The sequence below is a fragment of the Pseudophryne corroboree genome, chromosome 6 (genome assembly GCF_028390025.1).
Source record: "Pseudophryne corroboree isolate aPseCor3 chromosome 6, aPseCor3.hap2, whole genome shotgun sequence".
In the NCBI taxonomy this organism is placed as follows: domain Eukaryota; kingdom Metazoa; phylum Chordata; class Amphibia; order Anura; family Myobatrachidae; genus Pseudophryne; species Pseudophryne corroboree.
The window spans coordinates 500,076,721-500,220,899 of NC_086449.1; the positions used below are offsets into that span (position 1 = coordinate 500,076,721).

The window sequence follows — 144,179 nt, forward strand, 5'->3', positions numbered from 1 at the left end:
GGGGGCCGCCCAAGAAGGTCCAACAGACCAAGTAGAATGGGCTTTAATAGCAGGAGGAGCTGGGAGTCCAGCCTGCGCATAAGCTTGTGCAATCACCATTCTAATCCATCTTGCCAAGGTTTGCTTATTCGCAGGCCAGCCACGTTTGTGGAAACCAAACAGTACAAAGAGGGTATCTGACCTCCTGATTGAGGCAGTCCTCTCCACATAAATACGGAAAGCCCGTACCACATCCAAATACCGGTTCTTTGGAGGAGATGAAGGCTGGAACCACAATCTCTTGATTAAGGTGAAAAGATGACACCATTTTAGGTAAATAACCAGGGCGAGTTCTAAGAACTGCTCGGTCACAATGAAACATCAAAAAGGGTGGACGACAGGACAGAGCACCGAAGTCTGACACCCTTCTAGCAGAGGCAATAGCCAGCAGAAACAGGACCTTGGCTGTGAGCCATTTAAGGTCCACTGACTCAAGAGGTTTAAATGGAGACTCTTGCAGGGCATACAGGTCAACAGACAAATCCCATGGAGCCACAGGAGGGACATAGGGAGTACGCCCTGAGTGAATGTATGACCGTCAGGTATAGACGCAATTTTTCTCTGAAACCACACCAACAAGGAGATATGTGAACCTTGAGGGAGGCCAGATGAAGTCCTAAATCCAGGCCTTGTTGCAAAAAACACAGGAGTCTGGAAGTACTGAATTTGTAAGCATCATAATTCTTAGCAGCACACCAGGTGAAGTAAGAATTGTAGACCCTATAATAATTCTGCACAGATGCCGGTTTGCAGGCCTTCAACATAGTTTGGATGACCGCCTCAGAGAATCCTTTGACGCTCAGGAGTAAAGCTTCAAGAGCCACGCCATCAAAACCAGTCTGGCCAGGTCTGGATAGACACAAGAGCCCTCAACGAGGAGGTCTGGGCGTTGAGGAAGTAGAAGAGGACGCTATATTTGTAGACCCTGCAGGTCTGAGAACCAATGCTATCTGGGCCATGCTGGAGCGACTAGAAGTAGTATTCCTCCTCCTTGTTTGAACTTCCGTAGTACCCTGGGCAGGAGTGACACTGGTGTGAACACGTAGGGCAGCCGAAAGTTCCATGGAATTGCCATAGCGTCCACGAACTCTGCTTGAGGATCCCTGGTTCTTGATCTGAAGACCGGAACTTGTTCACTAGGAGTTGAAAGACTTCCTGATGAAGACTCCACTCTCCGGAGTGCACGTCCTGAAGATTGAGGAAATCACCTTCCCAGTTGAGGACTCCCAGAATGAACACTGCCGATATTGCCGGCAGAAGGCGTTCCGCCCAACAAAGGGTTTTTGACATTTCCATCATTGCCATGCGGCTTTGAGTGTCGCCCTGATGGTTTATGTATGCCACCGTGATGGCCTGTTCTGTATCAGAGTCAGGGCGAGAGACAAAGTATTGAACACTGCCCGCAATTCCAGAATGTTTATCGGGAGGAGTGATTCCTCCATGGTCCACTGACCCTGGAAAGAGTGTTGCTCTAACACCATGCCCCCAACCCTTCAGACTGGCATCCGTAGTCAATAGGAACCAATTGGGGGTCCAGAAGGGACGGCCCCTGCTCAACTGCTGGTCCTGTAGCCACCAGGTCAGCGACAGGCGAACCTCCGGAGTCAAGGAGATCATGTGAGACCTGATCCAATGAGACAGGCCATCCCACTTGGAAAGGATTAACCTCTGTAGAGGGCGGGAATGGAATGGAGTGTACTCTACCATGTCGAAAGCAGACACCATGAGGCCTAGTACTTGCATCACCGAGTGTACCGACACTCTTGGGCAAGAAAGGAAGTATCTAATCCTATCCTGAAGTTTCAGGACCTTCTCTGGAGACAGAAACAGCCGTTGACTGTATATGTCCGGTAGTGCCCCCAGGTGCACCATGCTCCGAGCAGGGACCAGCGAGGACTTCTTCCAGTTGATGAGCCACCCGTGGGCTTGTAGGAAGTTTACCGTCAGTTGTAGATGACTGAGGAGGACATTGTGGGAGTTTGCCAGATTCAGTAAATTGTCCAGATACGGCAGGAACCTGACTCCCTGGCGACGGAGATGAGTCATCATCATGGCCATAACCTTGGTGAAGACCCGAGGGGCCATGGCCAGTCCAAACGGCAACGCCTGGAATGGATAGTAAAAGTTGCCAATAGCAAACCGCAGACATTGCTGATGCGATATGGCAATAGGCATATGCAGGTAAGCATCTTGTATATCCAGGGATACCATATAGTCTCAGGGTTCCATGGCCAGTGCAATTGAGTGCAGTGTTTCCATACGGTACTTGGACACTCTCACAAACTTGTTCAGTGATTTGAGGTTGAGAATAAGGGAGAAAGACTCATCAAGTTTTGGGATTAGAAACAGGGTCAAGCAGTATCCTCTGCCTCTCTGGGACAGAGGTACCGGCACCACCAATCCTGTATCCAGGAGGGGACGCACAACCATCAGTAGAGCTTGCACCTTTAATGGATCTGAAGGGATAACCGATGTGCAGAACTGGCGAGGGGGACGTCTCTGGGAAGAGACTGCGTACCAGTGAGAAACGACTTCTCGCACCCATGCATCTGAAGTGGTCATTAACGAGACCTGGATGAATCGTAGAAGTCGGCATCACACCCTGGACAACCCAGCATGCTCGTCCAGGAACATTAGGCCTTGGGCTTAGCGTTTGTTGGGAGCACGAGACAATCTCGGGTATGCCTGACCTTCACTTTCCCTTAAGGCCGAAAGCAGAGAAAAGTGGTACCTTTTGCCTTCTGTACAGAAGGAATAGCATTTGGGAGAAAGGCAGTCATAGCAGCTTTTAATTAGGTCTTCCCCAAATAAGATGTCCCCAGTAAAAGGGTTATACTTCCAAGGACTTTTGGAGTCCAGGTCCACCATCCACAACCTCAACCACAGACGTAATCGATGCCTTGGCAGCCAACACACCCACCTCAGGGGATGCCTCCTGGTGAAGAAAAAGGTGGCGGTGGTATTGTGAGACAGGGAATGTCTGGCATTGTCAGATATATCCTCGGTCAGCTCTTCCCCCTAATGCCTGATCCAGTCATCAATCTATTTTGCAGCCCCAAGTGGACGCAATCGTGGTCTATGTACAACACCTGTAAGTGAGTAATAGACTTCAGGCATCCCTCCACACACTTACCTGTCGGTTCCTTCAGTGAGGGGACAGTGGTGAGAGGCAGAGTGGACGACACCCAATGGGTGACACATGAGTCCACTAGCAGTGAATTATATAACTCTGGAGGGGGAGGATATTGGGCTAATGCCCGTTGTAGACAGGGGGAATGTCTTCCCTGGATTAGACCAGGAGTCTTGACTGATGAACACTCAATGGTCAGATTGTGGTAACAGAGTTTTAATTACCCTCTGACGTGTGAACATATCAGTTAGCTTAATCACAGTAGGAAAATCCTCTTATCAGTGATTTGTAGGATTTGTTACCCAGTAACCACAAGGGCAGTGGTATCATTTAGCAATGGAAAATCCTTGTCGGGAACACCTAATATAGGGACTGACAGGACAGCATGCCTTCAGATAAATTATCAAGAGAGATTATTGGATAGGTAGGAAGAAGCAGCATGCTCAGATGACCCAGAGACACGAGAGTGACCTGGAATAGGGTTTTGCCTGACCAGGGAATGAGTCATACGCCACAATCCGTGAGGCAAAATTTCCCGCCCAAAGCGGAGTAACCATGGGGACATCAGAGACTGTAATGTTACAGGTGGTCCCATAGGGGGCATAAAGCGTTCAACTAGAGAACCCAGTCGGTTTGAGAACACATCCCAGGTTGGCTCCTGATTGATTACAGGAGCTGCGGACTGACTGGGAGATGTATGAGACATAGCACACAGACCATCACACAAAACTTCCCCCTCAGGTAAATCCGTTACGCATGCTCTGCAGGATGAAGGAGCGTCCCCAGATTTACTGCCCTACATGTTAAACATTATATACAAACACAACAGAGAGCGGTTTAGTACGATAAAGCCAGACAGAGTACGATACCTGTGAATAAATCCGTTAGCATGTGACTGAGTACCCAGTACACAACACCTGCAAATAAATCCGGTATTATGTGACTGAGTACAAAGTAGAATACAGTAATAGGTAAATACTGTGACGCACTATATATGGACCCAGACACACCTAGTCCCCAGGGTACAGTATACAGTGATAAATATATCTGGAATACACCGCAGTGAAATCACATAGCAGATACAGGCACAAGCAGTCACGTTTGCAATGCAGATAATTATTTTCATGGCAATAAAATTGCATTGGATTATTATATGAACACACACACATACATATATATATATATATATATATATATATATATATGTATATAAAACAATGCGCGGTCTGAGACCGGATGTATATATCAGAATACTCGTACAATATATTCTGGCACAGGTACACTTGTTCTTAACTAACACTGTCTTATTATCGACATGTAGAATACTTAAGTGTTTGTAAAACCACGGCGCTGATGTACAGGCGGGTTTACAAAGGAGACCTTGCCCTGCAGTACCGGAGACCAGTCGCATCTAGCGTCTCAGTCAGGGAGTGAGGGAGAGTGTGAGGCAGCTCCAGGGCGGGAACACCAGCAGTAGATGGCGCTTGGAGCTGGGGGTAGGGCTACAGGTCAAGCACCTTTTTCCCTATGCTGGTCCTCACCACTGGGTACTATGGAGCTTTATTAAAGTGGACATTTTGCTATCCGACCTGTGCTCTCATGCCCTGGTGGATATTGTGGGGTCCCTGTTCTGTCACAGTGTCCACGTCAGTGTCACGGTTCGTCTCCTTAAACTGCGACCGGAACGCAAGTTAATGGCAGATCCCGCCTGGGGGACCCTCTTACCTCATCCTTTAGTAGCAGCCATGCGAACCAGGAGAGCATCTGCGGTGGTGTGCCTAGGAACCGGAGCACCTTCGCCGCAAGTACCCAGGAACAGAGCCAGCGGGAGTATGCGACGCCGCTGAGGTGGTGATGGAGCCGCAGCACAGTATATCACACTGACATATGAAGCGCTGCAGCCCTTGAAGTGTTCTAAAAAGCTTTTTCAGGGCTGCCTAGTGCAGCCCCCCTGTTAAGCGACCTGCTTCATGCAGGCACCAATTCTAAAACTGAGCGCACAGTGCCCGGAGGTGGGGTTATAGAAAAGGCCCCGCAATGCATTCTGGGACAGTCTACAGCTTTAGCCTGCTGGTGTCTCTGGATCAAGATCCATCTCTACACCCTGTGGAACACAGTGTACCCCGCTGTAGAAAGGGAAAATATACAAAGTTGTGTGTGGACGGAACAGAGGGGATGGATAGGTTAAGGAAGTATGGGTGGCTATGGAATTTGATACGCTTGTCTGAAGAGGTATTTTCAGGGAACACTTGAAGGTTTGCAGGCTACAGGAAAATCTTAGTTTGGGAGGGCATATCACAGAGTAGGTGCAGCCCCCAAAAAGTCCAGTAACTGTGAATGGGAACATGTAATGAGAGTGGATGAGAGATGCAGAGCGGAAAGGTCAGGTTGGGAGATATTTTACAATAAGCGATGCAATATATGTTGGTGCCGCTTGGTTATTAGTCTTATGTATAAGTTAAAGCATTTTATACAGAATCCATTAGAAAACAGGTAACCAATAGAAGAACTGACAGAGCAAAGCAGCAGACGATTAACTTTATGAAAGATTAGCCTCGCAGCTACATATAAAATGCATTGTAGTGATGGAAGTCTGTGTTGGGGAAAACCTGCAAGAGACCATTGCAAAATTCAATGCAGGAGATGAGTTTATGAATTACAGTGTTTTGTGTAAGATTTGGGCATATTCTGGATGTTTTTTTTGATGTATGTAACATGATTTGGCAACAGACTGAATGTGGCGAACAATGGGGGTCATTCCGAGTTGATCGCACACTAGCTACTTTTAGCAGCCATGCAAACGCATAGTCGCCGCCCACGGGGGGAGTGTATTTTCGCTTTGCAAGTGTGTGAACGCCTTTGCAGCCAAGCGCAGCAAAAACATTGTGTGCAATTTCAGAGTAGCTCTGGACTTACTCAGCCCTTGCGATCACTTCAGTCTTTTTGGTGCCGGAACTGACGTCAGACATCCGCCCTGCAAACGCCTGGACACGCTTGCGGTTTCCCAAACACTCCCAGAAAACGGTCAGTTGACACCCATAAACGCCCTCTTTCTGTCAATCACCTTGCGTTCGGCTGTGCGAATGGAATCTTTGCTAAATCCATCGTCCAGCACCGATCCTCTTTGTACCTGTACGACGCGCCTGCGCATTGCAGTGCATACACTTGCGCAGTTTTGCCATTTTTTTACCTGATCGCTGCACTGCGAAAATCAGCAGCGAGCGATCAACTCGGAATGACCGCCAATGGACAGTTAAGAGTCAAGGATGACACCTAGGCAGCGAGCTTCTGGGATAGGGCTGATTGTGAAGTTATCAACGGTAATAAAGAAATCAGGTTAACTACCAATGTGTGGAAGCTACTGCTGAATTTAGTATATAAGAGCAACTTTGGTGTATAACGCGTGTAAAGCACTTGTTGGAATAATAAATGGGACTTTCACTTTGGCAACTTGGCCCAGTATTATAATCCAATCTATTTTCTAACAGGAATACAGAGAACTATTCTTTTTCATGGCAGCAACTATTATATTGGTTATACCAGGTAGCCCTCATAATTAAATGTAGTTTGTAGTCTCTGATTGCACTCCCAATCATAGAACACATATGCAAAGTGAGTTATAGCAAACAAGTACTCTAAGTATGTACGTAGAATACACATAGAAAAACAGAATGGCCAGTAAAATATGTGCTTTTTGCAGCTTGCTAAATAGATTTTTTATTTTTTTTAAATATAAAAATTTTATGAAGAAGGCAGCAGGCTTTGCTGGCATATAATCTTCCATGGCACAACAGACTAAGAGGGCATTTGGAAAGTTTCGGAAGAGACCAGCAAAAATTAGTATTCCCATGATCAAAAACAGATAAGAAAGAGTACTGAATGAGATCTCTCAAAATACTGCTGTACAGTAGTCCCTCCATTTTATGTGCAAAAGCAGCCCCCATGGGGTTTATTGGGGGATTGCTAAAATGGGAAATTTATCAAGATCAGAAATTGCATGGGACTGGCAGCTAATGCTATCATTAGGTGACATCAGCCATTGTAGACTATGAGCTACACATCCCAAATGTTTCTGAGAGATTCAGATCCCTCACTGGTAACCTCTTCTCACCCAAAGCATACTGCAATAGCTTGGCTGGGTCTAAACACACAAATAAACAGATCACATTAGCAAAATTTTACTTCTTAAGGTGGGTACACACTGTGCGATATATCGGCCGTTCTATCGAACGGCCGCTATCTCGCAGGTCTGTCGGCCAGTGTATACGGTTGATATGTCTGTGAACTCAGTCGTTCACATACATATCGCGTCAGCCCCACAGCACAGCCGACGGGCAATCGTGCATCGCTTTGTGTGTACGGGCGACCAGCCGGCCACCCGTACACATGCTGCGCCAGCCGGCAGTGATTGACAGCTGAACGCCCGCCCAGTTCATGACGTCAGTCCCCGATGGATCGGGCAGTGTGTATGCACAGCACACTGCCCGATCTTTCCATAGATATATCTGCAGATATCTCTATGGACAGATCGGGCAGTGTGCTGTATCTGCAGATATATCAGTGTGTACCGACCTTAACACATATCAGGGATTTGCTCCAATTGGAGCCACTGTCTATGCATGTGAATATTGCTACATTTTGCCAATACTTCATTTATTTTAGCAGGAATAAGATATTATAATCAGGACCAAGCTTATTATTTTGTTTGAAAACATATACAGTATATGTGTATCATGTTTATATATAAGATTTACATTTACTGTGTTAATATTAACTATAACAATTTAGTAATATCGGTAATGGAAGTTGCAATAGTTTATTTAATTTGAACAAATAAAGTAATAATAAAAATCATTATAATAGTGGCAGCTAGCCATGGAACAAAGTGGTTTAGCACTATCAAGTAACAAAACTAAATATAGTTATTTGCAACAGGAGCCATGTATTCAGATTGCAAGCTCTTATGGGCAGTAGCTTCTATGCCTTACTAGTTCAACACAAAGTTACTGTTTGGGATTTGTGTATATTGCATATTGTAAAGTACTGCAGGCACTTCATTAATATTGCACAATATAGTATTAAACATATTTTGTATTTTTTTTTATCAAGGCAATTTAATGCAATTTTTTCCAATATCAATATTTCTGCAAGCTAAATTCTCCTTAAGCCAAACAGTTTTATTTTTAATGCCTTCTATTTCTGCAACCTTCTCTTCATTACTTTTTATTTTAGTCAACAAAATGTCAGCAAATAGTAGACATTATTCATTAAGACTGAACAAAGAACAAATTTCTTCTCTGGCCCCTCATTTATTATTATTTTTACTTATTTTACCGACCGAATTATTGCTGACAATAATAATTAATAAAGCTTTGTTTTCCATTCACACAATTAGGAATCTACCAGATAGTTTATTTTATTTTATGGGATTGCTGTGATCAAAGTTTGTCGTTACCTGAACTAAAGATGAGGTGGTGCAATATGTGCCGCTGCAAAAGGCAGGGCGCACTGTTCTGCAACACCTGTCAGTTTTCTGATCTAATCAATCTTCTTCCATGCGATAGAAGTGGTATCAGTACACATTATGTGCGCTAATAGCGTTTCTTCCCCATGTAAGACACTGGTGGAGTGAGCACAGCTATGCGCCCCTGTCTATATAGGCGCTATCTAAAAGATAGAAGGCTGATATGAGAGGGTTTCCACAGCTGCAGGTGGTGATGCTTAGACCACAGCAGGGACAGAGCTGTCTCTGGCTGTGGCAGGTGCCGACTCTGGACGGCACAGAGGATATCGCGTGAGCAGTGAGATCCTGCACATGTGAAGAGGAGCCGGCCGGGAGATACAGCGCGTCAGCTGTATTAATGGCACCTGTTTGAACTGGTTATCTGTATAAAAAAAAAAAAAAAAAAAAAAAAAAAGACGACACCTGTCCACACCCTCAAACAGTTAGACTGCTACCTCTCCACCATGGTCTAGACCAGAGAGCTGTCTAAGGACACCAGGGACAAAATTGTAGAGCTGCACAAGGCTGGGATGGGCTACTCAACAATAGGCAAGCAGCTTGGTGAGAAGAGATCTACTGAAGGCGCAATTATTAAAAATTGAAAGAAAAACAAGATCACTGACAATCTCCCTCGACCTGGGGCTCCATGCACGATCTCACCTCGTGGGGTATCAATGATCTTGAGAACGGTGAGGAATCAGCCCAGAACTACACAGGGGGACCTGGTTAATGACCTCAAGAGAGCTGGGACGACAGTCACAAAGGTTACCTTTAGTAACACACTACGTCGTCATGGATTGGGCTGCTTTTCTACAAAGGAGACAGGACGACTGATCCGTATTAAGGAGAGGATGAATGGGGCACATGTATCGTGAGATTTTGGACAAAAGCCTCCTTCCCTCAGTAAGAGCATTGAAGATGGAACGTGGCTGGGTCTTCCAGCATGACAATTGCCCGGGCAACTAAGGAGTGGCTCCGTAAGAAGCATTTCAAGGTCCTGGAGTGGCCTAGCCAGTGTCTCCAGCCCTCAACCCAATAGAAAATCTGTGGAGGAAATTGAAAGTCCGTGTTGCCTGGTGACAGCCCCAAAACATGACAGATCTAGAGAATATCTGCATGGAAGAGTGGGCCAAAATACCTGCTATAGTGTGTGCAAACCTGGTCAAGAACTACAGGAAAAGTCTGACCTCTAATTGCCAACCGAGGTTATATTACAAAGTATTGAGTTAAACTTTTTGATTGTCTAAATATTTATTTTACGCAAGAATATACAAATAAATTGTTTAAAAATCATACAATGTGATTTCCTAGTTTTTTTTCTCAGATTCTGTCTCTCACAGTTGAAGTGTACCTATGATGGAAATTACAGTCCTCTCATCTTTTTTAGTGGGTCAACTTACAAAATCGGTGGCTGTCCAAATATTTATTTGCCCCACTGTGTGTATATATATATATATATATATATATATATATCTGAAAGTAGAGGAAGAAACAGCAAACTTTCAGATTCTCCTTTTGGGCTACGTATACCTAGTGGCACTATTTGAAGAACTGAGCAGCCACCCGTTAAAACGGGGAAAAGTGTGGACTATTTGACAACCTAACTGAACATAAGTTTGGAAAAAAACTCAGATACTGGATTGGTCATTCGACCAAAAACTCATTTGTGACTTCAGACTATACTTTATCAGTAAGGAATTTTGCACATTTTGGATAAGCGCACTAATCCACTCTTTTTCAATATGTATATATATATATATATATATATATATATATATATATATATATATATCTATATCCATTTATTAAGAAGTGTACTTTATAGGGCTGATGTTAAGCTGGACAAAAGACGGCTGTAATTACACATGCATGGAGAAAAGTGTGGATGTACAGTATGCAGAGTTGCACCCATCTATGTGACAGCATATTGCTTAGTTGTACCGAAGACATCACTGTTAGTGTAAATTGGCACAAGCCCTATCCTTGGTGCAAGAGACCCATCTCTGTGTATGCAGAACTCTGCATAGCTTGGACACGCCTTCACAAAAATATAGCCTACATATGAATGACCCACAAATTCCCCTCTATTGCATCAAAGTTCTAATGTTCTCTCTTTTATGGTGCCACCGCAGTACACTTTAAATTAATGGAAACTTCAAAACATAAGCTATGGGCTCACAATCAATAACTACTTAACATTTACTGAGATAAGTGGGAGCTGCCATTCTGCTTACTCAACAGTTCTCAAATGAACAGGTATTGGGGGGTAATTCCAAGTTGATCGCAGCAGCATATTTTTTGGCAGTTGGGCAAAACCATGTGCACTGCAGGGGGAGGGGGGCAGATATAACATTTGCAGAGAGAGTTAGATTTGGGTGGGTTATTTTGTTTCTGTCCAGGGTAAATACTGGCTGCTTTATTTTTACACTGCAATTTAGATTGCAGATTGAACACACCACACCCAAATCTCTCTCTCTCTGCACATGTTATATCTGTACCCCCTGCAGTGCACATGGTTTTGCCCAACTGCTAAAAAATTTCCTGCTGCGATCAACTTGGAATTACCCCCATTGTACAAATTACGTTTCTTCTTTCATGAAATCACAAGCTTACTTCTACCACATTTCTATGGGTAGGTGTGAAGACTTTTTGTTCAGCTGGAGATGAAATAGTGTCCAATTTTGCAGCTAAATGCTAAAAAGGTGTCAAAGTCAGAAAAATGTCTCTATGCACGTTGCCATATTTGCACCGCACACTGGTCCGCGCTGCGCATGCGTACGCTCTCCCGTGAAGGCGCATACCCGCAATAGCGGGCACTCGCAGGCGCGGTATGCGTATTTACGGTAGAGTTTATGTAGTCGTAGCGTGCGACTCATTCGTTACATATTTTCACAATTAATGTAGTTTATAGATCATGATCCCTTTGATAGTTTCTGAAAGTTTGGTTAATATAGAAGGTCCCTGTTTAAAGTAATCCCTCTTTGTATCGTACGAAGGGTCTAACAAGAATCATACAGCAGTGTTTGGTACCCATCGGAAGAGTATTTAATTAGCAATATTCCGGTGTTGGTTTGGAGCGTATTAATCGCTCGTGCGAATAGTTATGGACATAAGAAGTTTATGTCCATTTCTACTATTTACTCATACTCAGGTATGCGGCGGGAAACCTAGTTCCCCACCCACCTGAGCTGTTTGAAATCGTCACAGCCCACCTGTATGAATCAACCTATGACCTTTTGTTGTGATGCAGGGTCGAATTCCTTCATCCAATGGACAATGGGATTGTAGGGACTATGAGATTGCCTTGTGTGTGTGGGGCATAAATAGGCAGGCCGACCACATCCAGCTCTCACTCTTCAACGGTTCTCATTGCTGAAAATCGGGTGCTGGATGTCCAGGCGCATGCGATCGTTTACCCTTGTGCGTAAGTTTCTCTCCGTAATCATTGTCTTTCTGTGAGCCAATTTCTCTCATCTCTCTCCGTCTCTCTCTCTCTTTCCCTTCTCTTTCTCTCGTATCTCCCCTAGACTAGTATTGTATTGTATTAGATAGTATTGTATTTTGGTTAGGAAGTCTTTGTTATATTGTAGTGTATCATTTGTACTGTTATTCCCTTTTTACAAGTATACTAGATATAATACAGTTAATAGGCTTTGGACCCTAAACCAGTATCTGTGTATTTCCTATAGTGTTAAGTGTTCACTTGAGCGTCGGTGACGCTCAAGCAGCTTTGTAGTTAGTCAGGTTACACAAGGTTGCACTTACACCCTGTATTCACATTAAGGTATTCCGTGTATTTCTTTGGTATAAGGTTTAGACATAAAGGTATAGCGTTGTGAGCGTCTGCGCCGCTGGTGATCTCCTCGTGGTCTCGAGCGTCCGCTACGCCATAGCGAATCATTACTCTAGTCATAGCCAATAACGTGTCCTGTGATCACTGGGCCGTGAGCGAACGTGACGCTTGAGCGTCTCGCCTACGGCTGAGCGATCGTTACGCAACTAGCGTACCATTACGGTACTTCTTAAGTAAACAGCGTACAGTGTTCTTAGACTTCATAAAGGGTTGTTTATACGACAAGGGAATTTAGCATTGTCAATTGGGGACTCGTCCTATCCTTCTCATATCTGCACTAGGTAGATCAGCAGACATTATCCCCCCAGCAAAGGGTGGGAGGTTGTCTCGCAGTGCTGACGGGATAAGCGTCTGCTTCGCTTAGATAAAGAGTGCTGAAGGAATCCGGGAACCGGAAGTAAGAACAAAACGCTTGTGTCTTTTAAAACTGTTTTATTTCTCTTCTGTCTTGCGTATACACGCACGCATACATTTATCTGCATTTCTTTTTCAAATTTCGTATATCACTATTCCTGTTTGCCAAGTTTTATAGTTGATTAGAAAGTGCAAAAAGAGATTTGCTGTTATTTCATAGTAGAGGTAATAGTTAAAGTATAGACCAACACACGGCTTGTCTGGGAGATAAGACAGTCAGTGTGGTGTGCGGTAGATGATCAGGGATCACCTACATTGATAAAGGTAGAAATTGTGTTACGGTGGATCTTTGTTTTGCGTACACGTGTCCCTAACAAAAGACTTGCGTACGCAATCCAAACGGCAGACGCACGCAGCGTACATTACGCAACGTAGCGTCTGGTTACGCAACGTAGCTCAAGTCACGAAAAGTTGAATTAGCGCAAAGCGATAATTAGCGCAAAGGCGATAAGTAACGCACAGCGATAAATAACGCGACGCGGTAAATAACGCAAATCTATTTTTGGAAAAATCTGAAATTTAGTTTAACAGATCCTGCTCCTAATTGGTAACACAGTTGGACTGAAGACAATTTCTGCGCAGAAATAGATATAGAAACAAAAGTGTACATGTGTTGAGTGAGTGTGGTTTTGTATACAAAAGTTTATATAACTTTAAGGTGGAACCAAAAGGAAAGTCGGGTACTCGTCAAGGGACACACGTGTAAGTGACATATACGGTGGCTAGGGAGGCATCCCTGGTTAAATAATATTTGAGCATTAGAGTATAGCGGACCATAAGGTAACAGACCAGGAGGTCATTAACAGAAGGTAACAAGACCAGGAGGTCGTAAGGTACTAAAAGGTCCGCTATAAAGGTACAAGAGGCACAACGCCTGGGGTGTTGGTGCAGAACCCATATAGGCCATAAGCTCTTGCTGAAGGAATCGCGGCCGGAAACATCGATTCCATTGATCTTTCAGTACATGACAAGTAGTGCTTGTGTACTGAACGATTGGACCACACGTAATTGTGTGCAGTAGTTAGTAATCTGACCTAATACCATTAGAGTAAAGTGGTCACAAACGCTATCTGTACATTCTGACGTGATTTGTGTAATTTTTTATTTTTGGAAGGGAAGTTCGCTGGTCACTCAGGAACTATCTAACAACCCCAACTTTACTGGAAAGAGTAAGTGTCCTGCGGGTAACCCTCATATGTTCCAGTAAACAGAAGGTTCCATAGGGGCCCTGTATCGAGTACGCCAGCACCATATCGGTGTGATCAGGTCGTATTGGTCGAGGTGGGCGAGTGAGTGGGGTACTCGGTAAACCGCCACCGCCGGCCTACTGTGGAGTAATTTGGTTGTCTGTAAAGGCTTGCTGAAAACCTTGATACAGAAATCCAAGGAGGACTAAGCAACACCTGCAGACTATGGGGGCCAGTTGCTCAGGTAGGGGGCGATCAACCCTGGTTCAGGTTGATTCTGTGAACCGACCAGTTGGGTCGGCACGATATGTAATGTGTGAAAAATATGGAAGTCACACCGAATCTTTATGTGATGAATGGGAGAGAATGACTGTACAAGACAGGGACAAATTCCCAAGAATAGGTAGCTTCAGTCCAGACGTGTTACAAAATTTAAGGAGGAGGATATGTCTCGTAAAATCAACAAAGAGACGAATTCAGCATCATGATTACTTACAGTTATGGCACCAGGAAGGTGAGATACAGAGAGGTTTGGCTCTGGCGGCGGGATCTGGGGCAGTCAGGAAGCTGATAGCCACAGCTCCACCTCCACCATACATTGCAGGAGAGAAGTTGATTACGGAGAGAAACGCACTGGGTTGTAAAACACAAACTCTTAGTAACCCTGTAAATGTTAATGATGTTAACCAAATAACTCATGCAAGTATTAACCCGTGCAAGATGTACCCTGTTTTGAACCTTCCTCAGGAGTGTGATCAAGAAGAAGATTCGGCAACAATTTCAGCGCTCTCTCTAGCGGCCACCATATCAGAAACCACAGTAGGAACTGCACCACCCACGAGATTAGTGAAGGCCCCTAGCGGAGGGATAGGTGAGGTCGTGTCAACGGGTAAGTACGGCACCATGCACTACACTGAAACAATTGTACCACAAGTTGTAGAATCTACGCAGAATGAGGCTGTTAGAATTGCTCCTGTAAAGGTGATAGTAGTTCCCAATGGGAAAACAGATGCATCAGGAGCCACACCCGTCAGGAACATTGCCATGTATTGCCCGTTCACTAGAATGGAATTGAGGACCATAGTGTCTGAATTCCCAGACCCCAGAAAAGATTTAGTGGCAAGCAAAAAATACATCCGGGATCTAGGAAACACTTTAGAGCCCAATAATAAGGATTGGCAGATAGTGCTAAGAGCTTGCTTACCTTCCAATGTCGACTCAGTTAAATTCTTGGCTGATTGTGGACTAGATAAAGATGTACCGCTTACAGATGTGTACGACCAGGATAATGTAAAAAGGATAAATTTACAGCTAAAGGAGTATTTCCCAGCCGTTGTTAAATGGAATAAAATATTTTCCATTAAGCAAAAGGAGTCCGAAACGGCAGCAGAATATTTCCACCGGGCACTATCAGAAATGGCAAAATACACTGGTATAGAAGACATTAAGACCAACCCAAACCATCGAGAAGTAGCAGTATCTGTACTGATGGATGGTTTGAAAGAAACATTAAAGGCTAGGGTACAGACCACACAACCATGTTGGCGAGGTCTGTCAGTGTCCACCTTGAGAGAGGCTGCTGTTGATCACGACAAAAACATCACTAGACACAGGGAGTCGCAAAGTGATAAGTTGATGTCCGTAAGTATACAGGCGCTGACCACAAGGCAGCCTGCGTATGTACCACCGAATCCTGTGGGTAAGGCAAGTGTAATAACATGTTTTTCTTGTAACAGACCGGGACACTTTGCACGAGAATGTAGAACAAAGAATGTACAAAGATCTTTTCAACCCCCTAGACAACAACACAACACACGACATTGTGAGCAGGGTCCACAGAGGCGGAGTTTTGAGCCACATACAGGGGAAACAAAAAGATATCCCCCGAACAGAGACTGGCAGGCCTCTGGTAGTTCCCAGCTAACTCCCCCACAAGTAGTTGCTGCCAATGGGATTCAGGGAGGTCAGCATACCCAATAGGGGTGTGGCCACACCTGTAATCTGCAGCCAGTTAAATTGATTGCCAGTCTTGGAAGCGAACCAGAGATTGCAATCAATGTAGCTGGTGAAACTTTAAACTTTCTTGTAGACACAGGGGCGGCCAAGTCAGTGATAAATTCGACAGTGGGCATGAGAACCACTGGTAGGACAATTCCAGCCATGGGAGTAACAGGAGTAGTCCAGCACTACCCTGTTAGCAAACCAGCCGAGATTACAATAGGGCCTTTGCATACCAAGCATTCCTTTTTGCTGGCTGCATCGGCACCAACTAATCTCCTGGGGAGAGACTTACTATGTAAAATGGGTTGCGTCATTTATTGTACTCCTGAAGGTGTATTCCTGGACATACCTGAGAATCACGCTCAGGAGGTACGAGACATGTTAGACTCCCCATCAAAATTAATGTCACATTCCATTATGACAAATAGGAATCCATCCCAAGTAGAAGAGATGATATCTCAGATACCAGAGTCACTTTGGACAAAAGATGGACAGGACACTGGATTAATGGCAAACGTAGCTCCAGTAGTTGTACAAGTAAAAGATGGTAGGATAGCTCCAAAAATCCCACAGTATCCTCTGAAGCCAGAGGTGGAGTTAGGAGTTTTCCCCGTGATAGAGCGCTTGCTACAACAGGGCATTCTAGTAAGAACGTCCAGCACAGCAAATAGTCCCATCTTCCCTGTTAAAAAGAGTGGGGGGAGGGGTTACAGGCTAGTGCAGGATCTAAGGGGGATTAACAAAATAGTTGAAAGTCAGTTCCCCGTAGTGCCTAATCCAGCTGTCATCCTAATGCAAATTCCTCCCATTGCCAAATTTTTCACTGTTATTGACCTCTGCTCCGCTTTCTTTTCGGTACCCCTGCACCCTGACAGCCAATATTTGTTTGCATTCACATACAGAGGAGTCCAATACACGTGGACTCGGTTACCCCAAGGTTTCATAGATAGTCCAAGTATATTTTCTCAGGCTTTGCATGATTGTTTACAGTCTTTCCAACCAGAGAGTGGATCAGTATTGATACAGTATATGGATGATTTACTGCTGTGTTCAGATTCACTGGAAGCTTCCCTGAAGGATACGAAACAGCTCCTGTTTCATCTTTCAGACACAGGTCACAAGGTTTCCAAAGACAAGTTACAATTATGCCAGACTAAGGTAAAATATTTGGGACACTGTCTAACACAAGGACTGAGACACCTGACCGCTGATAGAATCCAAGCCATTAGAGACATGACACTGCCACAAACCCAGCAACAGATCAGGACGTTTTTAGGAATGTGTGGGTATTGCCGTAATTGGATCCCAGGGTTTTCCATATTGGCGTTACCTTTGCAGGAAATGGTCTCTTCAAACAAACCTGACCGGATTTCGCATACAGACGAATCCGAAACAGCATTTGAGAGACTCAAACAGTGCCTAACGCAGGCACCAGCACTAGGTATGCCAGACTATGGGAAACCCTTTGAACTATACGGAACAGAAAGTGCTGGGTGCGCAGCAGGTGTACTAACCCAAAAACACGGTGACGCCAGCAGGCCAATTGCATACTACAGCGCCCAGCTAGACACGGTAGCGCGATCCCTCCCCACATGCTTGCGTAGCGTTGCGGCGATAGCATTGCTAGTGACGAAAAGCGAAGATATCGTGCTAGGCCACAACCTCACAATCCATACACCGCATGCGGTATCTGCCTTATTGAATTCTGCCCAAACCAGACACGTCTCATCAGCAAGGTTTACAAGATGGGAATTGGCATTAATGGCCCCAGTAAACATCACCATAAGGAGATGCAGTGCATTAAATCCTGCAACATTTCTCCCAGGTGTGCCTGGTCAGGCACAAAGGGTGGAAGGTGAGAGTGATGGGGAAGGAGGATTTAATGCAAAGGGAGATACACATGATTGTATGGAATATTTGACCCAAAATTTTACCGCAAGGCCTGACATCAGTGACAACCCACTGGAAGATGCAGAACTCACGTTCTACACGGACGGTAGTTGTCATAGACAGTCAGACTCGGGAGACTTGTGTACTGGATACGCAGTCGTAGATGACCAAGACACCATAGAAGCGGAACCGCTAGGCCCACCTCACTCAGCCCAGGTTGCTGAACTGGTCGCCCTAACCAGAGCATGTGAATTGGCTAAGGGTAAGTCAGCCAATATCTACACCGATTCTAGATACGCCTTCGGGGTAGTACATGATTTCGGAGCCCTATGGCGCCTCAGAAATTTCATGACGGCAGCTGGTACACCGATAGCGCATGCAGCATATATAAAAAGGCTTCTAACAGCGATACAGGAACCCGACAGAGTGGCTGTTATCAAATGTAAAGCACATACATATAGCCAAGACCCAGTATCCCTTGGTAACAGCCGAGCAGACGAAGCCGCAAAGCTTGCAGCTGCTACCCCCATACAGACAGACACCACACAACTGATGGTATTTAATACCATCAACACACAAAAGTTGTGTGAGATGCAGAATTTGTGTTCCACACAGGAGAGAGCAGTCTGGAAGGCAAAGGGATATGGCCAGGAGTCCTCAGGGCTCTGGACGGATGGACATGGTAAACCAGTGGCCCCCAGGGCATACCTTCCATGCCTGGCTGAAGCAGCTCACGGGCTGACTCATCTAGGCAAGGAGGGGATGTGCAAATTGGTAAGAGCATACTGGTGCGCCCCAGGATTCTCCTCTCATGCGAGTAAAAGAGCAATGTCATGCCTTACCTGTCTGAGAAAGAATATTGGAAAAGCAATACCTACAGAACCATCCTATATCCCACCTGCCGGCGGCCCTTTCCAGGTAATACAAATCGACTTCATTCAATTACCCCCATGTCGAAATTTGAAATATGTACTTGTTTGTATAGATGTTTTCTCGAATTGGGTCGAAGCTTTCCCAGCAGCTACAAATACCGCTATGTTTACCGCTAAGAAAATTGTGCAGGAATTTGTATGTAGATATGGTATCCCTAGAATCATTGAAAGTGATAGGGGTACCCATTTTACAGGTGATGTCTTTCAAGGAATGTGTAAGTTGATGGGAATTGATAGCAAGCTGCACACTCCGTACCGTCCACAGGCGAGCGCGAAGGTCGAAAGAGTGAACAGCACTATTAAAAATAAATTGAGTAAAGTAATGACAGAGACAGGATTGACGTGGCCAGAAGCTTTACCCATTGTTTTGTATAGCATCAGAACCACTCCCAGGTCCCCTCTTAATCTGTCTCCTTTTGAAATCTTGTTTGGTCGACAACCGCATGTCATGATTAACCCCCAGGATGATTTGAAATGTAACAATGAAGTAACTGTAAAGTACTTGATTAACATGAGTAAGCAGTTGAGAAATCAAAATGATAATCTGAAGTTGATGATTCCTGATTTACCAGATAGTAATTGTCATGACATTGAACCTGGGGATTATGTAATGATACGAAATTTTCTACGCTCAGGTTGTCTTATTGATAGATGGGAAGGACCATACCAGGTCTTATTGACTAGCACCACAGCATTGAAGGTGGCTGAGAGAGAGACTTGGGTCCATTCATCCCACTGCAAAAAGGTTGCTGATCCAGAGAAGTCCCGTGATAAGGAACAGACGGTAGAGGTTGTATCACTGGAGTGTCTGTTCCAGGAGGACTGAGGCGGCACCTGAGCCTTGAAGACCGAAAGCAGTTGTCGACTCCCTTCTCCCTTTTATTGTTTTCCTCCACTTCCCATCCCCTCTTCCTTGAAATTTCTTTTTCCCCCTTCTCATTCTTCTCTATTTCCTCCTCAAAGATGGACTTGCCCCAAGAGACTGTGATCCGGATTTTGATGGTAACCATGATGTTGACCAGAGCAGTCTGTTCCGGCGAGAGTACCATAGAGGTCGAGAGAGGATCTGGAATGGGTTCCGATTATGATGATGGAGGCGTAGTTTTCCAAGATCAACCAAACCAACAAGCAAAGGCGAGTATCAGAAAACGATCCGATAGAAGAAATTGTGATGGATTGTTAGCTGAAGAAAATTGTATCTGTAGGCTCTGTGATAATCTGGTTGAAGATGGATGCATAAAGAAATGCCAATCTAGTTTTAATATCCATATGGACCGGCATCCATTGAGTGACTATCACTCCTTAGTGGGTAACGTGTTAAACCAAACAGATTGTTGGGTATGCTCTCAAGTACCTCAGGGTCACAGCAAATCAGGGCTAGTACCATTTCCTTTAACGTTAGGGGAGGTACTTGAGCTAAATGGTGGGAGACCGGTGGACCGGAGGTTTAACATCTCCAGCCCTCCTAGTTTGAAGCTCCACCAATACCATGTGGATAGGTCCCTCTTATGTTTCAACATCTCCAATCCCAGAAAACCGGGAAATTGGGAAGTGTCATGGAGCAACCTTACCATGACCTTTTCACACAGAGCAGATAGAATGCCTACAGATACAGAGCTGGTACGCCACATAGCCAGTAGAGGAAAATCTTTCCGGTATCGATATACCTTAGGAAATAGGATTACTAGAGTTGGAGAGGTATCACCAGGATACTGTGCACATATCGTACAAACTGATACGTGCATTAGGCAGATGGAAGAATTAGGGTCAGGAGATTTCACCTGGAAGGTTTGTAACATGGTCATGTCCTTCTCCGTCCCATATGTTCTCCCCGATGATGCATATTTCATATGCGGGAGAAAGGCGTACAAGTGGCTTGCCCCAAACTCTGAAGGATTGTGTTATATTGGAAAAGTATTGCCTGAAGTGATGACTGTTACACATGACAAAATGAAGGACATACACCGTGGTGCCCAAGCTCCTTATACTCACACTCATTACGAGCACCGAGTTAAAAGACAACTGTCAGAAAGGTTAGAGCATCCGGCCTCTGATCTTATCCATGAATCCACCGGGATTCAGGTCCTGGTAGCGTTAGATTTCACTCGTACCGCTCGGGGAGTGATGAATTATAGATACATTTCCGCACTCGCCAATTTGTTAGATAAGATCACTGAAATGTATGATGACACGTTTAGATACACTGGAAGAGAACTTCAAGCTTATTAAACAGAACTAGTTCAGCATAGGATGGTTCTTAATTATCTTACAGCAGTAACAGGCGGATATTGTGTTACATTGGCAACACAGTACGGCATAAAGTGTTGCACTTATATCACGAATAGCACCGAGGATCCGGTAGAGGTCATAGACCAAAAGATGGATGATATTCTCCAATTGAAGTGGGAATTTCGTCGGAAACACAATCTCACCCTTGCTGCTGTAGGAAATGAGCTGACTGGTTGGGTGTCATGGTTGAACCCGCGAAATTGGTTCTCCGGTTTGGGAGACTGGGCTCAAGGAGTCATAATGGATGTTGGAAAGTTTCTACTATGTATCTTGGGTGTCGTTATATCGATTGGATTGATATTTAGATGCGGGCAGGCTTTAATGAGGTGCAAACAAAGTACAAGAGTGATGAGCTTGAGGAGCGAGGAAACTGTAATTAACCTGGATTTGATTTATGACCCAATGATAGAAACCAGGATGGGATGAAAATGCGATTATACGGTCCGTTTCTTTCACCTGTTTTTCTGCTTTTCTCCAAGATACAAAGACCCCCTTGGACGAGGAAGTTGACGAGACGCTATACAGACAACAGACAAGCACCAAAGATGAAGTTTTGACCACTTGAGAAATGGACACTTGATGAACTTTGCCATGGATCCCCAGTTTCCCTAGTACATTTAAACTCACGCTAGCCCAACATTTTTTTGTAAATCCGATGGCTCTGACAAAGCTATTTGCTCATGCCCAAGGAGCAATACAGCGCAAAGAAGACGACTCTCAACAGATACCGAACACAACTTCGACGACAGATGTACATTTCCCTGACATAGAATATCATTGCATTTTCCATAAGTGTTCTTTATCTTCATCTCTACAACCCTCAGGTAATGACACACATAGACGATAGGGAATACAGGCACAGATATCAGCAACCACATACCTCCCCCATTCATGTATCATCAACTAAAATGTGCTCCCCATTTTGTTCAAAATCCGAAAAGAGCTCGGTAAAGTTTGACAGCCCATCCACAGACCTGTACCACAAGATAAGAAGGAATTCAAATGTATACTTCGCAATACCTCGAAGCTTGATGTACAACACGTACGGCACGATGATACATGACCCCCCCAAACATGGATTCATACACACATGCTTCTGCTATCTCACTAGGTCATACCCTCTTCACACCTTCTCCTCTCTCCTCCCTTACCCAACCATGGAAATGTATTAACCCCTGACTTGCATTTTTCTCCTTAAATGTTTTGTGGCAGTTATTATTGACTGCCAAAGGGTGGACTGTCAAAGTCAGAAAAATGTCTCTATGCACGTTGCCATATTTGCACCGCACACTGGTCCGCGCTGCGCATGCGTACGCTCTCCCGTGAAGGCGCATACCCGCAATAGCGGGCACTCGCAGGCGCGGTATGCGTATTTACGGTAGAGTTTATGTAGTCGTAGCGTGCGACTCATTCGTTACATATTTTCACAATTAATGTAGTTTATAGATCATGATCCCTTTGATAGTTTCTGAAAGTTTGGTTAATATAGAAGGTCCCTGTTTAAAGTAATCCCTCTTTGTATCGTACGAAGGGTCTAACAAGAATCATACAGCAGTGTTTGGTACCCATCGGAAGAGTATTTAATTAGCAATATTCCGGTGTTGGTTTGGAGCGTATTAATCGCTCGTGCGAATAGTTATGGACATAAGAAGTTTATGTCCATTTCTACTATTTACTCATACTCAGGTATGCGGCGGGAAACCTAGTTCCCCACCCACCTGAGCTGTTTGAAATCGTCACAGCCCACCTGTATGAATCAACCTATGACCTTTTGTTGTGATGCAGGGTCGAATTCCTTCATCCAATGGACAATGGGATTGTAGGGACTATGAGATTGCATTGTGTGTGGGGCATAAATAGGCAGGCCGACCACATCCAGCTCTCACTCTTCAACGGTTCTCATTGCTGAAAATCGGGTGCTGGATGTCCAGGCGCATGCGATCGTTTACCCTTGTGCGTAAGTTTCTCTCCGTAATCATTGTCTTTCTGTGAGCCAATTTCTCTCATCTCTCTCCGTCTCTCTCTCTCTTTCCCTTCTCTTTCTCTCGTATCTCCCCTAGACTAGTATTGTATTGTATTAGATAGTATTGTATTTTGGTTAGGAAGTCTTTGTTATATTGTAGTGTATCATTTGTACTGTTATTCCCTTTTTACAAGTATACTAGATATAATACAGTTAATAGGCTTTGGACCCTAAACCAGTATCTGTGTATTTCCTATAGTGTTAAGTGTTCACTTGAGCGTCGGTGACGCTCAAGCAGCTTTGTAGTTAGTCAGGTTACACAAGGTTGCACTTACACCCTGTATTCACATTAAGGTATTCCGTGTATTTCTTTGGTATAAGGTTTAGACATAAAGGTATAGCGTTGTGAGCGTCTGCGCCGCTGGTGATCTCCTCGTGGTCTCGAGCGTCCGCTACGCCATAGCGAATCATTACTCTAGTCATAGCCAATAACGTGTCCTGTGATCACTGGGCCGTGAGCGAACGTGACGCTTGAGCGTCTCGCCTACGGCTGAGCGATCGTTACGCAACTAGCGTACCATTACGGTACTTCTTAAGTAAACAGCGTACAGTGTTCTTAGACTTCATAAAGGGTTGTTTATACGACAAGGGAATTTAGCATTGTCAAAGGAGACAAGATGATCTAATGTCTCAATGGTGCAGATAATGCACATGGTGCAAAATTCTCTGTTAAATGAGATCATACAGAACCTCTTCATACATTTGAAACTTTACTTTTGCCCTGTCTTTACTGTCCGTGTGATACATTCTGCATCATATAGTTATATTTCACACAGAAAACATCGGCACAACAAATAGGATTTTAATACCTACCGGTAAATCCTTTTCTCTTAGTCCGTAGAGGATGCTGGGGACTCCGTAAGGACCATGGGGTATAGACTGGATCCGCAGGAGACATGGGCACACTAAGACTTTGAATGGGTGTGAACTGGCTCCTCCCTCTATGCCCCTCCTCCAGACTCCAGTTAGAGAACTGTGCCCAGGGAGATGGACATTTCGAGGAAAGAATTGTTTAAACATGGTGAGTGTCATACCAGCTCACATCTCGAACATGCCGCAGAACATGGCATTCTATAGAACACAGCCACATGCTGAAAGAATATGTAACACAACCTGTGTGTCAACACAACCAACAATAAGATACCGCATGCCATGGCATGAACAACGTCAGCAACAGCCTGACTGAAAAGAAACACCACAAGAGTGTAACCATAACCAATAACTGCTTATACAGTACGCACTGGGACGGGCGCCCAGCATCCTCTACGGACAAAGAGAAAAGGATTTACCGGTAGGTATTAAAATCCTATTTTCTCAGACGTCCTAGAGGATGCTGGGGACTCCGTAAGGACAATGGAGTGTATGCCAAAGCTCCAGACCGGGCGGGAGAGTGCGGACGACTCTGCAGCTCCGATTGAGCAAACATGAGGTCCTCATCAGCCAGAGTATCAAACTTGTAGAACTTGGCAAAAGTGTTTGAACCCAACCAAGCAGACGCTCGGCAAAGTTGAACCGCCGAGACTCCTCGAGCATCCGCCCAAGAAGAGCCCATCTTCCTAGAAGAATAGGTCTCCACCGACTTTGGTAACGGCAATCCAGCCGTAGAACGAGCATGCCGAATCGTATCACAGATCTAGCGTGCAACAGACTGCATAGAAACAGGCACCCCAATTTTGCTGGGAGCATACAGGACAAACCGAGCCTCTGTTTCTCCAATCTGAGCCGATCTGGCGACATAAATATTCAAAGCCCTGACTACATCGAGAGACTTTGAATCTGCCCATGCTTAAGTAACCACAGGCATCAAAATAGGCTGGTTTCTGGGAATCACAGAAACCACTTTTGGCAGAACTATTTTCTGAGTTCTCAATTCCGCTCTATCCACATGAAAGATCAAATAGGGGCTCTTGTGAGACAAAGCCGTTACTTCCGACACCTGCCTTGCGGATGCCAAGGCCAATAACATGACCACTTTCCAAGAGAGAAATTTTAACACAACCTTTCATAAAGGTTCCAACCAGTGTGACATAAGAAACTGAAATACCACGTTAAGGACCCACGGTGCCAGCGGGGGCACAAACGGAGGTTGGATGTGCAGCACTCCTTTCACAAAAGTCTGAACATCCGTAAAATTTTATAAGGCCGAACACCGCACTGAAATGGAGCCTAACTTTAGGCCAGTATCCACACCTGCTTGCAAAGAATGGAGAAAAACGACACAGCTGAATTCTTCCGTAGGAGCCTTCCAGGATTCACACCAAGACACCTACTTCCTCCAAATATGGAGGTAAAGCTTCACAGTTACTCCTTTCCTAGCTCGAAGCAAAGTGGGAATGACTTCACCGGGCTAGGATATGGCGTACAAACGCCCTGCCGCCAAACGCAACCGCGGTAAGTCTTGATACACAAGCAGAGGTAATTATATATCAGGTGCTGGAAGGGGGAGGGGTCACAGACAAACAACAGACAAGGAGGAAGGGGGGTGCAAATCCCCACCCCCAAATTCCCTTCCGCACACTGAGAATTACCTGTAACAAACCCTGAACCTATCTGGTAATAAAATTCAGAGAATTCGTCACAAATGTTTGCAAACACATGTTTAGCTGCTGGCCACTTCACGGCTTCTCTGATACAGCAGTCCTAACCTACATAATAGCAGTGCCCACATAGGGCCATGTAATTTGTCACAGTATGCCTCATGATAAAGGCTATTACTAAAACACTTCCAAACAGAGAGTGACGAATTCCCTGAATTTTATTACCAGATAGGTTCAGGGATTGTTACAGGTAATTCTCAGTGCGCGGAAGGGAATTTGGGAAAGATTTGCACCCCCCCTTCCTCCTTGTCTGTTGTAAGTCTTGATACACGCCCGGTCCCTGCTGCAACAGGTCCTCTCGTAGAAGAAAAAGGCTATGGATCTTCTATGAGTAAGTCTTGAAGATCTGGATACCAAGCCCTCCTTGACTAGACCGGAACAATGAGGATCGCCTGAACCTTTGTTTTCTTATGTGTATCACCATAGGAAATAGTGAAAGTGGAGGGGACACAGAGACAGACTGAAAAACACCCAAGGTGTCACGAGTGCGTCCACTGCTATAGCTTAAGTGTCCCTTGGCCTGGAACAATATCCCTGGGGTCTCTCGTTGAGGCGAGACGCCATCATGTCCAATTGAGGCACTCCTCAAAGACTTGTCACTTCTGTGAAAACTTCTTGATGACGATTGCATTTCTCCCGGATGGAGATCACGTCTGCAGAGGATATCTATTTCTCCGTCTACATCCGGAATGAAGACTGCTAATATAGCGTTTACCTGCCTTTCTGCCCAGCGGAAAACTTTTGCGTCTTCTGCCAATGCGGCTTTGCTCCTTGTTCCGCCCTAGCAGCTTACTTACGCCACTGCTGTTAAGTCGGCCGACAGAATTAACACGGGCAGATCACGAAGATGTTCGTTGAAAATAGCTCTTAATTCAAGAATGCTTATAGCAGACAAGCTTCCCAGCTTGCCCTTTTCCCCTGGAAATACTTCCCTTGGAAAGACTGCTCCCGAGACCTGCATGCATAGACACAAGGCTCTAATCCTGGATCCCTAACCTTCGTCCTTCTAGGAGATGAGCACTGTGCAGACACCACAGGAGCGATATCCTGGTCCTTAGGATTATTTTCCGGTGCATGTGCAGGTGAGACCTGGACCACATGTCCAACTGGTCCCGTGAAAACCACTCTGGCATTTAACCTGCTCACCGAAAAGGCCATCTAAGGTCGCAACCACCTTCTTCATCAACGGAACATATTGATGGGTTGTCACTGCAAATCTGATACGACTCTGGATCCTCCGATCTCTTCCCACAGGAAAGAAACAAACTTTCAACCGTTCAGTATCTAATCGTATACCCACCTCCGACATCTGCGTTGGTGGGAACAACAGCCATTCTCTGTGTTGAAGAACTGTCAGAGAGAAACAACGATTTGTACCACTTGTTTCTTGACCTCGCCGTAGTCAGGAGAGCGTCTCAGTACAGAATAATAATGGCTCTTACTATTGAAGGAAAACCATCATACTGCCATCACTCCGGTGAAATGGCAAAGACAAACCTGGATAGCAAACCCAGGTAAGCTTAATGCGGATGAAACCGCATTTAAACCCACTTTCTTCTTTACGTGTTGGAGATCCCTGGCCGGAGAGATTCCATCCTGTAGTTCAACTTCTTAAGTAGAAATCCTTTTTTTTTTTGACAGGGACAGCAGGACAATGTCCTGATCCTGACGCAACTCTGGTATGGCGTTGCATGCTATCTCCCCTTCCAGAGGAGAATCGGTAAGATCTATTTTAAAAATCAGTGAGGGGAATCATCTGTAAACTCCAGTATGTCCCCCTTTGGATTCTATTATTAACTCACTGGTCCAAATCCATTCCAGGACTGACTGATGAGTATTAGACGAGTTCCCACCGGTGTGGGCTCCAGCAAGATGTACCCAGCGACATGCGGTGAATGTGGTAGAAACAGAAGACGATATCTGCTTCTGCGAACCTGAAAAGGCTGCAGACCTCTTCCACTATCTGCAAAGAAAGAGAAAAAAGAACGGTATCCAACCGGTTAAAATGTCTGCATCCCACAAAAGAATGCGTCATCAACGTTGTGAGGGAACCTATCACACGAAGGTAGACTTACCAGTGGTATCGGCCGAGGGTAACTTAACAAAGGCATCCCCAAACACCGGTTACACCTTCATAGGGAAAATACTCCAGTATCTCTCAGAGTCAGCCTCAGCATTCCCTTGGTGAATCCACAACGCCCTCCCAGTCGAGAGGGCCATGGAAGTGGCCCGTGCACCCAATAGTCCCATACCTCCTGTAGTCGCACGGCAGCCTGCCCAATGTTATAGAGAAGACCCAACATAAGAAACATCACCTCTCTCTCTAGGGTAATTCTATCGGATGCCAAGGTAACCGAACATTTCTGAATACAAGCACTCCCCCATGCGTATGTAATGCAAATATCATCAAAGCATATAATTAAAATATCACTTAGCTTCCTGTATACGATCCTTTGTGACAGGGCCCCGTGCAGACAAGGGGTTTGACTTTCACATTTTTCTATCCACGGCGGGAAAAGAATAAACACTCGGACTCCTCGTGAGGATCTGAGACCATCTCGTCACGGCTGACCTAGAGCTTTATCAACAGAGCGACCAGCACATGAGAAGGAATAATATTACTTCAGCATTCATTAGAAATTGTAATATGAATACACATATTTTAATACACATTATACACTGCTCAAAAAAAATAAAGGGAACACTAAAATAACTCATCCAAGATCTAAATGAATGAAATATTCTTATTAAATACTTTGTTCTTTACATAGTTGAATATGCTGACAACAAAATCACATAAAAATGATCAATGGAAATCAAATTTATTAACCCATGGAGGTCTGGATTTGGAGTCACCCTCAAAATTAAAGTGGAAACACACACTACAGGCTGATCCAACTTTGATGTAATGTCCTTAAAACAACTCAAAATGAGGCTCAGTAGTGCGTGTGGCCTCCACGTGCCTGTATGACCTCTCTACAACCCACACAAGTGGCTCAGGTAGTGCAGCTCATCCAGGATGGCACATCAATGCGAGCTGTGGCAAGAAGGATTGCTGTGTCTGTCAGCGTAGTGTCCAGAGCATGGAGGCGCTGCCAGGAAACAGGCCAGTACAACAGGAGACGTGGAGGAGGCCGTAGGAGGGCAACAACCCAGCAGCAGGAACGCTACCTCCGCCTTTGTGCAAGGAGGAACAGGAGGAGCACTGCCAGAGCCCTGCAAAATGACCTCCAGCAAGCCACAAATGTGCATGTGTCTACTCAAACGATCAGAAACAGACTCCATGAGGGCTCAACGTCCACAGGTGGGGGTTGTGCTTACAGCCCAACACCGTGCAGGACGTTTGGCATTTGCCAGAGAACACCAAGATTGGCAAATTCGCCACTGGCGCCCTGTGCTCTTCACAGATGAAAGCAGGTTCTCACTGAGCACATGTGACAGACGTGACAGAGTCTGGAGACACCAAGGAGAACGTTCTGCTGCCTGCAACATCCTCCAGCATGACCGGTTTGGCAGTGGGTCAGTAATGGCGTGGGGTGGCATTTCTTTGGGGGGCCGCACAGCCCTCCATGTGCTCGCCAGAGGTAGCCTGACTGCCATTAGGTACCGAGATGAGATCCTCAGACCCCTTGTGAGACCATATGCTGGTGCGGTTGGCCCTGGGTTCCAACTAATGCAAGACAATGCTAGACCTCATGTGGCTGGAGTGTGTCAGCAGTTCCTGCAAGACGAAGGCATTGATGCTATGGACTGGCCCGCCCGTTCGCCAGACCTGAATCCAATTGAGCACATCTGGGACATCATGTCTCGCTCCATCCACCAACGCCACGTTGCACCACAGGCTGTACAGGAGTTGGCGGATGCTTTAGTCCAGGTCTGGGAGGAGATCCCTCAGGAGACCATCAACCACCCCATCAGGAGCATGCCCAGGCGTTGTAGGGAGGTCATACAGGCACGTGGAGGCCACACACACTACTGAGCCTCATTTTGACTTGTTTAAAAGGACATTACATCAAAGTTGGATCAGCCTGTAGTGTGTTTTTCCACTTTAATTTTGAGGGTGACTCCAAATGCAGACCTCCATGGGTTATTAAATTTGATGTCCATTGATATTGTTTGTGTGATTTTGTTGTCAGCACATTCAACTATGTAATAAGAACACACTGAGTGGAGATGCAATAAATCACTATATCATTATAAAGACATGCTAGTTCTATTACAAGTTATCATCTATACCATATGCTGTATAATATATACTATATTGACCACCGCATGCCGAGATACAGCATATGGTATAGATGATAGCCATAACTTGTAATAGTACTAGCATGTCTTTATAATGATATAGTGATTTATTGCATCTCCACTCAGTGTGTTTGTATGTCACTGTTAAATGTATGTTGTAATTTTCCAACATGTGTGTTTTTATCCATAGCACGTTCTACGCATTACCCACGGTGTGAGTCCCCTTCTAGGATCCATGGATCCAACCCCCTGCATTGTTTGGGCCGCGGTGGAGCCGGTGACACGCACTCTGTGCGTGTCTATGGCAACAGTGGCACGCACGTCGGGAGTGTCTATGGCAACAGTGACGCCCACGGAGCAGGGTGAGATGGGAAGCGATGGCCGGAAGTGCGGACACTGGCGTGTGGCAGTGAGGACGGCGCGAATCGGTGCAGGTATTTAAATGTTTGTTTTTGTCAGTGTATGTTGTTACTGTATTCGGTACTGAGGACGGGGCGTGAGCTCCGAAACGTCTGCCTTCAATACAACTCGTTTTTGCATATACAAGCCTCCAGTGCCGTTTTCTTGGATTTGCATGCTGTTTGGTATCCAGGCACGGGGCGAAGTTGCTGTTATTGATGGGAGTGCCGGCTGTCATGGATCGTATGCACTAGTGTTCTAGGACACCATTTGCATGGCACCCAGGTTTTGATTTGAAAATACAGACTGTTTAGACACCTGGTTTTAATGTATACAGTGACATTCATATAAGCATTGTGTGGAGTTGGTATACATTTGGACATTGTGACACCCTGCTGCAGGCTATAGGGCTGACCATTGGTGCATCGCATAGCACCAGCGTCTAAAGTTAACAGCTACTCAGCAATACTATCTAGAAATTACCAGCATGGAAAGTCAGCCTACTGCAATGCTTGACTCTACAGGATGTCAGATCATGCAAGCTATGTCTCCTGGTGAAATCTTTGGGTATACACCAGCTCAAATTGAAAATATCTTATTTAAAGACACCACACCTATATCAGATCACACCATGAAAGCTGATGATTTTTTTCAGCTCATGAAATTAAAACGTTGTGAGATAGATTTTTCATTACATGGTATGTCTTTATCGGACTATTATAGGGAACACAAAATACCCCGTGGATTTAGGGTTAGAAATGTCCCTACGATTGGGCGACACAACCCAGAATTCATAAGGAAATGGATTGGGATATTGAACCGGTGTGGGTTCGATTTGATGATTTTGGTACTTAAGGAATCACACCGTGAATTGGAGTTGACAAGAAACAAAATCTCGGCCTTGGAGAAAGATAGAGATATCTTGGAAAAAGACACGTCCCAAGATTGGATATTAAAACTAGAGAAACAGTGTGATCAGTATAGACGCGATTTGCTGAAATTCAAACGGAACAAGAAATCTCTTGTCGACCAGGACTATGAAGAAAATAAGGTCTACCGTTGGTTGATGGGTACAGAACCGACTGGAAGAAGTAAACCTGCTGGGCGAAGAAGACCATGGCAAAACCCCAGAAAGAAAGGTGATAAGAGAGAAGGCTCCAGTAGTGATAGTGAATTTGCTATATCAGAATCTGAGGACAATTCACATCACAGTGCGGCCCCTTTAGATCAGAGTGGCCGAGACGGCAGCACTGGTACAACAAGCCTCCCACCCACCGGGGTGGCCAGAACAAAAGGTGTAAGAGCCGTAACGCTCAAGAAGAACACCTAAGCTTCAATTTGTCCAAAAGAGCTTTCTCAGCTATAGAGATGCAGGTCCTCAACAAGGGCCTCAGCTTCGTTCCAACCAACGGACATGATCCTTTCAACTGGTCTCGCGACTTACATAACTTTTCACGCAAATTGCGTCTGAAAGAACATTTCCAAAATTCTCCAGCAGCAAATATACTATCAATATTTGATCCATTTCTCCATAAGGTCTCTAAGTCACGGTTTGACCCGATTTCACAAAATGCCTCAATTAAGACGTTTAGTCGTCTAATGGATGATTCGGTAGCAAGATTTACAACAGCTCCCGTTAAGCTTAAGTTTAATCTATCTCGGGAAGAACGGGTGGCCTTGGATCAGCTTTCCTCCTATCAGGACATTGTGATCAGGCCCGCCGATAAGGGCGGGGCCATTGTTATCCTGGATTTGGAATATTACAGGAATGAAATCAATGGTCAACTCTCGGAAGCAGGGGTGTATAAAAAACTAAGAACTAACCCCGTTCTACAATACCAGAAGGAACTGTTTGAGATCCTTAAACAAGCTACGGATCAGAACCTATTACCGGACAAAGTTTCAAAAGCACTTTATGTAAGTTCCCCCAAAAATCCGATATTTTATACTTTGCCTAAGTTACACAAGCACGCTACTCTTCCACCGGGGAGACCCATCATTTCTGCAAGGGACTCTTTACCAACCCGTGGCCCAGCTTTTGGACAGTATACTGCACCCCTTACTCATGTCTCAAAAGTCCTTTTTGAAAGACACTACATCTTTCCTGCTCAAACTACAGGAATATAGTGAGGTTCCGGCTCACACCTTACTTTGTTGTTTAGACGTGTGCAGCTTGTACACGTCAATTCCACATGAGGAAGGGATGCGGGCAATGAAATTGTTCCTGGACACTAATCTGTCTCCCGAATTATTTGACCATAAGCTGTTCCTTACATTGCTGGAACTAACACTGTACCGTAATTACTTCCTGTTTGATGGTAATTTTTTCTTACAGCTACGGGGGTGCGCGATGGGATCATCGGTCGCACCCTCGTATGCTAATGTATACATGTTTGAACAAGAAGACAGGATGTTTTTTAGCAATCCAGCTGTTAGGGATAATATCTTAATGTATACGAGGTATATTGATGTGTTCCTACTGTGGGTTGGAGGTCAGGCTACGTTTGACTCCCTTATGTCTGAGATTAATAACTTGGCGTCCCCCATCAAATTTACCTATACCTGCAGTAATCAGGAAATCAATTATCTGGATGTGAAAATCCGTCTGGAGGATGGAATGATTCAGACGGAGATTTACTCTAAGCCCACAGATAGGAACACACTTCTGCTTGCCTCTAGCCATCACCCGGAGCCCCTTAAGAAAGGGCTCCCTGCATCACAAATTAGGAGGGTGGCTCGCATTACGAGTAACACTAAGAAAGTACCATCATTGTTAGACAACATGATTGCTAAGTTCGAGTGTCGGGGTTATGATAGGCAGCTATTGGAAGGACAAAAACAGAGGATTATGTCAATGTCCAGATCTGATTTATTACAATCTGGACATAAAAGTAATCAAAAGATCTTACCTTGGGCCTGTGATTACACCACAGCTAGTCCCATAATACGCAGAGCAACTAAAGCACTGTGGCCCATAGTTACCTCAGACCCCGATCTCCCAGTGTTTAAGGAAACCAGGCCTATTACAGCTTTCAGGCGTGGCAGCAACCTTAGGGACAGCTTGGTCAAATCTGATATTACAAGGATGGGCAAGATTGCCACCCCTAATGTTTATTATAAGGCACCAGGGTGTTACAGATGCCCTAAATGTGCTACATGTAAGTACATGGTGGTGTGCAAAGATTTCAAACATCCTCACATAGATAAACGATATAACATTAGACATGTCATCACGTGTAGCACCTCCTTCGTGGTTTACGTTGTGGTCTGTCCGTGTGGTTTGTTCTACGTGGGGCAGACCACACGGAAGCTCAGTGAGAGGATGGCAGCACACAGATCTGCCATCAAGCTAACCCTTGAGGGTAAATCTATTGACCAACCTGTAGCACGTCATTTTAAGAGGGCACGACATACCCTGGATGACCTTAGATACTTCGGTATAGATCATGTACCCCTTACTTTAAGGGGAGGAGACAGATCAAAGGCCCTGTTGGAAAAAGCGTCTAGATGGATAATGAGATTGAACACCTTCTCCCCTGGCGGTTTAAATGACAAGATCAATTGGAATCTGCTTTAAATGTATCCCTTTTATTTTTGGGATATTTACTTATATACGGCCAGGTATTGTGTATAGAATTCTTTGGGACATATATGTTCTGTATTTATCTCGGCATGCGGTGGTCAATATAGTATATATTATACAGCATATGGTATAGATGATAGCCATAACTTGTAATAGAACTAGCATGTCTTTATAATGATAAAGTGATTTATTGCATCTCCACTCAGTGTGTTTGTATGTCATTGTTAAATGTATGTTGTAATTTTCCAACATGTGTGTTTTTATCTATAGCACGTTCTACGCATTACCCACGGTGTGAGTCCCCTTCTAGGATCCAACCCCCTGCATTGTTTGGGCCGCGGTGGAGCCGGTGACACGCACGCTGTGCGTGTCTATGGCAACAGTGGCACGCACGTCGGGAGTGTATATGGCAACAGTGACGCCCACGGAGCAGGGTGAGATGGGAAGCGATGGCCGGAAGTGCGGACACCGGCGTGAATCGGTGCAGGTATTTAAATGTTTGTTTTTGTCAGTGTATGTTGTTACTGTATTTGGTACTGAGGACGGGGCGTGAGCTCCGAAACGTCTGCCTTCAATACAACTCGTTTTTGCATATACAAGCCTCCAGTGCCGTTTTCTTGGATATGTATGTATGTATGTATGTATGTATGTATGTATGTATGTATGTATGTATGTATGTATGTATATATATATATATATATATATATATATATATATATATATATACACACACACATATACACACACATATACATATATATATATATATATATATATATATATATATATATATATATACACATATACACACACACACACATATATATACACACATACATATACACACACACACACACACACACACAGGTATAGGTTAGTTACATCATGTTAATTTACCCAGTAATAGCAGTTGGTGCAGACAGGGGCACCCACATGCGACTGTGTCTCCCATACAGTGTTTACTTTTGAAAAGGCATACAACTACCGACCTGATGACACTTCATCTACTGAATCAAGTACCATCAGGAGTCGGCAATGCCGACAGAGGGATTCCCATAGCTGTTTGCGGCAGAGCACTTACACATGTCGACACGTGTACTAAAAAGCTATAATGGGTATATCTGACTGGGAAAACACAGACACTTATTTACAACTCATTGACTACACGCACATTATAGAATATAGTGCTACATTTTTTCACCTATATTGCACTAAAATCACTGTGCCCCCCCTTCGGTTTTCACTGCTAGCTGTCTAACAGTGCTTTGGCGGGGACAGCGTCTCTGTGAGGAGAAAATGGCGCTGTATCGAGTTGTGAGGGCTAAGTCACGCCCCCTTCTCGGTGTGCTTCAGCCCCGCTATTATTTTACATTTTTATACTGGCGGGGGTCCGTATACAGTGCCTATGCACTGTATACATCTTTTGCTAGACTCATTGGGGAGGTATATTGCTGCACGAAAGGAGTAGTCGTCCTGCACTGCCGCAAACAATATATAATTGAGTTTCAAGATGTATATAAAAACCAACTATAAGGAATTAAATAGGAAAAATCCTTTTTTGAAAGGTAACACTGTTGGCGGTGCTCCCCAGAGGAAAATTATGACAGTTTAATCACAAAAAGAATATCCCAGGGAAAGGGGCTTGGGATAAAGAAGTTTACCTCTTTGTGGGGGCACTTATTTGATAAATTTTAACCAATAAATACAAAATTTAACTTTTAATAATTCATTAAAAATGTATATTAGTAGTTTGTGATCACCCTTAAGGAAAACTATGTGATCAGCATATATGAAAAAAAGTAAATTTCTCAATGGTTAAGAGGAGTATATACAGTGCTTATTCCTCTATTAACATGCTTCCTAGGGTGAAAATATCAGAAAATCAAAACATACCCGGTATAATAAATTGGTCAGAAATCATACATGGTGGTGTTCCATGAACTCCTATAAGGAAAATGTTAACCTAAAAAGGAGAAAAAGGTAACATCACAGGAAAAGCTCAACTTGCAGCTCTCCTGGGTATAACAGTTCCTATTGCAATTATAGTATAAATATGCATTTGTTCATAGCAGCTGTTGTTATTTTTCATATCACCACATACATCAATTGCTACAGAAAGGGAATCAAAATTTTTTTTTTAAATAATATTTATAGTATAAAGCATCAAATATTCACCTTCAGAATCAGCCTATAATATCTACAAATAGGTGGGTGCTCTATAGCCTCATGGCATTTGTCCTACTTCAAACAATTAGAGCCGCATAATTATCAATATTCACATTGAAACAAGGTGTAACAAGTAGTATCTTATCCTTCTTGAAGATAATACTCATCACTTTGAGACAAAAGCTGTATATAACAGATGATATCGTTCCCACAGGGAAATCCTATTATTTGTAACATTCAAAGCAGTATGTGGCCAACAATGTAACTGTTATAATATATTTGAATTCAAAGAAGCATATGGCCAACAATGTAGCGGCTGTGATGTATTCTAAATCAGCCGTAATTTTGCTGAGTTAATTCATGCCGTGACGTTATAGGATCTGAATAGTCTTTCAGTGCTGATTATAAGAATACAAAAGCGAGCTCTCAAAGAGCAGATATACCCTAATTTATAAATGCCATGTATCTCAATAAAAATTGACAGTCAAATAGATTGACACAGAGTAAAGGCCCCGTTCCGTTGCCCCTGGTAACATCTGCTGCCTTCCCATGTGCGCACTGTAGCGCAGTGAATGAGAGGTGAGAGTATTAACCTGGACGGTACCGGGTAGAAGAAAGAAAGGGTGTTTCTGCTTTCGTGCGCTCTCGTGGTCTGGGGCCCTGGTGACACTCTTATTATTGCAGGGTTGCAGGCACAGTCGCGGCACGATGAGAGGACACTGAAATACCTTGCTACATCTCTATGTAGTTCCAGCGTGTGGCGGCTCTGATTGAAGGACTGATAGTGAATATCGGGCTGCGTCTCCCTGTATACCGAGTCTCTGGCTCCACACGTTCATATGGCAGGAGCCCTGTAATTACATCTAATAGAGCAGTGTCTATGCTGGGGCTGCAGCGGTCAGCATCTCCCCGTGTGCAATTACATCTAGTAGAGCAGTGTCTATGCTGGGACTGCAGCGGGCAGCGTCTCCCCGCGTATCGGGTCTCCGGCTCCTGCTCCACGAGTGTCTATGACGGGTAGCCGGTAATTGCGTCTAGTGACGTGATAACTGGGCTAAATGTACGTTTCACCCTCTCAAGGGCTTGTTCACCATATGCCTGAACAAGCCCTTGAGAGGGTGAAACGTACGTAGCAAGGTATTTCAGTGTCCTCTCATCGTGCCGCAACTGTGCCTGCAACCCTGCAATGATAAGAGTGTCACCAGGGCCCCAGAGCACGAGAGCGCACGAAAGCAGAAACACCCTTTCTTTCTTCTACCCGGTACCGTCCAGGTAAATACTCTCACAGCTCATTCACTGCGCTACAGTGCGCACATGGGAAGGCAGCAGATGTTACCAGGGGCAACGGAACGGGGCCTTTACTCTGTGTCAATCTATTTGACTGTCAATTTTTATTGAGATACATGGCATTTATAAATTAGGGTATATCTGCTCTTTGAGAGCTCGCTTTTGTATTCTTATAATCAGCACTGAAAGACGATTCAGATCCTATAACGTCACGGCATGAATTAACTCAGCGAAATTACGGCTGATTTAGAATACATCACAGCCGCTACATTGTTGGCCATATGCTTCTTTGAATTCAAATATATTATAACAGTTACATTGTTTGCCACATACTGCTTTGAATGTTACAAATAGGATTTCCCTATGGGAACGATATCAACTGTTATATACAGCTTTTGTCTCAAAGTGATGAGAATTATCTTCAAGAAGGATAAGATACTACTTGTTACACCTTGTTTCAATGTGAATATTGATAATTATGCGGCTCTAATTGTTTGAAGTAGGACAAATGCCATGAGGCTATAGAGCACCCACCTATTTGTAGATATTATAGGCTGATTCTGAAGGTGAATATTTGATGCTTTATACTATAAATATTATTTAAAAAAATATTTTTTTGATTCCCTTTCTGTAGCAATTGATGTATGTGGTAATATGAAAAATAACAGCTGCTATGAACAAATGCATATTTATACTATAATTGCAATAGGAACTGTTATACCCAGGAGAGCTGCAAGTTGAGCTTTTCCTGGGATGTGTTACCTTTTTCTTCTTTTAGGTTAACATTTTCCTTATAGGAGTTCATGGACCACCACCATGTATGATTAATGACCAATTTATTATACCGGGTATGTTTTGATTTTCTGATATTTTCACCCTAGGAAGCATGATAATAGAGGAATAAGCACTGTATATACTCCTCTTAACCATTGAGAAATTTACTTTTTTTCATATATGCTGATCACATAGTTTTCCTTAAGGGTGATCACAAACTACTAATAAACATTTTTAATGAATTACTAAAAGTTAAATTTAACCAATAAATACAAAATTTATCAAATGAGTGCCCCCACAAAGAGGTAAACTTCTTTATCCCAAGCCCCTTTCCCCTGGGATATTCTTTTTGAGGTATATTGCTGCCCAGGGCGCCCCCCCTGCACCCTTGTAGTGCAGTTGGTGTGTGGGAGCAATGGCGCACAGCGCGACCGCTGCGCGGTACCTCTGAGACTCTGAAGTCTTCTGTCGTCACTGAAGTCTTCTGTTCTTCTAATACTCACCCGGCTTCTTTCTTCTGGCTTCTGTGAGGGGGGTGACAGCGCGGCTCCGGGAACAAGCAGCTAGGCGCACCAAGTGATCGAACCCTCTGGAGCTAATGGTGTCCAGTAGCCTAAGAAGCAGAGCCCTTAACTCAGAAGAAGTAGGTCTGGCTTCTCTCCCCTCACTCCCACGAAGCAGAGAGCCTGTAGCCAGCAGGTCTCTCTGAAAATAAAAAACCTAAAATAAAGTATTTTCAGAGAAACTCCGTAGAGCTTCCCTAGTGTGTGACCAGTCTCTCCTGGGTACAGAATCTAACTGGAGTCTGGAGGAGGGGCATAGAGGGAGGAGCCAGTTCACACCCATTCAAAGTCTTATAGTGTGCCCATGTCTCCTGTGGATCCCGTCTATACCCCATGGTCCTTACGGAGTCTCCAGCTTCTTCTAGGACGTCTGAGAAAAATTGGTAAGTAATTAAACTGTAGACACCAATAAAGCTCCAACAGGAAGTATATTAGGAGAGAAAAGGAAAAGAGAAAATATAAGTACTTAAAAGGGGATGAGCTAAAAGTGACAGTAACCAGCAATGTGAGGTGACAGTGGCATACCCATTTCTATCACTAACTGAAAGCCTGATATTTTTCTAGTAGGCAAGTGGCCTCAAACTTTAATGGGACTCTCCCTCAGAACAGTGGTTCTCAAACTGTGCCGTGGCTCCCTGGGGTGCCTCGGGACACTTGCAGGGGAGCCTTAGATTGGTGGTCCAGGACCAATTCAAATTAATTGTGTCCAATGTAATAAGCTAAACCAGTGCTGGTGGCTGCCAATCATAAATATGTAGACAAACAGAAGCAAGTCTTGTCTCCACACCACACAATTGAACCTAAGGATGACATAAACACAAGTTACTTAATTTAATATTTCTTTATAATTTTCTCAATAAGAAACTTTTGGTCTAGGGGTGCCGTGAAAGAAATTCTGATACTCTAGGGTGCCGCGATTCAAAAAAGTTTGGGAACCACTGATCTAGAGGTAAAAACTAGCAGGAAACAAATTGTGAAATACTTTACAATATTAATTTATATTTAGTAAAAAATATTTCTAAAAATTAAAACCGTTAGATTTTTAGATGGCTGTTTGGTGAATAAAGCTGTGTGTAGTCAGTTACAGCCTTATGAATAGTTGGTCATCATAGGCGCCAAGTGAATTTATGGAATACATATGCTGGTGAATTTTTCATTTAAAAACTTACGAAAACCCTTTAAGCACACAGCATTTTTTATTCCATATATTGTGCAAATAGAATACCTGCAAATAGCCAAAAGACAAGAAGGCTTGGCAAGTTCTTTAGAATACATTAGTATTTACTTTTCATAGAAAAATCTGATAATATAAAAAATACAAAAATATTTATAATCACTATTTACAGGTTTTTAAGTTAAGGCTGCGATTTTTAGGTTTATAGTCAAAGCTATAAAATATGCAGATACATTTTTATGGAGGGATATGTTTTTGCGATCTTTACATTCATTACAAATACTTTTATCCTTTGGGGCTGAGGTAGCAATTTAAAGTCTTTGGATTAAGGAATGCAAAAACTGAAGTTGCTATGTGTCCAGGTCATAGCAGTAAAATGTAGGAGTCCTGTGATTTTCAGACAGATTTTGTTTGTGTAACACAATTCCAGTTTCATCTGGAAAAATGGTTGTTGGTTCTTCTTTATTGCAGTCTAAGTGTATATCCAAGGAAGAGTGTTCATTACTGTGGGATGTCAAATAACCCATCGTCTGTTGAAATGAATCCGGAGCGGGCTTCCACACAGACTTCCCAAATGTGCCTGTAAATTAGAAAAGAAAAGTTTTTTTTTTTTGTTTTTTTTAAATCTCTAGATGTTTGCTACATTAAATATAATAGCAGGGGTACATGTTTTGTAGGTGTATAAACACATGACTTTCAACCCATCACCCAACGACGGACTGGGGCTGTAATTCGTCCCGGGCATACGTGAGCAGGGGCGTGGATTCGCGGCACCCCCCCATTTCCATGGAGACCGGCGGGGATGGCTGAAGCAGAGAGCAGGAGGCTGCGCAGCACGTGGCCTTCCCGGCTCTCTGAGAGATCGGATCGGCCCACCTGCCCTTCTGGCATGTGCCAGAACTGGCAGATGGCCAGTCCGGCCCTGCCATCACCTCTTTTTTGCAATTATTGCTCTGTGCCAAACTCCCATTTATACAACCAAACCTACAGATAATACAATGTGTTGTGCAGTACGTTTTGTGCCTTACAGTACCAAAATGTAAACGATGTATTCAAAACAGCTTGTGACCGTACAGACTGCAAATGTGCCCTTATTTATCAATGAGTGATAAATTGCAGCAGCCAATCAGCTCCTAACTGCTATGTTACAGACTGTTTGAAAAATGACAATTAGGAGCCGACTGGCTGGTGTAATTTATCACTCACAGTGAAACTTATCCCTCATTGATAATTAAGGGCAATGGTCTTGAGCACCAACAAAGAGCCAATCAATGTACATTAACATTTTAGATAGATACACACACACACACACACACACACACACACACACACACACACACACACACTATTCCAAAACATCGCTCCCTTACTAATATTCCTAAGAGATGAGTTACAACCACTGAAACCTAAGTTTTCCTATAGCATCAATTAGAAGTAAGCCCATCAGACGACAAAACAACATCATGTTCTTGTAATGTCAATATTTATAAATTGTAACAAGGTCTTTAATGCTCCGCTACCTGTAATAGGTCATCTTTCTCCAAGGACAAAGTATTTTTTTTTTCTACATATAATATGATAGCTTTGTATATAAACAGTAAGGTTTAAGACTCCATTGACCTCTGTTCTATTGTGGTTTCATGTTCAGGAATATTCCAGGAGACAAGCATTGTGGGGGAGATATACTAAACTTTGGAGTGATAAAGTGGAGAGAGATAAAAGTACCAGCCAACCAGCTCCTAACTGCCATGTTACAGGTTGTGTTTGAAAAATGACAGGAGCTGGTTGGTTGGTTGGTTGGTTGGTTGTATTCAAAGCACACTAAAAGTTCAGGTTTTAGTGATATCCATGCTTGAGCACAGGTGACATATTAGTACCTCAGTTATTTTGGATTTAACCATGTGTGATGAAGCCTGAATATCACTAAAACCTTGACTGTTAGTGTGCCTTGAGTACAGATGTTGGGATTGCCTGCTCTACAGTGACAATCATTTAGAAATATATAAAAGTCAAATACAGACTGAAACCACATGCAAGAACATACATTTGTGCCATTTTTTGTGAAAGAAAAAAAAAATTCCAGATACTGCAGGCAAAATTTGATAATTGTGAAGAAAATCAAAGTAAATGGTGAGTTTGGGTCCAGTGTTCATTAGAAAAACTTGTATACTATAAGAAAATTCTCTTAATTTACTATTTATGTAAGATGATATCGTGGATGTGCATGACCTATGAGGTATAAGTGCCTGCAACATTTTATCTGGGCGCAGAATGCCTCGGACTTCTAATATAATTTACTCTAGGGGGTGCATTATACCATAAATAGCATTTTTTTATTTTTAATATGCAAAAACTATTAGAAATTGCGTGCATACTGTGGTCTTTGAATGCTTTTACAAATATTTCCATATCATTATTCAGCAATTTATAAATCTATTAGCATTATTTGTGAATTAAGTGACCACAAGCAGATTAGTCTATTATATTAACTAAAATGTAGTGCAATCTGTGGTGCATTTGTTGAAGATAGCCTAAATCTTGTTGAGATAAAGTGTATTATACCTTTAGTTATACATCACTTTTCTGTGGGGTGACTGAACTTGGTAAATTCTCCCAATTGGCATGTTAGAGAATAGATATAGCACAATATTAAAAAATGGCAACATTGTTAAAGAAATACATGAACCCACAATTGTAACTGTGGATCCAGAAGAAATGGTCCATTTCTGTCACAGTCACTTACACTGACCCTTATTTGAGATTTGACAAATTTTCAAATGGATATGACTGGTCTCTGCTGCAACGTTATGATATGTTTACAGTTCTATGAGCATTCCACTGCTAGAGCAGGCAGCAGCAGGCACATAGGAAAAATACAATATTGGGTTGTTTCTTTTTGTGTTATGTTACAATCAACTTATATGTATTACAAAGATAATCTTTTCATGTAACTAAAAGAACTAAACTCCTATGAAAGTTTTTGATCAGTTTTTATTTTGTTTGAAAGTACAAAAGGGTTTGGACACATATAGGTATATGCAATTGCGGTCGAATTCCCGAAATTGTCGAATTTCGGGTCATTTTCGACCAAAAAAAAAAATCGCCTATGCAATTCAGTGCTTTCCGACCAAAAAACGGACTTTCAAAACTCGACTTTTTGAAATTCGAATTTTTGCAAATTCGACTTTTCTGCAATGATACAAGTGCTGCAATTCGACCAAAGCATATTCAATTCAAGTTTGGAAATTCGACAGCAGTGCTTTTAGACAGCAAATTCGTCATTTTCAATCCGCCACACTTTGGAGGGTGAAAACAAATAAAAAAAATTTAAACATGTTTTTTTTTGTGTTTTTTTTTTTTGGGAATAGCAGATCTATTTATATTAGAAGGGATTAGGTACTTTTTTTTTTTTGGAGGCACAAATATTATTTATATATTTTTTTAAAATATTTTTTTTTTATGCTGGAACGGTGAAATCATAAAAAAAAATGGCGTGGGGTCCCCCCTCCAAAGCATAACCAGCCTCGGGCTCTTCGAGCTGGTCCTGGTTCTAAAAATGCGGGGGAAAAATTGACAGGGGATCCCCCGTATTTTTAAAACCAGCACCGGGCTCTGCGCCTGGTGCTGGTGCCAAAAATACGGGGGACAAAAAGCGTAGGGGTCCCCCGTATTTTTAACACCAGCATCGGGCTCCACTAGCTGGACAGATAATGCCACAGCCGGGGGTCACTTTTATGCCGTGCCCTGCGGCCGTGGCATTAAATATCCAACTAGTCACCCCTGGCCGGGGTACCCTGGGGGAGTGGGGACCCCTTCAATCAAGGGGTTCCCCCCCCCAGCCACCCAAGGGCCAGGGGTGAAGCCCGAGGCTGTCCCCCCCCATCCAATGGGCTGCGGATGGGGGGGCTGATAGCCTTTTGTGATCATGAAAAGAATATTGTTTTTTCCAGCAGTACTACAAGTCCCAGCAAGCCTCCCCCGCAAGCTGGTACTTGGAGAACCACAAGTACCAGCATGCGGGAGAAAAACGGGCCCGCTGGTACCTGTAGTACTACTGGAAAAAAAATACCCAAATAAAAACAGGACACACACACCGTGAAAGTAAAACTTTATTTCATACGTCGACACACACATACTTACCTATGTTCACACGCCGACATCGGTCCTCTTCTCCATGTAGAATCCAGGGGTACCTGAAAATAAAAGATCAATATACTCACCTCAACCAGGCTCCAGAGATAAATCCACGTACTTGGAGAAAAAAACAAACCGAACACCCGCTCCATGCCGGACTGAAAGGGGTCCCATGCTGACACATGGGACCCCTATCCCCGAATGCAGAGAGAACTGTCAGTGACAGCTGTCACAGAAAGGTCTCTATAGCCAATCAGGAAGCGCAACTTCGTTGCGCTCATCTGATTGGCTCTGTGCGTCTGAGCAGACAGCGCATCGCACAGCCCAGTCCATTATATTCAATGGTGGGAACTTAGCGGCTAGCGGTGAGGTCACCCGCCGGTCAGCGGCTGACCGGCGGGTGACCCCCCCGCTAGCCGCTAAGTTCCCACCATTGAAAGTAATGGAGCGGCTTTGCGATGCGCTGTCACATCACAGACAGCGCACAGCCAATCAGATGAGCGCCACGGAAGTAGCGCTTCCTGATTGGCTGAAGGGACTTCAGTGACAGGAGTCACGTGATGTCCCGGCATTCGGGAGAAAGGGGTCTGATGTGAAAGCATTGGACCCCTTTCTAGTCCGGTATGGATCGTTGTTCGTTTTTTTGTTTTGCCAAGTACGTAGATTATCTCTGGACCTGGATGTACCTCTGGACGCTGGAAGGTGAGTATAATTTTTTCACAGGTACCTCGGATCGTCGGAGACCGTGGCAGTCGGCGTGTCAACATAGGTAAGTATGTGTGTGTCGGCGTATGAAATAAAGTTTTACTTTCACGGTGTGTGTGTCCTGTTTTTATTTGGGTATTTTTTTTCCAGTAGTACTACAGGTACCAGCGGGCCCGTTTTTCTCCCGCATGTTGGTACTTGTGGTTCTCCAAGTACCAGCTTGCGGGGGAGGCTTGCTGGGACTTGTAGTACTAATGGAAAAAACTATCTTTTTATTATCACAAAAGGCTATCAGCCCCCCCATCCGCAGCCCATTGGATGGGGGGGGACAGCCTCGGGCTTAACCCCTGGCCCTTGGGTGGCTGGGGGGGGGGACCCCTTGATTGTAGGGGTCCCCACTCCCCCAGGGTACCCCGGCCAGGGGTGACTAGTTGGGTAGTTAATGCCACGGCCGCAGGGCACGGCATAAAAGTGACCCCCGGCTGTGGCATTATCTGTCCAGCTAGTGGAGCCCGATGCTGGTGTTAAAAATACGGGGGACCCCTACTCTTTTTGTCCCCCGTATTTTTGGCACCAGCACCAGGCGCAGAGCCCGGTGCTGGTTTTAAAAATACGGGGGATCCCTGCCCAATTTTTCCCCTGCATTTTTAGAACCAGGACCAGCTCGAAGAGCCCGAGGCTGGTTATGCTTTGGAGGGGGGACCCCACGCCATTTTTTTTTTCCGGGTTTTTACCGTTTTTTAAAATCGCGGCAAAATCCGCCAAATCGGCCGATTTCCGCCCGCGATTCTGGCGAATCCGTTTTTCATTGAATATGGTGAATTCCGGCAGGCACCTGCCGGAATTCACCTGGCGAATTGAGTCGGAAAAAAAAAACGGCGAAAAATTGCCGCGATTCGCCGTGAATTGCATATACCCCATAACAAGCAGAACAATTATATTAACGTGAACCAGCGCTGTCTGTCCGTTAATCACTCACAAATTAACGGTTTGACTTCTTAATTTTTATATATATATATATATATATATATATATATATATATATATATATATATATATATATATATATACATACACATACATACATATACATATACACACACACATACAATTTATTGCGTATAATAAAATAAACCATAAATAAAGAGTAGGTTAAAAAGTCACATGTGCAATACTGCAAAAGAACCTCTCTAAATAAATCCTGTTGTAAATGTCTAATGCTTGAGCAAAACGTCCAAACGATGCCAAGGTGGTTGCAGAAGTTCAAATTGTGGAAATGAGCTTATTACACCTCCCTTTCCTGGACCAACCACTCCTCATTTCCACCATTTGAACTTTTGTAGCCACCTTGGCATCGTTTGGATGTTTTGCTCCAGCATTAGACCACCAGCACAACTGTTTATCCGGCATTCCCTCCAGCCACCCATGGAACATTCCTAGGCTGAGATATCTACAAGGGATCCTTGCATACCATCATCCGGTAAACAATACTGCATTCACAATGACTGTAGAGCAGTGGTTCTCAAACTCGGTCCTCAGGACCCCACACAGTGCATGTTTTGTAGGTAACCCAGCAGGTGCACAGGTGTATTAATCACTCACTGACACATTTTAAAAGGTCCACAGGTGGAGCTAATTATTTCACTTGTGATTCTGTGAGGAGACCTGCAAAACATGCACTGTCCTGAGGACCGAGTTTGAGAACCTGTGCTGTAGAGAAAAGGAAAAAATGTCCTAGCCAAGCCATTGGAATTATCCACATAAAAAAATATGAGAGGATATTTCTAACAGGATTTATTTAGAGAGGTGTTCTTTTGCAATATTGCACACGTGACTTTTCAACCTAATTACTCATTTTTATTTATGGTTTATTTTATTATACGTAATAAATTGTATATATATATATATATATATATATATATATATATATATATATTACTGTCAGCCAGCGCTGGTTCACGTTTTTATTGTTTCAGTCTAATCCACAGGGACTTGACCATCCCATCACCAGCTGCTGCTGGCTGCGCACTTGTATATATTTATTTTGTATATTTGTTAGAAGAACAATATTCGCCATTGGAGTAGACTAAGAACAGGTCTGGAACACAGGAATTTTCCCAAATCCAACCTACTTGGACTATTCCACCCTGGGTAATCCTACGCTGAGCGCCCAAGATGGCTGCCGCACTTGGTACCTTGTGAGGGTGGAATACACAACCCTTGGAAGTTATTACCCAAAATGCCTACACCAATCATGCATTATGCTTTCTGCGTGCTTAATGTTTTCTTCTATGTCTGTGTGGCTTATCTATTGTTGTATTACTCAAATCCTCTGTATCATGTGCATTGTTTTTGATATCTGTAAAGCGCCTTGAGTCCTGTTGGAGAAAGAGCGCTATATAAATAAAATTATTATTATTATTATTACTATTATTACTTCGTATAAAGCAGTCTGCCTTCTGTGAATTATAACAAAAGTATTTGGACGCAATATGTTCCACATCCAAGGTTTTTTCCTAATGTTTTATTTATTGCCAGTTTTCAGTTTTGTTAAAATGGTAAAAGGGTCATCAACTCGGGAACATACGTAAAATACTGTTATTCTAAATCTATAAACTAAGGGCATCAGGCTACCAACTTTCCATACACTTACCCATGTATGAAGTTTTGTCTGGATTATGCAAGCCAAAAAGGTCCGTATCTGAATCCATTCTGACTCTATTATCTTCACTTTTGCAGATGGAGCCAACAAATCCATGAATAGGAAATGCTTTACAGATATCCGTATTCTTGATAAAAGGATCATCGTATTGCTGTGTATATAAGCCACAGTCCTTTTGCTTTAAATGATCGGGATCATAAGCATTTAAGTTTGTAGAATCTTGATCTGGATTGTAACCTAGAAAATATAAATAAATCAGTGAGAATGTGTGTATGAAATTCAACGTCACAAAAACAAACTAAACGGAACAGCATCTGCTTGAATTATAAACTAACCTGCATGATAGGCCCCACATGCTTCAGGGCTGTATAGACTTCCCTTTAAATATAATGAGCTCTGCGGCGCCATGTAATGAAACTGAAGCGGATCGCTTCCTGCTTCCAAGTCACTTTCACTTCCATTATCTAAATGGCAAACACCTGTAAATAAAAGAATGTGACATTACCTAATACTGTCAGATAGATCAGGCTAAACTATGCATGTAAATAAAGAGGAGGAGTGCTCAGAAGGACATAGACAGGCTGTTAAGGAGGAAGAAACCAGCAGGTGTGATGTGCCCAGATGGCTTTCTACCCTGCAGCTGACAATAGGATTTCTATTCACTAAAGACATATTAAAAAGGTACTGCACTAACTATTCAGGCTGAGTGGATTATGGGAATAGTGTGGGCTACCAATTCTCTGCAGTCAGACACGGCTGGGTGTGCCCGGTGGAGAACATGCCTTGTATTTTATTACAGAATGTGAGGAGAGAGACAATGACGTAATGTCATACCATTAATTTCTCTTTGCTGTAAGAGATAACCACTCATGGAGGAGGCTATGTAATGGTGACTTCCACTTTCCGAGCAGATGTATCCTTCCTGTCTCTCTGCTAGAGTTCCTTGGGAAGATAAGTAGCTTGGAGTATCCACAGGTAGGTTTGTTTCATCTGTAAAATTAGGTGTTCGGTTATACATAATTACACTTCAATTTTGTAATTAAAAAAATAAAAAAAATAATAATAAATAATAATACTACTACTACTACTACACTTCAAATTAACAAATGCCACAGTATATAGAACACTAAAATTAAAATTATCTGGCAAAGCCAAAATGTGTGCATGACAAATATTTAATTTGCAAAAATACAACAACAACAAAAAAAAAAAAAAACTCACCACCAAAACAAAAAAAACCCTCCATTAATAGAAACAGATCCAGAATTGCATAAAACATGTTACCAGTTGTTTAGCAGCCATACTTCTAAAAATTAATATAATAGATCTAGAGAAAATACTGTAACATACTTTGCGGTTAAATATTGTATGGTTATATATAGATTTTGCATGAATTGTTGTGGTTTTTAGAAGTCTTATGAAAAACATAAGTACTACTGTAGTAGTATTTTGTCAGAGCAGATGGTTTGGTTTGCAAAAGAACCACAAACCCTTTAAAAAACCATACAGCTGGCCTGCCAGACAAAGTTCACTTTGTAACATATGTTTTTCAGTTGTGTGTCCCCCTCTAAGCAATGCCTAATTACCCAAAAGTGAAAAGTAATGACTTATTTCCTGGCTTGCTCTACCATCGTACCCACCTGTGTTTGTAACGCTGCAATCCTCATTCCTTCTCCGTGTGTGGTATATGATGACCACCCACACAAGGGAGGTCCCCACCACACAGCAAACCACTGCTATAATCACAACACCAACTGTGGCCCATCCGTCATCCTCCAAGGATGGTGTGGCATTTGCAGGAGAATCACAAGTTGGATTAGGAATAACAGAAAGATGAATGTTTCCTCTCACAGTTCCAAGTATATTGGACATCTCACAAGTGTATTTTCCAGCATCTTCAAAGTCTGTGTCCACTAGAATCAGGAGCTGATTCCCTGCAGCGAAGAAATGCCTCTCGGTTACAACCAATGGGTTATCGTCCTTTGTCCAGTTTACTCTGGGTGTAGGGTTCCCCCCTGCAATACACTGCAGGACTGTAGTTTCTCCTTTGGACACAGTACGATCCACTAATGTGCGTAGAAATGATGGGGTCTCTAGATTGTCAAGACACAAAAAAAAAATATATGTTTTACTACACTATACTTTAAATCCCGTCTACAATGAATTACAAAGCAATACCAATCCTGACAAACTCCAAGTGTGCCCTCCCCCAGACTGACTCCAGAATGCCTACTTCAATGTTACTAAATGCCATTGCGGGCAAGGCTCATTCCTTAATGAGGGAAAATGTGGCTTTAGAAGACCATATGCACATTCATCTCAACAAGCACAGCATATGGCAACAGTTTTTCAGTATGACATCGAAAGATACTTTGCGATACACTCGAGCATGGCTAGCTGCCATCATTTTTACATTTTAGTGTGAAACAACTTACAAAAAACATAAAAATGCACCTAACCCTTATTTTTCAAGCTTAGAGATTCCTAAATACTACTCTATCTAATAAAATCCATAATTCTTCATTATAATAGTATGTGTAAAAGACACTTGCCTAGCACGGTCAGAGTGGCATTGGCTGAAATGGTTCCTGCACTATTCTGAGCTGTACAGCTGTACACTCCAGTGTCCCCAATTTTGACATTCACAATAAAGAAGACATCATCCTCTGGCATTACATGCATTCGTCTCTCGCGAGCTGCAGGAAAGTCTGTGCCACCATTCTTTTGCCAAGCTATCTGCGGTGTTGGGTAACCAACTGCAGCACATTCTAGCCTTGCTGTTGATCCAGCTCGAATTGTGAGATCTATCGGCATCTTTGTGAATGAAGGAAGAACTGAAAGAAGCCATAAAGAGATTTCATTTTAATTTCATGTAAATACATCAGAATTAAAACACAAACAAACAAACAAACACACACACAATACATACTATTAATGGTTAGTTTGGCTTTGACAGAGTAGGACGTTCCAAAATGATTGGAAATGACACATTGGTATTTTCCTTCACTGACAAACTCCACATTTCGCAGCCTCAGGATAGTGGTGTATTCCATGACGTCTCCACCTTGTACCCGCAAATGGGCATAACTTTCCATCTCTGCATCGTGCAATAGCTCATTGTCTTTTTTCCAAGAAAACGTCATTGGGGAGTCGCTGCTGCTGGCTGCTGAACATGTAAAGCTCACGTTGGAGCCTTTTAGTGCAGACTGCGTTTCAGGCTGCACAGTGAACTGCGGTTTTGGAAAATCATCTATATAAAAACAGAAAACCAAAAGAAACATATGAATATATATTACTGCACAATCACCATCAGCCAAGCTTGCACATGAATAAGACAGATTTTAAAGATAGTGTGGTTAAGTTTTGTATATACGGGGGGAGGGGGTGGGATGTGGGGGGGGGGGGGGGGATGTTCTGTGAGGTGGACAGAAATGGACAGTGAGTGTGTAAGGGTGTCAGTAAGTGTTAGGTGGACAGTAAGGGGGCAGCGTATGCTAAAAGGGGTTCAGGGCTGTATGGAAGGAAATGGCAGTACAGGTTGAGTATCCCTTATCCAAAATGCTTGGGACCAGAGGTATTTTGGATATCGGATTTTTCCGTATTTTGGAATAATTGCATCCATAATGAGATATCATGATGATGGGTCCTAAATCTAAGCACAGAATGCATTTATGTTACACATACACCTTATACACACACAGCCTGAAGGTCATTTTAGCCAATATTTTTTATAACTTTGTGCATTAAACAAAGTTTGAGAACATTGAGCCACAGAAAAATAAGAATTTACTTACCGATAATTCTATTTCTCGTAGTCCGTAGTGGATGCTGGGGACTCCGTCAGGACCATGGGGAATAGCGGGCTCCGCAGGAGACAGGGCACATCTAAAAAGCTTTTTAGGTCACATGGTGTGTACTGGCTCCTCCCCCTATGACCCTCCTCCAAGCCTCAGTTAGGTACTGTGCCCGGACGAGCGTACACAATAAGGAAGGATCTTGAATCCCGGGTAAGACTCATACCAGCCACACCAATCACACCGTACAACTTGTGATCTGAACCCAGTTAACAGTATGATAACAAAACGAAGTAGCCTCTGAAAAAATGGCTCACAACAATAGTAATAACCCGATTTTTGTAACAATAACTATGTACAAGCATTGCAGACAATCCGCACTTGGGATGGGCGCCCAGCATCCACTACGGACTACGAGAAATAGAATTATCGGTAAGTAAATTCTTATTTTCTCTAACGTCCTAGTGGATGCTGGGGACTCCGTCAGGACCATGGGGATTATACCAAAGCTCCCAAACGGGCGGGAAAGTGCGGATGACTCTGCAGCACCGAATGAGAGAACTCCAGGTCCTCTTTAGCCAGAGTATCAAATTTGTAAAATTTTACAAACGTGTTCTCCCCTGACCACGTAGCTGCTCGGCAAAGTTATAATGCCGAGACTCCTCGGGCAGCCGCCCAGGATGAGGCCACCTTCCTTGTGGAATGGGCATCTACATATTTCGGCTGTGGCAGGCCTGCCACAGAATGTGCAAGCTGAATTGTACTACAAATCTAGCGTGCAATAGACTGCTTAGAAGCAGGAGCACCCAGCTTGTTGGGTGCATACAATATAAACAGCAAGTCAGACTTTCTGACTCCAGCCGTCCTAAATATATATATATATATATATATATATATATATATATATATATATATATATATATATATATATATATATATATATATATATATATATATATATTTTTTTAGGGCCCTGACAACGTCTAGTAACTTGGAGTCCTCCAAGTCCCCAGTAGCCGCAGGCACCACAATAGGTTGTTTCAGGTGACAACGCTGACACCCCTTTAGGAAGAAACTGGAGACGAGTCCCAGTTCTGCCCTGTTCAAATGGAAAATTCTAATATGGGCTTTTGTAAAACAAAACCGCCCATTCTTTTTGACAATCGCCTGGCCGAGGCCAGGACTAACAACATGGTCACTTTCCATGTGAGATATTGGTCAACAGCATGGTCACTTTCCATGTGAGATATTTCAAATCCACAGATTTGAGCGGTTCAAACCAATATGATTTTAAGGAATCCCAACACTATGTTGAGATCTCACGGTGCCCCTAGAGGCACAAAAGAACTGTATATGGAATACACCCTTTACAATCTGGACTTCAGGAACTGAAGTCAATTTTTTCTGGAAGAAAATCTACAGGGCCGAAATTTAAATCTTAATGAACCCCAATTTGAGACTCAAAACACTCCTGTTTTCAGGAAGTGCAGAATCGACCTAGTTGAATTTCCTTCGTGGAGCCTTCCTGGCCTTACCCACGCAACATATTTTCACCACATGTGGTGATGACGTTGTGCGGTCACCTCCTTCCTGGCTTTGACCAAGGTAGGTATGACCTCTTATGGAATGCCTTTTTCCCTTCAGAATCCGGTATTCAACCGCCATGCCGTCAAACGCAGCCGCGGTAATTCTTGGAAAAGACATGGTACTTGCTGAAGCAAGTCCCTTCTTAGCTCCCCAGGCCCTTAGTCCTCTGTGAGCATCTCTTGAAGCTCCGGGTACCAAGTCCCTCTTGGCCCATCCGGAGCCACTAGTATAGTTCATACTCCTCTATGTCTTATAATTCTCAATACCTTGGTTATGAGAAACAGAGGAGGGAACCCATACACTGACTGGTACACCCACGGTGTTACCAGAACATCCACAGCTATCGCCTGAAGGTCTCATGACCTGGCGGAATACCTGTCCCGTTTTTCGGGCGGGACGCTATCATGTCCACCTTTGGTCTTTGCCAACGGTCCACAATCATGCTGAAAAACTTCCCTATGAAGTTTCCACTCTCCCGGGTGGAGGTCATGCCTGCTGAGGAAGTCTGCTTCCCAGTCGTCCACTCCCGGAAAGAACACTGCTGACAGTGCTATCACATGATTTTCCGCCTAGCGAAAAATCCTTGCAGTTTTGTCACTGCCCTCCTGCTTCTTGTGCCGCCCTTTCTGTTTACGTGGGCGACTGCCGTGATGTTATCCCACTGGATCAATACCGGCTGACCTTGAAGCAGAGGTCTTGCTAAGTTTAGAGCCTTATAAATTTACTCTAAGCTTATTTATGCAGAGAGAATTCTCCAGACTTAATCACACTTCCCTGGAAATTTTTTCCCTGTGTGACTGTTCTCCAGCCTCTCAGGCTGGCCTCCGTGGTCACCGGCATCCAATCCTGAATGCCAAATCTGCGGCCCTCTAGAAGATGAGCACTCTGTAATCACCACAGGAGAGACACCCTTGTCCTTGGATATAGGGTTATCCGCTGATGCATCTGAGGATGCGATCCGGACCATTTGTCCAGCAGATCCCACCGAAGAGTTCTTGCGGGAAATCTGCCGAATGGAATTGCTTCGTAATAAGCCACCATTTTTACCAGGACTCTTGTGCAATGATGCACTGACACTTTTCCTGGTTTTAGGAGGATCCCGATTAGCTCGGAGAACTCCCTGGCTTTCTCCACTGGGAGAAACACGTTTTTCTGGACTGTGTCCAGAATCATCCCTATGAACAGTAGACGTGTCATCGGAAAAAGCTGCGATTTTGGAATATTTAGAATCCACTCGTGCTGACGTAGAACTACTTAAGATAGTGCTACTCCGACCTCCAACTGTTCTCTGGACCTTGCCCTTATCAGGAAAGCGTCCATGTTTCCTTTTAAGAAAAATCATCATTCCGGCCATTACCTTGGTAAAGACCCGGGGCGCCGTGGACAACCCAAACGGCAGCGTCTGAACTGATAGTGACAGTTCTGTACCAGGAACCTGAAGTACCCTTGGTGAGAAGGGCAAATTTGGACCTGTAGGTAAGCGTCCCTGATATCCAGTGACACCATATCGTCCCCTTCTTCCTGGTTCGCTATCACTGCTCTGAGTGACTCCATCTTGATTTGAACGCTTGTATGTAAGTGTTCAAATATTTCAGATCTCACCGAGCCGGTTGGCTTCAGTACCACAATATAGTGTGGGATACTACCCCCTTCCATGTTGTAAGAGGGGTACTTTGATTATCACCTGCTGGGAATACAGCCTGTGAATTGTGTGAGGGGGAGATGTCTCGAATTTCCAATGTACACCTGGGATACTACATGTAGGATCCCGGAGTTCCCTTGCGAGTGAGCCCTCTGCGTACTGAAACTCTTGAGATGACCCCCTACCGCACCTGAGTCCGCTTGTACGGCCCCAGCGTTATGCTGCGGACTTGGCAGAAGCTGTGAGGGGCTTCTGTTCCTGGGAATGGGCTGCTTGCTGCAGTCTTCTTCCCTTTCCTCTACCCCTGGGCAGATATGACTGGCCTTTGCCCGCCTGCCCCTATGGGGACGAAAGGACTGAGACTGAAAAGACTGTGTCCTTTTTTGCCGATATGTGATTCGGGGTAACAAAAAGTGGATTTTTCAGCTGTTGCCATGGCCACCAGGTCCGATGGACCGCCCCTTTATACGGCAATACTTCCACATGCCGTCTGGAATCTGCCTCACCTGACCACTGTCGTGTCTTCGTCTGGCAGATATGTAAATCACATTTACTCTTGATGCCAGAATGCAAATATCCCTCTGCGCATCACGCATATATAGAAATGCATCCTTAAAATGCTCTATAGTCAATAAAATCTTGTCCCTGTCAAGGGTATCAAAATTTTCAGTCAGGAAATCCGACCAAGCCCCCTCAGCGCTGCACATCCAGGCTGAGGCGATTGCTGGTCGTAGTATAACACCAGTATGTGTGTATATACTGTCATGATATTTTTCAGCTTCCTATCAGCTGGCTTCTTGAGGGCGGCCGTATCTAGAGACGGTAACGCCATGTTTTTATAAGCGTGTGAGCGCCTTATCCACCCTAAGGTGTGTTTCCCAACTCGCCCTTACTTCTGGCGGGAAAGGGTATACCGCCCATAACTTTCTATCGGAGGAACCCCACGTATCATCACACACTTCATTTAATTTATCTGATTCAGGCAAAACTACAAGTAGTTTATTCACACCCTACAAAATACCCTTATTTGTGGTACTTGTAGTATCAGAAATATGTAACAGCTCCTTCATTGCCCTTAACATGTAACTCGTGGCCCTAAAGGAAAATTACGTATGTTTCTTCACCGTCGACACTGGGGTCAGTGTCCATGTCTGTGTCTGTCGACCGACTGAGGTAAATGGGCGTTTTTACAAGCCCCTGACGGTGTCTGAGACGCCTGGACCGGTACTAATTTGTCCGCCGGCCATCTCATGTCGTCAACCGTCTTGCAGCGTGTTGACATTATCACGTAATTCCATAAGTAGACCATCCATTCCGGTGTCGACTCCCTAGAGAGTGACATCAACATTACAGGCAATTTGCTCCGCCTCCTCACCAACATTTTCCTCATACATGTCGACACACACGTACCGACATACAGCACACACACAGGGAATGCTCTGATAGAGGACAGGACCCACTAGCCCTTTGGGGAGACAGAGGGAGAGTTTGCCAGCACACACCAAAAGCGCTATAATGTATATAACCACCCTAGAAGGTGTTGTTTCTATATATGCGCTCTTAATATATCATTATATCGCCAATGTATGCCCCCCTTCTCTTTTAACCCTGTTTCTGTAGTGCAGTGCAGGGGAGAGTGGGAGCCTTCCTCACCAGCGGAGCTGATCAGGAAAATGGCGCTGAGTGCTGAGGAGAATAAGCTCCGCCCCCTTTTCGGCGGGCTTTTCCTCCCGGTTTTTTAATAACTGGCCTGGGTTAAAATACATACATATAGCCTTAATGGCTATATGTGATGTATTTATTTGCCAAATAGGTATTTATATTGCTGCCCAGGGCGCCCCCAGCAGCGCCCTGCACCCTCCGTGACCGTGTCAGTGAGCCGTGTGACAACAATGGCGCACAGCTGCAGTGCTGTGCGCTACCTCTCTGAAGACTGTGAAGTCTTCTGCCGCCTGTTTCCGGACCTCCGTTCCGCCGTCTTTCTTCAGCGTCTGTAAGGGGGATCGGCGGCGCGGCTCCGGGACGAACCCCAGGCTGACCTGTGTTCCGACTCCCTCTGGAGCTCAGTGTCCAGTAGCCTGTGGGGTATATGCAATAGTGGGCGAAATCGCGGCAATTATCGCCGTTTTTTCAATTCGACCAAATTCGCCAGGTGAATTCCGGAAGGTGGCTTCCGGAATTCACCATATGCAATGAAAAACGGATTCGCCAGAGTCGCGGGCGAAAATCGGCCGATTTGGCGGATTTTGCCGCGATTTTTAAAAACGGGAAAAAAACGGGGAAAAACCCGAAAAAAAAAATGGCGTGGGGTCCCCCCTCCAAAGCATAACCAGCCTCGGGCTCATCGAGCTGGTCCTGGTTCTAAAAATGCAGGGGAAAAATCGGGCAGGGATCCCCCGTATTTTTAAAACCAGCACCGGGCTCTGCGCCTGATGCTGGTGCCAAAAATACGGGGGACAAAACGAGTAGGGGTCCCCCGTATTTTTAACACCAGCATCGGGCTCCACTAGCTGGACAGATAATGCCACAGCCGGGGGTCACTTTTATGCCGTGCCCTGCGGCCGTGGCATCAAATATCCAACTAGTCACCCCTGGCCGGGGTACCCTGGGGGAGTGGGGACCCCTTCAATCAAGGGGTCCCCCCCCCCCCAGCCACCCAAGGGCCAGGGGTGAAGCCCGAGGCTGTCCCCCCCCATCCAATGGGCTGCGGATGGGGGGGCTGATGGCCTTTGTGTTAAAAAAAAAGATATTGTTTTTTCCATTAGTACTACAAGTCCCAGCAAGCCTCCCCCGCAAGCTGGTACTTGGAGAACCACAAGTACCAGCATGCGGGAGAAAAACGGGCCCGCTGGTACCTGTAGTACTACTGGGAAAAAAATACCCAAATAAAAACAGGACACACACACCTTGATAGTAAAACTTTATTTCATACGCCGACACACACATACTTACCTGTGTTGACACGCCGACTGCAACGATCTCCGACGATCCGAGGGTACCTGTCAAAAAATTATACTCACCTTCCAGCGTCCAGAGGTCCAGGTCCAGAGGTAAATCCACGTACTTTGTAAAAAAACAAACCGAACACCGAGCCATACCGGACTGAAAGGGGTCCAATGTTTTCACATCAGACCCCTTCCCCCGAATGCCGGGACATCACGTGACTCCTGTCACTGATGTCCCTTCAGCCAATCAGGAAGCGCTACTGCCGTGGCGCTCACCTGATTGGCTGGACGCCGTCTGTACTCTGACAGCGCCTCGCAAAGCCGCTCCATTACTTTCAATGGTGGGAACTTTGCGAGTAGCGGTGGGGTCACCCGCCGGTCAGCCGCTGACCGGCGGGTGACCTCACCGCTAGCCGCTAAGTTCCCACCATTGAATATAATGGAGGGAGCTGTGCGATGCGCTGTCACAGCGATCAGCCAATCAGGTGAGCGCAACGAAGTTGCGCTTCCTGATTGGCTTAGAGACCTGTCAGTGACAGCTGTCACTGACAGATCTTAATCGTGGAAAGGTGTCCCATGTGTCAGCATGGGACCCCTTTCAGTCCGTTTTTGGTGCGGGTAAATGCGTTTTCTTTTTTTGCCAAGTACGTGGATTTATCTCTGGACCCTGGTTAAGGTGAGTATATTGAACTTTGCTTTTCAGGTATCCGTGGATTCTACATGGAGAAGAGGACCGATGTCGGCGTGTGAACATAGGTAAGTATGTGTGTGTCGGTAGTGTGAAATAAAGTTTTACTGTCGACGGTGTGTGTGTCCTGTTTTTATTTGGGTATTTTTTTTCCAGTAGTACTACAGGTACCAGCGGGCCCGTTTTTCTCCCGCATGCTGGTACTTGTGGTTCTCCAAGTACCAGCTTGCGGGGGAGGCTTGCTGGGACTTGTAGTACTAATGGAAAAAACAATATCTTTTTTTTTAACACAAAGGCTATCAGCCCCCCCATCCGCAGCCCATTGGATGGGGGGGGACAGCCTCGGGCTTCACCCCTGGCCCTTGGGTGGCTGGGGGGGGGGGACCCCTTGATTGAAGGGGTCCCCACTCCCCCAGGGTACCCCGGCCAGGGGTGACTAGTTGGATATTTGATGCCACGGCCGCAGGGCACGGCATAAAAGTGACCCCCGGCTGTGGCATTATCTGTCCAGCTAGTGGAGCCCGATGCTGGTGTTAAAAATACGGGGGACCCCTACTCTTTTTGTCCCCCGTATTTTTGGCACCAGCACCAGGCGCAGAGCCCGGTGCTGGTTTTAAAAATACGGGGGATCCCCTGTCAATTTTTTCCCCGCATTTTTAGAACCAGGACCAGCTCAATGAGCCCGAGGCTGGTTATGCTTTGGAGGGGGGACCCCACGCCATTTTTTTCCCTGATTTTACCGTTCCAGCAATAAAAAAAAATAAAATAAAAAAAATATTTTAAAAAAATATATAAATAATATTTGTGCCTCCCCCCCCAAAAAAAAAAGTACCTAATCCCTTCTAATATAAATAGATCTGCTATTCCAAAAAAAAAAAAACACAAAAAAAAACATGTTTAAAATTTTTTTATTTGTTTTCACCCTCCAAAGTGTGGCGGAGTGAAAATCGCGAATTTGCTGTCTAAAAGCACTGCAGGCGAATTTCCAAACTTGAATTGAATATGCTGGAGGCGAATTGCAGCATCTGTACCATTGCAGAAAAGGCGAATGCGGAAAAAGGCGAATTGAGAAAATAAGAATTTACTTACCGATAATTCTATTTCTCGGAGTCCGTAGTGGATGCTGGGGTTCCTGAAAGGACCATGGGGAATAGCGGCTCCGCAGGAGACAGGGCACAAAAAAGTAAAGCTTTTACCAGATCAGGTGGTGTGCACTGGCTCCTCCCCCTATGACCCTCCTCCAGACTCCAGTTAGGTACTGTGCCCGGACGAGCGTACACAATAAGGGAGGCAATTTGAATCCCGGGTAAGACTCATACCAGCCACACCAATCACACCGTACAACTTGTGATCTAAACCCAGTTAACAGTATGATAACAGAAAGAGCCTCTTAAAGATGGCTCCTTAACAATATAACCCGAATTTGTTAACAATAACTATGTACAGTATTGCAGATAATCCGCACTTGGGATGGGCGCCCAGCATCCACTACGGACTCCGAGAAATAGAATTATCGGTAAGTAAATTCTTATTTTCTCTATCGTCCTAAGTGGATGCTGGGGTTCCTGAAAGGACCATGGGGATTATACCAAAGCTCCCAAACGGGCGGGAGAGTGCGGATGACTCTGCAGCACCGAATGAGAGAATTCCAAGTCCTCTTTTGCCAGGGTATCAAATTTGTAGAATTTTACAAACGTGTTTTCCCCCGACCACGTAGCTGCTCGGCAGAATTGTAATGCCGAGACCCCTCGGGCAGCCGCCCAAGATGAGCCCACCTTCCTTGTGGAATGTGCCTTAACAGATTTAGGCTGTGGCAGGCCTGCCACAGAATGAGCAAGTTGAATTGTGTTACAAATCCAACGAGCAATCGTCTGCTTAGAAGCAGGGGCACCCAACTTGTTGGGTGCATATAGTATCAACAGCGGGTCAGATTTTCTGACTTCAGCCGTCCTTGAAATGTATATTTTTAAGGCTCTGACAACGTCCAACAACTTGGAGTCCTCCAAGTCGCCAGTGGCCGCAGGCACCACAATAGGTTGGTTCAGGTGAAACGCTGATACCACCTTAGGGAGAAAATGCGGACGAGTCCTCAGTTCTGCCCTATCCGAATGGAAGATTAGATAAGGGCTTTTATAAGATAAAGCCGCCAATTCAGATACTTTCCTGGCGGAAGCCAGGGCCAGTAACTTAGTCACTTTCCATGTGAGATATTTAAAATCCACCTTATTCAATGGTTCAAACCAATGGGATTTGAGGAAATCTAAAACTACATTTAGATCCCACGGTGCCACCGGAGGCACCACAGGAGGCTGTATATGCAGTACTCCTTTAACAAAAGTCTGTACCTCAGGAACTGAGGCCAATTCTTTTTGGAAGAATATTGACAGGGCCGAAATTTGAACCTTAATAGATCTCAATTTGAGACCCATAGACAATCCTGATTGTAGGAAATGTAGGAAACGACCCAGTTGAAATTCCTCCGTCGGAACACTCCGATCCTCGCACCACGCGACATATTTTCGCCAAATGCGGTGATAATGTTTCGCGGTGACTTCCTTCCTTGCCTTAATCAAGGTAGGAATGACTTCTTCTGGAATGCCTTTCCCTTTTAGGATCTGGCGTTCAACCGCCATGCCGTCAAACGCAGCCGCGGTAAGTCTTGAAAGAGACAGGGACCCTGTTGTAGCAGGTCCCTTCTCAGAAGTAGAGGGCACGGGTCGTCCGTGACCAACTCTTGAAGTTCCGGGTACCAAGTCCTTCTTGGCCAATCCGGAGCCACTAGTATTGTTCTTACTCCTCTTCACCGTATAATCTTCAATACCGTTGGTATGAGAGGCAGAGGAGGAAACACATATACTGATTTGTACACCCAAGGTGTTACCAGTGCGTCCACAGCTATTGCCTGTGGATCTCTTGACCTGGCGCAATACTTGTCCAGTTTCTTGTTGAGGCGAGACGCCATCATGTCTACCATTGGTCTTTCTCAACAGTTTATTAGCATGTGGAAGACTTCTGGATGAAGACCCCCCTCTCCCGGGTGAATATCGTGTCTGCTGAGGAAGTCTGCTTCCCAGTTGTCCACGCCCGGGAAGAACACTGCTGACAGTGCTATTACGTGATTCTCCGCCCAGCGAAGAATCTTGGCAGCTTCTGCCATTGCACTCCTGCTTCTTGTGCCGCCCTGTCTGTTTACATGGGCGACCGCCGTGATGTTGTCCGACTGAATCAACACCGGTTTTCCTTGCAGGAGTGGTTCCGCCTGGCTTAGAGCATTTTAGATTGCTCTTAGTACCAGAATGTTTATGTGAATAGACTTTTCCAGGTTCGTCCATACCCCCTGGAAGTTTCTTCCTTGTGTGACTGCTCCCCAACCTCTCAGGCTGGCGTCCGTGGTCACCAGGATCAATCCTGTATGCCGAATCTGCGGCCCTCCAATAGATGAGCCTTTTGCAACCACCACAGAAGATATACCCTTGTCCTTGGCGACAGGGTTATTCGCAGGTGCATCTGAGGATGCGACCCTGACCATTTGTCCAACAGATCCCTTTGGAAAATTCTTGCATGGAATCTGCCGAATGGAATTGCTTCGTAAAAAGCCACCATTTTTCCCAGGACTCTTGTGCATTGATGTACAGACACCTTTCCTGGTTTTAGGAGGTTCCTGACAGGTCGGATAACTCCTTGGCTTTTTCCTCGGGAAGAAAAACCTTTTTCTGAACCGTGTCCAGAATCATCCCTAGGAACAGCAGACGTATCGTCGGAAAACAGCTGCGATTCTTGGAATATTTAGAATCCAGTCGTGCCGTCGAAGAACTACTTTAGATAGTGCTCTTCCGACCTCCAACTGTTCTCTGGAACTTGCCCTTTTTAGGTCGTGCAAGTAAGGGATAATTTAGATGCCTTTTTTCTTTGAAGAAACATCTTTTCGGCCATTACCTTGGTAAAAAGGCCCGGGGTGCCGTGGATAATTCAACGGCATCGTCTGAACTGATATTGACAGTTCTGTACCACGAACCAGAGGTACCCTTGATGAGAAGGACAAATTTTGGACATGGAGGTAATCCTTGATGTCCAGGGACACCATATAGTCCCCTTTTTTCCGGTTCGCTATCACTGCTCTGAGTGACTTTATCTCGATTTGAACCTTTTATGTAAGTGTTCAAAACATTTTAGATTTAGACTATGTGTCACCAAGCCGTCTGGCTTCAGTACCACAATATAGTGTGGAAAAATAATACCCTTTTCCTTGTCGTAGGAGGGGTACTTTGATTATCACCTGCTGGATATACAGCTTGTGAATTGTTTCCAATGCTGCCTCCCTGTCGGAGGGAGCCGTTGGTAAAGCAGACTTCAGGAAGCTGCGAGGAGAAGATGTCTCGACTCTCCAATCTTTACCCCTGGGATAATACTCGTACGATCTAGGGGTCAACTTGCGAGTGATCCCACTGCGCCCTGAGACTCTTGAGACTACCCCCCCACCTTGAGTCCGCTTGCACGGCCCCAGCGTCATGCTGAGGACTTGGCAGACGCGGTGGAGGGCTTCTTTTCCTGGGAAAGGGCTGCCTGCTGCAGTCTACTTCCCTTACCTCTATGTCTGGGCAGATATGACTGGCCTTTTGCCTGCATGCCCTCATGGGAAAGGAAAGATTGAGGCTGAAAAGACGGTGTCTTTTTTAGCTGAGATGTAACTTGGGGTAAAAAAAGGTTGGATTTCCCAGCTGTTGCTGTGGTCCCCAGGTCCGATGGACCGACCCCCAAATAACTCCTTCCCTTTATACAGCAATACTTCCATCTGCCGTATGGGATCTGTATCACCTGACCACTGTCGTGTCCCTGACATCTTCTGGGAGATATGGACAACGCACTTATCTTGATGCCAGAGAGCAAATATCCCTCTGTGCATCTCACATACATATATATAGAATGCATCCTATTAAATGCTCTACATGAATAAAATATTTTCAGTCAGGGAATCCGACCAAGCCAACCCAGCACTGCATCTCCAGGCTGATGGCGATCGCTGGTCGCAGTATAACCACCGTATGTGTGTATATACTTTTTAGGATATTTTTCCAGCTTCCTATCAGCTGGCTCCTTGAGGGCGGCCGTATCTGGAGACGGTAACGCCACTTGATAAGCGTGTGAGCGCCTTATCACCCTAAGGGGTGTTTCCCAACGTACCCTAATTTCTGGCGGGAAAGGGTATAACGCCAATATTTGCTATCGGGGTAACCCTACGCATCATCACACACTTCATTTTATTTTATCTGATTCAGGAAAAACTACAGGTAGTTTTTTCACTCCCACATAATACCCTTTCTTGTGGTACTTGTAGTATCAGAAACACGTAACACCTCCTTCATTGCCCTTAACGTGTGGCCCTAATGAGAAATACGTTTGTTTATTCACCGTCGACACTGTATTCAGTGTCCGTGTCTGTGTCTGTGTCGACCGACTGAGGTAAATGGGCGTTTTTAAAACCCCTGACGGTGTTTCTGAGACGCCTGGACCGGTCCTAATAGATTGTCGGCCGTCTCATGTCGTCAACCGACCTTGCAGCGTGTTGACATTCTCACGTAATTCTCTAAATAAGCCATCCATTCCGGTGTCGACTCCCTAGAGAGTGACATCACCATTACAGGCAATTTCTCCGCCTCCTCACCAACATCGTCCTCATACATGTCGACACACACGTACCGACACACAGCACACACACCGGGAATGCTCTGACAGAGGACAGGACCCACACTAGCCCTTTGGGGAGACAGAGGGAGAGTCTGCCAGCACACACCAAAAACGCTATAATTATATAGGGACAACCTTATATAAGTGTTTCTCCCTTATAGCATCTTTTATATATACACAATATCGCCAAAATCAGTGCCCCCCCTCTCTGTTTTAACCCTGTTTCTGTAGTGCAGTGCAGGGGAGAGCCTGGGAGCCTTCTCTCCAGCTTTTCTGTGAGAGAAAATGGCGCTGTGTGCTGAGGAGATAGGCCCCGCCCCTTTTTCGGCGGCCTCGTCTCCCGCTATTTTTGAAGTTAGGCAGGGGTTAAATATCTCCATATAGCCTCTGTGGGCTATATGTGAGGTATTTTTTGCCTCTAATAAGGTTTTTATTTGCCTCTCAGAGCGCCCCCCCCAGCGCTCTGCACCCTCAGTGACTGTTGTGTGAAGTGTGCTGAGAGGAAAATGGCGCACAGCTGCAGTGCTGTGCGCTACCTTTAGAAGACTGCAGGAGTCTTCAGCCGCCGATTCTGGACCTCTTCTGTCTTCAGCATCTGCAAGGGGGCCGGCGGCGCGGCTCCGGTGACCATCCAGGCTGTACCTGTGATCGTCCCTCTGGAGCTTGATGTCCAGTAGCCAAGAAGCCAATCCATCCTGCACGCAGGTGAGTTGACTCCTTCTCCCCTCAGTCCCTCGCTGCAGTGATCCTGTTGCCAGCAGGAATCACTGTAACATAAAAAACCTAGCTAAACTTTCTCTAAGCAGCTCTTTAGGAGAGCCACCTAGATTGCACCCTTCTCGGCCGGGCACAAAAATCTAACTGGAGTCTGGAGGAGGGTCATAGGGGGAGGAGCCAGTGCACACCACCTGATCTGGTAAAAGCTTTACTTTTTTGTGCCCTGTCTCCTGCGGAGCCGCTATTCCCCATGGTCCTTTCAGGAACCCCAGCATCCACTTAGGACGATAGAGAAAAGGCGAATTTTGACGGGCCGTTTTTTTGCGAAAAAGTACTGCACTGCATAGGCGAATTGATTTTTTGAGGCGAAAACGTTCCGGAATTCGCCTTTTTTTGCAATTCGCCCGCTATTGCATATACCCCTAAGACTTCAATCCTCCTGCACGCAGGTGAGTTGCCAGTCTCTCCCCTAAGTCCCTCGTTGCAGTGATCCTGTCGCCAGCAGGAATCACTGATTAGAAACCTAAAAAAAAACTTTACTAAATAGCTCCTTAAGAGAGCCATCCAGTTTGCACCCTTCTCGGACGGGCACAAAAACCTAACTGAGGCTTGGAGGAGGGTCATAGGGGGAGGAGCCAGTACACACCATGTGACCTAAAAAGCTTTTTAGATGTGCCCTGTCTCCTGCGGAGCCCGCTATTCCCCATGGTCCTGACGGAGTCCCCAGCATCCACTAGGACGTTAGAGAAACAAAGATTTCACGATCTCACTCTCACTCAAAAAAGTCAGTATTTCGGAATATTTGGATATGGGATACTCAACCTGTAATAGAGAGCTATGGAGGGGAAAATGAGAGACCGACAGAGGGGACAATCAGGCATGGCTTGACAAAGACAGCCATGAAGGGGTAATAACGGAGCTATGTAGGGGGCAATATGAACGCAATGGAGAGGGCAACGAGATGCAATTGAAGGGATCATCAGATAAACCATTCCTGCAGTTTTTTGGTCACATCCATTTTGTTGCTGCCATGCGCTGGTAGAAAGGCTGGGGCCACTTGACTGCATTTGCCCCCAGGCAAGTTGCCAGCCAGCCCCTCATTTAGTGCCTGTGTTTAATAGTGAACATAGTAGCCATCACTGTGGGTGCTTGAGCCTCACAATATTTGTGCTGCCACAACTATGCCTATGCCTGGCATTCATCAGTCATATTGGGGAAGGATTATGGGAGCACGCCTCAAAAAAAAAAAAAAAAACCCAAAAAAACCACACACACACACACACACACACACACACACACACACACACCTTAGCTCCTATGATGGAGATCTTATTACAATTAAAACTCAGCCCCTCAAACAGATAAGATTGGTGTGCATTTCAAAGCTGGGGTTTATAAACAGGCTACGTTAACATCTGACGCGATTCTGAACTTTATTCACTTATTTTTCCTCGTTATAAGAATGTGTTTTATGGATGAAAAAAACACACATTCTGAGTACGCAAAAAAAAAAGTGATGCAGCAATATCCACTTCAAAATTTTGAATAGCAAATTCAAACTGAAAATAAAAAACCCAAAAAAATTAAAAGTGAACATGTTCTAAAAAAAAACAAACAAAAAAAACAAACAATAACTTACCACATACAAAGCTGTCAGCACTCACAGCAAAGATACTTCTGCCTTTGAGACTTTGGGGATGCGCACAGTTTGCATTTACAAAGGTTTGCAATTTATGTTCAGTTAACCATTGAGGAAGCCATTTTAGCTGACAATCGCATAAAAGACTTGAAGTGTTAAGATGACTGTATAAAAACAAAAATATAGACGCAAGTTACAGAATTAATAAATATCTAGGGTGGTTACAGAAATGACTGCTGTTAAGGGGATTCTCATATGAAAAAGGCAGGCCACAGAGAGCATTAATTATGGTTACTGAATTTATAAAAGCACATTAAACGGAGTTATGGATTTTACCTTCAGAACTGCTCTCTATGTTTAAGCAATTGGACAAACTAAGTAAATGCATGGGAATAAATGGCTAGTAATGCAGAATACTACACAGCTAACACGAGTACCACCGCTTGGGAACTATGAACCTTTGTCAGCTAAGGCGAATATACTTTCGTAGAATCTATGTAAAAAAGGCTAAACTCTTTACTGTATACTTTAAAAACAATGGAATAACCCAGCTCTCCAGGAAAAGGCCTAAAAGTACTCTAATAAGTTATAATATATATCAACTTACAGTTGCTGGAGCTTCTTCATCTGAGAAAATGCATTACTCTGCATTGACACAATAGCATTGTTGCTTAGATCCCTATACATAAAGAATATATTGTTAAGTTTACACATAATTATACAGTATAGAAATCAGGCTTTCAAGTAAAACTAATGTCACACCACTAGAATTTAGAAACATATGACCACACTATGGGGGATATCCAATTACCCCCGGTAAAACTTCGGGTCCGAAAAACGGACGTTCTTTCTGACTTTTTTCCGATGTTTCGCTGATTTTATTTATTTATTTTACACAGGCTATTGATCACCGGTAAAAAACAAAAAAAACAAAAAAAAAAAACCTCTCTCCCGAAAACACACAGGTTCAGTGAAACCTGTGTGTTTTCATGTGAAACAGCCCCATTTTCAGACGAAAGTGGGGCTGTTTCCAGGGATTCTGCTTCGCCTGCCGGAGGCAGGTGAACAAAATCCCTGATAAGCTGCAGCACGCACCGGCTTATCGGGGCTAATTGGATATCCCCCAAAGGGAGAAATGATAGTCTACATCTGGCACCAAGTATTTCACAGTTGAGTTTAGGCCAGTGGTTCTCAACCGCGGTCCTCAAGCACCCCCAACAGTTCATGTTTTCCAGGTCTCCTCACAGGATTGCAAGTGAAATAATTTGCTCCACCTGTGGGTCTTTTATAATGTGTCAGTGAGTAATGAACACACCTGTGCACCAGCTAGGTGACCTGGAAAACAAACTGTTGGGGGTACTTGAGGATAGAGGTTGAGAACCACTGGATTAGACAACCACTACAGATTTGCACTGCATAAGCCACTACTGGAGGACAAGGACTGAATGAATAGCTAACACAGTATAAAAAGCTCTACTGTAATGACTCTCAAAAAGTGATGTTATTGACAGGGATGTTTCTAGTGTAGACCAGCCTGGGAGAGAAGCATTATTTTGTGAGGCTTCACCAGATCTTCCACTTTAAAGGCTTAATGCAGGAGCTGAACGTAAGTGGGATTTAATTGCTCCCCCACTGTGTGCACAGAGGTGTATTTTCTAAACGTATACAGATTGTATGCATTTTGTGGTGCCCCTGTCCCCTATATGTAGGCTTCATTTGATACTTTAAATCATCAAGAAACTTACACCAGTCAAACCCTGGTGCAAACAACATTCTTTGTAAGCACAAATATTTATAAAGCAATCCAACTCCAAATAGACTACAATTTCCTGCCCTGAACTTTGGCTACATAATACCATATTACCCCAGTTATGCCGCTTCAGTCGCAAGTGGAGATACAACTGAAAAGTGTACTCAGCACTGTCCGTACTTAAGTATGTCCTGTTCTGCGGAACATGCACAAGTGTGAAAACACCAAAGATACGCAGGGCCAACAGGGAAAAGGGCGGTGAGCAGGCACTCTTTACCCAGGCCTGTTGGAAGGGCCTGTGTCTGTATCACCCACTTAACCTGCACTTTGAACTTCAGATAGGGAGAAAGTTTGCTGCACCCGCTGTTGTGTGCTGGGCTGGGGAGAGGGGCACCTGCGGCAGCAGTCAGTCCTCTCTCCCTACATGATGTGCCCCAACCTGCCCTAAACCACCGGCACCCCCCTTTCAATCTGATAAGGAGGGGTTATGGCCACACCCCCTCTAAGTACCGGGGCCCGGCAGAGCAGCCCTGAAGATACGCTCTGCAAACATATGTATATTCAACTCTGCATCAGTCCCTGTGTGTCATGTATTCAAGAAAGAATCAGTGAGTACACATTTGAAATACATTTGAGTCAAGTGCAAAAAAAAATAAAAAATTTGGACTATACTCTTTTTTCCAACTAGAAACAGGTTTCCTCTTGTTCAAAAGTGAAATGGTGACATAAATAGAAAGCAATTACTTACAAGTACTCAAGCGTATCCAACCACGAAAATGCCTTTTTTGTTATCGATCCTATCCGATTACCCTGAAGCATCCTTAAATTAAAAACAAGATTTTTTTTTTTTTTTAAAGTGATGACAAAATGTATTTAAAAATAAATAAATTCACTAGAAATCTCAGGTAATAAAAGTCAAAAGCTTTATGTATGAAATGCATTTTTATAACAATGTAATTACATAAGAATACTAAATTGCTTACAGCCTTTTAAGTTTTTCTAGTCCAGAAAATGCTCCATTCATATCTTCAATGGTCCAAGAAATTTCATTATTCTGTAGATCTCTGTTGTAAAAAAAAAATAAAAAAAAAAAATGGTGTGTTTAGATATGCTGGATAATATGTATACTATATAAAGTATTGACTCCAAAAGTTTATTTACTCCAACAGCAAGAGGTGAGGTTGTATAACCAGAGGCAAAGAGAATGATCACTAGATCTTGGAACAGACCAGCATCTGCCCTTAGATGACCTCACTTACATAACAAATGATACCCATGATTGCTTCCCCCCTGGCGAGTTCTTTGGAGTGTAGAACAATGTATATTTACTAGCATTTAGCATAGCTCCTCCTCTTAACTTTTCACTGGTCCCTTTAACAGCAGCTTGTACAACAAAGGCCACAGACGAAGGTAATAATTATTTAAACCTACTTTGAATCTGGACGATTTTGTTTTCTTAAATAGCACATTCACATAGAAATTATGGGAACTAAAGATAAAAAGGTGCACCGAACTGTGTGGAGTTTGTATATTCTCTCTGTGCTTGCTGGGTTTCCTCCTGGTGCTCCCAAAATATACTGGTAGGTTAAATAGCTACCACAATCCAAAAATATTCTGGTAGGTTAATTAGCTCCCAACAAAATTAACTCTAGCATGAATGGGGATACAGCTAATTTCCCGGATACAGACGCTGGCATCCCGACTGCTGACAATACAGAGAGCCCGAATCCCAGATCACAGGGGCTATTCCCACTTGTTGGTGTCCACGACACCCATAGAGTGAGAACAGAAGCTGTAGCTAGCCCGCAGCGTGGCTTTGTGCTCGCCCCACCCCGGCATACTGACAGCCTAGATGCTGTTGTCTGTATACAGACGGCCAGCATCCCAACCGGTAAATCCTACTGAACCCCATGAATGTGTGTGCATGTACATGGGGCAGGGAATGATGTAAATGGCCAAATATTCTCTTTACAGCGCTACGGAATATGTGATATATAAGTAACTAAATAATGGGTCCACAGCATATACTTGAGGCTCCAAATCATCCAATTTCCATATTATTCATTCTGTTGTGTATGGAGCTTTTTTTTTATTAAATGAATCTCATTAGGTCATATGCAACGGGATAACCGCTTCAAACTGACAATTGTTACAAAGTCAGGTGTACATTTCTACAGTACTGTGAGGAGGCCAAGGTATAGCAGCAGTAACAGCAAAAGCACAACTTTTTATGATTCAATATTTAACAAATATTTAACTGTATTTTGTATCTTGTGTTTATTTAAATACAAATGTAAAGCAGAGTCAGATTGGGAGAACAGTGCTATATATAAAGAACTAGTTTTATTAAGGTTCAATGTAGTTCACAATTGTAAAGGTTACTAGCTGTACACACTGATTGAGACGCATACAGGATCACATTGATTACTTCTAGACAAGATTTTATTTGCAAATCAAATCTATGGTCAGCATGAGCTCTCTCATTGATCTCCGTATCCTTACAATACCCAATACTTCCTAGAACTGCCATTGTTGAGAACACAGAGGTATTCCACATCATTAAAAAAAAAAAAACCCCACATGATTGTAATATCAAAAGACACTCACAATGTGTTCAAAGTAGACAGTCCATGGAAAGCACCATCGGCAATATTACTAATTTGGTTTTCTCCTATTAATAGTTGACCAAGTATGTTTAAGCCCATAAAACTCGACACATCTAATTTTGTTAGTTTATTGAAAGTTAAATCTCTGCAATAAAAAAAACAAATAGCAGCTTGTTATTCACAATGTGAACAATTAAATTATACATAGTATAGGAGATACACATACATTTTCACACTGAACATTCTTAATTAAAACAATGTTTTATATAAAGCAGGTCTGTATAACAAAATAAGGCTAAGTGCAGATTTATATATATAAAAAAAAAAAAAGTAGGACTGTTCTAAAAAAAATAAAAATATTTCTTCAACTCTGTGGTAAGAAACTCATGTTTTGGCATGAAATCTGTACTAAAGATTGGAACTAAATAAAAGCTACTTACAGCTCACTGAGTTTTTGGCAAAACTCCCAGGCATCAGGGCTGATCTTGCTGATGGCATTCTGGCTGAGATAGAGGTGCTGCAGCATAAGCAAGCCATACAACCAGCCTCGGCTAATCTCTGTGAGATTATTGTGATCCAACTGCCTAAAAAAATGGAAATATGCAAACGTAAAATGAACTGACTGCTGACTGAACATGTGACACAAGAATCCATCTCTGTTCTCTTTTAAAGCAGTTGTTTTTTACATTTTTAATAATACGATCTTTTGCCATAACATGTCGGGTCACTAAAAAGATACGAAGAAAGTATTGTTCTACCAGTGCGCAGACAGATCATTTCATCTGATACTTAGATAAAGTTTGAAAACATTCCAAAGACGGCTCTAAAGATTTCTATCATCACTAGGCCACAACAAAGTCTGTTTGCGTTGTAGCGGCACCTCCTAGTTTGCTATATCCAAAATATCTCAGAAGCATTATATTTTCTTAGGAAAGGATTTCAAACTTTAAATGAAAATATTTGTGCCATGATATTAAATATTGATCATATTATTAGACATCAAGATCTTCGTCTGAATGTCCTAGTCAGAAATGCAGCCAAAACTCCAGTTTTCTGAGTTTTTACTGCATTTCCAGATGTACCAGGCTTCAGAAAGCAAATCATTCCGGAGCGTGGACCCAGTGGGTACTGCCATCTTTATGTGGCATTATCCAATAGAAGCCTATGGGCTTCTTTTAACATTTCCCAATCTGATCCCTCCCAGCACTCCGCAGCAGCTGTGCCACCCTGTACATGCGCAGAAGAACTTCCCGGGCCTAACCCGGAAGTCCTATCGCAAAGGACAAACTCTTATTGGAAGAGTGGTCCTTTGTGATTTTAATAACACTGGTATGTATCCGATATATGGCGGGATGATTAGTACATCCCACCCCTTGTGTTAGTGGGTTGTTTTTTTTCTTCTTTAGGTTTAAATGCTAAATCATGGCAATTGTTAAAATTACATTTTATTTATAGTACCCACTGGCTTGCACCACTGGAGTTCATGGTTCAAGTTCTTAAAACATTACCACAAAGACACACAGTAGCCCTACCAAGTATAAGTATTTGGTTTGTTTTTTTTTGCTGGTGGGTGGAAACTGTACCTGTAGGAAATGCATACGGGGAGAACATAAAACTTCCACAGACGGTGCATTGGCCCACACAGAACCCGTGGCCCAAGTGCAATACTAACCAATGTGCCACCTATATACCCTGTATGTATTATTTACTCTGGACAATGTTGTGCAATAAGCTGCCACTGAATAAATTAATTAAATAGCACATCATAGCAACCTAATAGATTAGCCTTGATCAGTGTAGTGAAATTCCCATTATATGTAAAGACAATATAAACTACTGTAGTTTAAAACACTTATGTAACATTTAAATAAAAAAATACATGCATAATTGAATTCATAAAAATGTATTTCACAAATTTGACGTGAGCTTTGTAGGTCTCAGACAGGCAACTGTTTCAGCTTCCACATTAAAACCAGTACATACAACTTAAAATTGTAAAATAAATCATTTTGTGGCCCAATTAGGTTGAAAACCCTGGCAACTCTGGCCTGAAGCAATTTTAATGGAAAAAAATACTGCATTTCTTTGGATTAAAGAAAACTTGTACTGGTTGGGTCAACCCTGCCACATGCCTGTACAAATAGATCAATATTCTGTCCTAACAAAGGTACTTACAGAACTTCCATATTACTCAATCCCCAGAAGGCTCCATCCATAAGCCGTGTGATTCCATTTCTTTGAATATTCAAAGACTTTAAGGCATCAAGACCCTGGAAAGTGAGTCCATCAATGTGTTTCATCCGGTTACGCTTCAGCTCCCTGTGACATAAAACAGAAACGCCTGGTATAATACAGTTCTGCAATAATAATAGTCACTAAATTAAACCCCACTTGGGTTTTTTAACCAAACGTTTATAAAAGGTTGGCAGTTCAAAGTACTACAATGCATACAACGGCAAATTCTCTGGAGGCAAGTTACATTACACATTGGGTATATACTTACAGATGCTGCAAATTGGAAAGTTTAAACATCTTTGGTGGGATGTGGCCAATCCGGTTTTTATTGAGCTTTAACACTTGTAAAGTAGCAGATAAGTTGTTGAATGCACCAGATTCCATGGATGTTATTACATTTTTATTTATGTACCTAGAAAAAATAAATAAATAAAAATATAAAAGGGGGAAAAAGTTAGATTAAAAAACACCAAAACGGAAGATACTGTGGCATGTATTCTTAACTGTTGCAGAGTACAATAAAACATATGTCTTTAAAGTATAGATGTTGCTGTTCCCAATGCCATTACAGAATCAAACTATAGCCCCCTACACATTTGACGATTTGCCGCCGAGGTGCCCGACCCGGCGGCAGGGCGGTGACGGGGGGAGTGAAGTTTCTTCACTCCCAGACATCACCAGGCCCCATAGCCCTGCATGCTAATATGGATGATATTGTCCAGATTGGCTTGCAGGCATAAACGACCCGGCACCAACGATGAACGACCGTGGGGCTGCGTATCGTTCATGCCTACACAGAGCGATCTGAACAATTTATTGTTCATTACTGAACGAGATTGTTCATATCGGCAAGTGTGTAGGGTCCATATTTCCTACATTAAAAAGCTACACTAGAGATTTTTTTTTTAGCATCACAGAAGATAAAAAGGAGTACAAAAAAAATAATTAAATATATGAAAAAAGGTAACCAAATAGAAGCCAATTTCTCTAGCAAAATAAAATGTAAAAAAAAAAAATGGGAAAAAAAAAAAAAAAAAACTGTGTTAGGTGTTCTTAAACCATATACACCATGAAAAATCTTGAATGCACAAACATATTCATCTTTATGCATAATAAATATTAGGTTGCCCATTGAAATCACTCACAGGTATTTGAGTCTCAGAACAGGAAAGGATGGTGTTTTTAGTTCTTTAATAAAATTGTTACTCAAATCTAAGGTTTCCAATGATTCGTAAGGTTCCAGATGTTCTGGTAAAATTAAATCAATCTTGTTGTTTGCCCTGAAAACAAAAAAACAAATGAATATAGAAGTTGAATGCAATCAAAGTACACACCAATGTATATATTCCAATTAGCTAGGCAACTTTCAACATCAGTAATATTTTAGGTGTTGATTAGTTCTGCTGTCACATTTCAGCACTTTCAACAAATCCTGTACTAATCTGACAGGTGGATTTGTACAATGCCATCTGCAAAATTATACTTTAGGAGTTATGGGCCCTACACACTGAAAGATTTAAGTGAACGATATAAACGTTCTCGTTCATTAATGAATGAGAACTCGTTCATATTGTTCAGTGTGTATGCACCAACGATGAACGATGTGCGGCCAAGCACTCGTTCATCGTTGGTGCCAGGTCGCTTATACATGCAGGCCAATATGGACAATCTCGTCCACATTAGCTTGCACTGCTATGAAGCCGGGAGATGTGGTCACCTCCCCCCCACCGCCAGGTTTCCCGTCTACCATATCGGCGGTCGGGCAGCTCGGCGGTGGGTCGCAGAGTCTGTAGGGCCCATTAGGCAACAAATGTTTATCAGAGAGGGCAATACATTTTATATTTGTGGATCAGATTGTTAGAAAGGGGTTGGGTATGAGTGACCGCCGGCAGGGGGGGGGGGGGGGGGGGGGGAGCGCAACAAGCCCCTCGTGGGCCATACTAATCGGCATGCCAACCGCCGGGATTTACAGGGGTCGGGATGTAGCAGTCGGAAATGTGACTGGCGGTCTCCTGGCCGCTGGTCACATAACTACATCCCGTTAGAAAGGTATGCCATCGTGAAAAAAGTTTAAAGGAAAAGCAATTGTTTATTTTGCCTTGAAACCTCTGGGATAAAACATTACATACACTCAGGTCCCACTTGCACCCATTTTTTAACCATTTATTTTATTTACAATAAACCCATGTTGATGAAAATCAAATAGCAAAACTATCTAATATTCAGAAACAACTCCCCATCTTGTTTGCAAACCACCAAATCCTTACCAAAAACCCACACATAAAGCATAATTGCAAAACAGCCAGTCTAAAGCCGTTTGCTGGTCCCGAGTACGTCATCACTATCCACTCTATGCACCTATCTCTCACTTCCCACAAATCATACAGCTCTCTCAGGCACAAGTGTCTTTACTGCAGTCTGCATCTGTTCACAGTTGCACAAACATGGCCTTACTGTGCTCAGCCTACGTTAGAACACTCCTATTCGATCATCCATGTACAAGTGGCAGAGTCACACATACCATAAAAGATTTAAGAGCATGCGCAGAGAAATTTCACATAAGAAACGCTACGCCAGGGGGCATCCGTTCAGGATCCGGTCACATGACTGGCAGTCAGGATTCACACGCCTGGATCCCGATCGATGGCACAGACTATTCCCACTCGTGGGTATCCACGGCACAATAGAACCTGTGGCGAGTGCAGGGAGCCCGCAAGGGGCTCCGTTGTGCTCGCCCCATCCCCGTCAAAATTCTGCTGGCGGCCGGGATCCCGGGGTCGGTATGCTGACCTCCGGGGTCCCTACCACCAGCAAAACAATCCCAACCCGTCTCTATATAAAGTCTGAGAGATAGATTTTCACCTGGTGGTGTGCTGCTCACAATATATAGCAGCTGCAAAGACACAATAAGAGCGCACAATCAGTAACTTTTTGCTCATGTGAAGAAAACCTCTCAGAAACAGTGTATGAAAGCTTAGCTTTTTCGTGCAAAAACACATTGGTCCGCGACATTTTGCGGATCCTAGGCATTTCTGCGGTAGTGTTCATGGAAAACAAATGATTACTTATAGGGGATTCAGTTTCACACATCCCTGATAAGTGCTGGCATCAGGGCTAATAGGATAGCCCCCGGCGAGTCACTTAACCGTGGTAAATTACCTTGGCTAATTGGATACCGCTCTAATAAGTCAGCAAAAGGATTTTATGTAGAAAAGATCCGTTGTAGCTCAGGTTATCCGGGCTAGAACAGAACACACCAAAATGTGTTTTGGTGTCTGTAATTAGTTCAACAATTAGACTGCACAAAAGAAGCCATTCGCCCAAAACTAGGTCTGCCTTAAAAGCTCTGTTTAAGCATAAATTACTTGCTAACAAGTTTTGAGAAAAATTTAAGCAACTAATCCTGAAAGCCAGAGAAAAAGCTTGGCTAGAACAGCTGTGTTTCAGAGTCGTTCACATTTGGAATGGAAATGTTGGACCGCGTCTTCCTGCACAATTTAAATAACGGTTTAGGAGTAAAACAGTTATGAAAAAAAGCTGGATGACTACAGATGGAATATTACTATTATTTTAACACCATAATTAAGACCAATTTTGGCACACAAAATTGTAATAAATGATACAGGTGTATCTTCTCGAAAAAGTAATGTTCAAAAACAGCAGGGCACAATACTGGTTTATTAAGGAGGTAATTACTGACAAGGCGTTAAACCCATAAATTACTCAAGTGATAAACTTTCCTTTGCAGCATGGCTTGTTACAGCAAGCAGGGGCCAGCAATTTCCTGAACTGCACACCCTCTAAATTGCAGCCTGAAGTGATCAGTTATAATCCAGACTGGCGCACGGTGACTGACGCCTTTGTGCAACACGTTCTTTATAAACACATTTTTTTTTTTTTTTTAATGCCTGAATGGATAATGAATTCTGTATCACAAAACATTAACATGATCTAATGTGCTCAAATAGAACGATTCCAGAAATAGCACGATATTAATCAGCCGTCTAGAAATTCACATTATAGGTGCTGCACTAAACACTACAAATAAATGAATACATTGTATATCTTTTCACACTGAAATCTGAATAAACTTTAAGATGCATTTAGTACTTAAATATGTAGTTCAATATGAAATTTATAGATGATCAACGAACTAGGGGGGTCATTCAGAGTTGTTCGCTAGCTGCTTTCAGTCGCTGCGCAGCGATCAGGCAAAAAAACGGCACTTCTGCGCATGCGGCGCAATGCGCACACGCGTCGTACTATTACAACGAACGATGTAGTTTCACACAAGGGCTAGCGAAGCTTTTCAGTCACACTGCTGGCCGCAGAGTGATTGACAGGAAGTGGGCGTCTCTGGGTGTCAACTGACAGTTTTCAGGGACTGTTTGGAAAAAATGCAGGCGTGCCAGGAAAAACGCAGGCGTGGCTGGGCGAACGCAGGGCGTGTTTGTGACGTCAAATCAGGAACTGAATGGTCTGAAGTGATCGCAAGCGCTGAGTAGGTCTGAAGCTACTCTGAAACTGCACAAAAAAAAATTTGTAGCTGCTTCGCGATCCTTTCGTTCGCACTTCTGCTAAGCTAGAATACACTCCCAGTGGGAAGCGGCATAGCGTTTGCACGGCTGCTAAAAACTGCTAGCGAGTGAACAACTCGGAATGACCACCTAGAAGTGAGCAAGTTACTTTATGGCATGATTCTGTTCCAATGAGCTCTGGGTTGCTCCCACAGTCCAAAATATACTATAACATGTGCTTAATATTATATTGAGCGTGTTTATTTGTTGCTTGGCTATTATGTTTAATTCAGGCACAGAGACCTGCTGTTATTATAAAGGAGTTCTGGACTGTTTCCTACTATATACGTAGCATTCTTAAATAACTAATCTTTGGGAATTCTTTTAAATTCAAGCTCCAAGAATGACTAAAACGGTAAAAACTAAAAACAAGTGTAAGGAACATATGCCAGCTAAAAGCAATAATGACTTCGGTTTTATTACATAATAGCAAACGTGCTACTGAAGTTTCTCTGCTTAGGCCACTGGTATTGTTATCCAATGCATGTCTCCAAAGAATTCAGTCATCTACTCAATTAATAAGTGGAGGAAGCCAACAATTGTAGCCATAACACGCAGTAAAATAAGAAATGTACACCTGGCTAATTACCCCTAAGCAATATTTTTTAAAACTCAAAGTAGCCATAAAAGGCAGCAGAGAAAATATAACAGGCACATTCTCTGCAGGTGGAAAGGAAAAACAGTCTTGCGCATTTAGAATCTGGCACATGCAAATTTATTTAGTAGTTCTACATTTTCCTAGACATGCTGCATTTCTATGAATATTAAGGATTTCTAGTGTTCTCTTTTTATACATCTTGTTAACACTTTACACAGAGCAACAAACCGGTTACAGTTTCTACAGTGGCTCCATATTTTCTTGTCAAAACAGTATTTTTGAATATGAGTGGGGCATTAAAGTAGTCTGTAATATAGTGCATGCCGTACAAATGCATTCCTGCTCTGTCAGATAAAAATTGTCATGTATGGATGCATAGTAATCACTTGTTAGTGATAAACCATCTCAAAAAAAAAAAAAAAAAAATGACTACACTCCCTAAAATAATGTTGTAATGCATGTGCCTCAATGACTGTTCAGAAATGTAAACGTATGTACATGAAAATAATTCTTAACGTAAATAAAGGCTGAATAAAATAACTTACAGGGAGAGGAGTGTGATATTTCCTGATAAAGGACCAAGATTAGGAATGATCTTCAGGTAATTTCTATTTAATCTCCTGTTTGAAGAAAAGAAAATACATAACAAATATAAATAAATAGGATATAAGGTTTCTAATGGTCTTGTTACAGTGTCAACATGCCCTAAAAACACACCTTTAACTTTTCATACATAGGGGGGAATTTAATCGTCATCAATAACACGCTAATTAATCACAGATCATTTTTGTTTGCACATATCGCGCATATATACAATCCAATTAGAATTTTTAAAATGACTTTTGCATGATAATTAGCGCTGACGCTACTAGCATCAAGTGTAGGTGAAAGTGGGGAAATCTGCCTCTACCCCCAAAATAAGACTAATTTAGGATAACACTACAGAAGTCTATTAGTCACCATTATAAAAGTATTAGTTCTGGTATGAATGGTCGACCATGTTAAGGTTGAGATTCATTAGGTCGACATAGACATGGTCAACATGGACTAATAGTCGACACATGAAAAGGTCGACATGGATTTTTAACGGTTTTTGGTGTCAATTTTTCCGTAACATGACTAGGAACCCCAATTAGTTTACCGCATCCCCTTGCATGGCTCGCTGCGCAGGTTACTGTTCCCAATCGTAGTCCACATGGATGGTAAAGTAGTAATAATAATAATAATAATAATAATAATAATATTATTATATATATATATATATTTTTTTTTTTTATATATTTTTAAAAGCCATGTCGGCCTTAGCATGGACGACCATCCAAACGGATACCAGAAGTATTTTGTGGTTCTTAAAAAGTGTCAAACGGCTGTTACATGGATATCGGTATGTAATCCCGGCAGCCGGGACCCTGTCAGTTTACGGACCGCAGGATCCCGGCCACCGGTATGCCAGCACCGGCTCGCTGCGGGCACAGTGGCTCACCAGAGGATTTATTCTCCCTCTACGAGTAACGTGGACACCCATAGAGGGAGAGACAGTGGTGGCGGGATTCCAGCACCATATTTCAGCGCTAGTCAGATTCCCAGTGTCGGCATTGTGACATCCAGGATCCCAACTAGCGGTAAGGTACCCACTTTCCGTTATATGCATTTTTACAATACAGTGAAAAATAAAAAAAAATATATATATTATAGAAAGCAAGTTTTTTTCTGCAAAAAATACACGCTCTGCTTAAATTTGGGGTACATAAAAATAGGTATTAGTAAATATTTGGGTAATTTCTGGGGGGGGGGGAAATATGAAAACTAAAAAAAACAATATCTCCTACCTGCAAGCCTAAAAACACTTGTCCCACTCAAAGCACCTCCATATTCCTGTCCCAACCTTGTACCCCAATTTCCTGCATTTTGCATGTTTTCATATGTTATTATTGACCCAATTAGTCATCAAGTGGGGTGTTCCAGTGGTTCTGAACCATGTCCCAATATTTTTACTTTAAATAGGTATTTTCCCCAAGTTTTATTTTCACCACCTCCTGAGCTGGTGAAAATAAACTTAAACCTATGGAGACTCATAATCAACAAATCTTAGCAATTAATTGAATAGGTCCGTTTTCACGAATCACGATATAAACCCATTTTTCGCAGACAATGGAATTCCCCTTATAGTATTACAAATAATAAGAGCATATACCAGTGATCTCCAACCCGTAGCTTGCGAGCTACCGGTAGCTCGCCGTAGTATTTTCGGTAGCTCACAGAGCGCATGGGCAGTCACTGGCACTCCTCCTCCCTTCATTTTTAATATTGTGCTGGCAATCAGCCATTTAGAGCTCGTGGACCAGCAGTGGCGGCACCTGATTGGCTCACTTATCGGCACCATATTTTAAATGCCCACCGCCAGAGACGCTGTCACCCTCACCGCAGCCGCTCTCCGGACATCACGGGAGAGGTGCGTGCTGCACTCTCCTCCCCATCCGTCCCTCATACAGAAGGAGCAGCACCGGTGGCAGTAGAAGAAGCCAGCAAGTGTTAGCACTGTGTGGGGCACTGCACTGGACAATGCGGGGAAGGGGGGCATTTTATCTGGCGCTGCGGGGGGGATTGGGAATTGTATCGGGCACTGGTGGGGGCATTATTTGTGTATCTGGCACTGCTGAGGGGCATTATTTGTGTATCTGGCACTACGCGGTGTGGGGCATTACTTGTAGTTGTGAGGCCACACCCACTTTCGCAGGAATGCACGCGCATTGGGGAGAGGGGGTAGCTCCTTCAGAGGTTTTATTTTCCGAAAGTAGCTCACACCCCAATTAAGGTTGGAGACCACTGGCATATACCTATAACATATTCCCAGCTTGAACAAATGACTAGTTAAAAAAAACCACACAAAAAAAAAAACCCTTACAATTCACGCAGATTATAGAGGTGGTCCATTGAACTAGCTTTGATTGAAGACAGTTTGTTGTGGCTTAAATCCCTAAAAAAGAAATAATTGTTAATTAATTGTATACAGATAGCAATGCTACTAATCAATACAACATTAATGTATACTTTCAGACTAGACTAAAATGACAGATACAGATATAGAATAAAAAAATCCATATATCAAAACACATTCAGCAAAAATGCTTTGCTACTATGAAAACTATTAAAACGTTGAGACAAGCTTTTTACTTTTCCTCAAAAGATTTCCTGTGCTATGTGGCCTATGCTGACAAAGAAGCTGCAGTTTTCTTACAACTATTTGAACAAAAATTTCCATTTCTAACAGCATTTGCTAAGCCATACCCTAGAGTAGGCGTGGGGAACCTGGGGCCCTTCAGCTTTTGTTGAACAACACAACCCAGCATGCCGTGCAACAGTTTTAGCATGGCCAAATACCAATCAACCTTAGCCCCCAACAGTTGTTTTCCAGGTCACTTAGCAGGTGCACAGGTGTATTCATTTCTCACGGATACATTTTAAAAGATCCACAGGTGGAGCTAATTATTTCACTTTTAATTCTGTGAGGATAATCTAGTTTGAAAACCACTGCCCTAGAGCATCTAGCCAGTTAAAAAAAGTGGCTTTGCATAAACAGTCCAATTCATATTAGAGAGCGTAACCAACATGTTCAAGGAGGCATTTGTAAAACTTCTGTAGAAACCACGGACATCAAAGAAACGCATTTTAAATCACAAATATTTACAATAATTTGAAATCTATTCGTAAAGTGCATAGAAAGATTGGTTTGACCCACAAAATTTCTGCTTACACTATTTAATAATTGAATACATTTTTTCTCACTATCTGCATCAAAGCACTACGAGAGAGCCTGAAACTCTAATCTTTGCAAAAGGAGGTAAAAGACAAGGAGAGGTGGCAACACCAGCTTTAGAATCATTCTAACATGATCTCCTAACCCAGTGGGTCACAAACTGGGTGCTAAGGCACCCTGAGGTGCCTCGAGACACTTCCAGGGATGCCCTGGGTTACGGTCCAGGATCAATTCAAATTATTTATGGTTATTGTAATAGGCAAAACCAGTGTTGGGGCTTCCCATCATAAAATATTTGGACAAACAGAGGTGACTCCTGTCCCTCACCACATAACTGAGGTTAAGGATGACAAAATTACAGGTTCTAAATTTTCTCAATAAGAAACTTTTGACCTAGGGGTGCCGTGAAAAAAAAAAAAAAAATTCTGATACTCTAGGGCAGGCATTCCCAACCACGGTCCTCAGGGCACACTAATAGGCCCTACACACTGGGCGATATCACTCAAAGATATGAACGAGATACCGTTCATAACTTTGAGTGTGGAGGCACCAGCGATGAACGATGCGCGGCCCCACGCTCGTTCATCGCTGGTGCCCCGTCGGCTGTGCATGCAGGCCAATATGGACGATCTCGTCCATATTTGCCTGCACTTCTATGGAGCCGTGTGACGGGGGAGTGAAGTTCACTCCCCACGTCACTGCCCCCCGCCGCTGGGTCGCCCAGCTCGGTGGCGGATCTTTAAATGTGTAGGGCCCTTTACAGTGCAGGTTTTAGTGATGTCCAGGCTTCAGCACAGGTGACTTAATTAGTAACTCAGATATTTTGATTTAACCATCTGTGCTGCAGCCTGGATATCACTAAAACCTGCACTGTTGGTGTGCCTTGAGGACCGTGGTTGGGAATGCCTGCTCTAGGGAGCAGAAAAAAAAAAAAAAAATTGGGAACCACTGTCCTAACCAACATCTGTATTTGTTGAAAACAATGTCTTGTGCAGCATTACTATATGTAAAAATAAATCTCTCACACTGAAAATGTAGCAGATTTATTTTCATTTTAGAACTGGTATGCAGTATTGTAAATATCACAAAAAGGCCTCTTAGATTGGTGGCATGCCAGCCGTTGGGGCTAGGCTACTGCATCCCAGGACAGCTATAAAAACAACCGCTTTAGAAGCGCAGATTAGCATAACATTACTACAAAACATGAGGTGGGTCACCTTAATACAAAACATGATATATTTTGGCAACATAAAAATAGCTCCTTAAGTAAAAGTAGCTCATTAAGTAAAATGGGATGCAGTTAAGATGTCGGCTCTCGGGAATCCGGCAGCCGGAATGCAGTTCCCGGAATCCCGACTGTCAGGAGACAGACGCCCCGACAGCCGGCATCCTGGCCATAAGTGTATCGAATGGGTTAGGGATAGGCATCACATGGTGGAGGTTAGGTATAGGCACTAAGGGTTGGGGTTAGGCTGCGGGGCAAATAATTCTGAACCCATTAAAATCAGGGCTTGGAATTTACCTTCCACACTAATTATCTTATCCAAACTGATTAGATATTGGGATCAACAGTATTCGTTAATTGGGCATTAGAAAATGCAGAGTGTATGGACCTACAGACCAGTCAAAAATTCCAATGTTTATTTGCATTAGACGATTTCAATAATTTCGGAGATTTATTGTGACGTTATCTATAGGGAAAGGGAGCATTTCAGTCCTGGGTTCATGCAGAAATGATGATCGTTACACAGTGCTCTTGACAATCAAGTTTTTACAAAGTCACGTCCCTCAACGTCACAAACCACATGTAGGACCTGTATATCTTCTAGAAAACTGCCTATACTAGAAGCTATAATGTACACACAGGTTCCAATATGAGTTTGCAGTTGTTTGTACTGTGGAAATGTCTGGGGCCTTTGATCTAAATACATTTGTTTTTTTTGTTTTTGTTTTTTAATTAATCAACCCAGTTAAATATTTAAGCATTGTTGCATAAAAAAAATAAAAAGTTACCTAATTTGTCATCGCTTCAAATGAAGGATTATTGTTTCAGAAGACAAATTGCGGAATTTCATTATTCTCTATATCTCCCTAAAATCAACAATGTCCGAGGCAAGGGCTAATGCTACTTGGTCCCTAGTGACAATGCCAACAAAATTGATCCAGGTGTCAAACTAAAAATCATATAACCAAAGAAAGAAAAATTAAAAATCCACTTGGATCACAACATCTGTGCATCACATCCTCAGGAGGCTCACTGATCTCATTATTTAGCCTGGCACTGTGCAGTTACTGACAGGACATGTGCAATCTGCTCCCGTATGTGGCCAGGAGTTTGGCAGCTGTATTGAATAAGTGGATAGGAACTTGGGTGGCACATAACCTAAAACATTGTAAAAGGGCCAATGTAGAATATGTGACAGTCCAAGCACAAATACCAGACTGCTCATGCTTACATTACTTCTTTACAAACCTCCCCTTCGTATAAACGAACATGCTCAAGAATTCTTCACTATGTCGAAGTCAGAAAAATGTCTCAATGCACACTGCCATATTTGCACCGCACACTGGTCCGTGCTGCGCATGCGTACGCTCTCCCGTGGAAGCGCATACCCGCAATAGCGTGCACTCGCACGCGCAGTATGCGCATTTACGGTAGAGTTTATGTGATCGTAGCGTGCGACTCATTCGTTACAAAAGTTCACAATTAATGTCGTTTATAGATCATGTTCCCCTCAATAGTTTCTGTAAGTTTGGTTTAGATAGAATGTCCCTGAGCGGAGGAATCCCTCTTTGTATTGTACGAAGGGTCTAACAGGAGTCATACAGCAGTATTTGGTACCCATCGGAAGAGTATTTAATTAGCAATATTCCGGTGTTGGTTTGGAGCGTATTAATCGCTCGTGCGAATAGTTATGAACATAAGAAGTTTATGTCCATTTCTATTATTTACCCATACTCAGGTATGCGGCGGGAAACCCAGTTTCCCACCCACCTGAGCCGTTTAAACTCAGCACAGCCCACCTGTATGAATCAACCTATGACCTTTGGTTACAGTACAGGGCCGAATTCCTGTGTCCAATAAACTGAAGGATTGTAGGACCAGGAGATTGCATTGTGTGTGGGGCATAAATAGGCAGGCCGACCACATCCAGCTCTCACTCTCTCATCAACGGTTATCTGCTGATAATCGGGAGCTGGATATCGAGGCGCAGGCGATCATACCCTTTGTGCGTAAGTTCTCTCCGTAATCATTGTCTTTCTGTGAGCCAATTCCTCTCTCTCCCTCTGTGTCTATCTCTCTCTCTCTATTTTCTCTTTTCTCTCGTAACTCCCCTAGACTAAACTTTATAGTATTGTATTGTATTGTGTTAGGCCAGGATAGTATTGTAGTTTATCCCTTAGTTAGGTGTTTGGTTAGGAAGTCTTTGTTATATTGTAGTGTATCATTTGTACTGTGTTACTCTTTTACAAGTATACTAGATATAATACAGATAATAGGCTTCGGAACCCTAAAACAGTATCTGTGTATTTACTATAGTGTTAAGTGTTCACTTGAGCGTCGGTGACGCTCAAACAGCTTTGTAGGTAGTCAGGCTACACAAAGTTGCATTTACACCCTGTACTCACATTAAAGGTATTCTGTGTGTTTCGTCGGTATAAGGTTTAATATCAAGGTATAGTGTTGTGAGCGTCTGCATCGCTGGTGACCTCCTCGTGGTCTCGAGTGTATGCTACGCCATAGCGAATCTTTCCCCTAGACATAACCATTAACGTGTCCTGTGATCGCTGGGCCGTGAGCGAACGTGACGCTTGAGCGTCTCGTCTACGGCTGAGCGATCGTTACGCAAATAGCGTACCATTACGGTATTTCTTAAGTAAACAGCGTACAGTGTTCTTAGCTTCATAAGGGTTGTTTATACGACATAGGAATTTAGCATTGTCAATTGCGGGCTCGCCCGGTCCTTTTCACATCTGCACTAGGTAGATCAGCAGACTTTATCCCCCAGCAAAAGGGTGGGAGGTTGTCTCACAGTTGCTGACGGGATAAGCGTCTGCTTCGCTTAGGTAAAGAGTGCTGAAGGAACCCGGTAACCGGAAGTAAGAACAAAACGCTTGTGTCTTTTAAAACTGTTTATTTTTCTTTTGTCTTGCGTACGCACGCATATACCTGCATTTCTTTCCACTTGTATATTTAATTTTTCGTATATCACTATTCCTGTTTGCCAATTTTATAGTTGATAGAAAGTGCAAAAAGAGATTTGCTGTTATTTAATAGTAAAAGTAATAATTAAAGTATAGAACACGGTTTTGTCTTAGAGACGAGGCAGCCAGTGTGCAGTGTGGATTGCGGTGGATGATCAGGGATCATCTACATTGATAAATATTGTGTTACGGTGGATCCTCTGCATTGCGTACACGTGTCGCTAACAAAGACTAGCGTACGCAATCCGAAAGGCAGACGCACGCAGCGTACATTACGCAACGTAGCGTCTGGTTACGCCCACGTAGCTCAAGTTGTGATAAAGTTGAATTAGCGCAAAAGCGATAAGTAGCGCAAAAGCGATAAGTGGCGCAAAGGCGATAAGTAACGCACAGCGGTAGATAACGCGACGCGGTAAATAACGCAAATCTATTTTTGGAAAATCTGAAATTTAGTTTAACAGATCCTGCTCCTAATTGGTAACACTCTTGGCCTGAAGACAATTTCTGCGCAGAAATAGAGGTAGAAACAAAAGTGTACATGTGTTGAGTGAGTGTGTTTATACAATTTTAAAGGGGGAACCAAAAGGAAAGCCGAGTACTCGTCAAGGAACATACGTGTAAGTGACATATACGGTGGCTAGGGAGGCATCTCTGGTTAAATAAATATTTGAGCATTAGAGTATAGCGGACCATAAGGTGTAACAAGACCAGGAGGTCATAAGGTAACAAGACCAGGAGGTCATAAGGTAAAAAGGTCCGCTATAAAAGTCCAGTGGCACAACGCCTGGGGTGTTGGTGCAGAACCCATATAGGCCATTAAGCTCTGGCTGAAGGAATTCGCAGCCGAAATTTTCGATTCCACTGGTCGCTCCGCACATAAGATTAGTTGCTTATGTGCTGAACGATTGTACCGCACGTAATTGTGTGCATTAGTAAACCTGACCGGTACTATTTGTGTACGAAGGTCATAAACGCTATTTGTACATTCTGACGTGATTTGTGTAATTTTTTATTTTTGGAAGGGAAGTTCGCTGGTCACTCAGGAACTATCTAACAACCCCAACGTTTACTGGAAAGAGTAAGTGTCCTGCGGGTATCCCTCATATGTTCCAGTAAACTGAAGGTTCCATAGGGGCCCTGTATCGAGTACGCCAGCACCATATCGGTGTGATCAGGTCGTATTGGTCGAGGTGGGCGAGTGAGTGGGGTACTCGGTAAACCGCCACCGCCGGCCTACTGCGGAGTAATTTGGTTGTCTGTAAAGGCTTGCTGAAAACCTTGATACAGAAAATCCAAGGAGGACTAAGCAACACCTACAGACGATGGGGGCCAGTTGCTCAGGTAGGGGGCGATCAACCCTGGTTCAGGTTGATTCTGTGAACCGACCAGTTGGGTCGGCAAGATACATTATGTGTGAAAAATACGGTAGTCACACAGAGGTTTTATGTGATGAATGGGAACGAATGACTGTACAAGACAGGGACAAATTCCCAAGAATAGGTAGTTTCAGCCCGGAAGTGTTACAAAATTTAAGGAGGAGGATATGTCTCGTAAAACCAACAAAGAGACGAATTCAGCATTATGATTATTTACAGTTGTGGCACCAGGAAGGTGAGATACAGAGAGGTTTGGCTCTGGCGGCAGGATCTGGGGCAGTAAGGAAACTGATAGCCACAGCTCCTCCTCCACCATATATATCAGGAGAGAAGTTGATTACGGAGAAAGACGCACTGGGTTGTAAAACTAAAACTCTTAGTAACCATGTTAATGTTAATGATGTTAACCAAATAACCCATGCAAGTATTAACCCGTGCAAGTTGTACCCTGTTTTGAACCTTCCCCAGGAGTGTGATCAAGAAGACGATCCATCAACAATTTCAGCTCTCTCTCTTGCAGCCACCATTTCAGAGACTACAGTAGGCACATCAACAGCCACGAGATTAGTGAAGGCCCCTAGCGGAGGGATAGGTGAGGTCGTGTCATCAGGTAAGTACGGCACCATGCATTACACTGAAACACTTACACCCCAAGCTGTAGAATCTACACAGAGTGAAGTTATAAGAGTTAATCCAGTTAAGGTGATAGTAGTTCCCAATGGGAAAACAGATGCATCAGGAGTCACACCCATCAGGAACATCGCCATGTATTGCCCGTTCACTAGAATGGAATTAAGGACCATAGTGTCTGAATTCCCAGACCCCAGAAAGGATTTAGTGGCAAGCCAAAAATATATCAGGGATCTAGGAAACACTTTAGAGCCCAATAATAAGGATTGGCAGGTAGTGCTAAGAGCTTGCTTACCCCCCAGTGTCGACCCAGTTAAATTCTTGGCTGATTGTGGACTAGACAAAGAGGTACCACTTACAGATGTGTACGACCAGGATAATGTAAAAAGGATAAATTTGCAGCTAAAAGAATATTTCCCAGCCGTTGCTAAATGGAATAAACTATTCTCCATTAAACAAAAGGAGTCTGAAACGGCAGCAGAATATTTCCACCGGGCATTATCAGAAATGGCAAAATACACTGGTATAGAAGACATAAAGACCAACCCAAACCATCGAGAAGTAGCAGTATCTGTACTGATGGATGGTTTGAAAGAAACATTAAAGGCTAGGGTACAGACCACGCAGCCATGCTGGCGAGGTCTGTCAGTGTCCACTTTGAGAGAGGCTGCTGTTGATCACGACAAAAACATCACTAGGCACAGGGAGTCGCAAAGTGATAAGTTGATGTCCGTAAGTATACAGGCGCTGACCACAAGGCAGCCTGCGTATGCACCACCGAATCCTGTGGGTAAGGCAAGTGGAATAACATGTTTTTCTTGTAACAGACCAGGACATTTTGCACGAGAATGTAGATCAAAGAATGTACAAAGATCTTTTCAACCCCCCAGACAACAACACCACACACGACATTGGGAGCAGGGTCCACAGAGGCGGAGTTTTGAGCCACATACAGGGGAAACAAAAAGATACCCCCCGAACAGAGATTGGCACGCCTCTGGTAGTTCCCAGCTAACTCCCCCACAAGTAGTTGCTGCCACTGGGATTCAGGGAGGTCACCATACCCAATAGGGGTGTGGCCATACCTGTAATCTGCAACCAGTTAAATTGATTGCCAGTCTTGGAAGCGAACCAGAGATTGCAATCAATGTGGCTGGTAAAACTTTAAACTTTCTTGTAGACACAGGGGCGGCCAAGTCAGTGATAAATTCGACAGTGGGCATGAGAACCACTGGTAGGACAGTTCCAGCCATAGGAGTAACAGGAGTAGTCCAGCACTACCCTGTTAGCAAACCAGCCGAGATTACAATAGGGCCTCTGCACACCAAGCATTCCTTTTTGCTGGCTGTATCGGCACCGACCAATCTCCTGGGAAGAGACTTACTATGTAAAATGGGTTGCGTCATTTATTGTACTCCTGAAGGTGTATTCTTGGACATACCTGAGAATCACGCTCAAGAAGTACGAGATATGTTAGACTCCCCATCAAAATTAATGTCACATTCCATTATGACAAATAGGAATCCATCCCAGGTAGAAGAGATGACATCTCAGATACCAGATTCACTTTGGACAAAAGATGGACAAGACACTGGATTAATGGCAAACGTAGCTCCAGTAGTAGTGCAAGTAAAAGATGGTAGGATAGCTCCAAAAATCCCACAGTATCCTCTGAAGCCAGAGGTGGAGTTAGGAGTTTTTCCCGTAATAGAGCGCTTGCTACAACAGGGCATTCTAGTAAGAACGTCCAGCACAGCAAATAGTCCCATCTTCCCTGTTAAAAAGAGTGGGGGGAGGGGTTACAGGCTAGTGCAGGATCTAAGGGGGATTAACAAAATAGTCGAGAGTCAGTTCCCCGTAGTGCCTAATCCAGCTGTCATCCTAATGCAAATTCCTCCCACTGCCAAATTTTTCACTGTTATTGACCTCTGCTCCGCTTTCTTTTCGGTACCTCTGCACCCTGACAGTCAATATTTGTTTGCATTCACATACAGAGGAGTCCAATACACGTGGACTCGATTACCCCAAGGTTTCATAGATAGTCCAAGTATATTTTCTCAGGCTTTGCATGATTGTTTACAGTCTTTCCAACCGGAAAGTGGATCAGTGTTGATACAGTATGTGGATGATCTACTACTGTGTTCTGATTCATTGGAGGCATCCCTGAAAGATACGAAACAGCTCCTGTTTCACCTTTCAGACACAGGTCACAAGGTCTCCAAAGACAAGTTGCAATTATGCCAAGCTAAGGTAAAATATTTGGGACACTGTCTAACACAAGGACTGAGACACCTGACCGCTGATAGAATCCAAGCCATTAGAGACATGACACTACCACAAACCCAGCAACAGATCAGAACGTTTTTAGGAATGTGTGGGTATTGCCGTAATTGGATCCCAGGGTTTTCCATATTGGCACTACCTCTGCAGGAAATGGTCTCCTCAAACAAACCTGATCGGATTTCGCATACAGACGAATCTGAAACGGCATTTGAGAGACTCAAACAGTGTCTAACACAGGCACCTGCACTAGGTATGCCAGACTATGGGAAACCCTTTGAACTATACGGAACAGAAAGTGCTGGGTGCGCAGCAGGTGTACTAACACAAAAACACGGTGACGCCAGCAGGCCAGTTGCATACTACAGCGCTCAGCTAGATACGGTAGCGCGGTCCCTCCCCACATGCTTGCGTAGCGTTGCGGCGATAGCATTGCTAGTGACGAAAAGCGAAGATGTCGTGCTAGGCCACAACCTCACAATCCATACACCACATGCAGTATCTGCCTTATTAAATTCTGCCCAAACCAGACATGTCTCATCAGCAAGGTTTACGAGATGGGAATTGGCATTAATGGCCCCAGTAAACATCACCATAAGGAGATGCAGCGCATTAAACCCTGCAACATTTCTCCCAGGTGTGCCTGGACAGGCACAAAGGGTGGGAGGTGAGAGTGATGGGGAAGGAGGATTTTATACAAAGGAGGATGCACATGATTGTATGGAATATTTGACCCAAAATTTTACCGCAAGGCCTGACATCAGTGACAATCCACTAGAAGATGCAGAACTCACGTTCTACACGGACGGTAGTTGTCACAGACAGTCAGACTCGGGAGACTTGTGTACTGGATACGCAGTCGTAGATGACCAAGACACCATAGAAGCGGAACCGCTAGGCCCACCTCACTCAGCCCAGGTTGCTGAACTGGTCGCCCTAACCAGAGCATGTGAATTGGCTAAGGGTAAGTCTGCCAATATCTACACCGATTCTAGATACGCGTTCGGGGTAGTCCATGATTTCGGAGCCCTATGGCGGCTCAGAAATTTCATGACGGCAGCTGGCACACCGATAGCGCATGCAGCGTATATAAAAAGGCTTCTAACAGCGATACAAGAACCCGACAGAGTGGCTGTTATCAAATGTAAAGCACATACGTATAGCCAAGACCCAGTATCCCTTGGTAACAGCCGAGCAGACGAAGCTGCAAAGCTTGCAGCTGCTACCCCCATACGGACAGACACCACACAGTTGATGGTATTTAATACCATCAACACACAGAAGTTGTGTGAGATGCAGAATTTGTGTTCCACTCAAGAGAGAGCAGTCTGGAAGGCAAAGGGATATGGCCAGGAGCCCTCAGGGCTCTGGACGGATGGACATGGTAAACCAGTGGCCCCCAGGGCATACCTTCCATGTCTGGCTGAAGCAGCTCACGGGCTGACTCATCTAGGCAAGGAGGGGATGTGCAAATTGGTAAGAGCATACTGGTGCGCCCCAGGATTCTCCTCTCATGCTGGTAAAAGAGCAATGTCATGCCTTACCTGTCTGAGAAAGAATATTGGAAAGGCAATACCTACAGAACCCTCCCATATCCCACCTGCCGGCGGCCCTTTCCAAGTAATACAAATTGACTTCATCCAATTGCCCCCATGTAGAAACTTAAAGTATGTACTTGTCTGTATAGATGTTTTCTCGAATTGGGTCGAAGCTTTTCCAGCAGCTACAAATACCGCCATGTTTACAGCTAAGAAAATTGTGCAGGAATTTGTATGTAGATATGGTATCCCTAGAATCATTGAAAGTGATAGGGGTACCCATTTTACAGGTGATGTCTTTCAAGGAATGTGTAAGTTGATGGGAATTGATAGCAAGCTGCACACTCCGTACCGTCCACAGGCGAGTGCGAAGGTCGAAAGAGTGAACAGCACTATTAAAAATAAATTGAGTAAAGTAATGGCAGAGACAGGATTGACGTGGCCAGAAGCTTTACCCATTGTTTTATATAGCATCAGAACCACTCCCAGGTCCCCTCTTAATCTGTCTCCTTTTGAAATTCTGTTTGGTCGACAACCGCATGTCATGATTAACCCTCAGGATGATTTGAAATGTAACAATGAAGTAACTGTAAAGTACTTGATTAACATGAGTAAGCAGTTGAGGAGTCAAAATGATAATCTGAAGTTGGTGATTCCTGATTTACCAGATAGTAATTGTCATGACATTGAACCTGGGGATTATGTAATGATACGAAATTTTCTACGCTCAGGTTGTCTTATTGATAGATGGGAAGGACCATACCAGGTCTTATTGACTAGCACCACAGCATTGAAGGTTGCTGAGAGAGAGACTTGGGTCCATTCATCCCACTGCAAGAAGGTTGCTGACCCAGAGAAGTCCCGTGATAAGGAACAGACGGTAGAGGTTGTATCACTGGAGTGTCTGTTCCAGGAGGACTGAGGCGGCACCTGAGCCTTGAAGATCGAAAGCAGTTGTCGACTCCCTTCTCCCTTTTATTGTTTTTCTCCACTTCCCATCCCTTCTCCCTTGATATTTCTTTTTCCCCTTTCTCATTCTTCTCCATTTCCTCCTCAAAGATGGACTTGCCCAAAGAGACTGTGATCCGGATTTTGATGTTAACCATGATGTTGACCAGAGCAGTCTGTTCCGGCGAGAGTACCATAGAGGTCGAGAGAGGTTCTGGAATGGGTTCCGATTATGATGATGGAGGCGTAGTTTTCCAAGATCAACCAATCCAACAAGCAAAGGCGAGTATCAGAAAACGATCCGATAGAAGAAATTGTGATGGATTGTTAGCTGAGGAAAATTGTATCTGTAGGCTCTGTGGTAATCTGGTTGAAGATGGATGCATAAAGCAATGCCAATCTAGTTTTAATATCCATATGGACCGGCATCCATTGAGTGACTATCACTCTCTAGTGGGTAACGTGTTGAACCAAACAGATTGTTGGGTATGCTCTCAAGTACCTCAGGGTCACAGCAAATCAGGGCTAGTACCATTTCCTTTAACGTTAGGGGAAGTACTTGAGCTAAGTGGTGGGAGACCGGTGGACCGGAGGTTTAACATCTCCAGCCCTCCTAGTTTGAAGCTCCACCAATACCATGTGGATAGGTCCCTCTTATGTTTTAACATCTCCAATCCTAGAAAACCGGGAAATTGGGAAGTGTCATGGAGCAACCTTACCATGACCTTTTCACACAGAGCAGATAGAATGCCTACAGATACAGAGCTTGTACGCCACATAGCCAGTAGAGGAAAATCTTTCCGGTATAGGTATACCTTAGGAAATAGAATTACTAAAGTGGGAGAGGTATCACCAGGATACTGTGCACATATCATACAGACTGATACGTGTATTAGACAGATGGAAGAATTAGGGTCAGGAGATTTCACCTGGAAGGTTTGTAACATGGTCATGTCCTTCTCCGTCCCTTATGTTCTCCCCGATGATGCATATTTCATATGCGGGAGAAAGGCGTACAAGTGGCTTGCCCCAGATTCTGAAGGATTGTGTTATATTGGAAAAGTATTGCCTGAAGTGATGACTGTAACACATGACAAAATGAAGGACATACACCGTGGTGCCCAAGCTCCTTATACTCACACTCACTACGAACACCGAGTTAAAAGACAACTGTCAGAAAGGTTAGAGCATCCGGCCTCTGATCTTATCCATGAATCCACCGGGATTCAGGTTCTGGTAGCGTTAGATTTCACTCGTACCGCTCGAGGAGTGATGAATTATAAATACATTTCCGCACTCGCCAATTTGTTAGATAATATCACTGAAATGTATGATGACACGTTTAGATACACTGGAAGAGAACTTCAAGCTTACAAAACAGAACTAGTTCAGCATAGGATGGTTCTTAATTACCTTACAGCAGTAACAGGCGGATATTGTGTTACATTGGCAACACAGTACGGTATAAAGTGTTGCACGTATATCACAAATAACACCGAGGATCCGGTAGAGGTCATAGACCAAAAGATGGACGATATTCTGCAATTAAAGTGGGAATTTCGTCGGAAACACAATCTCACCCTTGCTGCTGTAGGTAATGAGCTGACTGGTTGGGTGTCATGGTTGAACCCGCGAAATTGGTTCTCCGGTTTAGGAGACTGGGCTCAAGGAGTCATAATGGATGTTGGAAAGTTTCTCCTATGTATTTTGGGTGTCGTTATATCTATTGGATTGATATTTAGATGCGGGCAGGCTTTAATGAGGTGCAAACAAAGTACGAAAGTGATGAGCTTGAGGAGTGAGGAAACTGTAATTAACCTGGATTTGATTTATGACCCAATGCTAGAAACCATGACGTAATGATGTAATGAGTATACGGTCCGTCTTTCACCCATTTCTATGTTTTCCTCCGAGGTACAAAGACCCACGTAGACGAAGGACCTGATGAGCCAAGGGGCCGACAACGGAAAGATGGAAAGAAGAAGAGCAGACGACCTGATATACAAGATTTTATGGACAATGCCATGGGTACCCCAGTTTCCCTAGGAACTTTAAAATCACGCTAGCCCAACATTTTTTTGTAAATCCATGGACGTTGTTTGCTTTACTCACGATTTATGAGCAAAAGCACAAAGAAGAAGACTGCAATCAAACGACACCAATCAAGACCTCAATCGACGAACGTACATTAACCTGACATAGAATATCATTGCATTTTTCGTAAGTGTTCTTTATCTTCATCTCTGCAACCCTCAGGTAATAACACACATAGTCGATAGGGAATACAGGCACAGATAGCAGCAACCACATACCCCCCCAATTCATGTATCATCAACTAAAATGTGCATCCCCATTGTGTTACAACCACAGCCGAAATGAGCTCGGTAGAGTTTGACAGCCCATCCACAGACCTGTACCACAGGATAAGAAGGAATTCAAATGTATACTTCGCAATACCTCGAAGCTTGATTTACCACACGTACGGCACGATGATACATGACCCCCCCAAACATGGACTCATACACACATGCTCCTGCTTTCTCACTAGGTCATACTCTCTTCACACCTACTCCATTCTTCCTCCTTTCCCCACCATGGAAATCAATTAACCCCTGACTTACATTTTTCTCCTTAAATATTTTGTGGCAGTTATTATTGACTGCCAAAGGGTGGACTGTCGAAGTCAGAAAAATGTCTCAATGCACACTGCCATATTTGCACCGCACACTGGTCCGTGCTGCGCATGCGTACGCTCTCCCGTGGAAGCGCATACCCGCAATAGCGTGCACTCGCACGCGCAGTATGCGCATTTACGGTAGAGTTTATGTGATCGTAGCGTGCGACTCATTCGTTACAAAAGTTCACAATTAATGTCGTTTATAGATCATGTTCCCCTCAATAGTTTCTGTAAGTTTGGTTTAGATAGAATGTCCCTGAGCGGAGGAATCCCTCTTTGTATTGTACGAAGGGTCTAACAGGAGTCATACAGCAGTATTTGGTACCCATCGGAAGAGTATTTAATTAGCAATATTCCGGTGTTGGTTTGGAGCGTATTAATCGCTCGTGCGAATAGTTATGAACATAAGAAGTTTATGTCCATTTCTATTATTTACCCATACTCAGGTATGCGGCGGGAAACCCAGTTTCCCACCCACCTGAGCCGTTTAAACTCAGCACAGCCCACCTGTATGAATCAACCTATGACCTTTGGTTACAGTACAGGGCCGAATTCCTGTGTCCAATAAACTGAAGGATTGTAGGACCAGGAGATTGCATTGTGTGTGGGGCATAAATAGGCAGGCCGACCACATCCAGCTCTCACTCTCTCATCAACGGTTATCTGCTGATAATCGGGAGCTGGATATCGAGGCGCAGGCGATCATACCCTTTGTGCGTAAGTTCTCTCCGTAATCATTGTCTTTCTGTGAGCCAATTCCTCTCTCTCCCTCTGTGTCTATCTCTCTCTCTCTATTTTCTCTTTTCTCTCGTAACTCCCCTAGACTAAACTTTATAGTATTGTATTGTATTGTGTTAGGCCAGGATAGTATTGTAGTTTATCCCTTAGTTAGGTGTTTGGTTAGGAAGTCTTTGTTATATTGTAGTGTATCATTTGTACTGTGTTACTCTTTTACAAGTATACTAGATATAATACAGATAATAGGCTTCGGAACCCTAAAACAGTATCTGTGTATTTACTATAGTGTTAAGTGTTCACTTGAGCGTCGGTGACGCTCAAACAGCTTTGTAGGTAGTCAGGCTACACAAAGTTGCATTTACACCCTGTACTCACATTAAAGGTATTCTGTGTGTTTCGTCGGTATAAGGTTTAATATCAAGGTATAGTGTTGTGAGCGTCTGCATCGCTGGTGACCTCCTCGTGGTCTCGAGTGTATGCTACGCCATAGCGAATCTTTCCCCTAGACATAACCATTAACGTGTCCTGTGATCGCTGGGCCGTGAGCGAACGTGACGCTTGAGCGTCTCGTCTACGGCTGAGCGATCGTTACGCAAATAGCGTACCATTACGGTATTTCTTAAGTAAACAGCGTACAGTGTTCTTAGCTTCATAAGGGTTGTTTATACGACATAGGAATTTAGCATTGTCAACTAGTAGGCATAATCCATGGATAAATATGCAGATACTTCAAAGATGATGCTAAGCACCAGTTTTCAACAGTGCTGAAGAGGATTAAAAAGTAAGTAATGTTGTCCCCGCTGAACTCTGACAACGTATTCCTCAAAGATTTTCAGGATGAACAATTCTAAGGTTTTTGTCTCTACACTCACACCACAATATGTACAGAAAATTACTAAAGGCCCATACACATTAGACGATGTCGCTCTGTGAGCGACATCGTCTAATGTTTCCCCCTCCCGGGCCGGCCGGCGGCCGACTATACCCACTCATATCGCTCAGTGACATCACTCACGCCCCCGCCAGCCCTGCATGAAGGTCGTGGACGACAGTCCACATCCTTCATGCATGCCCTACCGACAGCGACGATCGTTGCCGACCCGCGGGGCCGCGCATCGGTCATCGCTGGCGGCATACACACTTGACGATAAAATGAGCAACGTCGCTCAAGGAGGGGGAAAATGAGCGACGTCGCTCATTTTATCGTTAAGTGTGTATGGACCTTAAGTATCCGGTCCAATTTCCAATGATTCAAGTGGCTGCATATACACTGGTCCACTGCTGTCTGGTGCAAGTCAACACCCACACAAACCCTATTCAGTGATTTAAAGATACACGCAAATAACCAACAGTAAAAGGTATCCAAAGTTTATGCAATGACTAAATGCACAATATTATTTATGCAATTGTAGAAGTATTTTCTCATTTCAACACAAATTCAAAAACCTAACAGACCATTTTATTTACATGAATGTTAGCAGTTAATCGTAAATGTGCAAGGGAAAAGAAAAAGAAATATAAAAAGTTTTGTTCCGATCACATTACATCATAGTACGGAATTCTGAAAGTGGACTTTTTATTCCTTTTCCTTGCCTCGCTTATTCCACTGTATAAAAGGAACTACATGCAGGCAATTAATGAAATCCAGATAAAGCAGGAGACAGTCAAGGATACCATGATTTGGAATTTATTAACATCTGACCCACATATAGGCAAAAAGATGCTGACTTAACATTTTCTAATGAATAAACATGGAAACCAGCAGTGTATGCACATGAAGCTTCAGCAATCTCTACTAGAGGCATTCTGAAATCTTTGTGCATTATAATAAGAAGAATTTACTCACCGGTAATTCTATTTCTCGTAGTCCGTAGTGGATGCTGGGTACTCCGTAAGGACCATGGGGAATAGACGGGCTCTGCAGGAGACTGGGCACTCTTAAAAGAAAGATTAGGTACTATATCTGGTGTGCACTGGCTCCTCCCTCTATGCCCCTCCTCCAGACCTCAGTTACGGAAACTGTGCCCGGAAGAGCTGACATTACTAGGAAAGGATTTGGAATCCAGGGTAAGACTCATTCCAGCCACACCGTACAACTTGTGATAACTATACCCAGTTAACAGTATGAATAACAACTGAGCCTCATGCAACAGATGGCTCATAACAATAACCAATAAACTATATACAAGTATTGCAGAAAGTCCGCACTTGGGACGGGGTCCCAGCATCCACTACGGACTATGAGAAATAGAATTACCGGTGAGTAAATTCTTATTTTCTCTGACGTCCTAGTGGATGCTGGGGACTCCGTAAGGACCATGGGGATTATACCAAAGCTCCCAAACGGGCGGGAGAGTGCGGATGACTCTGCAGCACCGAATGAGCAAACTCAAGGTCCTCCTCAGCCAGGGTATCAAACTTGTAGAATTTTGCAAAAGTGTTTGAACCTGACCAAGTAGCAGCTCGGCAAAGTTGTAAAGCCGAGACCCCTCGGGCAGCCGCCCAAGAAGAGCCCACCTTCCTTGTGGAATGGGCTTTTACTGATTTAGGATGCGGCAGTCCAGCCGCAGAATGCGCAAGCTGAATCGTGCTACAGATCCAGCGAGCAATAGTCTGCTTTGAAGCAGGAGCACCCAGCTTGTTGGGTGCATGTAGGATAAATAGCGAGTCAGTTTTTCTGACTCTAGCCGTCCTGGAAACATAGATTTTCAGGGCCCGGACTACGTCCAGCAACTGGGAATCCTCCAAGTCCCTAGTAGCCGCAGGCACCACAATAGGTTGGTTCAAATGAAACGCTGATACCACCTTTGGGAGAAATTGGGGACGAGTCCTCAATTCTGCCCTGTCCATATGGAAAATCAGATATGGGCTTTTACACGATAAAGCCGCCAATTCTGACACACGCCTAGCCGAAGCCAAGGCCAACAGCATGACCACCTTCCAGGTGAGATACTTCAACTCCACGGTTTTAAGTGGCTCAAACCAATGTGATTTAAGGAAATCCAACACAACGTTGAGATCCCAAGGTGCCACTGGAGGCACAAAAGGGGGCTGAATATGCAGCACTCCCTTGACAAATGTCTGAACTTCAGGCAGTGAAGCCAGTTCTTTTTGAAAGAAAATAGACAGGGCCGAAATCTGGACTTTTATGGATCCCAATTTGAGGCCCATAGTCACTCCTGACTGGAGGAAGTGCAGAAATCGACCCAGCTGAAATTCCTCTGTAGGGGCCTTCCTGGCCTCACACCAAGCAACATATTTACGCCATATGCGGTGATAATGTTTTGCTGTCACATCCTTCCTAGCTTTTATCAGCGTAGGAATTACTTCATCTGGAATGCCTTTTTCCGTTAGGATCAGGCGTTCAACCGCCATGCCGTCAAACGCAGCCGCGGTAAGTCTTGGAACAGACAGGGCCCCTGTTGTAACAGGTCCTGTCTGAGAGGCAGAGGCCATGGGTCCTCTGAGATCATTTCTTGTAGTTCTGGGTACCAAGTTCTTCTTGGCCAATCCGGAACGATCAGTATTGTTCTTACTCCTACTATCCTCAGTACCTTGGGTATGAGAGGAAGAGGAGGGAACACATAAACCGACTGGTACACCCACGGTGTCACTAGTGCGTCTACAGTTATCGCCTGAGGGTCCCTTGACCTGGCGCAATATCTTTTTAGCTTTTTGTTGAGGCGCGACGCCATCATGTCCACCTGTGGCCGTTCCCAACGATTTACAATCAGTATGAAGACTTCTGGATGAAGTCCCCACTCTCCCGGGTGGAGTTCGTGTCTGCTGAGGAAGTCTGCTTCCCAGTTGTCCACTCCCGGAATAAACACTGCTGATAGTGCCAGTACGTGATTCTCCGCCCATCGAAGAATCCTTGTGGCTTCTGCCATCGCCATCCTGCTTCTTGTGCCGCCCTGGCGGTTTACATGGGCGACCGCCGTGATGTTGTCTGACTGAATCCGCACCGGTAGGTTTTGAAGCAGGGGTTCCACTTGACTCAGGGCGTTGTAAATGGCCCTTAGTTCCAGAATATTTATGTGTAGGGAAGTCTCCTGACTTGACCACTGTCCTTGGAAGTTTCTTCCCTGAGTGACTGCCCCCCAACCTCGGAGGCTTGCATCCGTGGTCACCAGGACCCAGTCCTGTATGCCGAATCTGCGGCCCTCGAGAAGATGGGCACTCTGCAGCCACCACAGTAGAGACACCCTGGCCCTCGGGGACAGGGTGAGCAACCGATTCATCTGAAGATGCGATCCGGACCATTTGTCCAACAGATCCCACTGAAAGATCCTTGCATGGAACCTGCCAAAGGGAATTGCTTCGTAAGAAGCCACCATCTTTCCCAGGACTCGCGTGCAGTGATGCACCGACACCTGTTTTGGTTTCAGGAGATTCCTGACCAGAGATGACAATTCCTGGGCCTTCTCCGCAGGGAGAAACACCTTCTTTTGTTCTGTATCCAGGATCATGCCCAAGAACAATAGACGTGTCGCAGGAATCAGCTGCGACTTTGGTATGTTCAGAATCCAGCCGTGTTGTTGCAGCACTTCCAGAGCTAGTGCTACGCTGGCTAACAACTGTTCCTTGGACCTCGCCTTTATCAGGAGATCGTCCAAGTACGGGATAATTATAACACCCTTCCTCCGAAGGAGTATCATCATTTCGGCCATTACCTTGGTAAATACCCTTGGTGCCGTTGAGAGACCGAACGGCAACGTCTGGAATTGGTAATGACAGTCCTGTACCACAAACCTGAGGTACTCCTGGTGAGGTGAGTAAATGGGGACATGCAGGTATGCATCCTTGATGTCCAATGATACCATAAAATCCCCCTCTTCCAGGCTTGCGATAACCGCCCTGAGCGATTCCATTTTGAACTTCCTCAGATAAGTGTTCAAGGATTTTAAATTTAGAATGGGTCTTACCGAACCGTCCGGTTTCGGTACCACAAACATTGTGGAATAGTAACCCCGTCCTTGTTGAAGGAGGGGAACCTTGATTATCACGTGCTGAAGGTACAGCTTGTGAATAGCCGCCAGCACTACCTCCCTTTCCCTGGGAGCAGTTGGCAAAGCTGATTTGAGGTAACGGCGAGGGGGAGTCGCCTCGAACTCCAACATGTATCCCTGAGATACCACTTGTAGGGCCCAGGGATCCACCTGTGAGCGAACCCACTGGTTGCTGAAGTTCCGGAGACGGGCCCCCACCGCACCGGGTTCCGCCTGTGGAGCCCCAGCGTCATGCGGTGGACTTAGAGGAAGCCGGGGAGGACTTTTGTTCCTGGGAACTGGCTGTCTGATGCAGCTTCTTTCCTCTACCCTTGCCTCTGGGCAGAAAGGAAGCGCCTCTGACCCGCTTGGCTTTCTGAGGCCGAAAGGACTGTACCTGATAATACGGTGCTTTCTTTGGTTGTGAGGGAACGTGGGGTAGAAAAGTTGATTTTCCCGCTGTTGCTGTAGATACCAGGTCCGAGAGACCATCCCCAAACAGTTCCTCACCCTTATAAGGCAAAACCTCCATGTGCCTTTTAGAATCAGCATCACCTGTCCACTGCCGAGTCCATAATACTCTCCTGGCAGAAATGGACATTGCATTAATTCCCGATGCCAGTCGGCAAATATCCCTCTGTGCATCTCTCATATATAAGACTACGTCCTTTATATGGTCTATGGTTAGCAAAATAGTATCCCTGTCGAGTGTATCAATGTTATCTGACAGGGTGTCGGACCAAGCTGCTGCAGCACTACACATCCATGCTGACGCAATAGCAGGTCTCAGTATAGTACCCGAGTGTGTATATACAGACTTCAGGATAGCTTCCTGCTTTCTATCTGCAGGCTCCTTTAAGGCGGCCGTATCCTGAGACGGCAGTGCCACCTTTTTTGATAAGCGTGTGAGCGCTTTGTCCACCCTAGGGGATGTTTCCCAACGTACCCTATCCGTTGGCGGGAAAGGGTACGCCATCAGTAACTTCTTAGGAATTACCAGTTTTTTTATCAGGGGAACACCACGCTTCTTCACACAATTCATTTAACTCCTCAGATGGGGGAAAAGTCACTGGAAGCTTTTTCTCCCCAAACATAATACCCTTTTTAACGGTAACGGGGTCAGTGTCAGAAATGTTCAATACATTTTTCATTGCCGTAATCATGCATCGGATGGCCCTTGTGGACTGTACATTTGTCTCATCCTCGTCGACACTGGAGTCAGACTCCGTGTCGACATCTATGTCTGCCATCTGAGGTAGCGGGCGTTTTTGAGCCCCTGATGGCCTCTGAGACGCCTGGGCAGGCGCGGGCTGAGATGCCGGCTGTCCCAAGGCTGTCACGTTATCCAACCTTTTATGTATGGAGTTGACACTGTCGGTTAAAACCTTCCACATATCCATCCACTCCGGTGTCGGCCCCGTAGGGGGCGACATCACACTTATCGGCTCTTGCTCCGCCTCCACGTAACCCTCATCAAACATGTCGACACAGCCGTACCGACACACCGCACACACACAGGGAATGCTCTGACTGAGGACAGGACCCCACAAAGTCCTTTGGGGAGACAGAGAGAGAGTATGCCAGCACACACCACAGCGCTATATAACCAGGGATTTACACTAAAGTGAGTGATTTTTCCCTATAGCAGCTTATTATACACAGTTTGCGCCTAAATTTAGTGCCCCCCCTCTCTTTTTTACCCTTGAAGCCTGGAAACTGCAGGGGAGAGCCTGGGGAGCTGCCTTCCAGCGGAGCTGTGAAGAGAAATGGCGCCGGTGTGCTGAGGAAGATAGCCCCGCCCCTTTCTCGGCGGACTTCTCCCGTTTTTTTATATGCTTTATGGCGGGGGATTATGCACATATACAGTTTATTAGCTGTATTATGTGCTATTTAGCCATGTAAGGTACTCTAATTGCTGCCCAGGGCGCCCCCCCCAGCGCCCTGCACCCATCAGTGACCAGAGTGTGTGGTGTGCAGAGGGAGCAATGGCGCACAGCTGCAGTGCTGTGCGCTACCTTAATGAAGACCGGAGTCTTCAGCCGCCGATTTTCAACTTCTCTACGGTTCTTCTGGCTCTGCAAGGGGGACGGCGGCGCGGCTCCGGACGACCGAGGACTGGGCCTGTGTTCGATCCCTCTAGAGCTAATGGTGTCCAGTAGCCTAAGAAGCCCAAGCTAGCTGCAAGCAGGTAGGTTCGCTTCTCTCCCCTCAGTCCCACGTAGCAGGGAGTCTGTTGCCAGCAGATCTCACTGAAAATAAAAAAACTAACAAATACTTTCTTTCTAGGAAGCTCAGGAGAGCCCCTAGAGTGCATCCAGCTCTGGCCGGGCACAGATTCTAACTGAGGTCTGGAGGAGGGGCATAGAGGGAGGAGCCAGTGCACACCAGATATAGTACCTAATCTTTCTTTTAAGAGTGCCCAGTCTCCTGCGGAACCCGTCTATTCCCCATGGTCCTTACGGAGTACCCAGCATCCACTAGGACGTCAGAGAAAATATATTTATATATATTTAGTTTATTTTTTATTTTTTTTGGGGGGGCGGCATTTTCTCACTTGAGGTTTTCAGCAAATAATTATTCATGGCTGTAAACCCTTTTGTAGTAATCTCTCTTGTGCATGCATGATTAATGTAAAATTGTAAGACGGTACATATTTTTAGTGTTAAAATACCAGAGTCTGTTAGATGCCTAATGGAACTTGTTACGCTTGTGGCTGCGGTGATGGAATCCAGATGGACGGGGGCTTGGCTTTAGAGTAAAAGTGTCTGGCTCCACTGTGGTCCATCATGCAGCATTTTTTAAGTTTTAAAGCCCTGCACTTTTTTGTGTCTGCCTTTAATCCCACGAGAACAGATTTTCTCACCTCTTCATGATGATGGTGGTCAGGCGAGAGTAATTTCAATAGCAAGGTTCTTAGTTTTTCCTTGCAAGAAAGTTTTCTTTATTTTATATATATATATATATAATCTATATCTATCACACTTTTTTTCACACTCTAAACACACAGCTGGTAGATACTGCTAAAACACAATCGCTATGCACAATGCTCCTGGATCTGTAGAAGTCATTATTTAAACTCTGGTGGTCTAACTAGTGCACGTTTTGCATCTTTAATTGTTATTCCATACATCTCCAAATAAATAGGCAGATGTAACCACAATTTGTCAACTATGGGGTCTGTTCAATACATGTCGGAATTGCCATCTAGTCTGAAAGGTGGCAGTTTCCGACTTTTTTCGGTCGAATCAGGATTCGACCTATTCAATGGTGCTGCCATTTTTCGGACTTGTCGGAAAACACGTGGATTGGCGGATTAGTAGCGGATCCACTGTTTTTTTTCGAATTTGCGGCCAAATTCGGTATTTGCCCGCAACTTGAATACTGCACTGTCTGATCCTCTCCGTCAGAGACAATCCAACATGCATTGAATAGACCCCTATAAAATGCAAATTAAATAGCACTACAGAAATGTAAAATTCGAGATTTAAAAAAAAAAAAAAAAAAAAAAAAGCCTCTAATTTGATCCTTCCAAGTCTGTTTAAATTTTGAAAAAGAAAAATTGCATTGAAAACTGGAAATATGTACTGTACATAACTCTACAAATGAAAAATACACTGCTCAAAAAAATAAGGAGAACACTTAAACAACACAATGCAACTCCAAGTCAATCACACTTCTGTGAAATCAAACTGTCCACTTAGGAAGCAACACTGATTGACAATCAATTTCACATGCTGTTGTGCAAATGGAATAGACAACAGGTGGAAATTATAATCAATTAGCAAGACACCCCCAATAAAGGAGTTGTTCTGCAGGTGGTGACCACAGACCACTTCTCAGCTCCTATGCTTTCTGGCTGATGTTTTGGTCACTTTTGAAAGCTGGCGGTGCTTTCACTCTAGTGGTAGCATGAGACGGAGTCTACAACCCACACAAGTGGCTCAGGTAGTGCAGCTCATCCAGGATGGCACATCAATGCGAGCTGTGGCAAGAAGGTTTGCTGTGTCTGTCAGCGTAGTGTCCAGAGCATGGAGGCGCTACCAGGAGACAGGCCTGTACATCAGGAGACGTGGAGGAGGCAGTAGGAGGGCAACAACCCAGCAGCAGGACCGCTACCTCCACCTTTGTGCAAGGAGGAACAGGAGCAGCACTGCCAGAGCCCTGCAAAATAACCTCCAGCAAGCCACAAATGTGCATGTGTCTACTCAAACGATCAGAAACAGACTCCATAAGGGCCCGACGTCCACAGGTGGGGTTTGTGCTTACAGCCCAACACCGTGCAGGACGTTTGGCATTTGCCAGAGAACACCAAGATTGGCAAGTTTGCCACTGGCGCCCTGTGCTCTTCACAGATGAAAGCAGGTTCTCACTGAGCACATGTGACAGAGTCTGGAGACGCCAAGGAGAACGTTCTGCTGCCTGCAACATCCTCCAGCATGACCGGTTTGGCAGTGGGTCAGTAATGGTGTGGGGTGGCATTTCTTTGGGGGGCCGCAAAGCCCTCCATGTGCTCGCCAGAGGTAGCCTGACTGCCATTAGGTACCGAGATGAGATCCTCAGACCCTTTGTGAGACCATATGCTGGTGCGGTGGGCCCTAGGTTCCTTCTAATGCAAGGCAATGCTAGACCTCATGTGGCTGGAGTGTGTCAGCAGTCCTGCAAGATGAAGGCATTGATGCTATGGACTGGTCCGCCCGTTCCCCAGACCTGAATACAATTGAGCACATCTGGGACATCATGTCTCGCTCCATCCACCAAAGCCACGTTGCACCACAGACTGTCCAGGAGTTGGCGGATGCTTTAGTCCAGGTCTGGGAGGAGATCCCTCAGGAGACCATCCGCCACCTCATCAGGAGCATGTCCAGGCGTTGTAGGGAGGTCATACAGGCACGTAGAGGCCACACACACTACTGAGCCTCATTTTGACTTGTTTTAAGGACATTACATCAAAGTTGGATCAGCCTGTAGTGTGTTTTTCCACTTTAATTTTGAGTGTGACTCCAAATCCAGACGTCCATGGGTTAATAAATTTGATTTCCATTGATAATTTGTGTGATTTTGTTGTCAGCGCATTCAACTATGTAAAGAACAAAGTATTTAATAAGAATACTTCATTCAGATCTAGGATGTGTTATTTTAGTGTTCCCTTTATATTTTTGAGCAGTGTATATAATCTTTATAATGTTTTATTTTTTATAATGCTTTTATTTAAGTCAGCCACACATGATCAGATAATTTCTTTTTGACACAAGCAACATGATCAATGTCAAACACGTTGGATCACATCAGCTGTTAACTAGGCTATATACAAAAGCGGATTTCAGTCAGCTTTCAACCGTATTTACATATCTAGAAAAACATTCATACAATGCCAGCATATTCACAGCACTATAAAATTCGGATCCAAGCGGACTGCTAACAGGTCATACTTATCCACTCTCCGGGAATGTTAGATACACAAGACCATCAGGGAGTTGCCACGGACATTAATAAGAGTGGGTCACCCATACGCAACCCACCCACTTCCTAGTGGAATGGGTAGAATTAATTAGGAGGGACGCAATGACATGATACACAGTGTATCACTTCAACATATTCTGGCTGCCTGGCAGGCTTGTAGGTTCAAATCTCATTTTGCTGCATATTCAGACCGCAACAGAACATGCAGTGCTATATAAGAAACTGTAAATAAAATCATATTTAGCCAGGAATAAACCCATGGCAGACATTTGCTTTCATTGTCTAACGCTGGGCATACACAGTCACATAAAATATCTGTCAGACATTTTATCTGACAAGCTGAAACCCACCAAATATTGTGGCCATACAATGTGAGGGGCAGGGGAAATGTCAGGAGGGTGGCCACGGCAGGATATACACTGCCAGATGGGACAAAAACAAGCAAGGCTTTTCTGCCCAGATACCTCATCAAATAATAGCCTCAAAGGAGCTCATTGAACCTACACAACAATGTCCACATTTTAAACTAGGTAGAGCTTAAGCAGGAACAGAGTCATAACAGGGCAGCAGTGCGCCATGTGCTGCCCCTGTCCCTAAACCGTTGACAAGAGGTCATGCCTAGAGCAGGACCAATGGCTCTGGGAAGTAGAGCTCTGCCCGGAGCATTCTAAAGATGCTCCAGGGGGCTCTGCAGTAGCGCTACTGGCGGCAGGGTGCCTTTCCATGCACACTGCAAGCTACCTGCAGATGCCGGTGGGCAATGATGGTGCCGCCCCAGGACACTACGCTACAGCATCACTCACACATTCCTAGTTATGGCCCTGAACAAGGATGACGGTTACATTTTGAGATATCTAAAGTAGAGAACGGTTCGGTTCCTGGAAAGACTGTTGGGTCAAACAAAAATGTAGTGAGTGAGTGAGTGAGTGAGTGAGTGAGTGAGTGAGTGAGTGAGTGTGTGTGTGTGTGTGTGTGTGTGTGTGTATATAATAATGTTGTCAAAAGTGAATAAAACATGTACATGGTTTAAGTAAAAAAAACTTCTCAATCCTCACAACATTACAGCACCCAGATCTTATTAATACATTTGTAGTATTTTGGTTTCTTTACAGTATAAATTTCACTTTTTTTTATTATTACACTTTTTATTTACAAAATTCCATTAACACTTTTTTTCATGAAATGAACCCTGTTTGTACAGCAGTCTGACCACATGTGTCCTCACACCTACAGAGATGTAGTCCTGTGACTCCAGGGCCAAATGTCACAGCTGTTAATTGAGTAAACACAGTGGGGTTTCTGTCTTCAACTCAGGGCTTATTTACACAGATGCAGCGCTCTTGAATGAATTTTAGGAATGTTAAGTTGAAAAGCAGATTCAGCTCTGTTGTTCTTTTCGAGATGTGCGTTTGACACATATGCAAGTTTGCAGCTATGTAAACAGCAAATACACTGTCATAATTCAAAAAGGTAAAATATGCTTAACTTGTGTAAAAATTATACTTCTAGAGAAACTGAAAAAAATGTATACTTAAAATATTTAAAGCACAACAGCAGAAGTAAAATTATTATTTGTCAAGCAGAGGAAAAAAAAAAAAAAAAAAAAAAAAAAAAGGTACTCCATGCCAAAAACAGGCAAACCAGTATATCAGGATATGCATTTCCAAATACCCTTTTGATTTGTAAAATTGTACATAAACTATTTGTTGTTTTAAACATATTCAAAATCAAATCATTGGTGACCACCACCACTTGACAATTACTAGCACAAATTTTGTTATATCCCTTTCACATCGCCGATTCCACCAGAGTTATTGACGGCTTAACCCAGGTCGCAGCTCCGAGTAAAAAGATGCCCAACAAATAACACTGGTCCAGGAGTCTAAACCGGGTAGCTTGCATGGTTGGACATGGGAAGGGGTCTGGTTACGAGGCAATGTGAATGGGTGACCTGGGTCATCCAACCTAGATCCCAATAAGATGCTATGAGAAACTGGTTCACCAGCGCTTGGAGGAGAGGTCATCTCCAAGCGCAGGCAGAAAAGAAACACCAGAAATAATCCGGGTCCAGCCAGGTATCAAGCCGCCGTGACAAGGCATTGAAACTAGTGTTCAGTAACCCCAGCTGGACTGGATTACAGGTTAGATCTTTAGAACAAAATGCTTATGGAATTCTTTGAAATCTTAATTCATTTCATATGCAGATTCTTCAAGTCTAGAATGTTACATTACTAAGGGGTACCCTCAACATATGTACTGCAAGCAGTTATATCTGTGCATAGCATTTCTCATTAATATGGTGGATGTAATGTGAGCACCCCCAATAATTAAAAAAAAAAAGTTTACTCCCATGCTGAAGGGTCATTGTTACCAGGGCCTCTATCACCTCTGAAACAGTAAAACTTAATAAATGTTTTGTATTTTATAATATGCTCAGAGACTGGATTGTAAAAACTGCAAAACTTTCCAACAACTCATGGAAAACCCAAGTATTACAGATACAATCAGTGCCATCAGGAGATGCCCCAAGTAACTTATACCCCTTTTACACCTACGAGCACGGGTCGCAGCCGGGAGCCTGACACGGGAGCTGCCCCCTGCTGCGACCCGTGCTCGGTCCCTTTCCCATTAGCAGTCACAACCCGGCATATGCCGGGTTGGTGACGCTTCTAGCTACACGGCAGGGGCGGCGCAGGGAGATCACATGATCTCCCAGCGCCGCCCATCCATACAGTGTAAACGGGAGCCGTGTCGCATCGACACGGCTCCCGTTTACACTACACCCTACCCGGATCATTCCCGTGTCCTACCCAGGTAAATAGCCGGGTAGGATTCACGGGTCACTTGATCCGGGTTTACCCTTTTCCACTTGCCAAAAACACGGGTAAATGCGCGCCCCCGTGCATTTACCCGTGTTTTTTGAGCTAGTGGAAAAGGGGTATAAGTCTCAAAATAAATTCAAGAGTATGGCACAACATCATGCAGTATCTAATTCCTGCAAATGATCAGGTAGGTAATCTATTCCAGGTGTTGCTTGAAAAGTGCTATTACACTACTGGACACCAAACACTGGCACCTTGGGTCTATGAACATCACCAATTTTCCAGAGGCGTGTAGGAGAATTAACGTTGTTGGACTACTGGTGGTGGGCTCAGCAGAACATCATAGTGACAAATTGGTAATTATCTGTATGCTATCATGAATGAAAACTGGACAATATCACTTCTCTGTTTAGGCTGTATTTAGCATATGTTTCCATTCAGGATGTATGGAGCACCACTGGCAATGTCACTCTTTTACAATATGAAAACATACTGTAAGCACATATATTAGGGGCAACTGAACATGAATACACTGTACACTTTTAGATACAAAGCCATACATGACAAATAGACCTATACATAAAGATGCAGCTCAACAGGAAAAATGAACATAAATACAATACAGAAGCATATTTACCTATAGACATATCAAATTTGGTTGTTGTATGAAAATTTAGCCGTAATCACAATGCGGTCATAAAAATGGCTGCTGGCATTTAACAGAGTTGAGGTTCCTGGACAGAGCTTCCAAGGAAGCTCTCTCCTGCTGAATGATTTGGGGGGAGATTCTTTTGTTTTAATGGCCGCCCACGTCAGGGAAATACAATTGCTGCTGCAAATCGGGCACCCATGACTTTTCACATGCACAAATAGACAAAGTTTACCTGCAAATAGCCGCTAAACCAATCTAAAGGCCTGGTTAGGGCACACAAACCACAGACTTTTTCGCACATTTCTTTGCCCTACCTTAGCTGGCTGTGAGAAGAATGGGCGCTCAAACGGAGCAACAATTGAAATGCCCCATTTTTGTGCCCCTTAGTGACAACCACAGGGGAAAACATTTGAACTGCCCCCTTAGAAGCAAAGTGCTAGTTACCAGAAAACTATGGGGCTGCTTTGTGGCCAGAAATGGAGGGACAGCGGCAGATATTGGAGAAGTCTGATGCGGTCCCTCCTTCTTAAATTCTGGGTATGCTTAATATTTGTGGCTACCTGCTGAAAACACATTCCTATACAAGAGGAGTTTAGAACAGGTGCTGAGGAAGGATAGTAGACTTTGAAATCAAGGAGGAGCGTGGCTGCTGCTGTGAGGTCTAGTGTGGGTGTGTCCACACCACACATGCGTTTACCCCCAAGGAAACCAGAGGATCTCTTGGCTTCCCTGCAGGACTACCCTGAAAAGCTACAGCTAATGCAGAGTATTCCAATATTTACAAACAACTTATGTATGGACCGTCCTTAGTCCGCAGCCACTGAGAGCACATACCTAGCTTTGCTGATAAGTGAATGAAACCCCCATAGACCTCACATACAGTAGCTTCCTTTCACTATGCATCCCTGTACCTCGCAATGAGTGTTGTTTCCATGTTCTTATGATTATAGTGCATTCCATATGCTCACCCATGTATGTGTTTTTTGTCTGTTGCCTTGGGCCTTACTGCTGTAATTCATCTTTACAATCAAATTAGAAAAACGTTTTTAAACACAAAAAGGAAATATTTACATGCACACATTATGAACTTTATTTTGACAAAAGGTATAAAGTTTCAACAAAATGTAATTTTTCAATCATATCCCAATATATACTAGACTATAAATGGATACCTGCAGTGAATTATGTACAAGAGCTCACCATGTCACTTGAATAAACTATTCCATATGTTGTCAATACAGCTATTCTCTCATGGATAAGATGGCATGCTATCCATATGAGGTCATTGATCTACAACTAGCCACATTTCATTGGAAGCCTTTCTGCTTAGTTTAACTAAACCTCATAAGAATAGTTACAGCAAATTCAAAAACCTGCAGTAAAACAGAAATGATAAAAGGCTAACAGATTACAGTACCTACATTCTGTAACATGACATAAGAGCACAGTACTGTTAAGATCAGGAACGTGGATTTGTCAAATTAATTTAAGTGATACTGGACTTTAGCACATAACAGTTACTTTTTTCTCTCCCAATGACTACAAAAACTTGATAGAAAGACAGTAATACAGAATTTAAGTTAAAAGTATTTTTAAGAGAACAGGTTTCTTTAGGCTGGAGCTTACACTGGGGGTTTCCCTGCCTTAAGTTCCTGAATCTTTCTATGCAAGAGTCTATTGTAAAACACAGCAGGAGGTGACATGTAAATTAAAATCACTCGCACCAGCATTAAAAAAAAGTAGTACATGCAACTCAAATAGAGCTCATTTAAAAGTATGTAGCAATATACAATTTATATGTAGAATTTAGCTAAAGCACTCACATTTGTATGCATAGGAGGGGACAAGTATTATAAACTCAAGATTATGCCATGATTAATAAATGTGTTCTACGCTGTATACTGCTTTGTTTGCAGGACATGCATCAAATGTCAATATGTTGCTGTAAACTGCATCTATGAATCAGCCATTCCATGAATCAAAAGTTTACAATGGAGTATTTTTAGTCCACCAAAATATTATATTGTAATTAAAAGCAGCAAACCACTGAAAACATGTCTTGCTAATGAACACTGCTAAAATCTTCATTTGTAATAATCCACTTTCTAGGATAGACAATACTCAGGACAAATGTAATAATAATATAAAAGGGGGGGGGGGTGTAATAATCAAAATTAAAACATCTGCTTCATGAGATGTATGGAACTTCATTACAGGAAAGTAACAGCACAGCTGCATATGTGGGCAGCATAGAAAGTCCTCACTAGCTGAAGGTTTTGGGTTACATTACTAAGGTGTGAGAAGAATGTGTGTGACAACATTTCCCTACTGCTAGGCACTTTTTTTTTTTTTTTAAAGTTGGTTAAAAAAGGGTTCCCTGTCTTACAAAGCCTTGCAAAAGCTTGTGCCAATAAGCTAGCAAGAACAACACATAAGCAACAATTTAGAAGTACCAACATTTCTTTGGGGCAAGTCAGATTTTTAGAAACCACTGTTTTTTACTAACTAGTAATATATATTGTTACAGATGGAATTTATGGACATTAACGATTAATTTACACAAGTTCACCAGCTAGTGCCAAAACCCATAACTACTGTTTGTAGTCTTTTTGTGATTAAACAATGAAGTGTTGAGTGCCACAAGTCTCAGATAAGAACCTTACTTGTAGGTAATCATTGATGATGAGTGGCCAAGATGAGAACATAATGCAGTTTGGTAACACAGCACAGAAGTACAATTCTGCAACATCCTCAGACTAAATGAATACAGGAAATTCCAAACAATTATTCTTAATAGATTGAATACAAGCCGATTTTAAATCTAGACTCCAATACCACAAAACAATAGCTACATATAAGAGTTTACAACTTACCAACACCCCCCCCCCTCCCAAAAAAAAAAACAAAAAAAAAAAAACATCATTGTTTCAAACAAGCACTCAGGTCATTGAGAACAGATATTGGATATTGTATAGGCCCGAAAATAATTGATCATTTAACAACAAAAAAAAAGAAAATAAAAAAAGAACACCAGTAAAGACACGGAGAACATTCCTTATTTATGTACATAGCAGGTCTTCCCCCATCCCATACCTGCCGTTTCCAATGATGGATTGTTTGACAGGACAGAAAAACGAGCCAGGCTGGCAGTTATTAAAAAAAAAAAATGGTAAATAAAAATAAACGATTACCTCTATTGCCAATAGGCGCCACATAGCCAGAATCAGGAGTGGGACTGCCCAGAGCAGCCCAGTCCCTGCCACCCTCCTGCGCCCATTACACAGTGGTAACGTAACTGCCCCCATGGCCCCTGCAATGTACCCCGCTCCGTCCGCCCGGTGTTACTGCTAGCGCCCCGTCCCGGCATACGGGTACTTACAGCTGCACAGCCCAGCCCGGGAGGCGCTCCGGCACCATCTGCAGGTCCCCGCGGCTGCAATCCAACAGGTCGCCAAAACAACGGCAGGCAGACGGGCAGGAGCCTGTATGCAGCGCTGCCACCGGGCACCCCAGTATCACCAGGGCCACCACCAGCAGCGCCAGCATTCTCCTCCGAGCCCGCAGAGCCGGCCAGGCGCACAACAGCATGACTATAGTCCCGTACAGCTGCAGACAGATCCCAGATCCAGCAGTAATCCTTAACCCGCACCGGCAGAGCCTCCGCACGCTGCACAGCGCAAGCGATTACGGCCCCGAAAAGTTTGCAGAGCAAAATCCGATCAGAAAAAAAGTATAACTTGCAGAACAAACTTTCCCCCTTCCGTCCCCCTGGCTGGGCAGGAGAGGGTGCTGGGCTATGCTGCTATTGGCCGATGCAGAGCTCCTCACGTGATGCAAACAAGCGCTTGCTGTGCTGCTGTGGTGGGGGATGGGGGTTGAGAAGAAAGCTGCAGCACTCCACCTACCTCACACCTCTCACCTAGGGGGTGACACAGATTGCTGATGGCCACTGATTACACTGTGCTTTCCCTAAATTGGGGGAGGGGGACTAGCATCTATTCCAAAGACTTCCCTGTTGCATCTCTAGACGTGACTATAGCTATTGAAAGGACAGAGTATATGTTATTATGAATATCAAACCCCAGGAAAGTGTGTGTAATAAATAAATAAATATATATATATATATATATATATATATATATATATATATATATATATATATATATATATATATATACACTGCTCAAAAAAATAAAGGGAACACTAAAATAACACAGCCTAGATCTGAATGAATGAATTATTCTTATTAAATACTTTGTTCTTTACATAGTTGAATGTGCTGACAACAAAATCACACAAAAATTATCAATGGAAATCAAATTTATTAACCCATGGAGGTCTGGATTTGGAGTCACACTCAAAATTAAAGTGGAAAAACACACTACAGGCTGATCCAACTTTGATGTAATGTCCTTAAAACAAGTCAAAATGAGGCTCAGTAGTGTGTGTGGCCTCCACGTGCCTGTATGACCTCCCTACAATGCCTGGGCATGCTCCTGATGAGGTGGCGGATGGTCTCCTGAGGGATCTCCTCCCAGACCTGGACTAAAGCATCCGCCAACTCCTGAACAGTCTGTATATATGTATATACACTGCTCAAAAAAATAAAGGGAACACTTAAACAACACAATGTAACTCCAAGTCAATCACAGTTCTGTGAAATCAAACTGTCCACTTATGAAGCAACACTAATTGACAATCAATTTCACATGCTGTTGTGCAAATGGAATAGATAACAGGTGGAAATTATAGGCAATTAGCAAGACACCCCCAATAAAGGAGTTGTTCTGCAGGTGGTGACCACAGACCACTTCTTAGCTCCTATGCTTTCTGGCTGATGTTTTGGTCACTTTTGAAAGCTGGCGGTGCTTTCACTCTAGTGGTAGCATGAGACGGAGTCTACAACCCACACAAGTGGCTCAGGTAGTGCAGCTCATCCAGGATGGCACATCAATGCGAGCTGTGGCAAGAAGGTTTGCTGTGTCTGTCAGCGTAGTGTCCAGAGCATGGAGGCGCTACCAGGAGACAGGCCAGTACATCAGGAGACGTGGAGGAGGCCGTAGGAGGGCAACAACCCAGCAGCAGGACCGCTACCTCTGCCTTTGTGCAAGGAGGAACAGGAGGAGCCAGGGCCGTCTTTTCATATGGGCTCAATGGGCTCTTGCCCAAGGGCCCCAGGAGTATAAGGGCCCTAGGCTGATAGCTGAGGGTCCCCTCTTTCCAGGGGTACCAGATTTTTGAAAATCAACCCTGGGGAACCGGAGATATCCGACTTGAAAGCAGTGGTCCCCATCCAAGCCTGTTAATTGCTCTTCCCAGCCAGATATCTCGGGTTTTGTCTGACTTAGAGTTTTTCTGAGGGTATAGTCCAAAAGCTGTGCCTCTCACCTTTTTGTGGACACTGGCAGCTTGTCTCTACTATGCCCAGAACCAGAGATATCAGCCTTCAAGTAGCTGGTTCCTGCTCCAGCTCTACATGCCTAATATGCAGTTTTAGATTTTCGTCGGTGAATTGCTCTGGCTCCTGAACTCTGATCCCCAAGTATCCAGAACCTTCTGAAAGGAGGGACTCTCTAGTTTTTTTTATCCCATTCAAAGCTAAGAAATATATTTTCAGGAACGTCAGTGCCGTAACTAGGTATTTTAGCGCTGTGTGCAAGAAACGGCATTGGCGCCCCCCCCACCACGCAAGACAGGAGCAGTGCGCGCCGCAGGAGCGTGAAAAATATATAGGGATGTGGCTCCATGGGGAAGGGGCGTGGCCACAAAAGAATGCCAATTCATACTACGGTGTATAGTAGTCTCCTCGCCATTATTCAAATTACGCTGCACAATAGCGTCACTATACCAAGTAGAGTCCCTTTTTACACATTACGGCAGACGGCGTTCCTTTTTACACATGACGGCAGACTGAGTCCCCCTTTTTACACATTACGGCAGACAGCATCCCCTTTTTACACATTACGGCAGACGGCGTGCCTTTTTACACATTACGGCAGACGGCGTGCCTTTTTACACATTACGGCAGACAGCGTCCCCCTTTTTACACATTATGGCAGACAGCGTCCCCCTTTTTACACATTATGGCAGACTGTGTCCCCTTTTTACACATTACGGCAGGCTGTCCCCCTTTTTACACATTATGGCAGGCAGTCCCCCTTTTTTACACATTACTGCAGGCAGTCCCCCTTTTTTACACATTACTGTAGGCAGTCCCCCTTTTTTACACATTATGGCAGGCAGTCCCCCCTTTTTACACATTACGGCAGGCAGTCCCCCTTTTTTTACACATTACTGCAGGCAGTCCCTTTTTACACATTACGGCAGGCAGTCCCCCCTTTTTACACATTAAGGCAGGCAGTCCCCCCTTTTTACACATTATGGCAGGCAGTCCCCCTTTTTTACACATTACGGCAGGCGGTCCCCCCTTTTTACACATTACGGCAGGCAGTCCCCCTTTTTTACACATTACGGCAGGCATCCCCCTTTTTTACACATTACTGCAGGCAGTCCCCCCTTTTTACACATTACGGCAGGCAGTCCCCCTTTTTTACTCATTACTGCAGGCAGTCCCCCCTTTTTACACATTACAGCAGGCAGTCCCCCCCTTTTTACACATTACGGCAGGCAGTCCCCCTTTTTTACACATTACGGCAGGCAGTCCCCACTTTTTACACATTACGGCAGGCAGTTCCCTCTTTTTACACATTACGGCAGGCAGTCCCCCTTTTTTACACATTACTGCAGGCAGTCGAGAGAGAGAGAGGGAGAGAGAGTGTGTTATACTTACCACCATCATGCGCCTCTCTTCTCCACACCTCTTCCGTCTTCCTGCGCTGCGCTCTTGGCAGCGCAGGGCATTGTGAATGGGCTGGGGGCGGGCTGAGAGAGACGTCATCTCTCCCAGCACACGGGGGAGCAGAGGGGGAGCTGTAGCGCTGCCCTATGTGAGCGGTAGCCGGGCAATGCAGCTGGGGGCCGGCCGGTGACAGGGAGACGCGGCCAGGACACCTCAGAGCGGCGGCGGCAATAGCGGCAGCCCGGCGGGTGTTGCTAGTGGTCCTGCGCCTTCAGCGCATCTGCGCTGTGTGCAAGGCACCACTAGCACACACCTAGTTACGGCGCTGCTTCAGATATCTGCAATCAAGCAACCTGCCCTTCCATCCGGAACATGATAAATATTAAGGCCACTCCACTATCCACCCCTCCCTTACGTATAAGAACACCCCTAACACCCTGGAAGTCATGTACCAGGGCTTCTACTTTCAGCCCAATGCCCCCTAATACAGTTTAGCCCCGTCTGAGCAGTGAGTAATTAGCTGAAATTACTGCTCCAGGCCATACATGCTGAGCTTAAGATAGAACACCCCCTACTGTCTGCGGGACATCAAAGCTGCCACTGATAGCACCCCCCCCCCCCAACCCTACCGCTGGAGGATGGGTAGGGGGCCCAGTGCATTGCTGTGCCCAGGGGCCTACACTAATGTTAAGACGGCCCTGGGAGGAGCACTAACAGAGCCCTGCAAAATGACCTCCAGCAAGCCACAAATGTGCATGTGTCTACTCAAACGATCAGAAACAGACTCCATGAGGGTGGTATGAGGGACCGACGGCCACAGGTGGGGGTTGTGCTTACAGCCCAACACCGTGCAGGACGTTTGGCATTTGCCAGAGAACACCAAGATTGGCAAATTCGCCACTGGCGCCCTGTGCTCTTCACAGATGAAAGCAGGTTCTCACTGAGCACATGTGACAGACGTGACGAGTCTGGAGACGCCAAGGAGAACGTTCTGCTGCCTGCAACATCCTCCAGCATGACCGGTTTGGCAGTGGGTCAGTAATGGTGTGGGGTGGCATTTCTTTGGGGGGCCGCACAGCCCTCCATGTGCTCGCCAGAGGTAGCCTGACTGCCATTAGGTACCGAGATGAGATCCTCAGACCCCTTATGAGACCATATGCTGGTGCAGTTGGCCCTGGGTTCCTCCTAATGCAAGACAATGCTAGACCTCATGTGGCTGGAGTGTGTCAGCAGTTCCTGCAAGACAAAGGTATTGATGCTATGGACTGGCCCGCCCGTTCCCCAGACCTGAATCCAATTGAGCACATTTGGGACATCATGTCTCGCTCCATCCACCAACGCCACTTTGCACCACAGACTGTCCAGGAGTTGGCGGATGCTTTAGTCCAGGTCTGGGAGGAGATCCCTCAGGAAACCATCCGCCACCTAATCAGGAGCATGCCCAGGCGTTGTAGGGAGGTCATACAGGCACGTGGAGGCCACACACACTGCTGAGCCTCATTTTGATTTTTTTTAAGGACATTACATCAAAGTTGGATCAGCCTGTAGTGTGTTTTTCCACTTTAATTTTGAGTGTGACTCCAAATCCAGACCTCCATGGGTTAATAAATTTGATATCCATTGATAAGTTTTGTGTGATTTTGTTGTCAGCACATTCAACTATGTAAAGAACAAAGTATTTAATAAGAATATTTCATTCGTTCAGATCTAGGATGTGTTATTTTAGTGTTCCCTTTATTTTTTTGAGCAGTGTATATATATATGTATATGTATATACAGGTTGAGTATCCCATATCCAAATATTCCGAAATACAGACTTTTTTGAGTGGGAGTGAGATAGTGAAACCTTTGTTTTTTGATCGCTCAGTGTACACAAACTTTGTTTAATACTCAAAGTTATTAAAAATATTGTATTAAATGCCCTTCAGGCTGTGTGTATAAGGTGTATATGAAACATAAATGAATTGTGTGAATGTAGACACACTTTGTTTAATGCAAAAAGTTATTAAAAATATTGGCTAAAATTACCTTCAGGCTGTGTGTATATAAGGTGTATATGTAACATAAATGCATTCTGTGATTAGATTTAGGTCCCATCACCATGATATCTCATTATGGTATGCAATTATTCCAAAATACGGAAAAATCCAATATCCAAAATTCCTCTGGTCCCAAGCGTTTTGGATAAGGGATACTCAACCTGTATATATATATATATATATATATATGAGGTAAAAATAATTCAGCGCTAATAACTAGTTAGATATGTATTAAGAAATGTATTAATTGAGAACATACATCATTAGTTCCTTATAGATTGACACATATTTTACTGTTGCAACAGATAATAATGATAAAAATCAATAATGGTACCAAAAGCCAAAAGTTAAAAATTCAAAAAATAGGGCCAAGATCAACACTGCTTATTTATGGAAAAAATTCTTGAAATGCTGGGTATGTAGCCAGAGGCCTTATCCTGGGGAAATAGATAAACGGTGTTACCAGTTCACTGTGGTGAGTCCTCCAATCGGTTAGCACTCCGTAAAATATGGGGATTCTCTCACTTGTTTGGTTGTCCCGTGCTGGAATTAATGTGGGAATTGAACCATAGCAGGTCCTGATGTAATTGTCTTCCCTGAAGTTATTCCATAGGGATCACCGTTCCAAATAGGTGGATTACCGGCAAGTCTTGCAGTTTGGGGGTCCCAGTCTTATCACCAACGCGTTTCACTGCTGGCGCAGCTTTTTCAAAAATGGTTCAATTCCCACATTAATTCCAGCACGGGACAACCAAACAAGTGAGAGAATCCCCATATTTTACGGAGTGCTAACCGATTGGAGGACTCACCACAGTGAACTGGTAACACCGTTTATCTATTTCCCCAGGATAAGGCCTATGGCTACATACCCAGCATTTCAAGAATTTTTTCCATAAATAAGCAGTGTTGATCTTGGCCCTATTTTTTGAATTTTTAACTTTTGGCTTTTGGTACCATTATTGATTTTTATCATTATTATCTGTTGCAACAGTAAAATATGTGTCAATCTATAAGGAACTAATGATGTATGTTCTCAATTAATAAATTTCTTAATTCATATCTAACTAGTTATTAGCGCTGAATTATTTTTACCTACTTGTTCTTAATAAAGGGTCTAACTAGCCCTTCTTATTCAACAGCTTGAGGATCTACAACACCTGTCAGCGCCATCTCTACCTTGGTAGTCCAATTTCCACATATATATATATATATATATATATATATGTATATATATATTTAAAAACATTTTTTTCATTAGAGTCACCAACAAAGGGGTGGTTTTCAGTTTGCTGGCTGTCAGTATACCGGCGCCGGAATCCCGACACCCGGCATACCAATACCTTTTCTCCCTCTTGGGGGTCTACGACCCCCCTGGAGGGAGAATAGATAGCATGGCATGCGTTCACCGTGCCCACAGCGTGGCGAGTGCAGCGAGTGCTCAAGGGGCTCATTTGCGCTCGCCCAGCTGTCGGTATGCCGGCGGTCGGGATTCCGGCACCGGTATGCTGGCCACCGACATACCATACTACACCCCTAAGAAAGATGTGTTCTGGAGTAAATTATGGGGGTCATTCCGAGTTGATCGTTAGCGGAAAATGTTCGCTGCGCAGTGATGATGCCAAAAAACGTCACTTATGCATATGCGGCGCAATGCGAACGCACTACGTACTTTCACATCGGCCAAAGTAGTTTCACACAAGGTCTAGCGAAGCTTTTCAGTCGCAGTGCTGGCCACAGAGTGATTGACTGCAAGGGGGCGTTTCTGGGTGTCAACTGACCGTTTTCAGGGGGTGACAGAAAAAACGCAGGCGTGCCCGGAAAAACGCAGGCGTGGCTGGCCAAACGCAGGGCGTGTTTGTGATGTCAAATCCGGAACTAAACAGTCTGAAGTGATCGCAAGCTAGGAGTAGGTCTGGAGCTACTCTGAAACTGCACATTTTTTTTTTTGTAGTCGCTCTGCGATCCTTTCGTTCGCACTTCTGCTAAACTAAGATACACTCCCAGAGGGTGGCGGCTTAGCATTTGCACGGCTGCTAAAAGCAGCTAGCAAGCGATCAACTCGGAATGACCCCCTATATAATAAGTTGACATCAGAGTAGGGGGGATGCAAACCTGTGACAGAGGCCAGACATTTGTTATGGCAGGTTTTGGCTACACACACGTGCAGAGATGAGTTTTTGTTTTGTCATAAAATATAACAGTGTCTCTTCATAAGTACTTATCTGTAAAGCCTGGCTTTGGGCACGTTGTTGTATTACAGCCACACAAGAAATGTTGCCATGCTGTGAGCTAACAGTAAATAATACTGCAGCCGTCTTGAAAACATTGGTGTGATGACTACTGTCATTCATTTCTTCTTATTTATTTATATAGTGCCAACATACAGTATTATGCTACACGTTACAAAGAACGCTGCACATCTTTCCTTTCCCCAGTGTTGCTGTCAGTCGGAGGGGTAAATATAAGAATAGTCGATATAGGGGAGAAGTTATGTGCACTGATACCGCTTCTCCCCCATGTATTACAGCAGCGGTGCGTGTTCAGTGACAGGGGCGCCGATGTGGCTGGCAATGTATGAATGGTCAGTTTCACTGACCGTTCCAACACCTACAGCTATTGATTTTGAAGTTGTAGGTGTCGTCCCATACACCACAGCCAGGAATAGCGCTGTCCCTAGCTGCGGCTATGGGATGCATGTGAGATCTCGTGATAATAGCGAGATCTCGCGTATGCACAGTGAGCCAGCCGAAGGTGAGACAGCGCATCAGCACTGTGCTGATGCACTGTGCGGCTAGAGCAGGGATCGCTGAAGGGGGGAGTTTTCACTCCCCCACTTCGGCATCTGAGATGATCATACATCTTGGTGCTGTTACTTCCTGCTTCACCTCGGTAAAGAAGTGAAGCAGGAAGCGTAAGTGCGGGTACAAAACATTCCCCCTTGAATTCTCTACAACATACAGTATCTTTTTGGACCTGGGGACCATATGGAATATCTCCTACTGAATTTAATTGCTCAATGTCCAGTGGATACATCCAACTACATTTTTATTCAGTCTTCTCCTTTGAAAATAATATCTGGTCAGTGGTGGTTCCACATCTGCCAGTGCTGTCTTGGCTTGTACAGATTGATGTACAGTGGGAAAACATCAAAGTGTAGTACAGTGGTTCCCAAACGTACTCGTCAAGGCACCCCAACAGTCCAGGTTTTAGGAATATCCCTACTTGTGCACAGATGGTATAATCAAACTGACTGAGGTACTAATTGAGGGGTACATTTACTAAGCAGTGATAAGAGCGGAGAAGTGAGCCAGTGGAGAAGATTCCCATGGCAACCAATCAGCACTGAAGTAACATCTATAATTTGCATACTATAAAATGATACAGAGCTGCTGATTGGTTGATGGGGAAATTTCTCCACTGGCTCACTTCTCCACTCTTATCACTGCTTAGTAAATGTACCCCTAAGTCACTTGTGCCTAAGCATGGATATCCTTAAAACATGGACTATTGGGTGCCTTGAGGGCCACGTTTGGGAACAACTGGTGTAGTAGGTTATGTGTGTATGAGCCTTAAATATTTAGTGAAATAAAAGTTCAAACCAACACTTTGCCTTAGAACAGAGTACAGAGGATGCTTGTGGAAAACTGCTATTTTTTGTCGCACTTCTCCATACCTCCTAACCAGCGGTGGCTGCAGCGTCATCCAAAGAATACAGGGGGAGCTGGCCAGGACATATGAACATACATGGAAGTTGTGTGTAATATACGTCCTGGCTTCCTTTCCCAAAAATCAGCAGCCATTGCAGCATGGAAAACACTGCTCAGCCTGTCAGTCGTCATTTAGCCCACCCCCGTACTCCAATTGTCTGGTTTCACAGGAGTCCGAGGGTGGGCTAAATGACAATGGCCCTCATTCCGAGTTGTTCGCTTGCAAGCTGCTTTTAGCAGCATTGCACACGCTAAGCCGACGCCTACTGGGAGTGAATCTTAGCTTATCAAAATTGCGAACGAAAGATTCGCAATATTGCGAAAAGACTTCTCTGTGCAGTTTCTGAGTAGCTTGAGACTTACTCTTCCAGTGCGATCAGTTCAGTGCTTGTCGTTCCTGAGAAAAAACACAGAATTGGGCGCTAATGTTTAAATCGAATGTTAGCCGCACGTTCCTGGGGCTTGGTTCCTCTGCCACCACTTAAATACAGCAAGAAAAAAACAGAAACTGGAACTGCGCTTAGCATTCAATTAAAGATTTTATTCATTCCCACAATAAAAATATATAAAATGTATATAATTATACAATCACCGGCCGGATTTCATATATTGCACGGATCATAAATATAAACGTTTAGTGCCTCTATATAACACCTAACTATTATGCAAAGAGAAAATTTCTCCAAAAAACATACATTAAGAAATAAATGCACATATGTTCGTTCCACTGACTATAATAGCTGCCCTTAGGTGACTCCTATAACATTGCAGGCGTCCCTGCAATGTGAGGTATTCCGTCTAATGTCCGTTTGTTTCTATGGCAGCAAAGAAATTACGAAGTGTTGCTTCAGTCATTGGTTATAAACTGTCCCATATATCGTAAGTCAGCATAGCAGTATTGTTAGTGCAATTATGACAAGCTTGTAATATGTCCTTCCCTTTAGCACTAGGGTGTCAAAGCTGCCTCTGAATAAGATGTAATAATACTCAGGTACGAGAGCGTGCTCCCTATTCCCCCTTAGCACTGGGGTCCGGATGTCCGGGTACTGAGTAGATTAGTAAGTTAGTGAGACAGCATGCAAAGTATGTCTGGCAGTCACTTGATGAATGATTTAGCCGGCCGGCTATAAACTCACTTATCCACATACGCGTTTCTCCGCCTTGGTATATCTTCGGCGGCTTCCTCAGTGTATATGGAGCCTCTCCATGCTTGCCCGGCTTATATGCCAGGTTCGTATTTCCGTTTTCCTGTCTTCCTCGCGCACGCGTCATGCGCCGCATTCCAAACCTCATCCTCGCTTCTCATTACATGCGGAAAGTCAATACCTGCAATGCCTGTTAAGACCAAGCCTCATTATCAATATCGGAGGTGGCTAACCCTCCTAGTTCTTCTTATATTATAAAGTTTCTATGTTTGTAATTTTCAATTTACGGAGTCACCTCTATAATAATAGCTTCTATATGTGCACATATTTAACCATAAAACCTTAGAAACATATTTTCGGCTCGTGTTTAACACGTACCTATACATTAAATTACCTCTATTATTTCCACATACGCACAGATAAAAAGCTTTTTTCCTTTCTTATTTCAGATCTTTCAGCAAATTGGACGTGTTATCAAAAAGAATACGCCAATGTTACTCTCGGATGAGTTACTAAAAGCAGACATAGATCCTAGAGGTACAGTAATTTTTAGAAGGGCCGAGAATTTAAAATCCAAATTGGTTATTAGCTATTATGAGGGTAAAAATGCTCTTAATACTGATAAGACATGGTTGCCGCAAAAACCTATTGGTTTTCATAGATGTGGTAAAATAGATGTGTAGTTATCTTCCTCGCAAAAGTATAGAGTTTCAGTCGTTTGTCACAAAAGAAAAGTTTCAAATAAAAGAATTCATTAACTGTCTGTCTACATACGTTATTTACTTATTAACGTGTGTATGTGGCAGACAATATGTAGGTCGCACTACACAAACAATGCATGTGCGCTTTATGGAGCATAGGCGCAACATAAGGAAAAATGCACAACACCCAGTATCGAACCATATAACTCGGTGTTGTAAAGGAAGGTTTGAAGGTATCACTATGATGGCTATAGAACAAATTAAGCAGACCAAACGGGGGGGGGGGGGGGGGGGGGGGTAATAGGTATGGGTCACTATGTAGACGTGAAGCGTACTGGATTTTTCAACTAGATACAATGTTGCCAAATGGATAAAATGACACAGTGGAACTAAATGGGGTCTAGGTGTGTGTGGGATAATGGGAGTACGTTATTAGATAGTATTCCTAATTATCGCTTGCTTGTTCCATTGTGGATATGGGACTAGGATTGCGGGATGTGTGTACTATTATGCCTATTGCATACTCATTATAGGTATAATTAGATTCGAATTTGCTGGATAAAGATTAGAGATCGAGAAAGCTAGATCCATCAATTAAAGAAGAGAAGAATAATAGGGGGAACTAATTTTCCATGTATATTAATTGATGGGCAATGATTAGTAAAGGGATTGAATATATGTGTTTGTTTATTTATTCGTTGTTTTATATAAAAGAGAGGGGGATATACACATATTCTTCCCTTCTTAGGAAGTAGGACTAACACCAAGATAAAAGTTCTGAAATAAGAAAGGAAAAAAGCTTTTTATCTGTGCGTATGTGGAAATAATAGAGGTAATTTAATGTATAGGTACGTGTTAAACACGAGCCGAAAATATGTTTCTAAGGTTTTATGGTTAAATATGTGCACATATAGAAGCTATTATTATAGAGGTGACTCCGTAAATTGAAAATTACAAACATCGAAACTTTATAATATAAGAAGAACTAGGAGGGTGAGCCACCTCCGATATTGATAATGAGGCTTGGTCTTAACAGGCATTGCAGGTATTGACTTTCCGCATGTAATGAGAAGCGAGGATGAGGTTTGGAACGCGGCGCATGACGCGTGCGCGAGGAAGACAGGAAAACGGAAATACGAACCTGGCATATAAGCCGGGCAAGCATGGAGAGGCTCCATATACACTGAGGAAGCCGCCGAAGATATACCAAGGCGGAGAAACGCGTATGTGGATAAGTGAGTTTATAGCCGGCCGGCTAAATCATTCATCAAGTGACTGCCAGACATACTTTGCATGCTGTCTCACTAACTTACTAATCTACTCAGTACCCGGACATCCGGACCCCAGTGCTAAGGGGGAATAGGGAGCACGCTCTCATACCTGAGTATTATTACATCTTATTCAGAGGCAGCTTTGACACCCTAGTGCTAAAGGGAAGGACATATTACAAGCTTGTCATAATTGCACTAACAATACTGCTATGCTGACTTGTCGTTCTTGGTTTGACGTCACAAACACACCCAGCGTTTGCCCAGACACTCCTCCGTTTCTCCAGCCACTCCCGCGTTTTTCCCTGAAACGGTAGCGTTTTTTCGCACACACCCATAAAACGGCCAGTTTCCGCCCAGAAACACCCACTTCCTGTCAAGCACACTCCGATCTCCAGAACGAAGAAAAAACCTCGTAATGCCGTGAGTAAAATACCAATCTTCATAGCAAATTTACTTGGCGCAGTCGCAGTGCGAACATTGCGCATGCGTAATAAGCGGAAAATCGCTGCGATGAGAAGAAAATTACAGAGCGAACATCTCAGAATGACCAACAATGTTTGTTCATATGTCCTGGCCAGCTCCCTCCTGCACACTTTGGACAGCACTCAGCCAAGGGCAGCAGCCGCAGCTGCTTCCAACATTTGACAAGTGTGATCTGGGAACATTGCGCACATATGGTAAGCACGACTGAAAGGGTTGTGTGGCCTTGACTGGGTGGACGTGGCCCTTACCTCATTTTCCTTATTTTGGGTGCATGGTCAGTGTTTCCTGAGCAGCTGTGCAGCCCCCTGGCTCACGTCCCTGCTCTGTTTAGATGCCATGCAGACAGTGGCGTAAGTTCGTCACAGTCGCCCGGAGGCAAGATAAATATTGATGTCCCCCTATTTCCTATATTAAGATAAATATATGTATGTATGTGTGCGTGTGTATATGTGTGTGTGTGTGTGTGTATGTATGGAGTGTTCTGAAAAAAAATTATATACTGTATTTATACATTTGATTGTCTTTTATTTTAAATCACACATTTCTTAGCAGTCACACCCAGGATTAGAACCCATGACCTGTTACACTAGCAGCAGACACTTTACTGATGGAGTTATTTGCTCCTGTAGAGGAAGAATGAGAATTCTAACTATATGAAGTTACGTGTAATTGTCAGAGAAGTATCTTCATATACAGTAGTTAAAATTCTCATATTTCCTGTACAGGAGCAAACAGCTTCATCAGTAAGGTGTCTGCTTCCAGTGTAATCGGTCGTGGTTTCTAATCCTGGGTGTGATACTTGTAAAATATGTATCTACAGTATAATAAAACAGGGTGTGATTTGTAGTGTGCAGGGACCAGTGAGGAAGTCGGCCACTGAAAAGACAGCGACAGCTATCAATTAACTTAATTCAATGGTGTCACTGAATGGGAGGAGAGGTGCCCCCCTTCAGAGCAGGAGCCCGGCGGCAGATGACTCCGTTGCCTCCCAGAGTTCTGCCTCTGCATGCAGATATGCATGTATTCAGGGATCACCACCTGCTCTGAAGAGCAGCGGTGATCAAAGGCTCCTCCACCCGTAGGTGCGACAGTGTTCGAATAGCTGGACTGTCCCAATGAAATAGGGACAGTTGGGAAGTATGATCTCAAAAGAGTTGGATCAACAAAGCTTGGAGAGAGATAAAATTGTGAGAGATAAAGTACCAACTGCTTCTGTCATTTTTCTGATACAGCCTGTAAACTGTAAGACAGAAGCTGATTGGCTAGTACTTTATCTGTCACAATGTTATCAATCTTCGAGCTTTACTATATACTTATCGTATGGATATAATGCTTCCAGCATTCACTTCTTTACTGCCATCTTGGATGCTGAAGCAGGGGAGTGAAAGCTGCCTGTACATTCACATTTTTTGTGTGCTCAACCTAACCCTAACCCTCGTACTTACTGCTTGAAGTTGTCGACATTTTCACCCGTTGAGATTCCACTGTTGATATTCTGGCGGTCAGGATTGTGACGGTCAGGATGCCAACTACATCCCTTCAAGTAAATTTTTCTGCTGCGGGGTACACTGGGCTCCACAAGTCTGGACAATGGGGTGTAGAGTAGGATCTTGATCCGAGGCACCAACAGGCTCAAAGCTTTGACTGTTCCCAGAATGCACAGCGCCGCCTCCTCTATAACCCTGCCTCCCAGCACAGGAGCTCAGTTTGTCAGTTGGTGCTGCAGTAAGCTGGCACTTAACAGAGGGGCTGCTCCAGGCAGCCCTAAGAAAAGCTTTTTATGAGGTAAAAAGTGAAGACTTCAAGGGCAGCAGCAGGGGTAAATGTCTTCTGACATTCTCTGCTGCAGCTCCAGCTCTTCCCAGCGGCGCTGTACACTCCCGAGCCCTGGATGCCGGGTACCTACAGCGGAGGCTCCGGTTTACTTCACGTTAGGCACACACAGCTGGGGCTCTCCAGGATCACGTGGCCGCGCTTCGGGAGGTGGTAAGTGGGTCCCGCTCGCGGGACCCGGTCTTTATCACGATCCGGCGCAGTCAGTGGGATGCGGGCCACGCGCGCTGGCGGTGGACACGGTGGATACAGGCAATCCCACTAGATCACCAGGGCATGGGCGCAGGTCAGGTTTTCTCTTAAAACCGATTTTAATATCGCCCACAGTACCCAGTGGTTTTGCCAGCAAGGGGGATAAGGCTTAGACCTGAAGCCCCTCCCCCAGCCCCAGGGTGCCATTTCCAGCAAGTGTTCCCGCCCTGGAGCTGCATCTCTGTCTTTCCTCACTCCCTGTCAGTGTCTGCGGCGCCATTACTCCTCAGCTCACTGTTCCTGGGACTGTTTGGGCAAATCCTCCTATGTAAAGCCGCCTGGTTGTCAGTGCTGTGACTTTACATGACACTTAAGTATTCTACCTGCCTTTTTAGTCAGTGTTAGTAAGAAGGAGTGCATTTAGTCAGGGGTTTATAGTACAATTACCCAGTGATATACATCCAGTTTCTTACTGTGTAGTGTTATATCTATTGACTATATAGCTGTGTAAGCTAGTCCAGTGCAGTATTATTGTCTGTAATAACCTCTGCATTGTACAAACTGTGACTATTTGTGTGTGCATTGATAGCTGAGTGGTGTCCATCTCGTGTCTTTCACTCAACTTGCTATCCCTATATTCTATAACCTGAGGGGGCTTGGTGCGTCAGGTGTTATTTAATATAGGATTTTCACAAAGATATACTGTATTACGTATTTTTCTCTGTGATTTAGTCACCATATCTCTCCTTTATCTCTGCTGGTGCTGACTACACTGCGCAGGAGTTTGGGTTTAGGGATATAGTGTTGCTAATAATTGTACTGTGTTACCTCATACTGCAAGTTATATCATGTCTGCTTCTGAGGGTAACGGTTCTGGGACGGAACACACTGCTGGTGTTGCTGAAGCCACAGGCACATATGGGGAGAATATAGCAGCTGTGGGCTCTGGTTCTGGGGGCTCCTTGCCCCCCAGTGGGACTGTGGCAATGGAGGCACATACTGACCCTCTGTGGGCCGCTTTTTCCACGCTTCTGCATACGCTAGTTCATAAACTAACACCCCCTATGGGACCCCCAATGCCGGTACAACCGTATGTGGTCCCTGCAGCTAACCCAACGTGGGCGGACGATTTATCTGCTCAATTAAAGAAGTTGAACCAGTCCCTGACTACTAAAAAGTCTGACCAACGCTCGCCTAAGTCCAAGAGGTCCTCTAAGCGAGCGCTCGTCTCCTCACAATCCACTGCTGTCACTGACACCTCGTCTGATGAAGACAGCACATACACTGACCCCACAGGTTCTGACTCAGATACAGCTGATGGGGAGGGTAGTTCACATGTGGATGTTCCTGATCTTTTGGAGGCTATTAAGTTAATTCTGCAGATTACGGATGATCCCGAGCCATCCGTTCCTCCTAAGAAACCAGATAGGTTCAAGCGTCAGAGGGTGATTAAACAAGTTTTACCTCACTCTGACCACCTAGTGGATATACGTCAGGAACCCTGGCAAAGCCCGGGTACGAAGTTTGTGCCTCAAAAGAAGATGCTGGCTCGCTATCCCCTCGCGCCAGAGCTGTCTAAGAATTGGGAAACGCCTCCTCCAGTAGACTGACATGTGGCTAGGATGGTGGTTTCCTCAGCTCTACCTGTCACTACCGTCACGTCTCTAAAATAGCCTACGGATAAACGTGTCGAGGGTTGTCTAAAAGCGATTTACACCCTCACGGGTGCTGCGCAAAGGCCCGCTATTGCAGCTACATGGACGGCAGAGGTTATTGAAGCATGGGCTTTGGAGTTAGAAGCTGAAATCTCCTCTGACCATGCTAGACAATGCTTGTCATATATTGTCACAGCTTCTCGCTATATTAAAGAGGCGGCTTCTGATGCCGGTATCCTAGCAGCCAAGGCCTCTACTACGTCAGTCCTGGCTTACAGGATATTGTGGCTGAGATCCTGGTCTGTGGATCTGGACTCTAGAAAAACCCTGGAGGTACTCCCTTTCAAGGGGGATATTCTGTTTGGGGAGGACTTTAATAAGATAGTGGCTGAATTGGCTACTGCCAAAACTGCCTGTCTGCCTAATACAGCTCCTTCTGTGTCAAAGGCCAAAGGCACGTCCTTTCGCTCCTTTCGTCCTTCAGGTAAAGCAAAAGGTCAGGCGTACCATAAGCAGGCCCACACTTCCAAACCTGGTAAGCCGAAGCCCAAAAGAGCCTGGGCTGCCCGTCAGCCAGCAGCCAAGACCGATAAGCCTGCCGCATGACGGGGCGGGCCTCCCCCTGGGTGATCCCAGGGTGGGGGGCGGCTTCTAGGGTATACCCAGGAATGGTTGAAGACCACTTCAGATGCCTGGGTATGGGAAGTCGTCACTCAAGGTTACGCCATAGCCTTCAAAAACCGACCCCCTCATCGATTTTGCCAGACAGACGTCCTATCGGACCAGACAAAGGCAAACACTCTGCATTCGGTGGTACATACCCTCCTGGATACAGGAGTCATAGTACAGGTGCCTCTGGCTCAGAGGGGCCGGGGGTACTATTCTCCGCTGTTTCTAGTCCCGAAACCGAATGGGTCCTCCCAGCCCATTCTCAACCTCAAGGCACTGAACAAATTTGTGAAGGTTTCCAAGTTCCGTATGGAAACCCTTCGCTCTATAGTTCTGGCCTTTGAACCTGGAGACTGCATGGTCTCCCTGGACATACAAGATGCTTACCTGCATATTCTTATAGCAGTGTCACATCAACAATACCTGAGGTTCGCTATTGGCAACCTCCATTACCAGTTTCGGGCGTTACCTTTTGGTTTAACAACGGCTCCGCGAGTCTTTACCAAAGTTATGGCGGTGATGACGGTGGTACTCCACCGTCAAGGGGTCAGGATACTGCCGTATCTGGACGACTTGTTAATCCTGGCAAATTCCCCAGATCTTCTCCTGCGTCATCTGGATATGACGGTCCGGTTTCTACAAGCCCACGGGTGGCTCATCAACTGGAATAAATCCTCCCTGGTCCCTGCTCAGAGCATGGTGCATCTGGGAGCGCTGTTGGACACTCACAACCAGAGGTTGTTCTTGTCTCAGGAGAAAGTCCTGAAACTTCAGGACAGGATTCGTTGCTTCCTTTCTCGTCCGCAAGTGTCGATACATTCGGCAATGAAGGTGCTGGGCCTCATGGTATCAGCATTCGACAAGGTGGAGTATGCTCAATTCCATTCTCGCCCCCTCCAGAAGCTGATTCTAGCCAAGTGGGATGGCCTGCCTCACCGGATCAGGTCTCACATGATCTCTTTGACTCCGGAGGTCCGTCTGTCGCTGCTCTGGTGGCTCCTGGATCGACAATTGTGCAGAGGCCGTCCCTTCTGGTTATCCAACTGGGTCCTGTTGACGACAGATGCCAGTCTAAGAGGTTGGGGAGCGGTGCTGGAGAAGCACTCCTTGCAGGGTCGGTGGACCAAGGAGGAATCTCTCCTCTCGATCAACATTCTGGAATTGCAGGCGGTCTTCAATGCGTTGAACCTAGCCCAGCATTTGATTCAGAATCGTCCTGTTCAAGTACAGTCGGACAACGCCACCACAGTGGCTTACATAAATCAACAAGGCGGCACTCGAAGCCGTTTGGCAATGAAGGAAGCCTCACGGATTCTACATTGGGCAGAACGCCATCTACCAGCAATATCGGCAATATTCATTCCGGGAGTCCTGAATTGGGAAGCAGACTTTCTCAGTCGTCAGGACGTGCATGCCGGCGAGTGGGGCCTCCATCCAGAAGTGTTTCAACTCCTCGTGGAAAGGTGGGGTCTTCCAGATGTGGATCTGATGGCGTCTCGACACAATCACAAGGTTCCGGTCTTTGGAGCAAGGACAAGGGATCCTCAAGCAGCATTCGTGGATGTGCTGGCAGTGTCGTGGAGGTTTCGGCTGTCGTACGTGTTCCCTCCGGTGTCACTCCTGCCCAGGGTAATTCGGAAGTTCAAGCAAGAAAAAGGAAATCTGCTTCTCATAGCTCCGGCGTGGCCCAGACGATACTGGTTCTCAGACCTGCAAGGCCTATCGTCAGAGCATCCACTTCTACTTCCACAACGCCCAGACCTCCTCGTTCAGGGCCCCTGTGTCTACCAGGACCTAGCCCGGCTGTCTTTGACGGCGTGGCTCTTGAAGCTTCCGTCTTAAGAGCTAAGGGTTTTTCTGAAGAGGTCATTAAAACTATGATGCGGGCCCGGAAACCGGCCTCTGCTCGGATTTACCATCGGGTCTGGCATTCCTACTTTGGTGCGCATCTAACCATTATGACGCTTCCAAGTTTAGTACAGCCAAACGTTTGGCTTGTCTACAGCAGGGCCTAGATTTAGGCCTGCGTCTGGCCTCCCTCAAGGTTCATATTTCTGCCTTGTCAGTGTGGTTTCAGAGAAAAATTGCGACTTTACTTCACTCAGGGTGTGTTGCGTATCCAACCTCCCTATGTCCCGCCTGTGCCTCCTTGGGACTTGTCGGTGGTTTTGGAGACATTGCAGGAGCCTCCATTTGAACCTCTTGGTTCAAGCTGACCTTAAGTGGCTTTCCCTTAAGGTGGTGTTCTTGCTGGCTATTGCCTCTGCTAGAAGAGTGTCGGATTTGGGTGCCTTGTCTTGTAGTTCCCCATATCTGATTTTTCACCGTGACCGGGCGGTTCTTAGGACTCGTCCCGGATATTTACCTAAGGTGGTTTCTTCGTTCCACCTTAATCAGGAGATTGTGGTTCCAGCTTTTGTTTCTCCTGATTTGTCTCCCAAAGAGCGGTCTTTGGATGTGGTACGGGCTCTCCGTATCTATGTGAAGAGAACTGCTTCTATTCGAAAGTCTGATTCTCTCTTTGTTTTGTTTGGATTTCAGAAACGTGGCTGGCCTGCTCACAAGCAGACCCTGGCCAGGTGGATTAGAATGGTGATTGCGCATGCTTATGTAAAGTTGGTCTGTCAGCTCCTGTTCACATTATGGCCCATTCTACTTTGTCTGTTGGACCTTCTTGGGCGGCCCAACGTGGTGCGACCCATGACCAGTTGTGCAAGGCGGCTACGTGGCCCTCCGTGAACATGTTCATAAGGTTCTATGCCTTCGATACTGCCGCTTCCCAGGATGCTTCCTTTGGACGCCGGGTTCTTGTGCCCGCTACAGTGCATCCCCTCCCATAAGGAACTGCTTTAGGACATCCCCATTGTCCAGACTTGTGGAGACCAGTGTACCCCACAGCAGAAAACGAGTTTTATGGTAAGAACTTACCCTTGTTAAAACTCTTTCTGCGAGGTACACTGGGCTCCACAAGGCGCCCACCCTGACACACTTAGCTTCTTTGGGTTGATATGGCATTAGCCGCTGACACTTCTCTTGTCGTGCGAGTGTGGTGTATGTGGCTACTAACCGTTGTCGTCTCTTTTCATGCTACTGCATTGGGCTGGTTAACTAAACTGAGCTCCTGTGCTGGGAGGCAGGGTTATAGAGGAGTTGGCGCTGTGCATTCTGGGAACAGTCAAAGCTTTGAGCCTGTTGGTGCCTCTGATCAAGATCCTACTCTACACCCCATTGTCCAGACTTGTGGAGCTCAGTGTACCTCGCAGAAAGAGTTTTAACAAGGGTAAGTTCTTACCATAAAACTCGTTATCCCAGTGAATGACTATACACTTGGAAGACTTTAACTAGCATAATTTTGCCATTAAAGACATCATTTTTCAGGTCAGTAGTTCAATAATGGGTTAAATGAAGTGGGGCATGTATGGTGAGGCGTTATATTGATGGGAAAGGAGTTTTTGAACTTGTAGCTGGCAGCTAAAAGTATTTTTTTCCTTTTGACAAATCACTTCACATACATTTTTTCTGTACCCCAAAATACTATAAAGACTTTAATTTGCTGAAAAACACTTGCTGGATATAATTTATCCACTATTATTAAAAGAATGCAAAAATCTGTTATTTATACCTTTTATGAACCTCCAGTACCTTCCTTATGGACACTGATAGCTTTCTAAATGGTCCTGCTGATTTACTTGCCACTTTCTGGGGTTACAGGATGATTGACACACTTTTTCATGCATTTCTCCCAGAACGCTTTTTGTAGCAAACGTAACATCGCCATGAGTCCCAAGAATCATCAAAGTGAATGTGCATGTTTCTGCTATGTATGCGAGTTTCATGACGCAAGTTTTCTTTCGCAAACTCGTATCTAACTGAAATGACCCCTATAGAAGAAGATAATGTTGACAAGCACTAAAGAGACTTTCTATAAACAATTCAGTTACCATTTTTAATATTAAGTCACTCAACAGAGTTGTGAATGCCACTTGTAATTCAAAAACATCTTTCACTTCCTTAACTGTCTCTCATAAATACCTATTGGGAGTTGGTGCCGGATTATCACTTGTTTAAACATTATAGGTCTTATTTACATTTGACCATAAAGATGTCATATTTATCTACAAGCAAATATGCGTCTGCACAGTGCACACCCACGTGTATTTAAATGTCTACATTTTGAGTGGCACACATCCTTAGATAAAGTTAACCTTAAAACTTGTATATAGACCTGTATAGAGCAAGACAAGGGTCAGTGAATATTTTACATACAGTATAAATATGATATACTCAATTGCTGTTCAAAAGTGCTTTAACTGGACCACTTAGTAATATAATGTTGTCTTCACACATTCTCCAGTACTGTATTTAGACAATATTTTAATGTCAAGAAGTATTACTAATGAAAAGTAAAGGATGATCTCAAAAGTAGTCTCCTTAGGGGGAGATGTTCTAAGTAGTGAAAAGAGTGGAGAAGTGAGCCAGTGGAGAAGTTGCCCATGGCAACCAATCAGCATTAAAGAAATATTTATAATTTTCATAATATAAAATTATACATAGCAACTAATTGGTTGCCATTGGCAACTTCTCCACTAGCTTTCACTGCTTAGTACATCTCCCCCTTTCTCAGAGAACCGAACCCCCCCGAACTTCACGATCCAAGCCAGGAACAGAGTCTGGCTCGGGACTTCCCGCCAGACTCTGATCCCAGAATGAGGCAAAACGTCATCATCCCGCTGTCGGATTCTCGCGGGTTTTGAATTCCATATAAAGAGCCATGCATCATCGCCATTTTCACTGGACTTGGAGAGTGAGGGAGACAGACCTCTGTCTCTCTCTGTGGGTGGTGGTGTCAGGTGGGGTCAGTGCTGTCCTGTCACTGTGCTGTTAGGTGTGTTATCCTGTCACTGTGGTGTCATGTGCTGTTAGGTGTGCTGCAGCTGTACATGGGTATTGCTGTCCTGGCTATCACTGTGCTGTACAGGGGCACTGTCCTCCTGTATGCTGTGAAAATACAGGGGTGCTGGCCCTGTCTTGTATGCTGTAAAAATTCAGGGGTGCTGTAAAAATGAATGTACACTGGCCCTGTCTTGCATACTGTAAAAATTCAGGGGTGCAGTGAAATTAAATATATACTAGCCCTGTCTTGTATGCTGTAAAAATACAGGGGTGCTGTTACTATAAAGGGGTGCTGGCCCTGTCTTGTATGCTGTAAAATTACAGGGGTGTTGTGAAAATACAGGGGTGCTGGCACTGTCCTTTATGTAGTAAAAATACAGGGGTGCTGTGAAAATAAATGTACACTGGCCCTGTCCTGTATGCTGTAAAAATTCAGGGGTGCAGTGAAAATAAATGTACACTGGCCCTGTCTTGTATGCTTTAATCATACAGTGGTGCTGTTACTATAAAAAGGGGCTGGCCCTGTCTTGTATGCTGTAAAATTACAGGGGTGTTGTGAAAATACAGGGGTGCTGGCACTGTCCTGTATGCTGTAAAAATATAGTGGTGCTGTAAAAATAAATGTACACTGGCCCTGTCCTGTACGCTGCAAAAATAGAAGGGTGCTGTGAAAATAAATGTGCACTGTTCTGTGTGCTGTAGTAATAAAGGGGTGCTGTCTTATGAAATGGAGAACAAAAATTTGGAGTAAAAAATAGAGAAAGATCAGGAACCACTTCCAGTTCCTAATACTAGTGCTGAAGCTGCTGCTGCCACCACCAGTCATGACATTGATGATGCAATTCCATCAATGTTGTCTGCTAAGGCCAGTGCCCAATGTCATAGATGGCATGTAAAATCCAAGAACCAAAAATTAAGAACCAAAAAAAATGAAAAAAAAAAAAAAATATTTGATAAGAAACATAACAATATGCCATTCACTACACGAAGTGACAAGGAAAGGCTAAGGCCTTGGCCTGTGTTCATGACTTGTGGTTCAGCTTCTCATGAAGATGGAAGCCCTACTCCCTCTGGAAATTTTTTAAAAATAAAGCTTGTTAAAGCACAGGAAAAAACAACTGTACGTTCAGAGATATCACAAGTCCCCAAGGAGAGTCCAAGTGTGCCTGCAGTTGCGATGTCTAGGCCTGACCTTCCCAAGACTGTATGGGAAGAGGAGGCTCCTACCACCATTTACACACCCCCTGCAAGTGTTGGGAGGAGCACTGCAAGTCCAGTTGCTGATATTGAGATTGAGGATGTCACTGTAGAGTACACCAGGATGAGGAGGATATTGGTGTAGCTGGCGCTGAAGAGGAAGTTGACGATGGGGATTCTGATGGTGATGTGGTTTGTTTGAATAAAGCACCAGTGGAGACAGTTGTTGGCCATGGGATGAAAAAGCCCATTTTCAGGCCTGGGCAAAATACCAAAAAAGCCACCTCTTCGGTGTGGAATTAATTCTCCATAAATATGGACAACAGGTGTCAAACCATCTGTTGCCTTTGTCAATCCATAATAAGTAAGGGTAAGGACGTTAACCACTTAGGAACATCCTCCCTTATACGTCACCTGCAGCGCATTCATCAAAAGTCATTGTCAAGTTCAGAAACTTTGGGTAATAGTATAAGCAGTCCACTGACACCTAAATGATGTGCTTTGTTTAAATATTATTTCTCTGTGTGGATGAGGATGTAAACACTGAAGGGGGAGGAATCGGAGGATGAGGACGACATCTTGCTTACCTAGAGCCAGTTTGTGCAAGGAGAGATTAATTGCTTATTTTTTGGTGGGGGCCCAAACAAACCAATCATTACAGCCACAGTCGGGTGGCAGACCCTGTCTCTGAAATGATTGGTTTGTTAAAGTGTGCATGTCCTGTTTATACAACATAAGGGAGGGTGGGAGGGCCCAAGGACAATTCCATCTTGCACGTATTTTCTTTGTCTGCCACATCATTCCAGGGGGGCTACCCTATATGGGGTGCTGCCCCTCTGCCCTATCAGTCCAGTGGTGCTGCCCCACTGCCGTTTAAGTCCAGGGGTGCTGTTGCCTGTCTACTGTGCTGTGTAATTCTCCAGGGGTGCTACCTATGCTGTATAAGTCCAGAGGCGCTGCCATATAATTCCAGAAGTGCTGCTGCACTTGATCCTAGGTTTAAATGAAAGCATAGAGCAGAATATGAAACAAGCTTCAACATCACAGCCAGATTTGTGAAAACATATAGCTGCAAAGTTGGAAATGGTAATTGCAAGTTTGATGAAGTGTTTTACAATGAGTCCACATATGTGGCCAAAGTCAGTCAGACTCAGAAGAGACAGAATCATAATTCAGCGCAACTGCTGGAGAAAACTAGATTTTTCAAACACACCTATGTCTATATGTCTGCCATATAATTCCAGGGGTGCCCTGTCTGTACCCACTCATCTACATCTTCTAGTGTGCACTGTGTACCCAGCAATTATTAAATTATTTCATGTTAGGGACTCACTCAAATGAATGGTTCCAATTAGTCAACCTTAATTTTGATTTATTATTAATGTTCCACATTTTGGGATTATTTATTTACAAGATGCGCATTTGTTGTACAGGGTTCTTTTCCTAAGGGCTGCGTAGGGTTAACGCAAGACCATGCAGTGTTAGAAGAACAGAGTTTCAGTGATCTTGCATTGCATCAGCTTTCCATTGCACTGCAGCACTAGATGAGCCAGGAGCCCCTGTGAGGCACAGTTACTGAATAAGGCCCAGTATGGAGTTTCATGGTGGCTTACAGCCAGAAGGATGTCTGGCTTTCCAGGCTCAGGCATGCTGTGGGCACAGAGGTTAGCATTGCTTCCTCCCACAGTCCTACGTAAAGTATGAAATTAGTTTCGACTGTAGAGTGGTAAGAACCACTAGGGCAGGTGCTCAACAACAAACAACAACAAAAAATTCACTGCACAGTCATGCTTAGTACTGTAACGAACCTACCCGAACTCAACTTGCCCCATCCGGGACTGCTGTGTGGGCTCAGGAGGGGCTGCTAAAACATCTAAGGGACTACTTTATTTAAAAATAAAATATGAATAAAATAAACAAGACACACAGGTATGCTCACATGCGTGTAACTGGGATACACAGGTATGCTCACATGTGTGTAACTGGGAGCTGTGAAAAATGAAAATAAGGCATCTGCCACAAAATAAAATATGTAAATAAAAATGCAATAAAAAATGGAAAAAAAGATACCCATAAGATTTTCACAAAATAAGTCTCCAGATGTCGCGGAGGGGAAACTATCCAATCTTGATCCTGTGGTATACACCAGTTTATTTGCATCCCAACATTAAATCCAAGATTATCTTGATCCCTGAAAATGGAGAAGGGGGTACAAATTCGAAGGTTTTGGCCCCTAGTTTTTCAGTTTGTCCAGGAATGTGGTAATTATATATTTGCTTGGTTGAAGATCTTTCCGTTCCACACCAATATAGGAGTGGAGGTGAAAGCCTGCCTGTGTGTTGTTCCTGATTGCGTGTGCTTCTCTAAATTTTAATCACCTTCTTGACACTATCCTCATCCTCTTGCCTCTTCTCATAATGTGAAAAGTCATCAAAGAAGGAGGTGGTATGTTTGTAGCTAACTATGATTCTGAGAATTTGGCAAGCCCAAGGACAATTCCATCTTGCACCTCTTTTTTCTCTATCGTCCTAAGTGGATGCTGGGGTTCCTGAAAGGACCATGGGGAATAGCGGCTCCGCAGGAGACAGGGCACAAAAAAGTAAAGCTTTTACCAGATCAGGTGGTGTGCACTGGCTCCTCCCCCTATGACCCTCCTCCAGTTAGATTTTGTGCCCGAACGAGAAGGGTGCAATCTAGGTGGCTCTCCTAAAGAGCTGCTTAGAGAAAGTTTAGCTTAGGTTTTTTACTTTACAGTGAGTCCTGCTGGCAACAGGATCACTGCAACGAGGGACTTAGGGGAGAAGTAGTGAACTCACCTGCGTGCAGAGTGGATTTGCTGCTTGGCTACTGGACACTAGCTCCAGAGGGACGATCACAGGTACAGCCTGGATGGTCACCGGAGCCGCGCCGCCGGCCCCCTTGCAGACGCTGAAGAGAGAAGAGGTCCAAAATCGGCGGCTGAAGACTCCTGAGTCTTCATAAAGGTAGCGCACAGCACTGCAGCTGTGCGCCATTTTCCTCTCAGCACACTTCACACAACAGTCACTGAGGGTGCAGAGCGCTGGGGGGGGCGCTCTGAGAGGCAAATAAAAACCTTATTAGAGGCAAAAAATACCTCACATATAGCCCACAGAGGCTATATGGAGATATTTAACCCCTGCCTAACTTCAAAAATAGCGGGAGACGAGCCCGCCGAAAAAGGGGCGGGGCCTATCTCCTCAGCACACAGCGCCATTTTCTCTCACAGAAAAGCTGGAGAGAAGGCTCCCATTACAGAAACAGGGTTAAAACAGAGAGGGGGGGCACTGATTTTGGCGATATTGTATATATATAAAAGATGCTATAAGGGAGAAACACTTATATAAGGTTGTCCCTATATAATTATAGCGTTTTTGGTGTGTGCTGGCAGACTCTCCCTCTGTCTCCCCAAAGGGCTAGTGGGTCCTGTCCTCTGTCAGAGCATTCCCGGTGTGTGTGCTGTGTGTCGGTACGTGTGTGTCGACATGTATGAGGACGATGTTGGTGAGGAGGCGGAGAAATTGCCTGTAATGGTGATGTCACTCTCTAGGGAGTCGACACCGGAATGGATGGCTTATTTAGAGAATTACGTGAGAATGTCAACACGCTGCAAGGTCGGTTGACGACATGAGACGGCCGACAATCTATTAGGACCGGTCCAGGCGTCTCAGAAACACCGTCAGGGGTTTTAAAAACGCCCATTTACCTCAGTCGGTCGACACAGACACAGACACGGACACTGAATACAGTGTCGACGGTGAATAAACAAACGTATTTCTCATTAGGGCCACACGTTAAGGGCAATGAAGGAGGTGTTACGTGTTTCTGATACTACAAGTACCACAAGAAAGGGTATTATGTGGGAGTGAAAAAACTACCTGTAGTTTTTCCTGAATCAGATAAAATAAAATGAAGTGTGTGATGATGCGTAGGGTTACCCCGATAGCAAATATTGGCGTTATACCCTTTCCCGCCAGAAATTAGGGTACGTTGGGAAACACCCCTTAGGGTGATAAGGCGCTCACACGCTTATCAAGTGGCGTTACCGTCTCCAGATACGGCCGCCCTCAAGGAGCCAGCTGATAGGAAGCTGGAAAAATATCCTAAAAAGTATATACACACATACGGTGGTTATACTGCGACCAGCGATCGCCATCAGCCTGGAGATGCAGTGCTGGGTTGGCTTGGTCGGATTCCCTGACTGAAAATATTTTATTCATGTAGAGCATTTAATAGGATGCATTCTATATATATGTATGTGAGATGCACAGAGGGATATTTGCTCTCTGGCATCAAGATAAGTGCGTTGTCCATATCTCCCAGAAGATGTCAGGGACACGACAGTGGTCAGGTGATACAGATCCCATACGGCAGATGGAAGTATTGCTGTATAAAGGGAAGGAGTTATTTGGGGGTCGGTCCATCGGACCTGGGGACCACAGCAACAGCTGGGAAATCCAACCTTTTTTACCCCAAGTTACATCTCAGCTAAAAAAGACACCGTCTTTTCAGCCTCAATCTTTCCTTTCCCATGAGGGCATGCAGGCAAAAGGCCAGTCATATCTGCCCAGACATAGAGGTAAGGGAAGTAGACTGCAGCAGGCAGCCCTTTCCCAGGAAAAGAAGCCCTCCACCGCGTCTGCCAAGTCCTCAGCATGACGCTGGGGCCGTGCAAGCGGACTCAAGGTGGGGGGGTAGTCTCAAGAGTCTCAGGGCGCAGTGGGATCACTCGCAAGTTGACCCCTAGATCGTACGAGTATTATCCCAGGGGTAAAGATTGGAGAGTCGAGACATCTTCTCCTCGCAGGTTCCTGAAGTCTGCTTTACCAACGGCTCCCTCCGACAGGGAGGCAGCATTGGAAACAATTCACAAGCTGTATATCCAGCAGGTGATAATCAAAGTACCCCTCCTACGACAAGGAAAAGGGTATTATTTTTCCACACTATATTGTGGTACTGAAGCCAGACGGCTTGGTGACACATAGTCTAAATCTAAAATGTTTTGAACACTTACATAAAAGGTTCAAATCGAGATAAAGTCACTCAGAGCAGTGATAGCGAACCGGAAAAAAGGGGACTATATGGTGTCCCTGGACATCAAGGATTACCTCCATGTCCAAATTTTGTCCTTCTCATCAAGGGTACCTCTGGTTCGTGGTACAGAACTGTCAATATCAGTTTCAGACGATGCCGTTTGAATTATCCACGGCACCCCGGGCCTTTTTTACCAAGGTAATGGCCGAAAAGATGTTTCTTCAAAGAAAAAAGGCATCTAAATTATCCCTTACTTGCACGACCTAAAAAGGGCAAGTTCCAGAGAACAGTTGGAGGTCGGAAGAGCACTATCTAAAGTAGTTCTTCGACGGCACGACTGGATTCTAAATATTCCAAGAATCGCAGCTGTTTTCCGACGATACGTCTGCTGTTCCTAGGGATGATTCTGGACACGGTTCAGAAAAAGGTTTTTCTTCCCGAGGAAAAAGCCAAGGAGTTATCCGACCTGTCAGGAACCTCCTAAAACCAGGAAAGGTGTCTGTACATCAATGCACAAGAGTCCTGGGAAAAATGGTGGCTTTTTACGAAGCAATTCCATTCGGCAGATTCCATGCAAGAATTTTCCAAAGGGATCTGTTGGACAAATGGTCAGGGTCGCATCCTCAGATGCACCTGCGAATAACCCTGTCGCCAAGGACAAGGGTATATCTTCTGTGGTGGTTGCAAAAGGCTCATCTATTGGAGGGCCGCAGATTCGGCATACAGGATTTGATCCTGGTGACCACGGACGCCAGCCTGAGAGGTTGGGGAGCAGTCACACAAGGAAGAAACTTCCAGGGGGTATGGACGAACCTGGAAAAGTCTCTTCACATAAACATTCTGGTACTAAGAGCAATCTAAAATGCTCTAAGCCAGGCGGAACCACTCCTGCAAGGAAAACCGGTGTTGATTCAGTCGGACAACATCACGGCGGTCGCCCATGTAAACAGACAGGGCGGCACAAGAAGCAGGAGTGCAATGGCAGAAGCTGCCAAGATTCTTCGCTGGGCGGAGAATCACGTAATAGCACTGTCAGCAGTGTTCTTCCCGGGCGTGGACAACTGGGAAGCAGACTTCCTCAGCAGACACGATATTCACCCGGGAGAGGGGGGTCTTCATCCAGAAGTCTTCCACATGCTAATAAACTGTTGGGAAAGACCAATGGTAGACATGATGGCGTCTCGCCTCAACAAGAAACTGGACAAGTATTGCGCCAGGTCAAGAGATCCACAGGCAATAGCTGTGGACGCACTGGTAACACCTTGGGTGTACAAATCAGTATATGTGTTTCCTCCTCTGCCTCTCATACCAAAGGTATTGAAGATTATACGGTGAGGAGGAGTAAGAACAATACTAGTGGCTCCGGATTGGCCAAGAAGGACTTGGTACCCGGAACTTCAAGAGTTGGTCACGGACGACCCGTGCCCTCTACTTCTGAGAAGGGACCTGCTACAACAGGGTCCCTGTCTCTTTCAAGACTTACCGCGGCTGCGTTTGACGGCATGGCGGTTGAACGCCAGATCCTAAAAGGGAAAGGCATTCCAGAAGAAGTCATTCCTACCTTGATTAAGGCAAGGAAGGAAGTCACCGCGAAACATTATCACCGCATTTGGCGAAAATATGTCGCGTGGTGCGAGGATCGGAGTGTTCCGACGGAGGAATTTCAACTGGGTCGTTTCCTACATTTCCTACAATCAGGATTGTCTATGGGTCTCAAATTGAGATCTATTAAGGTTCAAATTTCGGCCCTGTCAATATTCTTCCAAAAAGAATTGGCCTCAGTTCCTGAGGTACAGACTTTTGTTAAAGGAGTACTGCATATACAGCCTCCTGTGGTGCCTCCGGTGGCACCGTGGGATCTAAATGTAGTTTTAGATTTCCTCAAATCCCATTGGTTTGAACCATTGAAAAAGGTGGATTTTAAATATCTCACATGGAAAGTGACTATGTTACTGGCCCTGGCTTCCGCCAGGAGAGTATCTGAATTGGCGGCTTTATCTTATAAAAGCCCTTATCTAATCTTCCATTCGGATAGGGCAGAACTGAGGACTCGTCCGCATTTTCTCCCTAAGGTGGTATCAGCGTTTCACCTGAACCAACCTATTGTGGTGCCTGCGGCCACTGGCGACTTGGAGGACTCCAAGTTGTTGGACGTTGTCAGAGCCTTAAAAATATACATTTCAAGGACGGCTGAAGTCAGAAAATCTGACTCGCTGTTGATACTATATGCACCCAACAAGTTGGGTGCCCCTGCTTCTAAGCAGACGATTGCTCGTTGGATTTGTAACACAATTCAACTTGCTCATTCTGTGGCAGGCCTGCCACAGCCTAAATCTGTTAAGGCCCATTCCACAAGGAAGGTGGGCTCATCTTGGGCGGCTGCCCGAGGGGTCTCGGCATTACAATTCTGCCGAGCAGCTACGTGGTCGGGGGAAAACACGTTTGTAAAATTCTACAA

At 44.3% G+C, this 144,179-nt stretch overlaps 1 protein-coding gene across 3 annotated transcripts; it reads right to left on the bottom strand.

Moving 5' to 3' along the window:
* Positions 1-40,052: 40,052 nt before the first annotated feature.
* On the bottom strand, positions 40,053-114,009 carry LRIG3 (leucine rich repeats and immunoglobulin like domains 3). 3 transcript variants are annotated; one of them, XM_063927370.1, is made up of 19 exons: positions 113,991-114,009; positions 80,919-80,990; positions 78,559-78,633; positions 73,984-74,118; positions 73,107-73,250; positions 72,779-72,922; positions 71,044-71,187; positions 70,605-70,748; positions 68,981-69,061; positions 68,746-68,817; positions 66,855-66,926; positions 66,248-66,411; positions 50,480-50,800; positions 50,103-50,384; positions 49,191-49,643; positions 48,385-48,540; positions 47,886-48,029; positions 47,542-47,787; positions 40,053-40,629 (listed from the first exon to the last, which is right to left on the bottom strand). In XM_063927370.1, the coding sequence occupies exons 2-19, from the start codon at positions 80,945-80,947 to the stop codon at positions 40,400-40,402; spliced, it is 3,036 nt and encodes a 1,011-aa protein (XP_063783440.1). In that variant the 5' UTR covers positions 80,948-80,990; positions 113,991-114,009; the 3' UTR covers positions 40,053-40,399. The 3 variants fall into 3 exon arrangements, with proteins under 3 accessions (XP_063783440.1, XP_063783439.1, XP_063783438.1); XM_063927369.1 differs by lacking the exon at positions 113,991-114,009 and adding an exon at positions 113,465-113,957; XM_063927368.1 differs by lacking the exon at positions 113,991-114,009 and adding an exon at positions 113,179-113,398.
* Between the last annotated feature and the right edge of the window lie 30,170 nt (positions 114,010-144,179).

Excerpts from the sequence above, each read along its gene's own strand:
- LRIG3 (XM_063927368.1), bottom strand. The coding sequence starts at position 113,390 with ATGGGGGCAGTTACGTTACCACTGTGTAATGGGCGCAGGAGGGTGGCA. Across the intron at positions 78,634-80,918 it reads CTCTATAATCTGCGTGAATT|GAGATTAAATAGAAATTACC; the intron begins GTAAGGGTTTTT and ends TTCTTCAAACAG. Across the intron at positions 66,927-68,745 it reads TTGGATACGCTTGAGTACTT|GGATCTAAGCAACAATGCTA; the intron begins GTAAGTAATTGC and ends CTTTATGTATAG.